Here is a 120,392-nt window from a genome sequence, read left to right as displayed (position 1 = left end):
AGGAGGGGGGGACGCAGCACGGAAGGTCACACGCGTGTGCACGCACACGCGCACGCATGCTCACACACGCACGCACACACGCATGCGCATGCTCGCACACGCATGCTTACACGCACGCACATGCACACACGTGCGCATGCTCTCTCGCACACACACGCATGCTCACACACGCGCACACACGCGCACGCGCACACACGTGCACACGCACACGCATGCTCACACACGCATGCACGCGCACACACACGCCACGCGAGCGTCTGGATGGGGAGCGGCGCGCTGGAGGCGCCGGTCTATAGCACACGTCTGCAAAGCAGCATGGAGTCCCACGGATACAGAACTTTTCCTGGAAACTTCCAGACACTACAAACGGGTGGGAGTCGCCCTGACAGGTTTGGTCAGTGGAGGGACAGGAGGGAATTGATCGGTGGGCCGCCTGCCCAGGGTGGAGGGATGGGCGTGAGCTTCGTGGGACCCGGCCAGCCCAGAGGAGAGCAGGTGTGGCGTTGCCCTTTTCCGGGGAAGAGATCCCGTCCACCCAGCAGGTAACTACTGGGCCAGGAAATCATGTGTTTGTACACAATTTCATAAATTTTGCAGTAGTCTGGGAGTTTGCAAATATAGGTCCAGCCATTCTACCAGTGTTGCACGCTCACCTGTCTAATCCGGAATGACCCTGGTTCAGGGGCTGTGTCACCGCCGTGATGTCCCCTCTCCCCAGGTCGTTCCCTTCTTGGGACATGTGTTGGGGGTCATTGGGTCCGCCGAGGCTTGGAGACATCAGGACATCCCGAGAACCCCAGTTCTTGATCCCAGTTGCAGAGGTGGGGTGGCTGTGCTGGGCCTGGACGTGGGAATGAGTGCCCTAGCCCTCAGCTCCCTTGGAGGAGGACAGACTGAGCCCCACCAAGCCTCACGGTGAGGGAGGTGTGTTCTGAGCTGTCTGCAAACAAAACTACTGTCTGTAGGCTATTGGTTGTTCCCCCTAGTGCACTCCACAACGCTAGGGTGGGGGTGCCATCACCCCTATTGTGCAGACGGGAGAGGGCAGCTTGGAGAACTGGCCCATGGCCACGTACCGGGTGGAAAGGCGAGGTGATGGGAACCTTAGGATTGGTCTCTGGGCTGGAGGGGTGGCCTCTCGTGGTCTGGAACCTGGCCCTGGGGTTGTCCCGGGCAGGGGGATAGTGTCCCGGGCTGCAGGTGCAGGATGAAATGGGAAGACGGGGTCTGGGCAGGGGTTGGTGGCTTTGTGTATCAAAGGAGAGCTCAGGCTGTTTGCTGCCTCGAGGAATGAGCTGACCTGGGTCTGCACGGCCACAAGACATCAAAGCACCATAAAATATAGAAAATGAAAGCAACAGCGTGATGAATACAGAAACCACGAGGAGTGGGCAGTTTGCAGAGCCTCATCGTTCCCCTGGCCCTGGAACCCCCTGGCCAGGCTGCTTCTCAGGCCCCGAGGTAAGGAAACCCTTTCTGCTTCGTCTCCTGGTTGCCTCAGCTTAGATTAAAGCTGGTGTCCTTCCAGTCTGACGGCCACACTGCTTTCTGGGGTCCCCTGTAATAGCCATGCCCTGAGCCCCCAGCCTGGGCCCGGCCTGTCTGCTCGTGTGTTCCTGGAGTCAGAGGGAGCAGGAGGAAACCCAGGGCCCTTTTCATGGTTGACTGGAGAGCATGGCTTGTCCTTCCCGGGCCTGACTTCCGCTCCCTAACCTGCTCACACGGGTGCCCTGGTGGGTGCTCGGGGGCGGGCATAGTGCCCTCCGTCTCCCCGCGCCTGGCTCTTTGAGCTTGTCAGTACACGTAGTCCGTCCTAGGTGTTTAGTGAGCATCTTCTGTGTGCTTGCTGCAGGGGGTCCCCCAGCGGGCCTGACAGGTGTCCCTGGAAGGCAGCTTCCCTACATTCTCGCTCCACACCGGCTCAATTCTTTGTACCCTCCCTCCACCTTGGGGTGGCTCACTCAGCTCTGTGGTCCCTCTGAGCAGAGGCTTCTTGGCCCAGGAGCACCTGGTGGCTCAGTCGTCAGGCATCTGCCTTCGGCTCAGGTCATGATCCCGGGTCCTGGGATCGAGTCCTGCATCGGGCTCCCTGATCAGGGGGGAGTCTGCTTCTCCCTCTGCCTCTGCAGCTCCCCCTGCTTGTGCTCGCTCTCACACGCACTCTCTCTCTCTCAAATGAATAAATGAAATGTTTTTTTGTTTTTTAAAAAAAGGCTTCTTGGCCCTGACAGCACCCACTTCTCCCCATCACCCAAACCAGCCACACGCTTCAGACCTCTTGCCCTCCTGGGTGCTGTCATCCCCACCCCCTGACCCCCACTTCTCCCCATCACCCAAACCAGCCACACACTTCAAACCTCTTGCCCTCCTGGGTGCTGTCATCCCCACCCCCTGACCCTTTGTTTAATGAAACCCCCGGCTTGGATGTGGCGCCCAGGGGGGCCCCGGGGCCTCTGCACACATCTGCCTCTGGGAGCTTCCCCGCGAGCCCTTCTGGTGTACCGGGTGAGAACAGGATTCAGCAGCCACGTGGATCCAGTCTGGATTCCACTTTGTCTCCTGTTGGCTGTGTGATTTGGGGCTGTCACCCCTCAGATTCTCAGGGGGTCCACTATGCAATGCAGATAACAGGATCTGCAGCAGTGTTGCCGCGAGGACTGAATGCAGCCGTGCATGGGGAGAGCAGCATGCCAAGTGGAAGCAGTCCCAGAGAGGGATTTGAGTAACCCCCAAATCCCATTCCCCAAATAAACAACGGGTTTCCAAATAAGCCTTGGGTCCAAGAAGAAATCGAGAGCGGAATTAGAAAGAATTTCAGATTGAACGAAATGAAAACCGAACACATCGAAATTTGTGGGATTCTGCTAAAGTAGCACTCAGAGGCGGACGTCCAGCCCAGAAGGCCTGTGTCACAGAGGAAGGGAACTGTGTCGATGAGCTGTCTCCCCTACAAAACCAGGCAGAAAAAGAACTAATTAAACCCCACTTAAGCAGAGGGGAGGATAGAATAAATGCCAGAGGAGAAATCAATGAAATAGAAAACAGAAAAACAGTAACAGAAAATCAATAAACCCAGTATGCTTCTTGGAGAGGGCCAGTAACGTTGATACACCTCCGGACTGATCAGGAGAACAGACAAAAGAGAAAAATGGCCAATTCCAGAGTCACAGACGCAAGGGGCAGGAGGAAACAGTTTGCTCATTGTGTTGATTGTGGTGATGGGCACTTATCAAACTTACCAAATACCCCCTGGGCCAAAGAAGAAACCAGAAGGGAAACACATCAAATTATACACTTTATTATGTGTGGTTACTACATATCTGTTATATCTCAATAAAGCTGTAAACAAAACCCAAAAGCATTTTTGGGAGAAATTTAGAAAGACCTAAATAAAAGGCAAGGGGCGGGGGGAAGGCAAGCAGAGGTATGGGAAGTCTCACAGAAGGTGGAGGTCAAGGCTTGCCCTGCAGGGTCCTGGGTCCCTGGTGACTCCTCGGACTCGGGGTTTGGCCCCTAAGAGGCAATACCTGCGAACGAGAAAACAGACACCCTCACGAAGCCTGAAACAAAGCTTGGAATCCTATCAATGCCTGATTGTATCAAGGAGTGGGCCCCTACCCTATTTGACTGACAGAATAAAAATGAATTGTCTCTGAATAGCAAAGACATCTCCCACAGCCTCAAGGTTTTCCATCAGGGTGATCATCATTTATCCCAAAACGATCAGGTGTGCCAGGAAACAGGGTCCCACGAACCAAGAATAAACAGTCGACATGAACCCACGGGTCATCGGATAAGAGAATAACTGCAATGAACCTTAAAACGTGATTAATATGTGCAAGAAAACAAATGGAAAAAAGGGAGAATTTCATCAGGGAATTGACGTCTAAAGAGAAAGTACCAGATGGATGTTTGAGAATTGAAATCATCAAATCAACAACCGAATAGATGGTTTTAACAGATTACAGAGAGCAGAAGAGGGGATTTTCGGAGTGGAGACTGGGTGAGCAGAAAATACCCAGGGGGAAGGGCGGAGGGCAAACAAGGAGTAAAGATAGAGAGCAGAGTGCCCGAGGCGTGTAGGACACAGCTAACGGAGCCTGGGTGTAGCTTGGAGTCTGGGTGTTGCTGCCGTCCCAGAAGCAGAGGGCTGACCCAGGACGGCGCAGAAGCAATATTTGAACGATAATGGCCAAGAATTAAAAAAAAAATGAAAGACAAAAACATAGATTCAAGGCACTCTGTGAATTTTAATTAGCATAAAGACAAAGAAAATACATGTAGGAACATCCTAATAAAACTGCTGAAAATCAAAATTTAAAAGCATGCAGGAAAAATTAGTACATTAACCTCAGGGTGCAACAGAAAGAGACAACGCAGAATTTTTCAACAGAAATGATGGGAGCGGGAAGACAATGGAAGGATGTCTTAAAAGTGCTGAATGGTAAGGACCACCAACCTTCAAATCCATATGGGGGGCTGGCTACTGCTGCTGGCCCCCCTCCCCCGGCCCGTGGCCCAGCGGCTCCCTGGCACTCCACCTGACCCCACACTGCGGGGACGCCCCCTGTGCCCTCTCACCGTCCCCCGCCTCAGGGCTGTGCATCCTGGGCCTGCGAGGTCTGCAGCCAGGCCCCAGAGGGTGGGCTCCCCTCCAGATGCCCCCCACTCCTCTCCCTGCTCCTAAGGGCTCCCTGCAGGAGGCCTCTCGGGGTCAGCGGGGCCCCTCTCTCTGGAGGCCCACTGCTCCCACTCCGGGGCTCCCGCCGATGGGGAGTCCCACTCCACGCTGGGGACGGCGTCCTCTCTGCAGGTGCTCAGGACAGGTGCTTCCCGGGCTCCGCGGCTGCCCCCTTGCGCTCGTCCCGATGCTCTGTCCCCTTAGCTTAGTGTCTGTGTGTCCTTGCGCGGGTGAGTATTTCCCTCCTGCGCCCGCCCCAGTGTGTCCCGTCCACACCGGCCCTCCCCTCCCAGGAGCCTGCAGTGCCCGGCGTGGCTGAGTCAGAGTGACTGCAACCTGACGGGAGACCTGAGCCACAGCCGCCCGCTAGGCTCTCCCGGATCCCTGGCCTGAGAAATGGTGCACGTGACAGATGTTTGTCGTTTTAAGCCGTCAAGCTTTGTGGTAATTTGTCAGGCAGCGACTAGTAATTAATATACCGCCTCGAGGGTGTGCATAGTCTACACTCCCAGATGCTCCCCTGGGGTCCTCGTGGGGAACGCCCACGTGCTGGGGGCCCGCAAACCCAAGCCTCACCCTCAACAGCCTCAGTTTCCTAAGCAAGAGAGGTGTACAAAATCCCCTCTGTGGTTTCAACCACTGACGACGCAGCAGTGGGAAAGACCGTCTCAGGTAAGTGAATCTCAGCTACACCGAGGAGAAAGAGGGGACACTTGTGGAAGGCTCTATGTGAGGCGATTTGTGTACATTTTGCAAACATTCAGAACCACTGCTTATGAGGAGTATAAAACCCGCTTGGGAAACTTAGCTACGCTCTTGCACTTGATTCCATCAGGCTCAGTCTTGTTTTGACTACCAGTGCTGAATGCTACTTGGAATTTATTTTTAGAGCAGTTGAGGTTGGGGCTCAATTTACCCTCTTCCTACTCTACCTGGAAGAGAATGCAATAGCACTGAAGGGCCTGTCTTTTCCTTAGTGGCTTGCGGCCCCTAAATTTTTGTGTGCAGTTGGGTTTGTTTGTGGACTGCTGGTTTTATCCCACTGTGTCCATTTGTTTGTCCCTGTACAAATGTCACGTGGTTTTAATGCCTGTAATTTGATATAATATTTTGATATACAAAAGGGCAATTTTCCTCTCCTTCCTTTTTTTTTTTTTATTTGAAAATTGTCTTGACTATGCTTGTGAATGATCTCTTCCAGATGACTTTGGGAATCAGCTTTTCAAGTTATTTGAAAATCTGGTTGACATTTTGATTGGGATTAAACCAACTTTACAAACAGACTCAGGAGCGGCTTATGCGTTTGCCACTTAGCTTCCAAGCGGGAAAGGGGCGTTTTCTGTTGGAGTTTGAGCTGCGGCCGAGTCCTACAGCAGAACTTCAGAGTGTTTAAAAACTGTGGTCCTGGGGCGCCTGGTTGGCTCGGTTGTTAAGCGTTTTCCTTCAGCTCAGGTCATGATCGCAGGGTCCTGTGATCAAGCCCTGCATCGGGCTCCCTGCTCCTTGGGAAGCCTGCTTCTCCCTCTCCCACTCCCCCTGCTTGTGTTCCCTCTCTCGCTGTGTCTCTCTGTCAAATAAATAAATAAAAATCTTAAAAAAAAAAAAAAACCCACAAAAACTGTGGTCCTGGGGCGCCTGGGTGGCTCAGTCGTTAAGCGTCTGCCTTCAGCTCAGGTCATGGTCTCAGGGTCCTGGGATCGAGCCCCGCATCGGGCTCCCTGCTCCGCGGGAAGCCTGCTTCTCCCTCTCCCACTCCCCCTGCTTGTGTTCCCTCTCTCGCTGTGTCTCTCTGTCAAATAAATAAAATCTTTTTAAAAAATTAAAAAAAAGTAAAAACTGTGGTCCTATTCTCAGGGACGCATGGGTGTTGGTGGGTGTTGCGGTGACTGCGAATGGCCCCTGCAGATATTTGCGGGCGTGCGTGGGTGGGGGGCACGGAAACGTCACTGTCAAAGGTAACATAGTTGCACACGTAACTGTCAGGAAGTGGGGACTTCTGCGGGGACACGACAGGGGCCGGGGGGCGCAGGCGGCCGGGCACCGTCAGGCGGAAGCCGGGGAGCCGGGGCGAACCGCGAGGCGGGCCTGCAAGCTCCGGGGAAGGGGCGGGCGCCCGGGCCGGGGCCTCGGCTCTCCACCAGCGCCGCGGGGCCAGCCCCAGACCTGCCCAGGCCCCGCCCACCGTCCTGGCCCCGCCCACGATTCCGGGTCCCGTCTCAGGCGGCGCTCCCCACCCAAAGCCCCGCCCACCCCGTGGCCCCGCCCGGCGCTCCCCACCGAAGCCCCGCCCACAGCCCGGCCCCGCCCGCTGCCGACGCCTGCGCGCGGCCAGTGAGGCCTACTGGTTAGTGGTTCTGAGGTCCGGTAGTGGCGTCCGTGTGCGGAGGTTGCGGGTTCGAGTCCTCGCGGCCGCGCCGCAGCCCCTGTGGCCGTCCCCGACGCGCGGGCGCCACCGTTAAGGGCGGTGCGGCCGCGGCGTGCGCGGCGAATCTGCCGCTGCGAATCGGCGGGCTCGGCGGCGGCGGCGGCCTCGCGAGAGTCGGGCGGGCGGACGCGCGGGCGGCGGACCGGGGCCGGGCCGGGCCGGGGCCGGCGGGCGGAGGAGCCCGCGCGGGAGCCGCCGGCATGACGGGCCGCGTGTGCCGCGGCTGCGGCGGCACGGACATCGAGCTGGACTCGGCGCGCGGCGACGCCGTGTGCACCGGCTGCGGCTCGGTGCTCGAGGACAACATCATCGTGTCCGAGGTGCAGTTCGTGGAGAACAGCGGCGGCGGCTCGTCGGCCGTGGGCCAGTTCGTGTCGCTGGACGGTGGGTCCGCGCGGGGGCCGGCGGCGGACGCGGGGGACGCGGGAGTGGGGGTCCCGGGGCGCGGCTCGCCTGGGAGGCCGGGTGGTCCCCGCGCCGAGCGCTGGGGCGGGCGGCCGGCCGCTGGACTGGTAGCGGGATTTGCAAGGAGAGGGGAAGCAGGCTGGCCGGCCGTCCTGGCGCTAGACCTCCGGCAGAACGGGCGTCGCTGGGGCACAGCGCGGGGGCCGCCGCGCAGCGAGCACGAAGAGAAGTCCTGTAGCCCCGGGCCCTGGAGCGGGCTCTTTGTGCCGCCCTGTCCCCAGCCGCGCGGCGCGCACGGTGCGCTCTGGGTCCGCACCCCGGGGCACTGGCGTCTCCCCTCTGCCCGCTGCTGGCGACTTGGCCCAGGGTGGCCCTGGCGTCGGTCCTTGGGTCCTGTTGTGGCCGGGTCGTGCCCCTCCCGAGGATGGAGGGTGAGATGCGGGAGGCGCCCTGGACGGGGTCGCCCTGTGGCGGCAGGGACGGCGCGCTGCTGCAGGCATGGCCGGCTCGGGCGGTCCCCGACTTCACCTCTCCGGCCGTGCGCCTGGGCTGCACACTGCGCGCCGGCCAGGGCCGCTCTGGAAACCGCGTCTGCAGCTGTCCGTGGCTGCTGTGACCGCGCGGCTGGTTTCTGTCGCCCGCTTCCTGCCGGGTCGCTCAACTTATTATTAGCTGTGGGAGGTTTTGAAATAGGTTTCTGGGGATTTTCTATTTAGACAGTCATGTTGTTTATAAATAAGGTCTGTTTTATTTCTTCCTTTTGTTTCTTTTCTTGCCTCGCAGCAGACGTGCTTGCCTTGTTCCCAGTCTTCCGGAAGCATTGTCTTCCCGCTGAGTGTCCTCGTTAGTTACAGGCTCTTGGTCCATAAAGTTGAGGAAGTTCCCTTTCTGCTCCTAGTTTGTTGAGTTTTTATCATGAGTGGCTGTTGAATTTTGTAAAAGGCTTTTTCTCTATCAACTGACACAATCATGGTGTTCTTCTTTCGTCTGTGTGGCTGATTTTTAAATGTTGAGCCTGCCTTTCCTTCTGGGGTAGACCCACTGGACGGTGGAGTATTACTCTTGTGTGTGGCTGGGTTAAATGTGCTAACACTTGCTGGAGGACGCTTCTGTGGAGGGTGGGCGTGCCTTTGGTGTGATACGGAGGTGCTGCATCTCATGGAAGGAGTCGGAAATGCTCCCTTCCCTTATTTATTCATTTATTTTTTGGAAGAGACTGTGTAGGATTGGTGTTATTTCTTCCTTGAATCTTTGGTGGAATTCACCAGTGTAGCCATCTGGGCCTAGAGGTTTTTTTTCCCAGAAGGTTTTTAACTAGATTCAGTATCTTTAATAGTTGTAGGTTATTGTGATATTTTAGGTTACCCTTTTCCCCGTGGGTGAAGTTGTGGTTTTGAGGATTTGGTCCATTTGATCTAAGCTGCTGGGCTTATGCGTGCAGAGCTGTTGGTACCCTTCCTTTACCCTTTTGATGTCTGCAAGGTCTCTAGTGATGCCCTGTTTTCCCGTCACACTCTTCCTTTCACATCTTCGCTCTTCTTCCCTCTGTCTCTCTTGCTGGAAGTTTATCACTTTAGTTGATCTTAGCAAAGATCCGGCCTTGGGTCTGGTTGGCCTCTCTCTCCCCATCATCTCTGGTGCAGGGCACACGTCTTCGTGCTCTTCTGGGGCAACTTCTTGGGCTGCCGGGGTGGAGGCTCCACAGTGCTGTGTTGTGGGTTTGTCAACGTGGCCAAACTGTCCCTTGAGTCACTGGAAAGAGAGTAAGGACAGGAAGAACAGATGGTTGTAGGAGCCAAGGCTTAGGGTTTCCCGTGGAAAGGCGCTGTGCTGAGTGCACCCCTCACCTGATGACCGCCTGCCCCCACTGCAGTTGGGGAAGCAGGTTGCAGAGGAGAGGGACACCCCGAGAATCCTGGACGTGAGCGATGTGCTCCCACCTGTGTGCAGTGAAGTCGATCACAGGGCCAGGTGCGGTGGGAAGGCGTGATTTCACGGGTGTGAAGACCCTTCCCCAGCCCAGCCTGGCTCTGTCCTATGGGCTTGTTCCCTGGAGGGCCTGCGGGGAAGTGCTGCAGACGTGCGGTGGGTTCTTAGCCTCCAGCCTGGGGGGCCTCCGTCGGCCGCCTGCTCCCTGCTCCCTCCCCGGCATCAGGGCAGTGCTCACACGGGCTGTTGACTTGGGTTACTCCAGCGCCCCTGGCAGAGGCGCATGCCAGCTGGCTCTTCTCGGGTCCTCCTTCACTCCAGCCTCGCCCTGAAAGCTGAGCTTGCTCCCTCAGCTGCCCTCATCTGGGGCCCATGGTCACCATCTTTCCAAAGCATTCTTTCTTGTTCCTTGAGAACTGCGTATGGACAGTTAGCTTAGGGGTGTACTTGCGACTCTGTAAATGAGATGCCGGGGCCGTGTGGCCAGAGGCCCTGCCTCTGTGGGCTCCTGACCGTCCAGGGGTCTTCCCTGGTGAGCACCCATTGTGCGCCAGGCCTGGCCTTTAGGGCCAAGGAGCTCTGGTCCCCGATTCCCTGGAAGATGTTCTCGGACCAGCAAAGTGTGAGGCTGGCATCCAGTGGTGGTGGCGTGAGTGGTCCTGGGGACATCCTGGCCGTGGAAGGCCATGGAAGGCAGCCAGCCGAGAGGAGGGATGGGTGTGTGATTTCGGCACGCAGCTTGGTGTGGCCAGAATGGCAAGTCAGTGGGCAAAGCTGGACTGGCTGGGGCCCTAGTGGGCCCTGAGGAAGGATCCTGCCACTCCCCTAGGGAGGGGCTCACCCAAGTGTGGTGGGGGCTGGAGAGCAGGGTTTCCCAGCAGGGTACGCGTGAGTGTCTTGTGCCATGTGTCCACCCTGAGGGCCTCAGAGCCAGCAGCTCTTCCCCTGGGCGTCCCCTCTGCCGTCGATGGTGCCGACCCCCCTGTGGGCCTCCCCCTGGAGTTGTCGGCACAGCTCCCATGACACGCAGCCTGGAGGCAGAGGGAGCTCCGGCACCAGGCAGCCTGTGGTTCCTGCTCCCCTGGGGTCCTCCCCCCTCTCTGCCGGGGAGCACTTGCCATGGTTTCCATAATCACAGCTTGTCATGGCTGCAGATTGGCCTTTTAAGTGAAGACGTCTGTGAGCGCTGGTGTCGTCACAGGGAGTGGTGAAGTACTTGCCACACGTTTGTGTGGGATGAGCTCTCCCCAGCCATAAAACAGTGAGAAAGGTTTGCGGCCCCCAGCCCCGGACGGGCGGGGAGGGCCCCCAGGAGGGGGAGCCGCTCTTGCTTGCTCAAGAATGGTGGGACCTGCACCACCTGCCTAGCCTGTGCCGTGCCCTTGGGGGCTCTCCCAGGCACAGCCCCTGTGTCCTAGGCCTCTGAGCACAGGATGGTGTCCTGGCCGAGCTCTGGTCCCAGCGGTGGAAGATTCTGCAGCTCTGCTGCTGTCCTGGGGCCCCTCAAAGCCCCAGTGAGTTCCTGGCCAGAGGGCCTGTTCTCAGGAAATGTGGGCTGGACTCTGTGCCAGGGGCACAGGGTGAGACAGGGCTGCTCTCTCTAAGATGTCATTTGCAGCTTTTTTCATCTACCACGCCCCATGCTGCATGGTTTCCAAAATCAGAATTGTAATCCCCACGAAAGAGGCTCTTTGGGAGCTGCGCCGGGTGGAAAGGGGTCTCCGGTGCTGCCCCGCTTAGCTCCCTGTGTCACGGCAGATCCGTGTTCCACAGCACTCGCCGTGGCCTGGGCCGGGGTCTCTCGGGAGCCCCAGAGGGGCTTGTGTCCATGTGGGGGCTCCGGCTGCAGGACCTCTCTGGAGGAGGGCCTGCACGGCAGCGACAGAGACCCTCCCTTTAAGTCAGATTCGTAGGACTCCTTGAAGGTCGTGCTTGCCCATGTTGGGGGAGCTTGTGGGTGAAACGGGGGACAGATGTGTGCAGGGCCTTCCTGGGGTGCCGAGGCCCCTCAGCCCGGCCTCCCTCTCCCTGGTGCTGAGGTGTTGGTGTTGCTGGCTTTGGTCCCCGTGCTCACAGTGGCCAGGCTTGCGGCGGCCCCTCGGGGTCCAGGGTCTGCTGTCCCGGGTCTGCTGCCGGCGGCTGGCGGCGCTGGGCCAGGCATCGGGCCCTCCGCCGCCGGCCACGAGGGGGCGCTCTTGGCCTGGTCGTAGTCCACCCTTAGTCCAGCTTGTTGTGGTTTTTTTGTTGCAGGAGCTCGTCACGGGAAGTTTCTAATGTTTTTAGAAGTTGAGGGGATAGTGTGAAGGGGGTCTGAAGGCCAAGAACATCCTCCGTTGGCAGTGGTCATTCAGCTTTCCTTCATGCTTCAGGAGACGTTGGCCTCCTGGTCTTACGGGGCCCTTTTTAGGCTCTCCACATGTGCATTCCAGATTTTCTCTCTTGTAACCAAACCCCGGTGGGTGGTGTTTGCTGAGTAACAGAATCTGCCTCAGTTTGGCAAAAGCCGGCTTGGACCCCAGCCCCCTGCTGCAGAGAACTGAGTCTATGAGGGGACAGGGTCCCAGTGTCTCCTGGGGGCCCCTGATGCCCTGAGGCTATGCACAGGGAGCTCAGAGAGCACGGGGCAGGTGTGCGCACGCGTGTGTGTGTGCGTGTGAACGGGGGTCAGGAGATCGTCCCCAGGGTCGGAGCCGCCCCAGGAAGGGTGGCTGGGTCCACCTTAGGGAGAGGCAGGGAAGGACAGCACAGGAACAGGAAGTAGAAGTCTTGGAAGTTCAGCGAGGGGGGTGGGGGTCCTGGGGGGGTGACCTCTGGCAGCTTTGCGAGATCTCGAGGAATAAGGAGATTGCATTTAATACTCAACCAGAACGAAGTTCCATTCTTCTTCATTTTCTTCTTTAGATATTTTATTTGAGGGCAAGAGAGCACAAGCAGGGGGAGGGACAGAGGCAGAGGGAGAAGCAGGCTCCCCGCCGAGCAGGGAGCCCGATGCGGGGCTCGATCCCAGGATCCCGGGATCATGACCTGAGCCGAAGGCAGACACTTAACTGACTGAGCCACCCAGGCGCCCCCATTATCCTTTTTCTAATGCAGTAGTCCAATTATTTATTAAAAGTACGGATCCATTTTAATTAAGACAACATGGCAGTTTTTCTCTTTTCCTAAATTAAAAGTTGGGGGCTGCTGGCTAAGCCTAAATATGCTAAGATGTGGCTGTCATGGTCAGGTGCTATGAGTGAGTGGGCCTTCCTCAGTGGTTCTTGTGTGAAAAGATTGCAAATGTAAAGATCCTCAAGTTGTAAAAAGCTACCGCCACCAAAACTGGAGGGTCGGAGACGCAGAGCCCTGATCTCAGCCCAGCGCGCCTGTGCCGGGCTCTACGGAGCTGCCAGGTGGCACGCTGGTGATTTTGGAAGCCCCTTGGTGCCCGTCCAGGTGGATGAATCTCCTCTGGGCCCTGCAGCTCTCCAGCCCCCAGCATGCCCTGCCTGACCCTCTCCAGCCCCTTGAGGACACGCTGCTGGCGCCTCTCCCTCCCCATGCTCTGTGACCAGCTCTCGAGGACATGAAGTCTGCGGCGGTGGCTGGTTGGGGCAGCAGTAGAAACCAGCCGTCCCGGTGACAGCAAATCCGTCCCCGGCTGGTGAGTGACACCTGTCCTGGGCACCGCGCTCTACCGGAGGAGGCCACCGGGCTGGTCCTGAGGCCACGGTAACCACGGTAACCATGGAGGAGGCAGCAGAGGATGCTGCCCAGCTGGGGCCTCGGCCCTCCCAGGCCCCTCTGCTCTGCCGCCGTGGTGCGAGGTCTGGGTGCTGGGCCCCCCGGGCAGCCGGCTCCCGGCTCTGCGCCCGGCCCTGCTCCCAGCCAGCCCACCGCAGCCCGTGGCCCAGCGGCTGCCCAGCGGCTGTCCACCAGTTGCTCTTTTCCACGTTCTCTTGGCTTATCTTACTTCCTTTAGTTGCCGGCTGAACTTGGGAACCATTTTGCTGAGATGTTTAAGGAATATCGTGAGTGTTGGTTTGGGATTTGCTGGAGGTTGTGCTTGTTCTGCGCTGTCTGTGCTGCCGGCCGCCCGTGGGTGACACTGAGGTGCCCGCTGGCCCCGGACGTGGGCCATGTGCTTTCCCTGGGGGCCTGTTCCCAGACGTGGTCTGGGTTCCTATTTCATTGTCGCACGGGTCCCGGTCCGTCCTGCAGGCCTGACGTCCTGTGGCTGAGGCTGTGGGGGTGCCCCCTGACTGCACAAGCCTCTAATCCTTTGGTGCCCTTGCTCACAAACACACTGGCCCGTGGGATGGGCGGCACTTCCCAGCTCCGCTGCCTTTTCTGGGCCACCTGAGCATTCTTTGGCTTCAGTGGTGGGGCTTGTGAGCCCGGCAAGCAATCCAGACGTCCACCTGGCTGTTTTCGAAGGGTAACAGGGCAGAAGTCTCAGTCCCAGTGCCTTGCAGAGCAGAGTGCATGGCACTTCCTGGGGCATCTCAGCACTGGTGGGAGATCCAAGGCAGAGCGCCTGCAGGTCTGGCTGTGACCTCCCTTGGGGACAGGGCTCCCTAGGCTGCTGTTCTGTGGGTGGGCAGCACACAGGTGGCTGGAGGTGTGAGTGCGTCCTGTAGGCCAGCTGGCTCACAGGCTCTGGGCCACAGAGCCCACGGTCCTGTGGGCGGCGGGACAGGTGCCATTGACCAGCGGGCACCGTGCAGGTGTAACTCCTGTGCCTGGGCTGGGCCCGGGCATGCAGAGGGCCCCTGGGGATGCTGTAGTTTGCAGGTGAGCTGTGCTCTCTCTGGCTGCCACGCGGCAGTGTGAACTCTGGTACGCGGTTAGAGAGGCGTCACGTGCACTGGCATGCCAGAGGGAGGGGAGGTTTGCCGGTTGCTAAGAATGGCAGGGGGAGGCCCCAATTCTCCAGCCATGAACGCCGATTCCACTGTATCCATGCTTCAGATGCACCCCAGGCGGTGAAGGTCTGCTGGTATGGCTCTTTCCTGCCAAGTTTTGACTAATCAGTCTAATTTGTTTTTCTAGGTGCCGGCAAAACCCCAACCCTGGGCGGCGGCTTCCATGTGAACCTGGGAAAGGAGTCAAGAGCACAGACCCTGCAGAACGGTATTCCCCATGGTGGGGGCTCTGGATGAGGGCAACTTTTGGGGGTGAAGGGCAAGAACGGGCGGCCTGCAGTGACCCCTGGCTAGCATTTTCCGAACCGTGTTGAACAGGAGTGTCTTACTCCTGACTTCTGCGGAGAGCGTCCGGTCTCGCACCATTAAGGAGGACGTTGGCTGTGGTCAGCTCAGGCAGGAACATGTTCTGCCAGCCCCTCTCAGACGTTTGCATGAGGCCACTCTCAGGAATGTCAGGCCCTGGAAGAGTCCTCCCGATGCGCTGCATCCCCTAGCTCTGTGGTCTTTATGGTGGACCTCGGAGATGCTGCGGGTTCCGTCCAGACCACTGCAGTAAAGCGAGTCTTGCGGTAAAGTGAGTCACATGGACTGTTTGGTTTCCCAGAGCATTCCAAAATTATGTTTACACCACATTGTCTCTTACATGTGCAATAGCATCGTGTCTAAAAAGTCAGTGTTCATAGCTTAATGAAAAATGCCGCATTGCTAACCGCGCTCACGGTCATCCGAGCTCCCGGCCAGGCACGGCCTGGCTGCAGGAGGAGGGTCTGGCCCCCACGGTGCCGGCCGCTGACTGGGCAGGGGGGTGGGGGCTGGAGGCTGGGGTGCCCGCGGCAATTTCTTAAAATAAGACAAGGATGTTTGCCGCACCGATGGGCTCTTCCTTCCACGAACGGTTTCTCTGTGGCAGGCGATGCTGTGCGACAGCATTTTACCCACAGGAGAACTTCTTCCAAAATGGGAGTCGGTCCTCTCAAACCTGCTGCTGCGAGATGGAGGCAGTTTTTGGGAGAGTCTGGTCCTTCGCTGTCATGGCAGCAATGTCCACGGCGTCTCCAGCAGGAGCAGTTTCCATCTCGAGAATGCACGTTCTCTGCTCACCCAGAAGAGGTCTCTCCTCCTCCTCTCGGGTTTTATCGTGAGATTGCAGCAGTTCAGTCCCATCTTCTGGCCCCACTTCTGATCCCGGGTCTGTCGCTGTTCCCAGCACATGGGCGGTGACGTCCCCCACTCAAGACTTGAACCCCTCAGCGTCATCCACGGGGGCTGGAATCCACTTCCTCCAAACCCCCGCGGATGGTCTGAGCTCTTCCCATGAGTGCAAATGTTCTTAATGGCGTCTAGAAGGGTGAATCCCTTTCAGGACGTTTCCGTTTACTTTGCCCAGAACCATCGGAGGAGTCACTCTGGGTGGTAGTTACAGCCTTACAATATGCATTTCTTGATGGTAAGACTTAAAAATCAAACTGACCCTCGACCCCTGGGCTGTCGGATGGCTGGTGAGGTTGCAGGCGTGAGCACTGCGCTAATCTCATCGTCCGTGTCCGTGAGAGCTCTTGGGCGCCAGGTGCAGTAAGGTTCGGAAGGAAATCTTTTTTTCTGAGCAGCAGGTCTCAACATTGGGCTGAAAATATTCGGGAGACCATGTTGTCATCAGATGTGCTGTCATTGAGGCTTTGTCGTTCCGTTTATGGAGCACGGGCAGAGCAGATTTAGCAGGATTTTGAGGGCCCCGCATTTTCGGGCCGGTAAATGAGCATCGGCTTCCCCTTAGTCGCCAGCTGCTCGCCGCTAACGGGAGGCTCGGCCTGGCCTCCGGAGCTTTGCAGACGCACTGAGCTCGCCTGTCGAGCTGTGGGCGCCCTAGACGGCATTCTTCGGGTGGAAGGCCGGTGCGTCCGCGCCGCAGGTCGGCTGCTGAGCGCGGCCACCTTCCCCGGCGAGCCTCGCGCGATCTTGGAGAACGCGCTCAGCTTCTCCACCGCTCAGCTTCTCCAGCGGCGCGGCTGCTTCACCTCGCACGCGCCGTCTGGAGCCGGCTTCTTTCCTCCAGGCTCCTGAGCCCACCTCCGCCGGCTCCGGGCTTGCCTTGCGCAGGCTCCTGCCCTCTCGGCCTCCCCGGGACTGAAGAGCTGGGGCCTGGCTCTGGACCAGGCTTGGGCTGTAGGGAACGCAGTGGTGGCTGGTCTGACCTTCCGTCCCGACCACGCCGACTTTCTCCGGGTCCGCGCGAAGGCTGTCCCGCTGTCCTACCGTTCGTGTGCCACTGGAGTGGCACTTCTCATTTCCTTCCAGAACTGGGCCTTTGCATCCACAACCCGGCTCCCTGGCTGGTGCAGGAGGCCAGGCTTTCGGCCTCTCCCGCCTTCCACGCGCCTTCCTCTCTCCGCTGGCTCGTTTCCAGCTTTGATTTAAGGTGAGAGCCAGGCGGCTCTTCCTTTCACTCAGCACTTAGAGACCACCGTCGGGTTATTAACTGGCCTAATTCCAATATTGTTGTGTCTCAGGGACCAGGGAGGCTCGAGGAGAGGGGGGGAGAGGAGGGAACGCCTGGGGGGGTGGAGGGCAGTCAGGACACACAGGACATTGATTAAGTTCACGGTCTTCTGTGGGCGTGGTTCGCGGCGGCCGGAAGCAGTTACGACAGGACCATCAGAGATCACTGGTCGCAGATCACCGTGAGGGATAAAACAATAAGAAACATTTGAAATATTGAGAATTACCAAAATGTGACACAGAGACACGAAGTGAGCAAGTGCGGTTGGAAAGTGGCGCCCCCAGACGTGCTGGAGGCGGCGGTGCTGGGAGGCTTCCGTCTGTGAGAAGCAGTGTCTGCACAGAGCAAACAAGGTGCGCTTGTTTCCACCTGCCGGGAAGGCGGCCGGGCGGACTGTCGCCCTCGGGGACCCTCCGTCCACGGCCCTGGGCTTGTGGTTAGCACATCGGACTGTGCGTTTCCGTTGTGCTTCTTCCTTTGACCCGTGGGTTACGAATAGCGTGGTTCGTTCTCGTTACAGATCATCCTGCGTGCAGCAGGACCTCCGTCCTTTGAAACGGTGGAGGCTTGCCTTCTGGTCCAGCACATGGTCACGTCTGGGCCACCGGGCCCTCGAAAGGAGCATTTTTCTGCACACGGTCCGTACATGTCACTCAGGTCAGGTTTCCTCGTGATGCTCGCTGAGCTTGGTCCTGCTTGTTCTGTCTCTGGAGGGCATGTGGAAACCCCCAGGGGGACTATGCGTCCTCCCCGTAGTTTGGTCAGGCTTTTGTTTGACCAGTTTGAAGACCGTGTTCTTGGTGCGTGCACACGCGGACTTGTTCCTGGCAGGCAGCCGACCCTCTGTTGGAGGAGCGCTCTGCCCTTGACCCCCTCGGTGCTGGCCCAGCCCCACCAACTTCCTTCCAACTGCTGTGGCCACACTGTGCGCTTTCTCTGTGGCTGACCCGAAGATCTTCTGCAAGTGAAGAACCGTTTCCCGGTAGAGAACTTGATTTCTAAAAACCGGCATGCCGTGTTTACTAGGGTAGCACGTGCATCAGGCCCGGATGAGTTGTAAAGAGCAGCGTTCACGCCGCACACGTGTGGCCGTAAAACTGCAGGCTGATGATGAGGACAGAAGCAGTCCGTCCTATTAGAAATAGTGACCTCTTGGTTCAGTGAAAGGGAACTCGCCACATCCCCACAGTGGGGTGTCAGCAACGGCTGAGGCCGACGTATTTGGGGAAGCGCTAGGCGGCCCTAGGAGCCTGCAGTCCTGAGAGGACCCTCACCTGTTGTCCTCTGCAGACCGTTCTGCGGGGCTCCTGCCCGGGGACGGCGGCCTGGGGCCTGCAGGAGGGCCGGCTGCCCCTCCGCCCGGCTGGGCAGGCGTCCCCTCCTGCCCCTGTCAGCATCTGGTCTTTGCCCAGGTCGGGGCTGTGGGGCAGAAGGAGGCCGGCGGGTCCAGTCCCTGGCTCTCTTTCCTTTGACCAGAGCCATCCGCATGGCGCTTGGGGCCCAGCGCAGTCCTCGCTTGGCAGTGAGCCTGCACTGTGTTGACCTCCTGTCCTCAGAGATCTTTCTATCCTCTGTGCTGGCAAGTTTATGCCGATGTTACCTTCTTCCTGCCATTTTCTGTAGCTCTTGGGACAGATTCCAGCAGGTCTTGCGCACGTTGTCTGAGGCGTAATCGGCGCATCTCTGATGTGTGGTGCGCTGACCGCCCTGGAGATGCGCGTCTGTGGGCATCTCCACCTGGCAGAGTCCCGCCCGCTGCCCCGCCTGCCAGGTTTGGGTGCAGTCCGGGAACAGAGCTTCCCTCGTTGCGGGTGTGTTACGGGCTGCTTGCCGTTCTCAGGAAACGGGAAGGCCGGGAAGTGAGCAGACTGATGGCTTCTATGGCCGTGGTTGAGACTCACGCTCACGCGGGGTTTGCCGTCTCCCGGCCTCCCTCCTGAATGGCGCTGGTGCCCACACCTTTCCTGGGTCCGTCTCTGGTTCCGTTGGGAGTGCACTCCGGGTGTGGTTCACGGGCAGGTCGGCGAGGCAGACCCCGCAGGTCCCTTGTCCGTGCTCTGGGTGCGTGTGGAGGGGCCCCACGGGCACCCCACAGAAGACAGGAGCTGGCGATCCAGGGCCACCAGCAGGGAAGGTGACTGCTGGGCTGAGTGTTGATCTCTCTCATCATCTTTCCTAACTGGGTCCTTTTGGGGTTTTCCCTCTGTCTTTGGAGTTGGGACGCGCCACTGGGCTGAAGCTTTCTGCATTGACTTGATGAGCCCTTTTATTGGGGAGACATTTCTGTACTATTCTTTCTGTGTGTGTGTTTCTCTTGGTAAAATATACATAGAGGAAGGTGCATAAAATGCACTGACCTTAAGTGAACTGCTCGGTAAACGTACACGAATGACATGTGCCTCGCAGATCAGGGAGCACGCTTCTTGAGCCCAGGAAGCAGCTCGGCACTGGGATCCGTGCCGTGTGGGGACTTGGTTGTGTCCATGCACCACTTGATCTGTCCGGGGACGTCTAGGGCTTCCCTTCCGGCCACGCCCGTGCACCACGTCCTTTGGTGGTGGCTGCCGGTGGGCATGTGCCCGAGAGCGGCGCCCGGGGCGGTGGGGGTGCGCTCATCTGAGTGTGGTTGTGCCGCTCACCCGCCCTCCAGTGGCTGCCGGGGTGCAGGGGCCGCGGCGGTCCTTGGCGTCCGTCGGTCTCGCACCCACGGCGGTTTCGCTTGCTCTGCAGCTGAGTGACGGCGCAGGCCACCAGTGTGTCCTTGGCCGTCGGGAGAGCCATCCTTGGGAGGCGACTGCCCGTTGTGTCTGCACAGGCGTTTGCGAAGCTGAGCTGCCATCTTGTTACCGCTTGGGGTGATGTTTTCACACATCCTGGGTTCGAGTCCTTGCTTGAATACACACACTGTGAGTCCTTTTCCCAGTTGATGGCTTGGCTTTTCACTTTCTTGTCTCTTGATGAATAGAAGTTTCTTAATTTTAATGAAGTCCCAGTAGGTTGTTTTTTATGGTTAGGGAGTTTTGTGACTTAAGAATTCCTTGTCTATCCCAAGATCTGAAGACACTCTCCTGTGTTTTCACCCAGAAGCTTTGCTGTTTCTCGTGCGCATTTAGGTTTGGGATCTACCTCAAACCAATTTTGTGCAGATGGTGTGAGGTAGCAGTTGAGGTTTACATTTCTCAGTGTGGACGTTCTGGTGCCCCATCCATCAGCAAGACCGTCCTTTCCTCGGGACGCTGAACTGGTCCGTTTGTCCCAAGTGACCGTACGTGGGAGAGTCAAGTCCAGCTCTGCTGTGACACCAAGAGTCCGTGGTGTCTCTGGAACCACGCCCCGTGGGTCTGTGTGCTGAGGCCGGTGCGTGCTCGCAGAGACCCCACGTGAAGCTCTCAGCTCTGTCCCCCTTCACCGTGGTCTCGGCTGCTCTGGCTCCCTTGTGTGGCAGAGTGTTAGAATCCGCTCGTTGGTCTCCACAGGAGAACTTGCCCGGAGTTTGGTTGGGATTGATTCCGTGGACTCTGTGGATCGGTAGGTGGAGAGCGGCTGCACTGACTCAGAAGCGTGGTCATTGTAGCGGCTGCCTCGGCAGCCCGGTGATCTCTGATCCATCACTCCTCCTCCCTCCCCCATCTTTGCGCCTCGCTCATTTCCAGGGCTCTGCACGGGCTCCTGCCGTGGGGCTGCTCTCCCCAGGCCGACGGGGGGCAGGGGTGACCGTGCGTGTCCTCAGCTGGCTCCTGACCTTGATGTGACAGTGGCCACCGGCGAGTTGTCAGCAAGCACGGTGTATCTGTTGAGTGATTATGTGCGTTTTCTCTTTATCTTGTAACTGCGGTGAATTGCCCTGATTTTATGAATGTTATGCTCCCCTCGCACTTCCGGGAGAAGCCCCGCAGGGCCACGGGCGCTGTGTGCTGTCTGCACGGACTCCAGTGTCCTCCTGGACCTGTGGGAGGACGCGAAGCCGTCTGGGCCTTTGCCTGGGCCTTCAGTTTTCTTTCTCACACTTAAAGATGGAAGATGCAGTTTCTTCGATGGGTTGCTTTTTCATAGGGCTTTAGTGAACCAGTTAGATTTTCTCTTCCTTCTTGTCAGTTTTGATGAGATGTCCTTTTTGGATTGATAGGAGTAATTCCGACTCAGACTGTCATCGGGGTCGTTCATAACCCTCTTTCTGTGCTCCTGGGTCTCCTGATTGGGGGAGACGGCCTTTCTTCATTCCTGACCTTGGTAAGCTGTGCTTTCTCCCCGTTTCCTTACTTGACCTTGCTAGGGATTTATCAGTGTAGCAACTGCATTAATCTTTGCAGAGCGTCGGCTCGTGGGTCTTCTGTCCTGTTTGTCTCCTTCTTGATTGGAGTCTTCTCTCCGTTACTCCCTCCCTCCGACATCTTCAGTTCCCTGTTCTTTTTCAGCTTCTTAACGTGGAAGATTTGGTCACTTTTTCAAGGCTTCTCTTTTTGATGTTTGCAGTTACCTTGTTACAAGCTTTGCTCCGGCTGGAACCCATGAGGTTAGAGATAGCTATTTCTCCTTTTTGTTCTACGGGTTTTTCAAGTTTTATTTTGAACTACCTCTGGTCTCCCAGCAGAGTTGCAGAGACAGCTCCCTGAGCGTGCCCTCCACCAGCTTCCCTAGGGCAGACATCGCCCATAGCCTGGTCACAGGGTTGCTGCGAGCCGCCTCGCCGTCCTTGGCCTCCTCCCGTCTGCGACCATCTCTCCCAGCCTGGACACACTCGAACAGTCCTGGCACTTGGGAGTCTGCCGTGGATTTGGGGTGATCCCTTGTCTTTGCCCCATGGAGGGTGTACCCGGGCTCCCGTGGCTTGGCACTGGTGACCCAGGCCTGGCGTGCTGCCACGTTCCTCCCTTTCCCATGCTGTGCTCCTTAGAGACCAGTCCCTGAGGCCGGCCCACGCACGGACGGGAGAGCTGTGGCTGCACCAGGGGGCGAAGCCATGGGCAGATGGGCTGCGCTTCTCCTCCAAGTGTGGCACGGCCCCCACGCTGCCCTGCTGCCCGCCTTCCTTCCGCAGCGCAGTGCTCATGCCTGTGGCCTGCCCCCAGTTCTGTGTGGGTGTAGAGTCCTTGCTCCGCAGGACTGCTGTTTCCCCCTGTGGCGTCCGCTGTCCTTATGCCGTGTCCTTGTTCTTTCTGATAACCTCCTGCAGGAGTCTGCGCCCGTCTGGAGGGAGAGGTCTCTCGAGCCAGCTGCGAGCCTCCCCCGTGGACCCCGCCGGCAGCCGCTCTTCCTCCACCCCCGAGCCCACTGTCAAGGTCTTTATCTGTGTCTGCTCGGACGTTTGGTTCATTTTGAGTTTTGTTTTGTTTTATTTTGTTTTTAAGTAGGCTCCACGCCCAGCCTGGGGCTTGAACTCACGACCCTGAGATCAAGACCCGAGCTGAGATCAAGCGTTGGACACTCAACTGACTGAGCCACCAGGAGCCCCTAATTTTGAGTTTTAAAAAAAGTTCAGTGATCATATTTTTAATTGTCAAGGGCTGTATCTTTTTAATTATAGCCTCTTGATACATTTCTTTTTTTTTAAGATTTTATTTATTTATTTGGCAGAGAGGATGGGAGAGAGCACACCAGTAGGGTGAAGGGCAGAGGGACAAGCAGACTCCCCGCCGAGCAAGGAGCCTGATGCGGGACTCCATCCCAGGACCCTGGGATCATGACCTGAGCCGAAGGAAGATGCTTAACCTACTGAGCCACCCAGGCGCCCCAGATTTTATTTATTTATTTGAGAGAGAGGAGAGAGCGTGAGCAGTGGGAGGAGCAGAGGGAGAAGCAGGCTCCCCGCGGAGCAGGGAGCCCGATGTGGGGCTCGATCCCAGGACCCGGGATCATGACCTGAGCCGAAGGCAGACGCTTAACCTACTGAGCCACCCAGGCGCCCCAGATTTTATTTATTTGAGAGAGAGGAGAGAACGCAAGCAGGGGGAGGGGCAGAGGGAGAGGGAGAAGCAGGCTCCCCCCTGAGCAAGGAGCCCGATGCGGGGCTGGATCCCAGGACCTGGGATCATGACCTGAGCCGAAGGCAGACGCTTAACCTACTGAGCCACCCAGGCGCCCCAGATTTTATTTATTTGAGAGAGAGGAGAGAACGCAAGCAGGGGGAGGGGCAGAGGGAGAGGGAGAAGCAGGCTCCCCACTGAGCAAGGAGCCCGATGCGGGGCTGGATCCCAGGACCTGGGATCATGACCTGAGCCGAAGGCAGACGCTTGACCTACTGAGCCACCCAGGTGCCCCAGATTTTATTTATTTGAGAGAGAGGAGAGAGCGCAAGCAGGGGGGAGGGGCAGAGGGAGAGGGAGAAGCAGGCTCCCCCCTGAGCAAGGAGCCCGATGCGGGGCTGGATCCCAGGACCTGGGATCATGACCTGAGCCGAAGGCAGACGCTTGACCTACTGAGCCACCCAGGTGCCCCAGATTTTATTTATTTGAGAGAGAGGAGAGAGCGCAAGCAGGGGGAGGGGCAGAGGGAGAGGGAGAAGCAGGCTCCCCCCTGAGCAAGGAGCCCGATGCAGGGCTCGATCCCAGGACCCGGGATCATGACCTGAGCCGAAGGAAGATGCTTAACGACTGAGCCACCCAGGTGCCCCTGTCTTGATACATTTCTGTGGATTGATATCTTTTCTGAGATTCTGGAGGGTGTCATGGGACTTGAAAGCTTTTTTCCGTCACCAGTCTGCTCGTGAAGCCTGGTGTTTCTCTTCCCTTTCGTTGCCCTTTCCCACGGAGGTCGCTGGTTCTCGGTGTCTGTTCTCACTTCTGCAAAGGGGCTTCTGTCGCGGGTGCCCCTGGAGCTGGTCACAGGAGTCGCTGTGACGCGTGGCCCTGCTGGGGCACCCCAGTGTCCGCTGCACTGGCCTGACCTTGGGACCGGCTGGCGTCACCAAGGTTCTCCTGGTCTGGGGGGCCGTGGGGGGTGTCCTGTGGACGGAAGGCCTGAGACTCGAGCAGTTCTGACTGAGACCCTTCTTTCTGCATGTTCCTGGGGCACTTGCCCGGCCCCGGCCCTGCGCTGGGTTCATTTTTTTGCTCTCCCGGCTGTTGGCACTGGCTTGAACAGAAAGACGGGCCTAATTTTCACAAAATGCCAAAATGTGTAAGGCAACTACGTGCTAGTGTGTTTACTTCTAGCATTCATTTTTTGGGAGGAAGCCTAAGGAGAATAAGCTATGGGTAGTTGATTGGGAATTGGTTTTACGAGAGTTTATACTAACGTCGTTGTACAAGTGTCCGTGCATGTCTACATCATGGGATTTACCAGTTTGCCTACTGCGCTAACCTCGCATGGAGTAAAGTTACTTGGGGGTGGCTGGGGGTGACTGCTAATGGGTGTAGAGTTTCTTTTGGGGTCATGAAACATTCTGAATTGTGATGAATATGCTAAAACTATTTTTTTTTAAGATTTTATTTATTTGAGAGATAGTGCAGACACGTGTGCACACGAGCAGGGGGAGCGGCAGAGGGAGAGGGAGAAGCAGGCTCCCCGCTGAGCACAGAGCGTAATGCGGGGCTCGATCCCAGGACCCCAAGATCATGACTTGAGCCGAAGTCAGATGCTGAACTGACTGAGCCACCCAGGCGCCCCTTGCTACTGATTTCTAATATTTCTTTTTCTTTTTTCAAAAGATTTTATTTATTTATTAGAGAGCGAGAGAGAGAGAAACAGCATGAGAGGGGAGTGGGAGAGGGAGAAGCAGGCTCCCCACTGAGCCAGGAGCCTGATGTGGGGCTCGATCCCAGGACCCTGGGATCATGACCTGAGCCGAAGGCAGATGCTTAATGACTGAGCCACTCAGGTGCCCCTAAAACGATTAAATTGTATACCTTAAGTGGGTAGATTTTACAGTATGTGAATTATATACAATATATTATAAGATAACTTACTGCAGGGGCGCCTGGGTGGCTCAGTCATTAAGCATCTGCCTTCAGCTCAGGTCATGATCCCCGGGTCCTGGGATCGAGCCCCGCATCGGGCTCCCTGCTCCGCGGGGCGCCTGCTTCTCCCTCTCCCACTCTCCCTGCTTATGTTTCCTCTCTCACTGTGTCTCTGTCAAATAAATAAATAAAATCTTTAAAAAAAAAAAAAAAGATAACTTACTGCAATCATTCCGAGCCCCCAAGCCACCAGGGAGCCCCCCACTTTGTTCCAAGAACTCCCAGACGGGCCTCAGCCGGCAGGTAGGGGGTTCACAGGTCCTCCATCGCAGGCGTGCTGGGCTGAGTGTGCGTGCCATGGGGAGCCAGGGAGAGGCCCCTTTCTGTGCAGTCAGGGCCGTGGCTATGTGTCGGTTCAGCCCGGCTGGAGGGCTCCAGGCAGGGTAGGGGTGCTCCACTGGGAGGGGTGCTGACCATCTGGCCCCCCAGCTGCCAGAGCACATGCCAGCTGCTGGTCCCTCGGGGCGCTGGCTCCCGGGGTCCCCGCCTGTGGCTGGTGGTCATTGTTCACCACGTGTGTGGGGCAGGCAGGCCAGGCCACGGGACCTGAGGAAGTCACACAGCCCTCGCCTCCCCCAGCCTGCTGTCCTTGTCAGAGAGCAGGGGAGTCTTCACGTAGCTCTTGGTGGGCGACTTGCACGAGTCCCTGGCTTCTTTCCCTGGCCCAGCTTAGGGTGGCCTTCACCAGGAGAGGGTGGATCTGGGGAGCCAGGGCTGCTGGGTGCAGTGGGGAGTCTGTGTGCTGGGGTCCAAGGTGGTCGCCGGGAGTGGGGTGTGGGCGGGTGCTACGATCTAGCCCTTGCTGTGTCCCGACCTGGGCTTTGGGCTCCCTGGTTCTGTGCTGTGTGGCCCCCTCCTGTCCACACACACAGCACATGAGTCTTCTCTCCTGCTGCCGCCCACAGCTTGTGGGAGGGCCTTACCCAGGGGCAGGTGTGCACATTATGTCGCAGAGTCCGCGGACGTCCCAGCAGCCCCTTCGTCCCCGAATCTGCCAGGTGCTGCGCCTGCCCTTGCCGAGGCGGCCCACGGCAGGCTGGAGGCTGGCCTGGGGGCGGCTGGCCAGGACACACAGGCCCCTGCTGGGAAGGCTGGGCGGGCATGGCCAGGCTCCCGGCTGTGAGAGCAGGCCCGGGGCACGCAGCTGTGTCGTCCGCCCTGTCGGGGGTCTTGTCTGTGTGGAGCGCGTGCTGATGTTCAGCGGTGAGGAGGAGCCCCAGCCTGGCCGACACAGCCCTCTGCAGGCACCGATGCTGTCTGGGTGCAGAGAGGAGTGCGGATCCTGGGCCCCCGTGTGCACACCGAGGGCTGGGGGACACGAGAAGTGACCCTGACGGCGTGGAAGGGGGAGGGCCGGCCTGTGTCCTTCCCGCTGGGAACCAGTGGTAACGTCTGGTGTTGTGTCCTAGGGAGACGTCAGATCCATCACCTGGGGAGCCAGCTGCAGCTGAACCAGCACTGCCTGGACACAGCCTTCAACTTCTTCAAGATGGCCGTGAGCAAGCACCTGACCCGCGGCCGCAAGATGGCGCACGTGGTCGCGGCCTGCCTCTACTTGGTGTGCCGCACGGAGGGCACACCGCGTATCCTTTGCTGCGGGGCCTCCCGGACGAGCCCCGTGTCGGCTCCGTGTGGGCTCCGTGTGGGCCGTCCTCCCTCCGACCTGCGCTCAGGCATTCCAGAAACCCACTGTTCGTGAGGCTTCCCTGACTCGAGGGGCCTCTCACCAGCTGGGAACCGGGAAGCTGGGCGCCCTTGGCGAGGACAGAGCGCTCTCCGCCTGTGGCTGGCCGCTCTCCAGCTGTCCTTCTGCCCCCCCATCCGCTGGGCCTTCTTGGAGGGGACGGGGGCCTGTTCCACTCTTGTGCTTGGACCGCCTGCACTCCTGCACGGCCCCCGCAGAATTCTGTCTGCTGCGTCCCCCTGGGAGAGCCTTCCGGGCTCTCTCGCCCTCCACCCCGGCTGTCCGCCCCCTGTGCCTGCTTGTGTCTCTTTTCCGCCGTCCCTCTGGGCTCCGTTCGCCTCTGGTCCCGTGTCCTTGTTTCGTGTAGCCTCCGGTGGTTTCCTGCAGGTGGTCTCCTTCCGCCAGCGCTCTTGGGGACGGCCTGGCGGACTCCAGGTTGCACGTCCATCTCCAGGATTTGGACAGCGGTGCCCACAGTCTTCTGCTCCCCGTCTCCTGTCGAGCAGCTGGGCGTCCCGACCCTGGGCTCTGCCTGCGGTGGGCATGCTGTTCCCCGGAGGCTTTTGTTCTCTCTGAGCTGTGGACCCAGAGTCCCTGCCGCGGCCTCTCGAGCCGCTCACGGTTCCTCCCTTGGCCTCACTGTCGCTCACGGCACAGCCCGCCATCTGCCTGCTCGCGTGTTCTCCTGGCTCCCGCTTCCCCTTCACTTCGGGGGACTCTGTCTCCCGCCACGTCTTCATTGCTGCTCCCGTGCTTCCAGCTGGAGGAGCTCTTTGTGTCCTCTGAGCGCTTCCTGTCGGTGATGTCCCGTTCTGGGGGGCGTGGTGCCCGCGTCTCTCTTGGGGCAGCAGCCCCATCTGGGCACCTCTCGCGGCGCCTGTGTCCCCGACACAGGCTGCCGTCACTGGCTTACGGCCCCGGCGTGGTTCCTGTTACGTGGGCTGCTGGAAGGCTCCTGGTGGCAGCGTGCATGGCTGGGCATCTCGGCTGCCCTTCCGGTTGGGCAGCCCTCAACAGGAGAATCTGTCATTAAAACGTCATAAGATTTTGGAAACATATGATTCCAGCATAAAGTGCCCGAAGCAGGTGAATGCTCGAAGTGGGGATGGGCCTCGGGGTCCCATCACAGCACCCCGCCAGACCCCGCCGCTGCTCGGACGTGCCTGCCTGGCCTTTGTTCTGCTTTGCTCCCCAAAACCCGTGCGTGGCGCTGACGTCGCTGAGCAGGTGCACGGAGCTCGAGGGCGGGTGGGCTCTGCCCCCGAGTTCACGGCAGCACCAGGGAGCAGGACCTGGTGTGCAGGCCAGGCTCTGGGATCTGTCCAAAGCGTGGGGGCTCAGAGCAGAAGCTCCCGTGGGAGAAGCGGGTGGCGACCACCGGGCGGCACGCTGGCCGCGGGAAGAGCAGTGGGGTGCCGCCGGCGCTGTGGCGGGAGGGAGAGGGCAGGGCCCCTGTGGGGGAGCCTTTCTTACTATGGCAGAGTCCCCACTCGGCCCAGCGGCGCTGTCACTGTCGCCCGAGGCAGGGGGGCCGGACGGCGGCCAAGCCTGCCGTCCCTGGGCAGAAGCGTTAGGGCGGCAGCCAGGCGGGTCTGTGCGCACCAGCGGGAGGGGTCTCGCCGCCACAGCTGGTGTTGAAGCCTTTGGTATTTACGGGGTGCCACCGAGCTGCTGGCAGGCCTGAGCCTGGAAGCCGTGTGTGCGGGGCGGCCTCTCAGCTGCGGCTGCCAGCACCCACGGGGGCCTGGTGGCGGGGGACAGGTACGCACGGAGCAGCCCCGGGCCCACTGGCTGCGCCCCGCACACCGCCACCTGCAGACCCTTGTCCCCCCGGGCCGCAGACTCCCGGGGCTGTGGGAGGAGTTTGCCTCGCGGGCCGGGGCTGAGCTTCCAGAGTCTGACTCCTTGACTCCAGCCGCCGCATGTCCCCTCCTCCCGTTCATCTGACGACCCTGTTTCTTGCTTGTTCAGAGGGCAGTATGGGCCGGGACTGTCCCTCCTGCCACCAGCCCCCAGCCCACCTTTACCTGCTTCCCTCTGCCCCTCCCTGTGTGTCTCCAAGGACAACCAAGGACTTTAAAGAAAATGTTTTTTTTTTGTTTTTTTTTGTTTTTGTTTTTAAAGATTTTATTTATTTATTTGAGAGAGAGAATGAGATAGAGAGATCATGAGGGTCAGAGGGAGAAGCAGACTCCCCGCTGAGCAGGGAGCCCGATGCGGGACTCGATCCCCAGACTCCAGGATCATGACCTGAGCCGAAGGCAGTCGCTTAACCAACTGAGCCACCCAGGCGCCCCTAAAGAAAATGTTTTTAAATAACGATTTTCTAGAGGAGTTTTCGGTTCACAGTGAGATTGTGGGAGAGGTACAGCGATTGCCCGTGAGCCCCACCCCCACGCACGTCCTCCCCTGGCGCAGACACCCCCTCCCCCAGATGGTGCGTCGGTTACACCGATGAACCTGTGTGGGCACGTCGGCCCCGGAGTCCGTGCTCACCGGGAGCTCACTCCTGTGACGGGCCCCACTGGGTGTCTGTGTAGCTGACGGGGCCCGTGGTTGAAAGAAGGCCGCGGGACGGCTGGTTGGCACATGTGAGAGGCGGCCGGCGTCACCGGGCACAGGAAGTTGCAGATTCAAAGCCGCTAGACGCTGACGTGGCGCGGGCTGCCTGCACGGGGGCGTCTGGAGTCCTGGGGCTGCGGGCCAGGAGGCCAGTCCTGCCCTGAACAGTGTGCACAGCTGTGTCCTGGGTCCAGGCGCGGGCCAGGTGTCTGCGTGGCAAGTAGCCTCCCCTCCCGGCTGCGTCCCTTCTGGTGGGACCTTCCCATGGGCAGAACTCTAAGTGAGGGCCACCTCCACGTCTTGTCCTTCACGGCTGACGTGTGCACCAGTTTGCCTGCCCCAGGTCGTGGAAGTACTCTCGTGGGGTCCCTTCCAGAAGCCTTCGGTTTTACGGGTCCCCTTGGAGTTTAGGATTTCTTTCTTTTTTTTTTTTTTTAAACAGACCATTTAGAATTTTTTTAGAAAAGATTTTATCTATTTGACAGAGAGAGACATAGTGAGAGCAGGAACACAAGCAGGGGGAGTGGGAGAGGGAGAAGCAGGCTTCCCGCTGAGCAGGGAGCCCGATGCGGGGCTCGATCCCAGGACCCCGGGATCATGACCTGAGCCGAAGGCAGCTGCTAACGACTGAGCCACCCAGGCAGCCCGGAGTTTGGGATTTCTGAGGGGTCAGGTTTGCTTCTCTGCGAGGGCCGTCCAGCACGCGGTGCGCGAGGGTCTGCCGCCGGCGTCTCGGAGCCCTCCTGGGGTCCGCTCGCCTGCCCATGGGCCAGTAGCAGACTGCTAGAACCGCAGCTCGGGCATGCATCTTAGGACCTGCTGCCCCGGGCGTCTGCACTGTCCTTGGCCCTCTGTCCTTCTGTGCGAGGTTTTGAATCAGATTGTCTATTCCTGTGAGAAATCTTGTGTGATTTTTTGATTGGGGTTTATGGACCCACTTGTGGGGGATTGAAAAAGACATTGATGTGAACGATATTGATTCTTCCGATCATTGACTATCTGTTGTTTCTTCCGGGATTCCCTACTTGCGGCGACCTTGTGTTACTTTGGACGAGGGGCCTTTCCCGTGCTTTGTTCGCTTTATTCCTGAGCGAGTGTTTGCACGAACGTCGATGGCCTCTTGCTGGTGATGCACACAGGGACAGTCCAGTTTCATACATTGACGTTATGTCCAATACTACAAAATTCAGTTATTAATCTTACTGTTTGAATGTCGGGATCTCTTGTTTCCTTAGCGTACCTGTGTGCGGCCAACTCTAGCTCATCCCTTCCGATCTGTGTGCCTGTCACCCATGTGGTGTGCGTGCCCCTGAGGGAGGTGTCCTTGGCTGTGCCCGGGCCGCGGATGGCGCTGTCCACGCCCACCGTGGAAGTCTGCGGGCCCCGGCAGACGCCCTTTATCGGGTGGAGGACGTGTCCTCTCTCCTGCTGCCGAGGGCTCTTGTCAGGAAGGGCGTGAGTCTCCCACGTGTTTGTCGGTGTGACCGTCACGTGGGGTCTGTCCCTTAAAGGTGCCGAGCTGAATCACACTGACTGATCTTTAGAAGTTAAAGCAGCCTTGGCCATGGCGTGTTACCCTCCGTAGGCATTGCCGGGCGTCTCTGCCCGTGTCACGTGGGCAGCTGTGCGGTTGGCCCGTGTTGCTGTTCTTCTTGGCGCATCCTTGTCGGGGATGCGGCACCCGGTGGCTTGGAGGCCGTCAGCCCTGTTTCTTCTTTAGGCGTCTGGGGGAATCCACCGCGAAGCCCTCTGGGCCTTTAGCGTTTCCGTGGCAGTGTCGCAATTACGGATTCCGTTTCGGCAACACGCACGGCAGCGTTCAGACTCGGTGCCTGTCGGTTTTGCTCCGTTTCCTCTTGCGAGGCACCGTTCACGTGATTTCAGACCCCGCCTGTGTTGGCATAAAGTCGTTACCACCCTGCCACCATGGTGGACGCCCCCTTCCGCGTCTCCCGCGGGTGGTTCTGCCTCCTTTTCCTTTGCTCCGCCTTGCTGGGGTGCTGCCGGCTTTAGGAGTCCTTTTTTTCTGGGTGGTGGCTTTGTGGAGACGTAACCCACATACCGCGCGGTTCACCCAGTAGAGCCCACGACTCAGCGGGGCCCTCGCCCTGTCACCTGGGAAGCAGCCCCACCCCAAAGCCCCCATCTCTCGGGCCGCGGTCTGCGGTCTGGGCGGTTCAGGGGGTGCAGGCGCGTGCGCAGGATGTCGTGGGCGCTCCGTGTTGAACCATGTGCGGCACCACCAGGCGGTTGTGCCCGTCCCCGCCCACGGTGGGGGCGCCCCGGTGTCCTCCTGAGGAGCCAGACTTCTGCTTGGTCATTGACCTGTGGTGCGTGCTTATTTTCTGTGTCATTGATTTCTTTCTGTTTTTCCTCTCCTTCTGTTTTCTTTGGGTTTGACTTACTAGTTTTCTTGCTTCCTAAGACGGATGCTCAGGTTCTTGATTGTAGTCTTTCTGTTTTTCTAATAACAGCACTTGAGACTCCGAATTTCCCTCTAGACAGAGCTTAGTGACATCACGCAGCTTTGATGTGTCACCTTCTTATCATCACTCTGCTCCAGAATATTTTCTAATTGACATTGTTACTTTGTCTCAGGTCCCTGAGTCCCGTAGAAGTCTACCGCGTATTTTGAGAACAGTTGGGGGTTTTGTAGTTATCTTTGTATGATCAGTTTCCAGCGCAGCTGTGTGTGGGCCCGGGCATCCACCAAACACGGTCCCGCATTTCCTGTGCCTTGATTCACAGCTCAGTGCACGGTCCACTTGGTAGTGGTATGTTTCGGGAGAATGCATGTCCGTGGTTGCTGGGCAGAGTGCTCTTGGAATACCGATCAGGTCACGGTCACCTCATCCCTGCTGACATTTGCCTGCCAGACCAGAAGGAGAGCGCTGAGCCTCTCACGTCTTTCCCCCAACCCCGCCGGGTCCCGTTGTGCTGGGGCGGCCTTGTTGGGAGGATGCAGACCGGACACGGTCTCTCCCCTGGGGGAGATGACTCTGAGCCTCACGGAATGTCCCCTGATGACCGAGCACCTCTCCCCGCGATTCTCCCGCATCCGACGCGGCCCAAGGACGCCTGCTCTCTCGCTTCGTGTGTGCGCGGTCCGTCTCTTCCATCTTGAGATCCAGTCCCTCCTCACATAGTTCAGACTGTCTGTTGTGAGCAACGTATAATTGTGTGTGTGTCTCTGATTTTTTAATCCAGTCTTAAAATATTAAACGTCTTATTGCTATATTTGTGTTTAATTCCACCAGTTTTTTTGTTCGTTCCATTTGTCTTTTGTTCTCTCCTTCTCACCATCTGTCAGAGAAGTCAGGTGTTTTGTCCTGTTTTCCTTTAAACAGCTTGTCTGTTCTGCACGTACTTGTCACCGTTTTGCCCACCACCCTAGTGGTTCCATCCTGTGCCGTGACTTTGCAGATTCTGCCTCAGCTGCAGCGCCCATGCCCCCGGGCCACGCGAACCACGTGGACCCCACGACGCTGCCTCAGCGTGGCCGCCGCTGCCTGATCCCGGAGGCTCGCTCACACTTCCCCGTCGTCACCCTTCCCATCCTGATTTTGTGCGTTGGTCCGGACCATTCTCCTCCGTGTTTGGTCTGCCTGCTGGAAAGATTCTCTCCGCTCTGATTTGTGTGGAACATCTTCACTCGGCAGATGTTCGGAGTGGCCGGCAGTCGTTTCTGCGGCGCCCGCCGGCCACCCTGCTCCCCGGCTCCCTGTCCTGTCCAGGGTCCAGGGGACTCTGCATCTTCTCATCACTGTTGTCAAGGAACTCAGCTCCCCTCACTGCCTGCTGGGAGGGGGTATCTTTGTCCTGTTGTTTGTAGAGCTTCTAGAATTGGTGGCTTCACGTATTTTGTCTGTTCTGGGCGAGTCGGGGGCAGCGTGGTGTCTGGTCCGGTGTGTGCCCCCCCCTTCCCTTCTGGGCTCCAGGCCCACGCACAGCATCCCATCCCACCTTGGGTTTGGTGGTTCCCGTTCTGTTTGTTTTCCTTCTCTCTCCGTTTCAGTCTGAGTGTTCTCCAGTGACCTGAGTTCCCTCGGCCTTTCCTTGGCTGTGTGTAACCGCGTCTCAAACCTATCTATTAAGTAACTTCCTAACTTCAATTATCACTGTTTATCAGATTCTAAGTCTTTGGTAAATTTCCCCATCTCTTAAGTTACACAAAAGTCTTTAATAGCCCACGCGAGGGTCATTGGTGGTTCTGTTTTTACTGGTTGGGGGTATTTATTTGGTCTTGCCTGTTGTCATGCTGGGTAAGTTTTTATTGAATTGATGGATATTGTGTTTGAAAAACTGTGGGGCCTGTGTGTAATTGTTCCCCCGAGGGGGTTTCACATCCTGTGGCTGGCAGGCGGAGAGCGGGGAGCTAGGCTGGCCCCCTCACCGTTAGACCTGGCTGTGCGCTCGCCTCAGGCCCTTTCTTCCCCCTGTTCCCGCTCTTCCCGCCCTTCCACGCTCACTGCTGCTGGGCACGGTGCGCAGGGAGCTTGTACGCACGCCCTTCAGCCCACTTCTGCCTGCTCTTGGCGGTCGGCCCCTTGAGCCTGGCTGGCTGGGAAACGCCCGCACCTTAAGCGTCACCTTCCTCCCAGCAGGACTGTGTGCGCCCCAGGCCTCTGTGCTTGGCCCTCCTTCTTTTGAGGGTCTTCCCCACAGGCGTGACTCCCAGTTGCTCTCCTGCGTCGTATCTGGCTTTTTGGCTTGTCCTCCTGTGCGTCCTGCTGGAGGGCGACGTTGCACACTCTCGTGGTGGTGAGCCGCAGCCCCTCCTAGCCTGGCATTCACCCCTGACGGCTCTTTCTGCTTCTGCGGCCGGGCCCTGGGTGGTTTGCCTCCAGCCGCGGGTGAGCCTTTCCTGACTGAAGTCAGGCCTTGCTCCCTCCTTGCCTGGACTCCCCGTGGCTCTCCCCGTGGCCACCAGGCTGCAGCTTCCGGCTCCGGCCTCCCTCCCCCTCCTTCCCTCTTCTCAGCCACAGCAGCTCCTGGCATCAGGAGTGCTGACCTTCCCGGAGCCCCCCAGTCAGAGATGCTGGCCTGCCGCCAGCCAATGGGGAGCGGACACCCGCAGCACAGTGGTCGGCGGGATGCCCGAGTGAGGGCTGCGCCGGGGCTCATGCTGCTCAGCGCCTCGCTGAGCCTGAGCCCCATGCGCAGGTGTGCTCAGCCGGCAGCCGGCAGCCCAGGATGGACCGTCTCTGCGTGCCGGGGCTGCAGGCCCGAGCTCTGCCCTCCCCCAGCAGTCAGGGAGGCAGGGCCACTGGTGGGCCGGTGCACGCGGCTGACCTGGGATCCGGCCCGAGGCCCTTCTCACGCCGCTTCCTGGCCCAGGCCCTGGCATGGAGCCGGGAGGGTGGGCTGCAGGCACCTCCGGACTGTGGGAATGGCATGCAGAGTGATGACGGTGGCCTGTGTCGATCATCTGGAGAGTGACTGTACAAGGGAGACCCCACCACAGGACACCCCCGCCGGGCCCTGTCTCTGGGGGCAGGTGCACTGTGCTGGGGATGTGGACTGTTCCGGGAGCAGGATAAGCGCGCACGGGGAGCAGGCGCCGGTGTGTGTTTGTGTGTGTGTGTGTGCGAGTGTGCATGAGGGGAGCGGGCGCCAGCATGTGTGTATGCTGAGTGTGCACGGGGAGCGTGAGCCGGTGTGTGTGTGTGTGCTGAGTGTGCGCGGGGAGCGGGCGCCGGCGCCCTGCAGAGTACTCACTCTTCTGCCAGGCGCAGCTCGCGCAGTGGGCAGGGCGTGGAGGGTTCCTGGTGGCCTCTGTCCTCGTGGGGGCTTGGCTGTGAGCGCCTCTCTCAACAGAGACGTGCTGGGTCCGTAAATAAGTGCCACGTGGTGTGGCTGCCTGGGCAAAGATGAGTCCCAGCGGGAGCTGCCTGCGGAAGGGGTGTGGGCTGGACGGTGCACAGTGGACGCTGCTGGGCAGCTCCCCCTGTCGCGTGAGGTGCAGGCTCCCCTCTTGGTGCCGACCATGCCGCCCTTCCGGCCTCCCTGTCTCTCCGTCGGGCTTGGGAGTGGCCGTGCCGGCTCGTAGCGTGGCCACCCCGCCGTCCCCACTCTCGTCTGCTGGAAGCACACGCACCACCTGCCAGACCTTCTGTTGGACTGGACATCAGAGCTGTTCGTCTGGCTCTCCCTTCGGGCACCCTGACGCAGGACGCAGCGTGAGGCTGTCCAGAAATCTCGTGTGCTTTTGCCCTTAAATCCGTCTACCTTTCTACTTACTGAAAACGGGCCTGAGTTTAAGTCAAGTCTGATGGTTCTTCGGAAGCAGCACGCAGACCAGCCAGATGGTGTCCTGAGGGCCCTGGCGTGGCGGCTGGGAGCGCCGGCCCGGGCACGCTTCCTCAAAGCCTGCTGGTGGTCTGCAGGAGCCCCCTGCGCTGTGGTCCGTTTGGACTCTCAGGAGTGTCTAGAATCCCCTGACGGTGTTTTGTCTGCCACCGTTCTCTGCCTTTACGTGTCTCTTCCAGGGCCGGCACTCCGAGTTGGTGCTCACTGAGCGGAAGTCCCACCGGGCAGGGCACGTCAGGGACCAGGAGGGAGGCCGTCAGAGCAGATGTGCTCGCGCCTGGCGCTGTGCTCAGCACCGGCAGACAGGCCTCATCCGTGCTGACTTTTTAGGATTCCAGCAAATTTGGAGGTCTGGTTGGTGTCCCTGTGCCAGGAAGGTTAGAAGCAGCTGCTTAGCAAAAAGGTAGAGACACAGGCCCACTGGCCAGGCCAGACAGAAGACTTTCCAAAGCCACCAGAACACCCCTAAAGGCCCATGAGTCGGGGGAGCTGCCGTGGGCTGGGCCCTGAGGGCATGAGCAGGCTTGGGCCCCAGGCAGGTCACGAGGGGAATGTGGACGCCCATGTAGGGACGTACGCGGTTGAGCCTGCCACTGCGTCCAGGCAGCCGGTGCACACCGGCCACGTGCCCTACCGCCTCTAGCGTCTCAAGGACGCCAGGCCTGTCCACGCGGGTACGACGTGAACTCCAGTCTCCTCTGTAAGATACGCGCACTTTCCCCATCATTTTACCACGGGGACTCTCAGACCCCTGGCAGGGTCGAAGGACCACACGGTGGACACCCCAGCCTCGCACTTTCCGGCACAGGCCTCTGCCGTTCCCCATAGGCCCTTCAGCTGGCAGGTCATTAACGGACTAGATTCCGGTATTTGCTACATTGCTCGTTTCCCTTTTGTGGGAAAATTGGCATAAAACAAAATACACAAGTATTAATGGTACCATTTGGGGAGTTTTGCCATATGTGTGCATCTCTGCAACCAGACCTCCCAGCAGGATCTGGGCGACACCAGCCTGCGGCCCTTCTGGTCAGGCCGCCCCCTGCCCCCGAGGCACCCACTGTGCGAGGATTCCCATCGGTTAGTCTGGCTTGTTCTGAGCGTCCGGTAAAGGGAAGCCCTGGTCTGTAAGATTTGTGTCACTAGGCAGGCTTTTGGACCCATCCATGTGGTGTGTGCCACGAAATGGTTGCTTCATTGTAGGGACGTGTGACCGGCCACGGGTTCTGCCGTCGGTGGACATCTGGGCTCTTCGTGCCTTTGGCTGTTGGTGTGAGGCTCGTGCGTGGACGCGGGCTTTCGTGTCCGTGGGTACATACCTTGGTGCGGAGTAGCTGGTCACAGGCAGGTGTGAGGTCAGGGTTACAGGAAGCTGTGGCCTTTCTCCAAAGCGGTTGTTCCGTGGTACCCCGCCGGCAGGTGCGTGGGTTGGGGTGGCCCCCGTCCTTGCCAGCATTTGGTGCTGTTGGGGGGCACTTTGTCAGCATTTCTCGGATAACTAACGAGGGCGGGTTCTTGTCATGTGCTCGTGAACGCTATGCTTCTCCTCTTGAAGTGTCTGTTCAAAACTTCTACCCGTTACTTGGCTTTTAATTTAATTTTTGAACAGACTTCATCTCTCAGAGCAGTTGTAGGTTAAAGGCAGAACGGTGCGGACTTGCCCATCGCCCCCCACCGCACACACAGGGTTTCCCGGTCCACGCCTGCACTGCTGTGCTGGGTGTCCCCGTCGGTGGGGGCCCCGTGTTGCCATGATGGCAGCTCACCGGGCACCTGCCCGTCCTGTGCCCTCGGTGCCTGTGGCTGTGACATCATACGGAGGCTAACTGCACTGAAAGTCCCCTGTGCTCCCCTGTTCATCCCTGGGCCCCGCCCCCACCCCCGGCAGCCACTGACCCGTTTACGTCTCTGGAGCTTTGCCTCCGGGCCTGGTCTCGTGCGTCTGTCTCGACACCACGGGTCTCCGCTCGCTCCCGTAGGACGGCCCTGCTCCCTGCTCTCCTTTCCGCACCTGGTCCCGCCAGCTGGTCCGTCGGCACCTGCACCTTCTGCCGTCTCGTGGCGACCCTCCCGCCCGAGCGCGTGCCTTCAGGGACCGAGGAACAGGGGGCCTTTTGTTCAAGGACCTTGGAGGTCGTGGTGGGGTGTCTGGGACCTCGCGGACCTGTGGCATCGGGGACTTCTTTCTTCTGTGTTTGGGCCCAGGGTCTCGCCCCCCACACCTGGTCTGGTCTGACTCCGTTACCGTCTCAAAGCCACAGCAGACCCGTGAGCGACATGACGTCTCGCTGCGCCCGACCAGGCGCCTCACTCAGCGTGTGGGTGTGCGTGTCCCGCTGGGTGCCAAATCACGGAGGACTTAATCTGGTTACTCCTTCATCATCTGCCGAAGGGTGAGGACAGGTCCCAGAGTCCCCGCGGCTGTCCCCTCCAGCACCGGCACCGTGGAGGTGCCCCCCGGCCACCAAAGGTGGCCCGCTGTCCATGTCTGTCCCCCAGGAGCCACGCGCCATGGGGCAGACGCCACACGCCGTGCCTGGCGGGCTCTCAGTAGCTGCTCGAGGGATGGCGTGAGTGTCCCATGCTTCTGGGCTGTGCCCCACGGGTGGGGGGCTGCTCTGTGAAGGCCGCGTGTACTCTGAGGGCTACGCCACTGGCCCTGGGAGTGGTTCACAGGTTCCGGTCAGCCTGATGCCTCACTCCTCCTGGGAGATCCGGTGCCGAGCTCGGATTCACACCAGGTCCTGTGCCATGTGTTCCGTCTGCGCCTCGGGGAAGGGGTTGGGCAGCCGGAGCCCCTGGGCTTGGGTGCAGACATTCCTTGACTCCTGCCACAGACATGCTCCTCGACCTCAGTGACCTGCTCCAGGTAGACTGGTTTCCTTCCTGAGCCCCGTTCCCAAGGGAGGCTGGGACTGGGGCTTGTGCCACCCAGGCTGGAGGCTGGTCCACAGAACAGAGGACACACCGGGGTGGGGTCTGTTTCAGAACCGGGGGGGGGGGGGCAGTAAACACAGGGTCACAGTGCTGCCCTGGGGGCTGCGTGGCCCCAGCCTCAGAGCCAGTGGAAAGACCCAGGTGAAATTGGTCTGAGGGGAGATGCTTTGAGAGAAAAACAAAGGGACTCACATGCATGGATCTTCAACAGTATAGAAAGCCACATTATAGTCTATTTGGGGACCCTGTCTGGGTACCAGGAAGGCATTTTCTGTTGCATCTCGTTTCCAAACTACTGAAGGTGATGGAAAAAGACCCAGCAGGAAGGACACCTGTGTGGACGGGACACTTACAGGGTGGGGCCATCGAGGTTCTGCATGTGTCCCGTCCCTGGGGACGGGACTGGGGCAGGCGGAGGGATCGCTCCACGGGGGACTCGGAAAGAGCAGGGGGTCACGGAGAACAGAAGTGACCACAGTATGAAGGGTGCGTGCGGGACTCACAAAGATCCCACGCCTTTGAGGAAAGCTTGCGCAGGGCCCCCCGCGCTGACAGAGCTCGACTTCCGCGTAAGCCACATGCTGCCTGTGTGTCTGCCCTCCCAGCTGTCTTTATAAATGGCATCTCTCAGGAGCCCTGCTGAAATAGTCTGTGGCCACGCTAATAATAACCTGCTGGAATCACGGAAGCCCAGTGCTCCACGTGCGGTGTGCGGTCAGGGCGTGGCCTCACGGCCTGTCCCCTCCTGGGCCTTCCCAGCAAGGACACAGGGAGCTGGTGCAGGGCCGCCAAGGGCTGACACAGGCTCAGGGCTCAGCTCCCGCTGAGCACCCCTGGCAGGAACCGGGTGGGGGGTCCTGGCACCCCACGAAGCCGTGGCTGGCACAGGGCCACTCAGGGCCGTCTTCGTGCAGAGCCCGTCTGCCCGTTGGGACAGGAGTGGGAAGGCTGGCCGGCCACCTCCACGGGGACGAGCCACAAACACAGGGAGGGGTCCTCAGAGCCCCTGTCACTGTTTCTCATGCCTGCCGACGAACGTCAGCATCTCCGGCAGTAACCACACGCGTTGTACAAGCACGGCCCTAGACATTCGACTTTTCCAGAGAACCCTTCTCTGCAGCATCCAGGTCTCCACGTGCCTGGGACAGGGTCAGGGAGGTGGGAGGTGCTGCAGTGCGGGGGAGGGGGCAGCACACTGCGGGGCCGGGGAGTTCCACTCTGGTCCGAACGGGCGTGAAGTCGGGAGGGTGAAGACGCAGGAGCGTGGGGTGTTCCTAGAAGATGCACGCTTCCACACGCACACACAGTAACACGCTCACACACTGTGAGTGCATTCTGGTGGGCAGGCCAGGGGCAGAATCCCTTCAGAAACCAAGCCCTGTGAGCCACCAGCCCTATGAGGGGGGCTTCCTGGAGGAGGAGGCCTGGGTGTGGAGTGCAGGCCCCCCGCACCGCACCCTCCATCTCCTCCAAGCGGACTTTGTACCGTTCTTTAGCGCTCCCTGAGGGCCGCAGACGGCCGCTCTTGACGCTTCTTCGCAGTCTTTTCTGGTGGCTTCTTTGGGCGTGAGGCTAAGGGGCCCTCATCCGGGACCTCAGGCCAGGCTGATAAGGCAAAGGGCCTCTACAGGGAGACCAGAGGCAGGGGGCCAGGGCCAGGACACTGAGGCCTGCGAGTCCCAGGGGCAGGGCAGGCCTGTCCAGCTCAGGCGGAAGGGGCTAAGCCTGGGCTTCTCCCAAATCTGCACCTTATCCAAGCAGAACAGCTTCTGCCACGCCTGTCATGCAACACGGCTCAGAAGCCCCTCCCCACAGCCCTCCTACCCCCCCAGGCCTTGGTCAGCACAGGACCGGCTCTTAGGACAACCCCAGGCTCAGCCGCACTGGAGGTCTGCACCCTAGAGTCCTTGACACCGTGTTCAGTTGCAAGCAGCCTGGTCAGGCGGTGGACTCCACAGCCGATTTGGACTTGATGGGGGTGGGGGGAGGGTCACCGAGGCCTGCAGAGACCCACGGCCATGACGGAGCTGGTCCACGGGGACACAGACAGGGATCCCAGCAAGGGAGCACGCAGGGGTGCGGAGCACTCTGAACGACACACAGCGAGCCCTGGGCTCTATGTCAGCAGTCTCTCTCGTAGCAGATCCAGTCGTTGCTGAGACAGTGCAGGGTCTGAAAAAGCTGCCTGGGATTGGGAAGCAGGGTGGGCCCAGGGCCGGGGGGGGGGGCTGTCAGAGACTGAACAGTGAAATGCATGTCGTAAGGAACAAAAGCAAACGTTTCCTAAATCCCAGTGCTGTCCTCAGCTGTGGCTTCTTCCTCACAGGTGAACGTGTACGTGCTGGGGAAGACGTTCCTTCTTCTGGCAAGAGAGCTGTGCATCAACGCGCCAGCGATCGGTACGTCGGGTGGGAGGGAGTCCTGTGCAGGGACAGGGGCTCCACCGGGTCGTAAGAAACGTCCGAGAAGCAGCTGGGAGCCCGACAGTTTGGGGATCACTTCTGGTTTAGAACCAGAGCGCCCATGGTCAGTCCCCGGCAGGTGTGGAGGAGGGTACAGAGGGAAACGGGACCCATCTGTCCACCTCTTGAGGAATACACCTGGTGGCTGGTGCCCCGGGGAAGGCAGGACCTCTGCAGACGGAGAGGTGCTTTCCTAGCCCATTCTGCCTTCCCTGGAGCTTCACCGAGAGGATTGTTCTCACAGTCTGCTTGTGGGGGCTGCTCCCCGTTTTGCCCATCATTCTCTACAAGTGTATTTTGTTTCAAGGAGACAGGGTGCAGGGCCAGGGAGGGCGGGCTGGGGGTGCAGTCCCGGATAACCCACAGGATGGTACCCTGGGGCTGGGAAAGCAGGGTCTGGCAGGGTGGGTCAGGAGAGGGGCACAGCTGCCGGGCTACACTAGGCTTGGGGGTTCCACTCCCAGCTAAGACCCTCCCCCAAGAGGCCACGTCCCTGTGCCGAGTGACATGGTCCCTCCCTCCGGGGTCAAGCTGAGGTTTTTCAGAAACAAAGCAACCAGCCACAAAGTGTGCAGCCTGGGAGAACAGAGGTAAGGGACTCAGAGAGCCTGCTTTACCCCGAAGCATGCCTGCACAGGGGCCATCTGGGGCCTGCAGAGAGCCCCACCTCACCCCACCACCCTCAAATTGGAGTCCTCCAGTAGGGCTTCGTCTGAGAGGCTGGGATGCCTCAGGAAGCACGACACAAGCAGACACCTGGCCTTTTCCAGAGTGTTCTGGCCACAGACCCACGGTGGAGGCAGACAGACGGGGACAGACAGGCCTCCCCAGGAGGCAGTTTGTTTCTAACCAGGAAACATGGCTTAGCACTGGAGGCTTTTTCGTGTGCTAGAAGGGACATGCCGTTCACAAACACGTGGGAAAGCGCGTGCCTCGGCTTCATACTCCTTCACTCGTTTCTCTCTCGGTAGCTTGTTTCATTGAAACCTTGTTATGAAAATGCAGCTAGACGTGAACTGTTTTAGGTGCCTTTTCCCAATTTTGAATTTGAAGGGAAGGTTTTAGGTTAAGCGTAGTAATGCTGAGAATTCATGGGGGTGGGAGGGGCAGCAAGGCCCACAGAGCAGGTGGTGTGGGCACCGCAGGGTGGGGGCCTGCAGGAAGCCCGCCTTGTGCCCCCAGATCTGCCCAGCAGCTGGGACGCAGAAGCCCTGGCTCTCGCTGTGTAGGAAGAGCGTCAAGTTCCCAGCTCTGGGCTGCCGCTATGAACGAGAGAGAGAGAGAAAGGAAGCGAAGCCTTTAATGGTGTTGGTAAGGCAGCCGGCAGGGCGGGAAAGGGGTCGCACAGTCTGCTGCGTGTCCCTTCCCGGCGGGGCCGGCTGCAGAGGAAGGCCTCCTCCTGGTGCGCGTCCTAGCGCATCCAGGCCACCCCTCGGCAGTTCAGGCATAGAAGATGAGCTCGGGGATCTGCCCACCCTGGACCCCGGTCCCGTTGGTGCTGTCCGAGGAGCACTGGAACTGGAAGGTCACCTTCCCGCACTGCACTTCGGTCATGCCCTCCTGCCCAAAGTAGCTGAGCTCGCTGCCGTCCAGGACGGCACTGGCCGTGTAGAAGCTGTCCTGCTCTACCTGCACGGGGTGTTCAAACCACACCGAGAAGGTGTTGCTGGAGCCGTCCGACACGAACTTGGTCAGGTTCTGAGCCAGAACCACCCCCAGCCGCTTCAGTTCGATCTTGACGCTGTACTCGGCCTTCCCGGAGCTGGACCCATACAGGCCCAGCCCCGCGACGAACACCCTCCTGTCCACGGCAAACTGGATGCTGTCACAGCGCCCGCGGTACCGCCACTGGTTGCTGCGGTAGGCGGAAGACTGGAAGCGGTGGCACCGCTGCGGGGCCAGGCCCTTCCTCTTGGTCAGCGGGAAGCTGAGGAGCGGCTTGTTGGCCGCCGTGTACCACAGGAAGATGTCGTGGGTCTCCTCCAGGGTCAGGATGTCCGACTGGGCAGCGCCATTGGCAAACTCCTCCAGGGTCATGGTGGGAATTCGGACCAGGTAGAGGGCAGGCCCCAAGACGTGCCTCTTGTTGCGCGGGGTGACCGGCAAGCCCTGTCTCTTGCACTCTGCCTCGGCCCAGTGCAGGACGGCCTCGAAGACCACGGCCTCCTTGGCGTTGAGCGCCTCCCGTGTCACGATGATTTCCAGCGTCTGCCAGTCGATTTCACAGAAGCCTTCAGACCGCAGGGCCATCTCGGCTTGTGCATCGATGACCTCCCAGCAGCGCTGGGTCAGCTCGGGCTCCTCAAACAGCCGGCTCTGGGACAGCAGGACGCAGGCGTTCTTGGCTTCCAGACTCGTCTCCAGGAAATTGACACAGGCCTTTGCTAGAGCGGGCACGATGTACTTCTTGGCAGCGTAGAGCGTGGCCAGCACCGTGTCGGCTTCCAGGTCGATCTCGTCACTGTACATGTACCTGGGCGGGGGGGGCTGCGTCACCGGCGGCTCCCACCCCCTCCCTGCGCGCTCACGCAACGCACTTACTTTAACAAGATCAGAAAAGCCGCGGGCTCCACGTCGGGGATGTGGATTTCTGACTTGAGTTCTGCCAAGTCGCCGTAAAACATGGCATAGAAGACGGAGCTCCCGACAGCCAAGACATACTGCGGAGAGACAAGCTGCCCTGAGCCCTCCCTGCCCCCAGCGGATGCCAGCATGGGATGCCGCACGCCACCCCCGAGGGGAGAGCAGTCGCCGCTCGCGAGCTGGGCCGCGCGTCCGCTCACCTTGTGGGCAGGCACCCTGCGGGCCGCCCCCGGGGGCCCCACGATGAAGTGCACGTCGGCCATGAGCTCGTTGTTGAACATCAGCGCGTTCCTGCAAAGGGCAGAGGCACACGGCTCGGGGCTCGGGGCTCGGGCTCGGGCCGGGGTGGGGGCGCGGGGCGCGGGCGCGCCGGGCTCACCTCTCGCGCAGGGTCGGGTGGAAGGACTGCCAGTTGGGGCTCTCCAAGTTGTTGTTGTCCGGCGCGGGCGGCGCGGGCGCGGGCGGCGGCGGGGCGGGCGGCGGCGCGCTGGGTGGGCCCTTCCTGCCGGCGGCGGCGGCGGCGGCGTTGCTGTTGGCGATGTCCGTGGCGGTGGCGGCCGCGGCGCCGGCGGCCGGGTACAGCTCCGCGGCCATCTTCGCGGGCAGGGCGGCCTCCGCGCGCGCCGGCGGTGCGCCGTGCGCCCTCGCGCCGCGCCGGGGCCGGGGGGGCGGCTCTGCGAGCACCAGGAGCGCCGTGAGGCACTGCGCCACCCGGCCGTGCAGACAGGCCAGGGGCAGCAGCATGGGGGCCGCGGCGGGCGCTGCTGCCTCGGGCCGCCCCGCCCCGCCCGCCGGCGCGCAGCGCGCAGCCCGCAGCCCGCAGCCCGCAGCGCGGCCGCAGGGGGCGCCGTCCGGCCCGCCCTCGCCCCTGCCGCCACGACGCCCGCGCGTCACGCCGCGTCACGGCGGGCCCCGCCCCTTCCCCCCGTGCGGACGACGTGCGCGCCCGCGGCCTGGGCGGCCCCGCCCCTTCCCCCGCGCGGACGACGTGCGCGCCCGCGGCCTGGGCGGCCCCGCCCCGCGGGCTGGCGCAGGCGCAGGCGGCAGCGCTGGGGATGCCCGCGCGCGGTGCCCGGCTGTGTGTCCGCGGACGCGCGCGTGTGTGTGTCGTTCACGAGCCCTGTCCGGAGGCGGGGTGCGCACGCGCTCCCCTGTGTGCCGTCTGTGCGCGCTGTTGTCGCCTCGGGGAACCCCGACCCCACTCCCCGCTCCGCTCCGGGCCCCGCGCCGGCCGCCGGCGCTCCTGTACGGAAGGCCTTTCGGCGCCGCTGCCGCTTCTCTGCTCCTTCCGTTTGTTCCTTTCTGCGCACTTTGCGCGCCTTTCCCGCACTGTCGCTGCGTTCCGGCCTACCGTCTGTTTTCGGGGATCTTACGTGAGGGCGAGCACGAGCCCGGCAGGGGGAGAGTGTTCGCGGCCCCCATGCGCCACGCGGAGCCCGCCTGGGGGGTGGCGGCCTGAGCCCCAGTCAGACCCTGACCGAGGCAGCCCCCCAGGCGCGCCGGCCGCTGTTGGAGGGGAGGGGCCGCACTTTGCCTCTGGCCCCGAGGCAGAGCCCCGGGAGGGTCCCTCTGCGGGTTCTCGGGTCCTCCTCCCTGCGGCAGAGGCTTTGGAGAAGCACGGCCCCTCTGCAGGGCAGCGGGTGAACGGGGCCGGTGGTGACGCTAACCCTTCCTCGTCTTGTCCTTTGCCCTTCCGCGTGTGTTGAGTGGGCCGGAGCTGGGCTAAGTCTCGCGCTGCTGTGGTTTTCAGACGGCTGTTCCAGCGCCCCTGCTGCGCTCGGTTCCCACTGTGTTGGGCGCGTCCACAGGCGTGTGGCTTCGGGGCCTCCTGTGGGTGGCGTGAAGCCCCTTCCCAGCCCCTCTCAGGGCCCCCTGCCCCGCGTCCCTGCAGCCGTCACCACCCTCTCTCCTGGGTGGCGAGTCCCGGTCCATCTCACGCTTTAGCGTCTCTTGTAAACAGCGTGTCCTGGGTTTTGCCTTTTTCTTCCCGCTGGTGAGAGGGTCTCGCCTAGACTGTGTGATGTGTTGGGGTTTATTGCCTTCCCTGTAGACGTCTGCCTTCCTCATCTGCTTGGAGTGTCCTCTCCCTCCCGCCACAGGCGGTCAGCTCTGAGCCTGGGCAGTCTGGGGCGACGGCACCCCTCCGCCACGGGCTTTGTTCTGTTTGGTTGGGGTTTTGTTTGTGATGTGGTTGCCAAGAGACGTGTTATGGGGAGAAAACAAATGTTTCAGAAGCAATACCGTTAGGGTTTCCAACTGTTTTCAATGAAACGTAAACACCGGAGTTAGAGGTGAAAGTTTTGACACTGCTGAATTCTTGAAATACAAACCTGCACGTCTAGAAGCTGCTTGGGACAGTTTGGAGACGGACGTGCCAGGAGACCGTGCCGGGCTGGCGAGCCGCGCCTCTCGGCCGTGCTGCCCCACCAGAGCTCCACCTGATGTCCACCCTGCCCAGCACAGGACCCACCTTTCCAGAGACCGCAGCACCCAGGGCCTTGGGGAAAGGTGGATGAGTGGCAGCTGCTCGCCAGCTCAGCCCCCGCAGTCGGTGTGGGGGATGTCCCTCGGGTCCTCGCCGTCCTTGGGGACCCAGGCTGCTTCGGCGGTTGTCGCTGCCCGTCTCCCGTGGTCCTTTACGTGAGCCAAGACGGGCAGAGGAAGGGGTGCTCGTAGCCCCACATGGGGCTTCCAGGGGCCAGAGCTCAGTCATGTAGATGCCGGGAGGCTGGGAGAAGTGATCGGGCCGGGGCCCCGAAGGAGGGTGCTTGGTGTTGGTAGACAGCAGGGTCCTGCCTGTCACCATCTGCCAGCACTCGCCTGCTTTCTGGCTGGCCTGTGGCCCCCTCGGGGCACCCCCCTTCAAGCCTTAGCAAGGCTTTCCCGATGAGCCTGTCCAAGGCAAGTCTCGCCCCTGATGCTCTGTCGGGGGCCCTGCATGGTTCCTTCCGTGCACCTGCGGCAGCACAGCCGGCCGCTGAATTCAGGAGGTTACCTGGCAGCTGGACTCTCCCTAACGCCCAGGCCAGGGGTCGTCCAGGGAGCAGGGCACGAGGGAGGGAGAGTGTGTGCGTGCGTGCACGGGTCCTTCCTGAGCCTTCCCCTGCGAAGGAACGTACGATTATTTAAAGAGCTGCTTGCACGCCTGTAGACGGAAGGGCAGGAGATACAGCTCATGTTTCATGAGAGTAAACTCGGTCAGTAAGTAGGTAAGAAACAGGCTCTGTCTCCGTCGTGATCCGCAGAACGCCCCACAAAGCAGCAGGGCATCGTGTGTGCGTGTGCACGAGCACGTGGGGTGACCCCACGCGGCAGCTGTGCGAGGGATGTGGGCGAGCAGCCCCCAGCCGAGGGTCAGGGAAGCTGTGCAGTGGACGGACTGGGAGGGTCACCCTGAGGGCGGGCATCGCGCTGTGTGGTCTCCGTGTGCCTCCCGGATCTGGAACACGCACGTTCCGCGAGGCCTGCTGAGCGGGGAGTGGACGCGTCCTGCGCGGCCTGAGTGCGTGTGTCTGCGGCAGACCCGTGCCTGTACATCCCGCGCTTTGCGCACCTGCTGGAGTTTGGGGAGAAGAACCACGAGGTGTCCATGACGGCCCTGAGGCTCTTGCAGAGGATGAAGAGGGACTGGATGCACACCGGCCGGCGCCCCTCGGGCCTCTGCGGAGCAGGTGGGACGGCCCCGGAGTCAGGCTGGCCAGGCTCCGCCGGCCGTGGATGGGGTGGGCTGTCTGCAGAGGTAACCTGGCCTTGGAGGGCTCCCGTGCGGCCAGCCCTGCCCCGCCCCGGTGCCGAGTTGTTAGTACAGAGGGTACTTCTCGGTCCCCCGAAGGGTGGCTGTCCGGTCTCCCTCTGCATCCTCCAGCTCTGTCCCCAATGCCTTGGGGTCTGACGTAGCCCTTGGGCCTGGAGTCCTACCCAGCAGGCCCTCCCTCCTTTCTGGTGGCCCTTACCCCACGACAACCGCCCCCCCGGGCTCCAGTGCTTCCTGGAACGCCAAGGGCCTGTGTTCCCACGCTCAGCCACCAGCAAGAGTCCTCTCCCAGTGCGCTGCCGACTCTGGGCCGCTCCTGGTCAGCCCGGCTGCGGCCACCACCCGGGGCCCATCCCTGTTCCCCCCGACCTGGCCGTGTCCCCAGCCTCCTTACCTGCGTTGCCAACTGGTTGCCTGTTTGAGTCGCCTCGGAGTTTGCTCCCTGACTTTGAGGGGTCACACGAGGTTCTAGACGCATCTTCCTTGTCTTTGCGTTGGACGCAGAACGTTCTGTGATCCTCAGCCATGGCGGACTTTTGGGTGTTGGGACCTCGCGTACACTGCATAACCGTGACCCACTGTGAGGCCGGGGCCTCGCCCCCCACAGGCCCCCGGGCAGGGCTCTCACCGCCCCGTCCCGAGGCTTGACTCCCCGTCGCGCTCCTCTCCAGCACTTCTGGTTGCAGCCAGGATGCATGATTTCCGGAGAACCGTCAAAGAGGTCATCAGCGTGGTCAAGGTGTGCGAGTCCACGCTGCGCAAGAGGTGGGTGGCTCTCGTTGGTGGCTTCCTCTGTCTGCCGGTCAGACCCACGTCCACGGTGCTGCCACCTGCTGGTCTGGCCAGGACCCAGGACGGCCCGGGTGCTAGAGGGGCCGCCCGCCTCCCTCCAGGGTCTTGGTCAGTCCTCCTGGCGCCCTGCGTTGGGGTAGGTTGGGGTGGACTGAGAGCCTCGGTGACTGGCCCCACCCCCGGGGAAGCCAGGCTCAAGCAGAGGGCCGGCTGCCCGCGAGCCCCTGCTTGGGGTGCGGTGTTGGGGGGGTGGCGGAGCTCAGCTCCAGAGTCAGCTGCGGCGGGATAGTCGCGAGCCCGATCAGCGGCGCACCTGCCATTGCGGTGTTTTCACCTCGAATCTGCCACATCTGGTGGCGGTTTCTCAGCTGAGATCGTATCCTGGGGCACTTTCCAAATCCAGAAAGAAAAGCATTTTGCATATTTGACCTTTAATTCTCTTTAAAAATTTCCTATTGAAAAAAAAATTTTTTTTAATTTAAACTTTTTGTAGGTCGTGTAAGACAGAGGTAGTTAATCTCTAGGTGGTGACCACCTAGGGCTGCCGGCGTGGCCTCCTTCCGTCTGGGCCTTGTCTGAGTCCCCGGTGGGAGCGACAAGTGTGCGTAGCCTTTCCTCCCCGGGGCCCCACTGTTGGCCACGGCGAGTAGGGCTCGTGGCCGAGTGTGGCCGGGCTGCCGGCGGCTCTCTCCAGGGGCCCTCTCGTTGCAGGCTGACGGAGTTTGAAGACACGCCCACGAGCCAGCTGACCGTGGACGAGTTCATGAAGATCGACCTGGAGGGGGAGTGTGACCCCCCTTCGTACACGGCAGGGCAGCGGAAGCTGCGCATGAAGCAGGTGGGCCCCACGGCGGCCTGGCCACGCCTGCCTGGGCAGCACGTGGCGTCTCGCGGCGTCTTCCAGATGTCGTGTGTCACGCTCTTATTTTGAAAAGACTGGCTTAGTTACAGAGGCCAGACTGGGTCTGCGTCCACACGGCGCGCAGGGAGAGGGGGACGGATGGGTGGGGTCGGGCTGAGCCCTGGGAGTGCGGGAGGGCACCCCTGCCGCTGGGGGGGGTGGCACGCGGGGCGCCAGGTCCCTCGATGGCCCCATGCCTTCCCTGCAGCCGTCCTGGGTGCTCCAAGTACGGTTCCCGTGGGGCACCGGTGGGGTGCGTGTGTCTGGAGGGCTGGGGACCGTGGGCACCGTGAAGCACGCCACTTCCCCACGTGGCTGCCTCGTCTCTTTGTCGACTGTTCTCGTTGCTTTGTTTCAGCTTGAACAAGTTCTGTCCAAGAAACTGGAGGACGTTGAAGGTAACCAGCTGCCCTCGCGGTGACGGGCGCCCCGGGTCCCAGAGCAGTGGGTCTGTGCTCACTGTGTGCTGTCCCTCACCTCAGGTGAGATATCCAGCTATCAGGATGCCATCGAGATCGAGTTAGAGAACAGCCGGCCGAAGGCGAAGGGGGCCCTCGCCAACCTGACTAGGGACGGTGAGTCCAGCCGCGTCCCCCACGGCCTCGAGGGGCCGGCCCACTCGTGTCACCCGCGCCGGGCACTGCCCCGCAGGCTGACCTCCACCCCTGCCTGCTGCCACCCGTCCAGGGCCGTGGGCTTGTCCTTTACAGGGTCCCAGCCGCCTCCTGGCCCTGACGTGCTGCGTGCTGAGTATCCAGCCGCCCCCCCGCCCCCCGCCCCCCCAGGTTCTAGCCCTCGTGGGGGGAGCCGCTCCTCAACACCCAGATCTTCCTTCTGGACTGTTCTGCCGCCGCCCGCTCTGTGCCTTCCTCGGCTGCCGCGGGGCTACCTCCTCCCCGTCGTGGCTGCCACGCATCTGTTTCCAGCCTGGGGCATCGCAGAGCTGCTGCGCGCGTTCTGCGTGGATCTTTTTCTGCACCTGTGCTCCTCCTCTCTCTCCTGGACGCTCCCACGGCGCCTTCCTTCCCAGTCCTCGCGGCCCCGTCTGTAGGTCTGCAGCTGGGCCACGCTGCGCCGTCTCTCCGGTTCGCCCGGCCCGGTGCTGCCCACGCCTCCGACAGTCTGCCCGCTGCTCCCCCAGGGTCTGCGGCCTTTCTTACTCGTTTCCTCTCTTGCTCCTGAGACTCTTCTTGCTCGGCGGCCCAGCGCCCCGTCGACCCTCTCCCAAGAGCGGGCATCCCGCCCCGTGGGTGTTCCCCAGCCGCCCTCTGGACTGAGCCCCCTGCGCTGCCGCCGTGAGCGGCGTCCTTCCCCTGGTGTTCGGCTGCTCGGTGCCGCTTCTGCGTGCCTGTGGGTCGGGACTTCTGTTTCCGCTCTTCCAAGGGCGCACGCTCGGTCACGGGTTTTCCATGTGAGCAGTCGTGTCTTCTACAAAAATGCTGCTTCGTGCTCGCTGACTCTCGGGCCCCTGATGTCCCCCAACGCCCAGGCCGTGGCCGGGCCCCCCAGCGCCTGCTGAGCCGCAGTGGTGGCAGTGGGCACGTGGCCCGGGTGCTGCCCAGGACACGGAGCAGGCTTTGGGCTGAGGTGCCACGTTGCCCTGAGATGGATGCGCCCACCCACGGTTTTCACTGGGTGTTGCCTCAGCCGTCGGTGAGTTTCTGCAGGGCCTATGGAGAGAATGTAGGGTTTTCTGGGCACAGTGAGTGCGACCCGCCCCCCGGGGGCGCCTGGCGTCCGGTCCGCGCACGGTCTGCACGGACTTGGGCAAAGCCGCGTCTCAGGATGTGTTTGATTTTGTTAGTCGTGTGAGTGTGTGCTTTCTCCCCGTTTCTTTGCCTGGCTTTGTGTTCTGGTTTGTACTGATTTCTCGCGAGTGCTGCGTTTGCGTTGATTCGTTCATCGTGCGGCCTCCTGTCTGCTGAGTCGGCACCTGCCCCTCCTCCCTCTGCCCCTTCGGGGTCGCTGCTTGACGGGTTTGCTCTGGCGTTTGGGGCGTATGCGTGCAGGAGACCCGTGAGCCGCGCTGGAGCTCTGTGCTGCTCAGAGTCTCGGCTCGTTTCTCTCTGATGCTCAGGTTCTCGGGGGCACTTACCGTCCGGGGGGGCGGTGCCTTTTGTCTTCCAGTCATGGTGTGAGTGTCCACGCTTACCGCCGTGCGCGGGCGTGTGGTTGGCTGTGTGTTTGTGGCCGGCGATGCCCGTGGGCCCGCGAGGACGGAGGCGGCCAGTGTCGGCTTGCCCCACCGCGACGCGTGCAGCTGCCGTTCTGGGATGGGCGGGCGCGGGTGTGGAGTCCGGCTCCGGGGGACGTGGGGTCCCTCCACGAGGGTGCGCGTTCTGCTCTGCTCCCTGGCCCAGCCCCTCCACTGGGCCCTCCTCTGCGGCCGGCACGGAGTTGGGTGCTGCTTCATGCCCCAGCTGGAAGCTCTGCTCCTCTAGCGGTCGGAGCCCGTCTCCATCCGCCCGTGACTCGGTGGTGGTGGTCTCTGCACCCCGCGGGGGCCTGGCTTTGCACCCGGGATTTCCTTCATGCCATTTCCTGGGCAGCATCTGCGTGCGCTGCCCTGGCTGCTAAGAGGCCGGCCAGCTGTCCGCCACCAGCAGGCCACCCTGCCTCCTGCCCTGGGCCCAACTTCTCACACCTGTTCTCCTGACAAGAACGTCAGGGACGCGTCCCTCTTCCTAGCTCCCCACGGTCTGGTTATCCAGACTCTTCCTGTGTCATCGGGATGGTGGACGTTTCATCCTCTCTGTCTGGACTGAGCCCGAAACTAGGTGGGGTTGTCCAGCTGCCTTGGGTCACAGGAGGCCTGACTGACGAGGCCACGGCTCCCGTGACGTGCCGTGGGGGTGCAGGCAGTGGGCCACCCTCCTGCCAGCCTTCCTGCAGGGCCATCAGCTGACACGCAGTACTGAAGGGACCGGCAAGGGCATGCGATGATTCGGGAGAGGCCTGGGGGAGGGAGGGAGCCCTGCAGCTGCATGGGGGGAGGCTGGTGCTCACGTGGGGTGCAGCGGGGGCCATGAGAGGTCCCGAACAGGGGCCAAGGGGACAACACGGTCTGACTCAGGCTGAAGGGGAGAGTCGGCCGTGAGAGTGGCAGGGGTTTGGGAGCGATGCGGCCTGGGGGAGGCTGGACTCTGCAGGTGCTCCTGGGGCCCAGCTGACAGGACGGGAGTGCGGACGTCCGGGGCACGCGGCTGCTGAGGCCTGGGCCTGGCCCTCAGGCAGGGGCGCCCAGACACGAGGGCGGAGGTGCGGCAGATTTATCCAGAAGGATCATCACCCTATGCGATTTTCTCGCTCACAGGGAATCGGACGGTTTTCTGCCCCCAGAGAAACATTCACAAAGACGTAACGTTCTCGTGTGACGCTCGGTACTTACCATGAACTTTTAGCATTACACGTTAAAAACTAGAGTAAGGTGTTCTGATGTGTACTTAAACGTTCTGTTGGGTGATTTTTTAACAAATTTCGTGGAGGCGTAATTCACGTATGACAAACTGCGAATCTAAAACGCAGCCCTTGGTAAATCTCGACAAACGTGCACGTCACGAAACCATCGCGGTGGCGGAGATTGTGGCCGAGATCATGAACGTGCACCCCCAGGACCCTCGGGCCTTCACTGCCCCCGGAGTCCGTCGTGCTTTCTGGGGTTTCGTGTCTGTGGGATGGCACGGCATGTCCGGATTCCCCTCTGGCTGCTGTGCTCTGGGTGACGGCTCCGGTCGGCGAGCATGGCTCCCCGTTGGTGGTGCCCTAAACGCACGCAGGTGGCCGGGCCAGCCGGGGCTGCAGCACATCTGGGGTGTTTCTAGGTTTGCGTTGTTGCGCACACGGCGCTGTGAACGTTTGTGCACGAGTGTCCATGTGGATGTTTACTCGGTCTTGTTCTGGGCGCACCCCAGCCTTCGAGAAGCCGCCCAGCCTTCTCTGACGCAGCCAGGCTGTGCGCGCCCCACCGGGGTGGGGGCTGCTTCCTGGCGCCGCTCCTGGCCTGGCGGGAGAGAGGTGGCGCCCTAGGCCTCCTGCCGGGGCTTGGTCGGGCCGTGTGGTTTCGTCTCACGGAGCCCTGAGCGTTCTTCGCACGCTCCAGACACACGGCGCTCACGGGAGGGCAGGGGTCTCATTTGACACCATCCTGCTTGGTGGTTTAGGGGTTGCCGTCAGCGTCCCATCGGGAAGTTTTGTCCAATCCGAAGCCCCAGATGTTTTGTCATCGTTCTCTGAATGGGAAATTTCTTTCTTAGCTGTCCTGTTCATTTTGAGTGAATTTCTGTGCAGCCTGAGGTGTGTAGGCCGAGGGCTCTTCGTGGGCACGTGGATGTGGGGCAGCCTCGGTGACAAGGTGCGTCTCACGGTCGCTGAAGTTAGGGAAGTAAATGCGTTTTGCGGCCGGACGGCCGTGTTTGTCTGCACAGAGGTGGGGCTCTGGCTCCCTGCCTGGTTCACAGGCTTGTGACGTTGTGTCCCTAGGCTCCGTCGAGGACTCCACGTCCAGCTTATTTGGTGAGGAGGACCCCGAGGACGAGGAGCTGGAGGCTGTCGCCAGCCACCTGAACAAGGATTTCTACCAAGAGCTGCTTGGCGGCAGCATTTCCAGCAGCTCCGAGGTGGCAGGAGGCCCTGAGGGGGCCAGGGGGCCCCCAGCCCTGGAGTCCCTGCTCGGCCCCCTGCCCACGGCGGCCAGCCTGGGCATCTCGGACTCCATCCGAGAGTGCATCTCCTCCCAGAGCCAGGACCCCAGTGAGTGCCTGGGAGCCCCGGGGACGGGTGGTGGATGGGGAGAGGGAGGGGGCTCCTCTGGCAGGTGCAGTGGGGCTGTGGCCAGCGGATTCCAGGTCCAGGTCACCCCCCCATCTGTGGGAGGTGGAGGTGCTGCTTTGGGGTGCAGCCTCATGGAAGGGTGGGCAGGGGAGGGGTGCCGTGCAGGGCGGTGTGAGCCATCGCTAACCCCAGAGTGTGTGGACACCCCGAATCCCAGCAGGGCTTGTTGCCGTCTCCAGAACCCTCGTCCCCTGGCCCACCGGCTCAGGGCCTGGCCGGAGCCCTCTGTTTGCTTGGGCTGTGGCCGCAGGCTCCTTCCTGCCCGTGTGAAGCGTCCTGCACAGGGATGGGGACTGGCTTACCCGCCCGTCCTGCATCTGTCTGAGCCAAGGGCGAGCGCTGCATGAGGGCACAGTCCCCACGCGTGGCCCGACATCACCCACCGGGCTCCAGCACGGGCAGTGGGGGGGTGCCTGAGCAAGAGGATGGCCTGGGGCGCTGGCAGCTCTGGGAGGAAGGCCCGTTTGGTTCTGCCACATTTTACTGCCGAGAGCGGGTTCTGGCTGTCTGCCAGGACTGACCCCCCAGGTGCCCCCAGGCTGCAGACAGGCCCTGCCTCATCCCTGGGCGCCTAGGGCTTGGCCTCCGTGTGCCGGGGGCCCCCGTGAGGGTGCGCCACACAGATGTTTGTCACATGCCTCTGAGCCAGGTGACGGGCAGGTGCGCAACCTGCCCTGACCGCAGTGGCGTCTCGGGTGGGAGGGGCCTCGACACGGTGCAGCCCAAGCCCATCAGTTAAGCACAGGAGGGCGGGGCAGAGGGCCTGTGCAAAGGCCCCGAGGCAGGGGCAGACCGTTGTTGCAGGAGCCGAGGGAGCGGGCGGTGAGGCAGAGCCCACGTGGAGGGTGCGAGCAGAGTGTGAGCGCCAGGGGAGCCTGCCCAGGGCCTGACCGCGGAGCTTCCCACGGGGCCCGCTGGGTGTGGGCGGTCTACCTGGTGATCGGGGGCACCCCGATTTCCGGGCCGTGCAGGTTGTGCTGTTGACCCAGGCGGTAAGAAGGGGGTGGCCAGCAGGCTTTGGCGATGTCCAGAGCACATCCCGAGCACATCACTGAGGACTCGCTGAGGACGCACTGAGGGTCCATCTCCTGGGCCGGTGGGTGGAGAGCCGGACAGCCTGCTCTCCCGCTCTGAAGGCGCCTCTGTCGTAGGGAGTCCCGAGGTCTGGTGGCTCTGCTTTAGCATCCTTCTTGCACGCAGTCCTGGGGTGGAAGCCACACACTGTGCACATGGAGCAGGGCCGAGCCTGCCAGTGATGAGGGGGCTTCCGTCAGCCATTGGCCAGAGCCAAGGTCCCAGACGAGGGGCCTCCTACCCTGGAAGGGATCCTGAGACCGCCCAGGGGACGTCTACGCTTGCTCACCAGAACCTGACCCCAAATGACCCTGGCGCTGTGCTTCCCCGTAGCGGACGGGTGTGGGGACGGCGAGCTGGACCTCAGTGGCATCGACGACTTGGAGATTGACAGGGTGAGCGTCCGCATGCACTCTGTGTGCCGTTAGGGGCCCCAGGCAGCCATGCCTGCCCTGCCCACACCGTCCCACAGGCCCTCCCACGGCGGGGCATCCCCGTTGTGCCGCCACACGGCCCCTGGGACCCATGTCCGCGTGCCTGTTTGTGGACTCAGCCCCTGCTATTGGCCTTGGAAAGGGTGGGGGGACAGGTGTCCCTGAGCGGCTCCCAGGAACGAGCCTGCAGCCCCGCGGGTCAGAGGCTTGTGCGCGTGGTGAGTGTGTCGGTGGCCGAGACCCGAGTGTGATGCTGTGCTCTGCCCAGTACATCCTGAACGAGGCGGAAGCCCGCGTCAAGGCCGAGCTGTGGATGCGGGAGAACGCCGAGTACCTGCGGGAGCAGAGGGGTAAGCACCCGCCCACCTGCCAAGGGTCCTGGGCTCCGGGGCCCCTGCTGATCCTGCCATTTGGGGACTTTTCAGAGAAAGAAGCAAGAATCGCGAAGGAGAAGGAGCTTGGCATCTACAAGGAGCACAAGGTAGGGCTCGTTCGATGTGTGTGGAGACCAGCCCTGCCCCTCCCCAAGTCATGCGAGGGCCCCCAGGGCCGGCGGTTCCTCCACTGAGGGCCTGCCGCACCTCTGGGACCCCGTCTGGGACCTGGGAGAGCCTGCTTGTCACGTCCCTCCTATGGGTGCTCACAGAGACGTGGCTAGCTGCTTCTGTGTGGCTAGACGGAGACTCTGGCCGCAAGGCCGAGCTGGGGAGTGGTTGAGCCTCTGAGCAAGAAAGGCAGGAGCCAGGCATGCGCAGCCCGGGTCGCTGGTCTGCTCAAGAGCCTTTCCGGGGGAGGGCCTGCAGCTTGGGGTCAGGGCTTGGGGCCCCTAGCAGCGTGGTGGGCAGGCTGGCGGGCAGGAGACACAGCTGGGCTCCTGTAGGTGGTGCAGCAGCCAGGATCAGGTCCCTCCATGCTGGGTGACCCGTCCTGAGCACGGCACCCTACTCTGCCCTGTTCGGGTGGCCACAGCGTCCAGTACAGCCAGGTGTCCACATGGGTTCGTGGGCAGCTCAGCGCTTGCTGCTGGGTGACCCCTCCTGAGGGGCTCGCTGAGCTGGCCGCACGCCCTGAGACCTGCCCCCAGTTCCCCCGCTGATGGACGGGGGCTGGCTTCCCCCTTCTGAGAGGAGGCGGTCGCAGCCGTCCTCTGGGGGCCCGGGCCCTGCACACCTCGGCTCCTGGGGCCGGGGGTCCCCAGCAGACTCTGATTGCCCGGCCCCTCCCCCCACGGTGTCCAGCTGGCGGTGCCCCCCCATCCCACGGAGCACCTAGCAGGTCTGCGGGCATTGAGATCCCCAGGGGGCGGTAACTCTCCTGTTTCCGTTGAGCCCAAGAAGTCTTGTAAGCGACGGGAGCCGATTCAGGCCAGCACGGCCGGGGAGGCCATTGAAAAGATGTTGGAGCAGAAGAAAATCTCCAGCAAGATCAACTACAGCGTGCTCCGGGACCTCAACAGCAAGGGTGGGGGCAGCCTGCAGGGGGAGGACGCGCAGCCCGAGGAGCGGGCCAGTGCCCGGAAGCTGTCTCGGAGGAAGACGCCTGCCGGCAGGAACGGAACTGACCCCGGGAGCAGCGTGGGGAAAAGGTACTGCGCCAGGCGGGCCGGGCGTTGCGTCTGGGCAGGGGCGGGAGGCCTGGGGGTGCAGTGCCCACCTGGATGCTGGGTCTCACGTGGCACCCGCTGCCCTGGCCGGCTCCTGTTTGCGTGCAGGGCTGGGGGCTGAGGAGGGGGCCCCTACCCTGCAGGGTGTGTTCTGTCTCAGGGAGCAGGCGAGCCAGCCTGTTTTCCTGGGAGGGGCCCTCTGTGCACCCCTCCCCTGGCTGCACAGCTCTCTGCCGAGAAGGAAGGGTAGAGAGCAGACTGCCGAAGGGGGTGAGCAGGACAGGGGAGAAGCCGTGGGCCGCGGCCAGGTGCCTCTCCTGGAGGGGCAGTGCCCTGCACAGACAGGTCCAGGCAGTTCTGCACGGCTCCCTGCGCTGTGGCCTGCCGTCGGGCGGCTGCAGGCTGGCACCATGTTCCCCAGGGTCCCGGCCGTGCCTGAGCTGGTCCTCGAGGTCATGCACCCAGCGCAGAGCTGCCCCTGGATGGGCTGGGAGCTTAGGGGCTGCCTGGAGGGGCGGCCTGGCTGCGTCCCGCCCACCTCTTCCTCAGACCTCCGTCGTTAGTAGCTTCTAACCGTGATTGATCCGAGCAGGGAAAGTGTTCTGGTTTGCCTTTTTTTCTCGCAACTCAGATTAAATGTTTTTCGTGGTTTTGTGACATTTTTTTTTTTTAACGTAAGTCATCTCTACACCCGACCTTGACATGGGGCTTGAACTCACAACCCTTGAGATGAAGTGTCCCAAGCTCTTGTAACTGAGCCAGCCGGGTGCCTCTTGTGACGCTTTTTCTAGAAGTGGAGTCTTCCATTACCTCGTTCCCCGAGCCCCCAAGTCCCCGAGCGCCCAGCACAGCCTGTCGCTGTCTGGCATCCCCGTGTTCCCTTCTGACTGTGGTCCGGGGCCTGGGGAGATGCACCCCAGCCTGGCTTCCGCCCGCCTGCTTAGTGGACCCTCAGACCGTGAGAAGCAGCCAGGGGACCTTGAGCCTTCGGGAGCCCTCAGACCACAGGGTCTCCCTTCTCTTAGACTGCCCCTTGGAGGGGGCACATCATCCCTGTCCGTGGTGCAGGGGGCTGCTTTCCCGGGGCCCCGGCTCTGCCTCTGGTTGCCAGGGGACAGTGTGTGGGCAAGCCTGTCTCATGGGTCAGCTGCGCCCCGTCCATCCTAGTGTGTCTGCCATCAGGCCAAGAGGGTGAGCGGGCGGGGCTGTGGGCCCAGGAGGGGAGCGTGCTTTCCAGGTGCCCACAGGCCCTCCTACGGGCACAGACAGCTGCCGGGGCTGCTTGGAAGGGGCGGGGGGTAGGCGTGGGACCCAGACCCAGACGCCCCCCCCCCCCAGCCGCTGGCTGCCTCACTGACTACCGTGACCCCTCTGCAGCAGGGTGGGTGGACGGGGCCAGCTTCCCGCCTCCTGGGCTCAGGTGGCTCTGGACTCTGCGGGGCCTTGAGGGGTCGCTGCTGTGGCATGAGCCCATGGAAGCCTCCCACGAGAGCTTGGAGCCCCTGCCACGGAGGGCCTGTCCACCTGCTGGAAGCTGTTGGAGCATCCATTCCCAGTGTCCCCGGGGCTTCTTGGCATGTCACAGTGGTGGATACCACTCAGTCATCTGAGTCCCCCCTGGATGCCTCCGCCCCCACAGGCCCTGGGGCAGGGTCCCTGAGCCTGGACAGCGTCCATGGCCAGGGCGTGGGAGGACAACCTGCCTCCTCTCGGGCAGGGGGCGGGGGGGTCCCACCCTGGACAGGTCAGCATCCCAGGAATGTGGGTATGATGCTCTCCTTTCTTGGTTCCTTGCAAGGGACGGTGTGGAAGGTTCCCTGGCTTCTGTGTTTGGAGGGTCTGGAGAGGGAGAGGAGAACCTCCCCGTGGGCCTCTCCTCTTCTCCGGCCGTAGGGATGACCAGGGCCGAGGGTGGCCCAGGGGGAGGCGCCTCCCACTGCGGCCACTCCCTGCCGTCCCCACACATTCTTCCTGAAGCAGATCACCCAGAACCTTGACCGAGAACAGCTGGGCAGACAGCCTGGAGAGCCCCAGGGCAGTATAATTTTAGATTACTTTTTAAAAATTTTATTTTGGAGGGGGGGGGCGAGAGAGCACGCAGAAGCGTGAGCAGGGGGAGGAGCAGAGGGGAAGGAGACGGACGGGAAAGAATCTCTAGCCGACTTCACAACTCTGAGATCATGACCTGAGCCGAAACCAGGAGTCAGATACTCAACCCACTGAGCCACCCAGGAGGCCCTGATTTTAGGTTTTTATTCATCAAATGACAAACGTGCATCAGATCTGCCCAGGGCTATCTCCCATTGACCCACATAGCGTTTGAGCTAAAATTTGGGTTTGCTGCCAACATTAAAAAGGAAGTTTTCATAGAAAAATCCTGATTTCCACTTTCTGGCAGCCACCCCCCTCCCACCCCGATTCCCAGCACTGCGCCGAGGCCTGGGGGGGGGGCGATGCTCATGCACATCACTGCTTGGCCTGTGGGGGTGGTGAGTAGGGCCGCTGCGCCGTCAGGAGGGGACGGGTGTGGTCACTCGCGCATCCTTGTGTGGTGGGCACGCGGACGTGCGTCAGACACAGGCTAGGGGCTGTGTGCTCGTAGGATCCACCCTAGCAGAGTGGGCACGGGGTGGGGTGAGCCACAGCACAGGGCGGAACTGCTGGGGGAGCCAGGACAGGTAAGGGGCCTGAGGCCTGCGGGGTCCGCCGGGAAGAGCGACATCAGAGTGAGCCCTGGAAGTGGAGTCGGAGAGGGAGTGCCCCCCGTCCTCACCCCAGGGCTGGGCACTCAGCGCACTCTGCAGGTGGAGTGGTGGCCGCGGCCTGGGCTGAGGCCGCCACCCTGGGCTTTCTTGTAGGCTGAGGCCCATGGTGTCTGCACAGCCAGCCAAGAAGGCAGCCGTAGGAGAGGTACGTTGTGTGGCCACAGCCGGGGGCAGGGGCCCTGGCAGGGAGGGACCATGGGCTCTCCTGGCCCGCGCACGGGGCTCCTGAGGCCTGCGGGCGGCAGGGGAGCGGCCCTGGGGGCGGGCGGCAGGGAGCAGGCCTGCCACATCTGCCTCATGCTGTGCTGCGAGGCCCGCGGCAGAAACAGAGGCTTCCTGGGCGCTCCTGGGTGTGCACGGGCTGGACGGAGGGGCTGCTTGGGAGCTCAGGGGGCTCTGGAGGGTGGGAAGCGTCCAGGAGACGGCAGGGCCAGCGGGGGCCCAGGCTGGTGCTGTGCCTCCCGTCCCCCAGGGCAGGCAGCTTCCCAGAGCCTGTCCCTTTGGCTGCAGACCTCGCTCCCGAGCTCGCCCACCCTGGGAGCCGAGCCTGTCAGGCCCGCAGCGGTGGTGGAGAGCGGGCCGGTGTCCTACCACCCCGAGGAGGACCCCGACGAGGAGGACCCCGACGAGGAGGACGGGGAGCCCTGTGTCAGCGCCCTGCAGATGATGGGCAGCAACGGTGAGGGGACACTGCACGCTGGTTGGGGGGCGGCAGGCACGGGGTGGGGTGGGGTGGGGCGCTTCCGAGGAAAGGGCACAAATCCTTTGCAGCCACCCCCCTCACACCCCCATTCCCAGCACTGCGCCGAGGCCTTGAGGGGGGCGTTTAGACCATCCCTAAACTCCGACCTCTCGGCTTCAAATGAAATCCTCTTTCACTCCAGAAGGAGGTGGGGACAGACGCTTGCAGGTCGGCTGTGTCCGTTCCGCAGGGGGGCCGCCCCCCACTCACAGGGGTGCTCTGCCGGGAGGTGAAGGTCCTTGCAGAGGTGAAGACACCGCCATGGCGGGCCACAGTGATGGTGGGGGGCCTGAGCACCTCCAGGAGGGGCCGCCCAAGTGGGCAGCGCCGCAGGGTGTCCACGGCTGTCCTCTGTGCCCCACAGATTACGGCTGTGACGGTGAGGAGGAGGAGGGTTACTGAGCCCGCCCTGCAGCCAGCGGCGTCTGGCGGGGCTCAGACGGGGCCTCCGTGGGCCCGCCTGCCCTGCGGCCCTCGCCACAGCCACTCGGCGCCTCCGTGGCCCTTGCCGCCGGGACCACATCTGGAGCACCGTAAGGAGCGTTTGCCGGCGAGGGGACTGGACCCGTGTCTGCGCGTCCCGTGAGATGTGGGTCTTACAGCCTGGGGACCCTCACAGGTGGCGCCGTCCTTTCCTGCGGGAGGACACTGAGGCACGAGGAGGCTCACTCGTGGAAGTGAGTGCCGGACCGGGGGGGCTGCAGCTCCCCACCAGCTGCCCCAGTGAGGCCTCGGCCCCACCCAGCCCCTCCCGCGCTGCGTCTTCAGCCGGACCCGGACTGTCCCGTGCCTGGCCACAGCCCGGCCGCTGGTGACCTGAGTCAGCCGCACTCTCAGCAGACGTGGGACGGTCGGCTCCACGCCCCCAGGTGCACAGCTGCTCTGGGGGTGCCCTGGCAGCCCGTGTGGCTGGCCTGGGTGTTGGGCTGGCCCTGCGCTGAGCCGGAGTCAGGCAGAGCGGGGTCTTGTTTGAGCTGGGGTCTGCCTCAGGGCCTGCAGAGGGATGGCAGGCAGAGAGGGTCCTCGAGCCCGGCCGCGCTGCTCTGGAGGGTTCCTGCTACCCTCAACCGCCCCTGGGGGCCCAGGGACCACTTCCAGGGTCTCAGCGTGGGCATCACTGCTCTGGACACGGCCAGGGAGGCAGGGCAGATGCTTGTGCCCCTCGAGGCCCCAGCCTTGGCCGCCCTACTCCTACGGTGGCAGAGCCAGGCCACGTCCAGGGCGGCAGAGTCCGCAGGTAGGGAATTCTGAGGTCCTTGGCTGCGCCTGTCCGGACCCTGCAGCTCGCCGGGCCCCTAGAAGGCTGGACAGGACCATGAGTTCAGTGAAACAAAAGCCACTACTTGAACAGATACCCACTGAGGCTCTGGCCTGTGCTTTCCCGTCTGGCTCCGTGGCCTGCCCTGGAGGGGTGAGGCCACGGCAGGGCGCCCGGCCACTGGGGGTGGGAGAGGCGCACAGAGGCACCCGGCCCTGTTGTCACACGCACGATGGGGACGTGGCTTGGGCTTCATCAGCGCCCCCCTTGTGCTCAGCGCCATAGGAAGTCCCCGAGTCTGTCCGTGGCGTGGGCTTCCCGGCCGGGGCCCCCTGTGGGAAGGAGGGCTTGGCCGCAGCAGCTCCACACCGGCTCTCTGGCTCTGGGGTGTTCACTGTGCCGTTCAGGGGGCAGGGTGCGGACCGCCTGGCCGGGATGGTGAGCTCCCGGGACCTCCAGGTGCAGGGCTAGTGGTGGCTCTGGAGGGGACTGAGTCGCCCTCTGGGACACAGGGCTGCCCGTGGGGTGCGGCGCGCATGGCAGGCTTCAAGACAGGGCTCGGCGGGATGCCTCCCAGGGGAGCCGGGGTGAGAGCTGAGCTCGCAAAGCAGGGGAGGGAGGGGGTCCCTTGGGGGTTTGCGGAGGGGGAGGGGATTTGAGGGAAGATGCAAGCACTCAGGGTGGCCTGCAGGGCCAAGGCCCGGAGGTGAGGGGACATAATGGGGAGGAAGCCCAGGGAGGCTGGACGGGCAGGGAGGTCTGGGGGTGGATGGCCGGGAGCAGGTGTCTGGCTGAAGCAGGAAGGGTCCGGCCCCCAGATGGCTGGAGACGGGCCCGGGAGCAAGGGCTGGTGGGAAGGACTGTCCCCTGAGAGGGTGTGGTGAGGAGGGTCACGTGGGTGGGAAGGGGTGCTGGGGATTCGTGATTTGGCGGTGACCAAGGTGCTGGTGAGGGATGAGGCCCCAGGCCAGCGGCTGGCAGGGTCCTTCTGGCCTCGTGCCCTGTGTGCCGGCTTGAGGGGGACATGCAGGCCAGTCTGCACCTCTGTCCCACATCTGCATGGGGCTCTTCCAGCTGTGGGCATGGCGTGGGGGGCTGTCCCTGGTGGGTACAGGCTCCGGCTAGAGCTCCCCGGCATTCTGCAAAGCTCAGCCCCTTCAGGGTCTTCGTGGCACAGAGCAGACCCTGCAGCTGCTGGGACGGGCCCCCCCGGCACCCGCTTCACCATCCCCTGAGCTGTGTCCCTGCAGGGTCGGCGGCAGGAATGGGCACCCTAGAAGCTTGGAGAGGCCTGGGTGCCCGGCCAGGGAGAGAGGCAGGGCCCTCAGGAGCCCCCAGTGCAGTGTGCGAGGGCCCGGGGCCTGACTCGGGCTGGGGTCCAGCCCCGAGGAGAGGCATCGGTAGTGGGGGCAGGGATGCCTCACCCCCACTGCACGCTGTTCCCTGCTGGCGAGGCCCCTCGGCAGTGGGCTGCTTCTACCCCGGGCCCCGTAGCCTTCCCTGCAGGCTGGACACGTGTGGACCGCTTGCCCTGCTTGAACCACAGCATGGGTACCGAAGGGCACAGAAGCCGGCACGGAGGTGGCCTCCCTGGCCCGCGTCCTGACAGCCACCCCTTTCCGGGGGCCGGGGCTCGGCCAGCAAGCGCAGGCTCGTCCTGAGAAGAGCACAGGGCTTTCCACTACCTCACCGCAGTGCTGGGAGGGGCAGGGAGGAGGCAGCCTGCCCCCCGTGTGCGAGCCCCTCCCCAGAGCCCTGGAAACCTGTCCGTGCTGACCGTCTGAGGAGCCCGTGTCCACCCGTAAGCACACACACGTGCCCATCCCTGGGCCTCCAGAGCTGGAGCCCCAGGCCTGCCGGGCCACTGCCCCTCCCAACACCAGGGAGGCCGGGGTCCCTGTCTGGGGTCCCCAGGCAGCAAGCAGACATGGCCCCGTTCACGCTGCCCCCCCCCACCGTGGTCCAGCTCTGCTTGGCCAGCAGGTTCCCTTCCCAGAGTCGTGTAGGGAGGGCTTGAGTGATGGACGAGCCAGCGCCAGCCCGGGCAGAGGGCAGTGCACGAGGACACTCCTGTCCCCACGCGGGCATGCATGTTCACACGTGCGCCCCCGCTCGTGCCTGTGCATGCCCTCTCTGCACGCACACGTATGCGTTCACGTGGGTGCGTTCCCACAGCTCCGTCCACAGGCACCGGACCGCCCTTCGGGTGCCAGGCCCGGGGAGGCAGGCGGGCCCCAGAGGCAGCTGTGGTCACGTGCCGTGACGGCGCGTCTCCTGGCAGGGCACCCGTGGCAGGGCCTGCCCTGGGCCCGTTCCCCGGACAGGAGGGGGACGCCCAAGACCAGGGGTCGTGTCTGTGTGTGTGGCACGTGCCAGTCACCCGCCCCGCACGTGCTGTGGGACCTCCCAGCCGTAGGGTTGGGACTACGGGTTACCATCTGAGAGGGCTTTGGTGGGGGGGGGAGGGCCACGGCCCCCACCCAGCCAGGGCCCCGGCTAGAGCCTCCAGGGCCATCCCCGGCGTCCCCAGCAGGCCGCAGGTGCGCGGAGGGCGGGGACAGGTGGGCAGGAGGGAGGTTGGAAGAGCTGTCCCCAGTGGATGGCACCCAGTCGCTCCACAAGGCCTCCGTCCCACACCTGCCCGGCCAGCCCCCATCCGTGGCGGCCGTGGTCACAGCAGCCCGCTCGTCCCCCGGCCTTCTGTGCACTGGGCCCGCACAACGTGCCCCGTGGCCGCCGCTCCCCACCAGGTGCCCTCCTCCAGCCCCACAGAGGCTTCTGGCCTGGCCGGGCCCCGGAGCGCTCGTCTGCCCACTGCTCCCAGAACCTCCTGAGGGCAGCGTGGGCCTTTGGGAAGAGGGGCAGGTGTTGGCAGCCCCCGGGGACGGAGATCCACTGAGGCAGGGTCTGTGCTCTGCCACGGAGCCCAATGGGAGCCCTGCGGTGCCCACTGCGGGGGTAGCACCTCGCCCCTGCGCCCTCCCAGGACCAGGCCTGGGTGGCAGCAACATGTCTGTGCACCTGCTCCCTCCGGCATCCCGGTGTCCCCTGCTCCTCCGTTCACGTGTGGCGGCTGCAGCACGGACTGAGCTGCTCCGTGGCGCCTTCGTGGCTGAGCCCCGCGCAGCTCCAGGGGCTGCGTGGGGTGCGGGGCTCCTGCCGCGGGTGCAGGTCGGGGCCAGCTGCCCGCTCCCATGTCGGTGCAGCTGGGCCCCGGGAAGAGTGTAGGGCGCCCGGCGCCACCCCCGAGGCTGCAGACGGCCCAGCGGGGCTCTCAGGGACTCGAACTGCAGGCCATACGTGTAACCGCCAGGCGGACGGGGTGCCTAGCCGTCTGTCCTCGCCCCTCCCTGCCCCCTGGCGGCCACTTGGGCACCCTCGGGCGCCCAGGCCAGGGCCCACCTGGCTTCCCGCAAGGCCTCCCACCCCCTGGGAATCCTGCATTCCCCAAATAATAAAGACTAGGAGCCTCAAAGTGGCAGGGTGTCGGCCTGGATGTGCAGTCTTTGTCCACGGTGCGTCAAGGCCACGGCCACGGCGTTGGAGGGTCCACCTGGCTGGGCCCCCACCACACACGGGCATCATAGGCTCACCATCCCCCATACGCTGACCCTGTCCCTTCCTGGGCCTGAGGACCCCCTTGCCCAGCAAGGCAGCAAAGATTGGCGCGGAGGGAAGGTGGCCCGAGCCCCCGGCCCTGGAGGCGCAGCAGGGGCCTGGGAATCTGCTGGGCCTCTTGGACCCTCCTCGCCGCCCCGGGCCTCCTGACCGCCCCTCCACGCGCGACCATGCCCAGCGGACCATCTGAGCTCTCAGCCTGCAACCCGCTGGACACGACACCCCAGCTGCTGCAACCCTGAAGAGCCCCCGGTTGTGGCCCCCTTCCCCCCACAGGGCTGGTCTCCGTTACTCAGCCCCCATCCTGCAGCCGCCCTCCTGGGCAGCCTGGCTCGGGGGGGGACTTGCCCTGCTGGGGGCAGGACACTCGGCTTGTGCCTGTCCTGTCCTTCTTGTGCCCCGCAGCTCCAGCTCCAGCTGCCTGCCGGCACCCAGGCCCCGCACTGCCCCTCGGCAGGACACTCAGCCGCCCTGCACGTGTCCCCGGGTCCCTGGGGGATGCCAGAGGGCCCGGTTGGCTCCTGTGGGGAGGGTTCCTGTTTCAGGCTTCCAGGCTTTGCGTGTGGCGGGCAGGTTCCCTGCCTACGTGCCGAGAGGGTTGGCTGCTCCCTGGGGAGGCCTGGGCCCCAGCCGGGCTGGCAAAGGTTAGGGGCCAAGGGACTGGCTCCAAAGCTGCAGGCCCTTCAAAGGCGACGTGGGCGGTGGCAGCATGGAGACTCTTTATGGCCTTCCTGTCGGCAGAGGAACCTGGCTCAGGAAGCCATTGTCCCCCATACAATGGGCCCGGGTGGGCCCTGGGAGGGCAGGGGCCCCAGATTGGTGGAGCCTGACCTTGACCCCGATCCACTGCTGATAGTCCCCAGCACCCTGGCATGGCCACTGCGGCTGGCCCTGGCCAGGAAAGTGGACGGCTGCTCCTGTCTGAGGACTAGGGCACCAGCTCGTGGGTGGGCAGCGAGGGACCTTCCATCATAGAGAACAAACTGCTGAGGCCATGGAGACTCAGCCAGTGCCCAGCCGTGCCTGCTCTGTCGGACAGCGGGGGGGGCTGCCCTTCCCGTGGTGGGGAGGGGCCTTCGCACCAGCCAGCCTGAGTCATCGCCCCCGCCTTCAGAGGTCATTGTCTGCCAGGTACCAACTCGGTGGGGCCTGGGAAAATGACTGGCCGGCCCACCGCGGGGGTGAGCGGAGCAGGCAGCTACGGGCTAGGCCTCGGGCCGGAGGCCACGGGGCATGGGGCCTGACTGCAGGTGGTCACAGGGCCTGGCAGAGGGCGGTGGGCCCATAGCTGGAGCCAGGATCCACCTGGGCCCACGTGGGCACCACACTCAGGTGCACACTCTACTCACGCGCACGGAGACACGTGCATGTCATGTCCGTGATGGGAAATGGAGATGACCCTTTATGTCTCTGAACCACCCCTCTGCGGCCTGCGCTCACCCGCCCCCAGGTCTCCCCGAGGCCTCGCCACCCCTGGGCTCCCTGCAGAAGCCCCTTACCTGGAGGAGGAGGTTTCCTCCGACCACACACACGGCTCTGGAGAATACAGATTTCCCACCCGTTGGCTCACAGATGCGTGCGTCCAGCCAGGGTCGGCCAAAGCCTCACAGCAAAGCGTTTACCGTGAGGTGGGCCGTGGGGACATGGCAGGGGGGGAATCGGGAAATCCAGCAGACTGGGGGGGCGGGGGCAGCAGGTTTGGGGGCCTGTAGAGTGTGCGGGGCAGCTGGCAGAAGAGTCTAGGATGACAGGCCGAAGAAAAGGGGTAGCCACCTGGAGCTCATCGGCCCACGGGGGCGTCCAAGGCGCCCTCAGGGCAACGCCGGCCTGGCCCTGGGCGGGGCTGCTCTTCATCCGACCCAGCCTGGGGATGAGAGTGTCGGGGGGAGGGGGCGTGGTCACAGGGCGGGAAGGATCAGGCATGCACGCAAGGTTCAGGGCCGCGCGGAGCACCCCGGCCCTGCCCCGCGGGTCCTGCACGGGTAGGGGCTGCCGGCCCAGCCAGCAGGTGGCGCTGCAGGACAGTGAGGACGCGAGCCCTCGCGTGCATGCGCTCGTGGGCTCAGGGCCCTGAGGAGCCCACTCCCGGGAGGAAGGAGCCCGCCCCGGTGCCTAGCTCCTTCGCCATTTACATCTGCACCAGGTGGCCCCTGATGCGGGCAGAGGGGCTCCTCGTGATCAGACCAAGAAGACCTCCCAGGCCCTCTGCGCTCTCTCCTCCGCTTTGCTTCCTGTGTTACCTGCAGCGTCCCCAGGCTGGGTGAGGGGTGGGCTCTGCAGTGGTCCAGTATTCGCGGAAGCCTCCAAGTTGCATGGAGTGGTGATATCCCTTGGGAAGTCCTGGGGTGAGGGGGCTGTAGGGGTTAGCCAGGAAGACTTCCTGCTGGAGGAGGGGTCCACACTGGGACCCAAAGGAAGAGAAGCTGGTCGAGTCACAGAAGAGCCAGGTGGGCTGCTGACCTGGGGTCAGTGACAGAGGGCAAGGGTGAGGAGGGAGAGATTTGGTAAAAGCTTCTGAGGGTGGAAGGGGTCAGGGTCCCAGAGGATGGGGAGTCACGTTTCTCGCAGAATGGGGGGGAGGGGACTGCCGAGCCAGCAGGTGGGGAGCAAGGATGTGGCCGAAGAGGTGGGGGGAGGAGGAGGTGTCTGCCAGATCCAGGTGGGCCCTACAGGCCTGGCTGCTCACCCTACTGGCTTTGGGCAACTTGGGATTGCAGGGAGGGCAGACAACCCTGGTGGCTGGGGTTGGGGGAGGGAGGGACCAAGCATTTCCTGAGGGCAGAGCTGGCCCCTAAAACATGGGGAAGATGGTGGGTGAAGAGTGGCGGAAGGGCAGTCCTAGGGCACCTGGGAATGGGGTTCAGAGTGGCCTTGCCAGGCAGGTGCAGGCTTGGGTGGGAGCAGGGGGGCACAGGTGGGGGAGGGGTGTGTGTATGGGGGGGCAGGGTGTCCCCAGGCCAGGCTCCCAGTGAGTCACTGCTGACCCGTCGTCCCGGCGCCGTGGGGGCCCAGGCTGGGCTGGCCGCAGGAAGCTGATAAAGGGCCAGAGTCAAAAGCCTCCAGGCCTCCCACTTCCTGCAGCCCCAGTGGCAGGGCGCGGTGCTGGGGAGGGGGGCGGGGGCTGGCAGGCATCTGCTGCTGCAGGCCCAGGTGTGCATGGCCTGGCCTGCATGGCCCACAAAACCACACAAACCATGACCCGTGGCAGCCCGGCTGTGCCTGCTCAGGATGTAGTCAGGGTCGCTGTGGTGGGCGCAGGGAGCCCCGGGCAGCCCCGGGCAGGAGGGACAGCCGCAGTCCTGAGGAGTCAGATCAGGGGCAGAGTGGAAAGGGTGGCCAGGGCCAGGACTGGGGGTGTGGAAGAGCATGGCAGGCAGGCCACGGTGGGTGCGTGTTTACCTGACAGTCGGGCCACGTCCACCCCAAGGTCAGGTGTGTGACCGCCTGCCCAGGCTCAGAGGGGTCAGGGTGAACTCAGGTCACCCAGGAGTTGGGGTGCTGGCGGGAGGTAGGCGGGGCAGGAGGGCACCCCAGGGCACCACTCCCAGTTACTGCAGCCCTTATGCACCCCAGCACGTGTGCCATGCGCCGCGGGGACAGCCCCCCGCAGGGACATCACCGTGAAGGACAGCGACCTCCCCCCACGCCACTCCTGCTGGTCCTGCTTCACCGGGGCCACATGCCAGCACCGCCATCCCCACAGTCGCCCCACCGACCCAACCCCCGGGACCCTGGCAGAGTCACCACGCGCGCCCTCCCTGCCAGGGATGGCAACCGAGGCCACCTTCTCCAAAGCCACTGCCACTATCACGGAGACGCGTCCCACCCAAACCAGGCGACGGACGCGCAGCGAGGCGCCGACGTGCCCGAGCAGCAGGACTTCGGCTGCGTTTGGGGGGAAAGAGCAAACGTCACGCCCTCTGCACAGCGTGGCTTCCCTCGTCCGCGCAAGGGCCCGGCTGGCCGCACGCCGTCCCGCACTTCCGGGGCGCGGGGGCGGGGCCACCTGGGGGGCGGGGCCGCTCCGCCGCGGGCTCCCGGATTGGCCCCCGCGCTGCCGGCAGGGGCGGGCCGGCCGCCCATTGGCCCGCAGCCGGAGGGGCGGGGCCGCCGCCAGCCCCGCGCTGCCGCCGCCGCGGGCCGGGGAGCCGGGCGAGCCCGCGGACGCCGGGGCGATGCGGAGGGCCGGGCCGGGCCGAGCCGAGCCGGGCGTCCGTCCCCGCGCCGGGCGCCGCGGAGCAGGGCCTTATCAGCGCGGGCAGCTGGCGGCCCGTCCGTGCGCGAGCGCCCCGGCCCAATTCAATGGCCATTGTCCGCCGGCCCCTTTGTTCAGGAGGCGGCCACTTCCTGCGAGGCCGGGCTGGGACGGGCGGGCAGGAAACGCTCCGAGCCGAGCCGAGGCCCAGACGCCGAGGCCGCCCCAGCCCGGGGTCAGAGGCGACGGCCACCTGCCCGGGGGCGCCCTGGGCTTGGGGCCGGGGGCCCGGCAGGGCTCAGCCCAGCGCTCAGCTCGGAGTCGCGGGGGGCCCCCGTCGGCAGGGTGGGCGCACCGGGCGCGGGCTGGCGCGTCCCCTCCTGGGGAGGCGGGGGTGGGGGCTGGGCCTATGAGATCAGATCCTGGAGAGCGGGGGGAGGGGTAGAGGAAGCCGGAGGGATATCCTCAGGCACAGGGCGCCCCTCCCAGGTCTGCTCTCTTCCCCAATCCGTGGCGGGGGATGACAGGATTCCAGAGGCTCAGAAGAGCATCAGGCAGGACTCTAAGTCCAGGGGATGGAAATCCGCTCCCCACTGCCTCTCTACGGGAGGAGAAGGAGTCCACTCCAGACTCCAGGATGACAATCAGGACTGTGGCCTGGGGCGGGGGGCGGGGAGGGGGAGGTTGTGAGGGAAACAGGGCCCCAGGTGCTCCCCCAGGCAGGGCCAGGCCTCCTGTTCTGCTTTCCCTTGGTCTATGCTGCACAGTCCTGCCCACCATGGACAGGCTGTCTTAGGGTCCCTCACCAGGCCTCCTTGTCCTTCCCTCTGTTGCAAGGCTGCCCACTCACCAGGGCCCTTGGGTCAGCCCTGTGCAGCACTCCCGGTTGGCAGACCTCGATCAACATGGTGACCCACAGCTGGGAGTGGGGTCTGTGGGGTGGGTGGGAGACGGGAGCTGGCCCAGCCCCAGAGCTCACGGTTCCTGTCCCAGAACCAAGCCGGTCAAGGCACAGATGGTCATAGCCTGTCCCACCCACCTGGCAGGGACCTTCCTTGGCCAGCCCCCATCCTGGCCCCCTCCCCAGTGCCCTGGAATCCCTTGCACTTCCTTTCTCTGAAGCCCCCATGTGGCCTGCCCTGCAAAGCACCCCCCCACACTCAATCCAACTCCATCAGAAGAAAACTGCCACGGGCACTCCAGTGGCGGAACTCAATGAGGAGTTGGGAGCAGAGGGCTTGGAAGGGCTGCAAGAGCAGCACCACGAGGACAGTCGGGCAGCCCGGAAATTAAATGCTACAGGAGGTTGCTGCCCGGCCCGAGGAGCCAGGGGAGGGTTGAGTCCCCGGAGGGCCAGACTGCGGGAGGTGCCCTCTGTGACCTTGGGCAAGCTTTGTTCCCCTCTGAACGCGTAGCTGTGATATGGGGATTTGTGCAGATGAAGCGAGGTGTCAGCACCCAGCACGGCGCTGGAACGTAGTAGGCGTTTTACAAAGGGCAGCGGGCATTTACCAAGGGCACCCACCAGGGAGAGAGGGGAGCCCTGCCACCCTGGTGCCTTGGCCTTAGCAGCCGGAGGTCACAAGTTCTGGGAGCGGCTTGAACTTGAACTCATCCGAAAGGCCAATGCCAAGTAAGTCTAGGGAGACAGGGCTGTGAGCGACAAAGGGGATTGGGCCAGAGGGGTGGGGAGAGCCCCAGACCCCACACAGGGTGCCTGCCCCCAGAGCGCCCCCTCCGTGCGCTCCATGGCTCCGCACTGGCTGGGAGTAGCCAATGCCATGTGGTCCAGAGGGCATCCGCCAGGCTGCGCAGCAGGATTTCCAAGAGGAGCCTGGCCCATGTGGCCACGTGAGCCAGTTCCACACAGGTGTCAGGGATGCTCAAGGAAAAGGATTGTGTGTCACCCAAAGCAAGGTGGTCAGTCCCACCATCTCTGTACTGTGGGGGCCCCAAAGGGGAAGGGCAGGGGATGGAAGAAAGTTGTGCCCGGGGAGGACCCCAGAACTCCAGGGGAGGAGTGGTCTGGCCACGGTGGGTCTTGGTGTGGGCATGGCAAAAGCCTCAGGAGAAGGCAAGAGGGTGGTTCTCAAGGGCCTTGCCCAGGAAGACCAAGAGGTGAGCGTCCAGAGGGAGGGGCGGTGGGCTGGGGGTAGTGGCTGGGCTCCTCGAGGTCACATGGGGCCTTCGACCCTGGGGACTACAGAAAGGTTAAAATATAATCAGGGGCACCTGGGTGGTGCAGTCGGTTGAGCGTCCGACTCTGGATTTTGGCTCAGGTCATCATCTCAGGGTCGTGAGATCGAGCCCTGGGTCAGGCTCTGTGCTCAGCAGGGACTCTGCTTGAGATTCTCTCTCTCCCTCTGCCTCTGCCCTCCCCACCCCCTGTGCACTCTCTCTCTCTCAAAATAAATATATCTTTAAAAATATACATATGGGGGCGCCTGAGTGGCTCAGTCGGTGAAGCGTCTGCCTTCGACTCAGGTCATGTCCTGGGGTCCTGGGATCGAGCCCCGCATCGGGCTCCCCGCTCAACGGGGAGTCTGCTTCTCCCTCTGCCCCTCCCCCTGCTTGTGCGCTCTCTCCCTGTCTCAAATAAATAAATAAAATTTAAAAAATAAATTAAATAAAAATAAAAACATACATATGGTCAGGAGATGGCCTGACAGGCTGAGTGCCCTGCAGAACACATCAGCGCTGGAAGGTCACAGCGAAGGACTCTGAAGAGCCTGCGGCCTCTGTCAGGGGTAGAGGTGGATGGAGAAGGTCAGCATCCTTATCGCGTTTCCGAAGGAGAACAATTCAGTGTGAGCCTGGCCCAGTGTCTGTCCTGGCCGCCCTGCACTTGGCCGCCCGGTCGTACCCCTCCCCCTGCGGGGGTACAGGGGTCAAATCTCCTGCCCCAAGGTCCTGCCCTCACACCGCTTCTCCATAAAGGAAAGACCCCAGGGGGTGCCCTCGGGATCCTCCTGCTACCACGAGGGACTCTCCCCGGCCTCCGAGCAGGTCCGACATCCCCTAGGGTCCGGGTCTGACTGCCTGGGCCCTTCAGGACGGCATGCTGCCCAGGACCAGTGGCACCTTCAGCTTCGGCCCCTGCATGGTGGGCCTCGCGGGCCAGCACTGCTCAGCTTCCCCATGTCCAGGGCTGCCCCCCAGGCCACCCCACCCCCTCACCCAGAATGCGGAAGGAGGCCCAGGCCGTGCCATCCCCGTGCCCCCCTCGACCCTGCCCCCCTCTGCCCCGTCCTCACCATGGCCCACAGGCACCCCGTCCCTCACTGCTCGGGAGCAGGGACCCGCTGTCCCCCAAGAAGCTCTCCTCACGCCCCCGGTGCCTGGCTCCCGCACAGCTGTTAGCCCTCCGCCCGGGTCTCCCTCCTCTGGGAAGCCCCCCGCGGCATCTCCCAGCCCTGTGGCTGCCTGTCTAGCTCCAACCCTCGTGCACGTGCCGGCAGCTGGGGGCGGGCTGAAGCCCGGAGGATGGCTGGCTGGCGGGCCTTGCCCGCCTGGGGGGGCCGAGGGGTGGGGCTCCACAGCACCCAGGCCGAGCAGACTTGGCTAGAGGCTCCTCTTTGTGGGAGGTCTCTGTGTGAATCACCCCTCGGGCCCAGGCACAAATGCAGGAAATCGCCATTCTATTAGACTCTATTTTCTCCCACAGAGGGGAAAGTCTGTCACACGAAGGGCATTGTTCCCCGGATCGCGTTTTCCGTGCTTTCCGGGTGGGCTCGGGCCGAGATGCGGCTTGTGCGTTCTAGGGGCTCCTGGCCGGACTGTTTCCCTTCGAGACCCAGGGGCGCCTGAGGCTGGGAATGTGGGGCCACCGTGCAGCCACCAGCCTCGGGGAGATGTGGGCGCGCCCACGGGGCAGTGTGTGTCCCAGGAGCCCGGGTCTGCACTTTGTTGGGGCCCGAGTGAGGTCAGGGCCAGGGCTCCACACGCCACCCATGTGCCCTCTGTCTGCCTGTAGGCCTTGGGGTCCTGCCTGGGCTCCACCCCAACCCTGCCTCCCTCTCGCCAGGAGGGCCACCCCAAACCCACGCTGCGCCCCCGCAGCCTTCGAGACCTGGCCAGGGCCTGCTGTCCTGCCCCCGGGTCAGCTTGGCTCTGGCCTGCATGAGCCCTGCTGTTCTGGGGAGACCCTGCCACAGCTGGGGGACAGGGTCAGGTGGGCCCCCGGGGGCAGTGGAGGGGCAGGCTGCCCTCACATGACCCCACCCCCTGCCAGTCTGCCCCACTGCTGCCCTTGGGCCAACATCAAGTCCCACATGGGGTACATGGGGTAACGTGGGGTAAAGGGGTGGGGGTGTTGCTTACATCTCAGCTCATCTGCCACGAGCCCCTGAGAAGTGCCAGCCAGGGCTGCGTGGCCCACTCCTCACATCCTGCAGGACCCTGTGAGGAGCCTGGGAGCCTGGGGGTGCAGGAGCCCCAGGTTAGAGGCGGGAGCAGTGGGAGATGGGCAGGGGCTTAGGCTGAGTGTGTAGGGAGCCGTGCAGCCAGGAGGGCAGGCCCGGGGTGGGTGTCGGGCCTTAGGGGTGGGGGAGCGGCCTCGTGAGTAGGATGAGGCCCCAGCCTCTGGCCCCAAGCACTCAGTCCCAGCTGAGCAAACTCCGTGGCGGGGGCAGGGTGGCCAGGCCAAGGAGGAGCCCAGCTTGAGAGAAGAAAGGAGCACCGCGGCCCGGAGGTTCTGGGCAGGGCAGACAGACAGACCAGAGGCGGGAGCCCCAGGCTCAGACAGAACCCAGCGGAGGCACGGATCCCCGCGACGCTGAAACATGGGCCTGGGGAGGTGTCTCCGGAGGAGAAGGAACCAGGAGAGGTCACGGCAAGGCTCCTCCTGGAACAGGGAGGGATGCCGAGTGGGCAGCCCTGTCCGGGTAGACATGGGGGGAGGAGGGACAGCACGATCGGGCTTCCCTGAAGGACAAACTGGAGAAGGGGAATCTTCAGGCAAACAAAGTCCAAGGATTTGCCGAAATTACAGACGTAGGACTCAGGTGGAGAGGGCCTTCAGGGGGCACAGGGGGCAGGGGGCATGGTGTTCGGTGACGTGTCCCCGCGCACCCCCATCTCTCTCGCCACCGCGGGTCATGCAGAACCCACTCCTCCATCCTTCCTGCCTCCAGCCCCCACCTTTCCTCCTCACCCCCCCACAGGCCTGCTCCCACCGGCTTGCTCTGAAGCAAACCCTAGGTATCGCTTCATAATTCAGTCTGTGCCGCTAAGAGACTGTTTCCCAGAAAGTGACTAAGGCCATCGGCACACGGGTGCCCAGTCAGGGTTCCAGGCTCTGGGACGCCTGGTCTGATGAGGGCCCGCACACGGCCCACGCGCGGTAACTGCCTGATGTGCGTCTCGAGCCTCCGTATCCTCACGTTCTCCCTCCCGCTGGAAGAAACCCGATTGTCTTGCACTTGCCCCTGCCCACGTCTGCCCTGGACCAGCTGTTGAGTGCGGGCTGGGTCAGCGCGGCAGCGTCGCTCAGCAGTGCGTTCTCCTGTTGGGAGGTGCGTGGTCTCTGGTTCTTGTCTTACTGTATTTTTTTATGTAGTAAAATAGACCTAACACACAGTTGACCATTATAACCATTTTAAAGTAATAGCATCACGAAGGACAAAGAGGAATGCTAGTACTTGTGAGATGACTAGCAGATCAGAAAAACATAACATATATGCAACCAAAAACATAGCTTCAGAAGACAGAAAGCCACAGATGGCCAGTGACCCGCTCCAGCTCCTCTCTGCCCGTGGACAGCTCCAGCATCTGCCTGCAAAGATGTGGATTTGGAGAATGCAATAGATAGAGGGAGGCACATTGTTTTCTAGTACAAATGGGGCGTTCTCCAAATCAAAATGTTTTGGGTCCCCAAAGAGGCCTCAGGACGCCTTCAGACGTGGAAGCGGCCACGCAGGAGGCAGGCAGGGAACGAAGCCATGCCCCACCCCCCCCCCCGTGCCACCGAAAGTGTCTCTGCCCTAGCATTCCATACCCAGCCCAGCCATCACTGAGCGCGAAGGGACAGACATCTTCGGACGCGCCAGGAGCCACGCTGTATCTGCCAGGCGCTCTCTCGAGCTCCGGGAGGACCTGCTCTGTTACAACGAGAGCGTAAACCGAGCCAGAGAGCCGGCCGCAGCCCCACGCAGGAGCTGGAGCAAGGGAGCCCCTGGGGGAGTGGGGGGAGAGGTCTGCAGGACAGCTGTGTCCGGTGAGGCTTGGCCGTTCAGATCGGACAGCTGAGGACGAGGCTTCCCCAGGAGCGCCTGCCCTGACACGCGCCTGACCCGCGCTGGAGGGCAGGAGGACCCCAGCGGGGTTAGAAGCAGAAGCGCAGGGCCTGCCTAACGCCCTGGCTGTGGGGGCCTGGTGCCCCTAGATCATCCGTGTCCCCGCCCCCTGATGGCCCCAGCGGCTCCTGAACCCTCAGGGAGGCTGAGGCCAGACCCGGCCCCTGAGGCTCTGCAGCCTCTCTCCTCCTGGGGCCTTCAGCTGAGCCCTTGGTCAAAACAAAAGAGGATGCAGCCTGGGGACATACGCCAAAGGCTAAAGGGGAGGGGACAGTCCACAGGGTCTGCAGGAGGTGACTTGGGGAGGGGCAGTCCCCCCAGCAGCAGCCAGGCTACCAAAAATGTGCTATTTCATACCTGGCTCCTGCATGTCTATTCCACTGTTTTTCTTCAAACCGATCTTTTCTGCTCTTCTGCACGCACAACACATGTCACTCGGAACCATCTGAAAACCAGCGGTGCGCCTTCCCACGGCGCTAATGCAGCAGGACACGGAGTAGGGTAGCGTCCACACAGCAGGGGGACAGCGCGGGGCGTGGGGGCGGCCGCCCGCAGAGAGGCACGCGGCTCTTCTGGAGACAGCCCCGAGGCCGGCAGATCTGAACGCAGGCGGAGGCCGGCTCTGGGCGCGCGGCGAGCCTCCGAGGCCCGAGCTTCTCCCAGGTGATCGGCAGACCCAGCGCCCGTTCCGATTCAACTTCCTGCTGTTGTCTTACCACATGGTTCTAACACGTGTATGGAAGAGTGAAGCTTAATGATAAAGAGGTTGCTTTTGAAGAGGGAAAAAGAAAAAGCAAAGCAAAGCAAAGGGGCGGAATGTACAATCGGATATGAGGACGTGGCTCCAAGTGCAGCAGGGACACGGGGCGGTGTGGGCACGGGAGCTGGCAGAGGCCAGAGGCGAAGCCGGAGTGGCCGGCCCTCTGCGGCTCTGGGGTTCTCTGGGGAACCCGAGCTGAGAACCGCAGGCCGGCTCCGCGGCGTTCCGTCTGCGAGGCTCAGGCCAGAGGCCGGAGGTCTCCCCTCTGGAGAAAAGACCTGGATCCTAAAACCCGGGCCCCCCGGGGGCGGGCCGGACACCCGCCCTGTGGTTCCCCATGAAGAACACACCTGCCCAGATGCACACGAGCCCCCCGCGGCCCTGCGTTAAAGGGAACCGGACGGGGCATGTGGACCGCCTCGGAGACAGCAGAAGGAGAAGGGGATGCCAGGCGCAGGGACACACGGACACACCTGCGGACTGACAGGGTCACTGACTGGGACATGACGGAATTTCAGGACCCGGACACGGCCTGAGGGACACAGAGGGTCAGGGATTGGCCCAGCCGTTACGACGACACCAGAAGCCACGGGCAGCCCTGTGGCCAAGCCAGGATGGGCCACCTGGTCAGACCCCCATCAGGAGAGGGTCCCAACCAGTCGGCTTTCAGGAGACACTTCTCAGACGGGGAAGGCCAGCAAAATGAGGACAAGGACCAGGGAAGAGGAAGGTAGGGGTCAGTGACACTGGGACGGAAGACAGGGCCCCCTGGGTCCTGGAGAAGGGGCACCAGCGTGGGGCGGCTGCCACGGAACACCCATTGCAGGACGACCAGGCGTGCTGACCTGCGTTCTCCAGAGAAGTGGACAGACACACACGTGTGTGCACATAAAAGTCGCTCTAAGGGACCGGTCACCCGGTGCAGGCCGCGAGGTCCCCAACCGGTGGGCGGCGAGCTGCAGACCCAGGAGAGCCAGCCGTGGGCTCCACTCTGAGCCCCCAGGCCGAGCAGGCCCGTGTCCCAGCTGGACCAGCGGATTCTCTCTCCGCCTTGATGTTCTGTTCGCACCCCCGACTGATCGGACGAGGCCCACCCACACCGGGCCGGCATCTGCTTTACTCGGTTCACGGAGTCAGATGCCCATCTCATCCGGAAACGGCGGAGTCATGTTCCACCAAATGCCTGGGCGCCCACGGCCCAGCCACACGGACGGGTAAAGCGAGCCATCATGAAAGAAGGAACAAGACGCGATGATGAAACCAGAGGATCAGGTGTGGAAGGAAATGTAAGCAGGGTGCACTTCTTAACGGCTACCAAGTGCCCACTCTCACGCAGCACTGAGACAGCACGGCCCTGAGCTGGACACCCTGGGAGAGGAAGAGGGGGCCGTGCGTGCGCACTTCCACGCGGGAAGCCAACGACGGCTGAGTTCTCCCTCCAGGCTGTGGGGCTGAGGGAGTGCATCCACTCCAGGCCACCTCACCTCCTCCTCACCCTCCGCGGTATGTGTCGGGGACGGCAGTGCGCGCCCTGGCCCAGACCTTCCAGGAGAATGGTCACTGGACCTCCCAATGGGGCCTTCCGGGCAAGCGTTTCCTCCCAGTTGCAAAACCGCTCCCCTTTCCTGATGCCACTGGGTCTGTAGGCAATGCCGGGGCCACGGTAGCCACCCTGTGACCGTGCGGGCGAGCGGGGCTGACGTGCTGTGCATGGTGGAGCACTCAGGGGACGGCTCTGGGGCCTCCTCCTTCCAGGCTGCTCCCGTGACACGGTCAGCCCCGTGCGGCGTGAGCTCCTTCGGGGGCCTCCTGGCTGCCTGCGGCTGAGCCTGTCCTGACCAAGGCATCACACGGATCGCACGGCCAGGGGAAGACGCCTTCAACCCATAATCAAGAGGCAGGACATGAGCACAGACACACGGAGAGAATGAGCAGAGACATCAGCTCCAGACATGAGTTCTGCGCCTGCTTTCCACGCCCAGCCCTGACTTCACCGTTCCCGCTGCCCTGCCGCCCCTCTGGCCCTTCCCGCGGGCACTGCCCTCCATCCCCGGAGTCTCTCATATCACGACCCCTGACCAGTATCCTCACCTCTCTGGACCCACGGCTGCCCACCGCCCCCACTGGGAGAAGGCTGAACCTTGGGGGGAGCCAGGGCCCAGCCTGGTCCACGAGGAAGCCCTGCTGGCCAGGCCATCAGGACTCCCAGCCTGCCCTGTGGGGACTGCCGTGCAGCCACCCTCCCTCCCATCCTGGCCTCAGGAGGTGGCCCCAGCTCCTACCCAGAGAAGGGAGGTAGCGGCCAGCAGAAGCCTCCCAGGGGTCCCACCAGCGCCTGCCCACGGCAGAGGAGCGGGTCCCTCTCGCGTTCCAGCGGCACTGAGCGGTCCCAGGCCCCCCCCGACACAGGGTCCTTCCCGGCTGTGGTGCCCCTGGGCCCCCATCCTGACCCCCAGACCTGCTGCTGTGGAACCTCACGGGGCACAGACGTGAGATGGGGAGATAAGCCTGGGTTATTGGGATGTGCCCGAGGTCATCACAAGCGTCCTTATGAGGAGGAGGAGGAGATGTGATGATGGGAGCAGCGTCAGGGAGAGAGCCCAGGTGTGTGGGCACCTCTAGGAGCTGGAAAAGGCCAGGACGGGTTCTGTCCTGGAGCCTCCGGAAGGAACGCAGCATGCGGCCTGGTCCTAGCCCAGGGAGGCCTGTGTCGGACTCCTGCCCCCAGAGCTGCAGGATGATACATCTAAGCGGTCTTCAGCCATCACGTTTGCGGTTGTAGGTCTCTGCGGTGCGGGGTGTGGACGCAGGGTCTCCATGCCAGCTCAGTCCGCTGGCCCTGGCCCTTCCTCGTCCTCTAGGTCTCTGGGACGTCGGCTCCTTGGCTAGACCATCCCGCAGCCTGGCCCCCTCCTGCATGGGCGCGGGGTACTTGTCCCAGTCCCTCTTCCAGGCCCCCGGGTGTGCGGTAGGCACTCCAGAGAAATGCCCGTACTCACACCTCACCCGAGAGACCTGCCCACGCCCCGGGATCCTGACTCCAAGCCCACAGTGAGGCTGCGCTGGCCACGTCCTGGACGGAGGGGAACGTGGGGAGATGGGCTGGGTGGCCATGGTCAGCATGGAACGTTCTTGTGTCTGAATTATCTGAATTTTGTTACTTTTTGTGGCTGAATGATATGGCTCGACCGCACAGCTGACCCGCCGGCTGAGTCCACTCTCCAGTCCTGGGTGCAGCCCTGGGAAGGTACCTAGTGGATCACACGGCAACTCGACGGCTACCTTTTGGAGGAATGGCCAGACCCTTTCCCCTAGGGGCAGCACCTTGCGGATAGCTTGAAGGGACACCACCAGCCACCTCTGCTTGCATTACGAAAATGTTACTTTCCCTCCGCTGCAAGGAAAACAATGCGGGGTGCAGAGGCTGCCGCTTCTTCCCAGGTGCTCCTGGCTCCCCGCAGCTCCTCCTCTGCCCGGGCCGGGGCTCTGCGAGTGGAGGAGACGCCCGCCCGGCTGCTGGGGCGCTGGGCCCTGGTGTGTGTCTCTCCGGTGCGTAGGACACGGGGCGGCCGGCGAAGGCTGGGAAGCATAAACCCCTAGGTTTATTGGACGGTGTGATGGCGACTCTTGGACAGCAACCCCCAGGAACCGTGCTTTCCCCGGGCTCCAGAACCCCGTGAAGCCTCCTCCCTCGCGCAGCCCCAAGACCTGCCTTCTGACACAGGATGCAGCGAAGGAGCGCTGCCTGACATGTGAGGTGCGTCGCGGGACGTCTGGCCTGGTGACCCTGTGCTGGGGGAGCACCCCACTGCTCTAAGACCGCCATGCCGCACAGAAGGGACCCGCGCGGGGGGATGGCCAGCCAGCCCCGCTGCTCCGGCCGCCCAGCTGAGCTGCCAGACACGGGGCAATGAAGCTGTCCTGCACGTGCAAGCCCGCGGAGCCTCCTGAAGATTTCAGCCCCTGCGGCCCCCTGACCACAAGTGCAGAGAAACCCCACGGCAGAGCTGCCCAGCTGAACCAGGGCCTTCCATGCACCCAGACACTTAGCAACAAATGGGTGCTTCGAGCCACGACATTTTGGGGCGCCTCATTACACTACACAGCAATAGATAAGGAGACATGGGAATCAGCTTCAAGGCCAGGTGGCCAGTCCCGCCTGGCTATTAGCTGTGGGGCCATAGTCCAGAGAGCAGGTGCAGGGCTCAGCTCTCCTACCCCACGTTCTTAGCAGCCCCCGGGGAGGCAGCGGCTGCATTTGGAAGGGGTCCTCAGATCCACACCCAAGGAAGGAGTCCAGCTGTTGGGGCCTCTTCACAGCTAGGGAGGGGTGTCGGCAGGGTGGGCCTTCCTCAGGGTGGGAAGAGCAGCAGGCCCCAGAGGTGAAGGGGGCGCAGCTCCAGAGACTGGGAGCGGCAGCTCCTCCCAAGTGGGGCAGGTGGGCAGTTCCTCCCAGGAATCCCGAGCGGAGGGCCTGGCTCTCTGCCCCGGCCCTGGTCCCGCCCCCTTCCCGGGCTCTCCAGCCTCCCCCTCCTTCCAGGGCTGCTGTTTCCGCGGCCATCAGGCTCCCCGGAGGTGTCTGCACTGTCCCCCACCACCGCCCGCGCAGTGGCCCTGCAGCCCCTTCCTTCCTCCTCTTGCAGGCTCCACCGGGCAGCCGCGACCGCCGACCGGAGGCTCCCTTCAGGGCCCAGCTTCTCCTCCCCTGGGGCCTGACCTCGCCCCCGCATCACCTAATCTCAGGGCCGCGGTCAACCGGGGTGGGGTGGGACAGCCGCTCGGCTCCTCCCGCCGGGGCTGGACCGCGAAGTCCCAAGTCCCTCGAGCACGCGCCACCGCTTGTCCGGCGGGTCCCCTCCAGCCACGCCCGCGCCCGCCAGCCCGCACACCCCGCTGGACGCCCCCCGCAGCCGGGGTCCACCGGCTAGCCCCCCACTCCGCTCACACGTGGGGGCGGAGCCGGGAGCGCCCCACCTGCGCGCGGACCCGGCAGGTGCTGCCCGCGCGCCCGGCCCGCCCCGCCCCAGCCCGCCCCCGCGCCCTCCCGCCCCGCCCCGCGCCCTCCCGCCCCGCCCCGCGCCGCCCCGCCCCGCGCGCACTGGGCATGCCCAGAGCCGGGTCACGCGCCCGGCAGCCCGAGGCCGGTGCGGACTCTGCCCGCGTCCGCCCCGGGCCGGGCTGCCCTGCGCGCTGCCATGGAGCGCATCGAGGGGGCGGCCCTGGGCCGCTGCGCAGCCTCGCCCTACCTGCGGCCGTTCACGCTGCACTACCGCCAGGTGAGCCCGCCCCGCCCGCGCGCGCCCTCCGCGGCCGCCCCCCCCCGCAGCCCCGGCCCCGCCGAGCCCCGCCCACAGCCTGGGGCCCGCCCCCGCCCCGCCCCCTCCCTCGTGGAGCGCCCCCAGCTCCGCGTGCGGGTCCGGGTCGGGTCCGCTTCCCAGACCTGGTGAGCGCCCGAGTCGGGGCAGCTCTGGGGACGACCATCCCTCCGAGGAGGCTTTGCCGGGCCCCGGCACTTTTTGCAGGGGGACCTATGGGGCGCCCCGGGGGTCAGGGAAAGCTTCCTGGAGGCGGTGGTCTTCATTCTCGGCAGCGGCAGCGGAGCGTAGGGTTGTGGCGTGAGGAGGCAGGAGAGGGATCTGGCGGAGCCCTGGGGAGCCTCTCCAGGTGGGCTCCCTTCCGAGGGCACCTCCTCAGAGCCCCCACCTCGCAGGGGTGCAGGCAGGCTGCACCCCGGGCAACCCTCCCCTCTGCCCCCCCCCCCCCCCCCCCCCCCCGTCCCCAACGAGAGCAGGACCGCCCTGACGCCCAGAGTACCGTCCATATAGCGAGTTCACGAGAAGTGTTTGTTGGGCGAGTGAGAACCAGTTCTGGGGTTTGGGCGCCCCACCTTCTGCTTGCCCGCTGTTGGAGTGTCTCCGGGCCTTCCAGATGAGGACTGCCCTCCCGCCTCGCCGCCGAGACAGGTGGTCCAGGTGTTCCGTGCTCCTCTTTCCGGCCGCCCTGGGCTGGCAGCTCCCTGTCGGCTTGCCGGCCCTTCCTGTCGCCAGCCCGGGGAAGCCTTCTTAGCCTCCAGCCCTTGCTCGCCCTGTCTGTGGAGCCCTGTTGGCTCCAGGGGGACAGGGGCATCATGTCCCTGGGATGGGCCCTGGTTGGCAGTGCTGGCCCGGGGCAGAAGCAGGGGGTCAGTTGAGGGACAGTGTGGGGGCATGGAGGCCTCTGTTCTTCTCCTTGGCGTTGACTTTGGGTGGGGATGCCTGATGCCACCAAGGAGCTGGGGCTGCGGTGGGGTGGGCAGTGGGTAGGCACAGGTGGTCCAGGCACACACTTGCTGTGTGGCCTACGGCCGCCGTTCTGTCTCCCCGAGGTGAAGCCTGTCAGTGCGGCTCCGCTGATGGCTGTGGTGACCGGAGCGGAGCCAGGGCTGGTGGGAGGCGGTGGTGGGCACGGGCTGGGGAGCCAAGGCAGCGTTCCTTCAGGGGCTGTGGGACGTGGGGCTGGGCCGTGCATGCCACCGGCGGGGAGGGGGCATCTGCAGCCATCCTTGGCCCGGAGAGACGTGGTGGCCGGACAGACCAAAGGCAGGTCACCCGGCCCCCCCGGAAGATTAACCGGGCCTACACCCACCTAGCTGGTCCGGGGGTCCTGTGGCAGGGCTGGCTAGGCCTCACTGGGACTCTCTGGCCCGTCCCTTGCATCCTGTCTTGGCTGGACCGAAGGGTCTGACAGACATTGTGATCTTGAGCTGGGAGGGTCCCCGAGACTTGCACCAGGTGCCACTTACCCCGAGGGCGGCAGAGGCACAGCAGGTGTTGGCAGGCCTGGGGTGGGGGGGCAGGCCTGCTCTGGAGTGCGTCCTGGGTGGGTGGCCGGCCCTGGGGTGATGGCAGGCAGGCCCGGGCTTGCCTCCTGGGGGTGCTGCCTCCCGATGGCCTCCCAGGCAGCCTGACCATCCCCTTGAAACAAAGGCCCCTGCCACTCCTCCAGGAGAGCTCAAACCCACTCGCCCAGCTCCCCTTGGACCAGCATGTGGGCCTCTGCCTGTGAAGCCCCTCTGCTTGGAATGCCCTTCCCTCACTTCTGTGGGGCCTGGTACGGCGTCACCTCTTCCAGGAAGTCCTCCCTCTTCTGCAGCCCGGCTGCACGTTCTGTGTTTCTGGTGCTCAGGTCCATGTCCACTTCAAGGCCTGGACAGAGCCCCAAGGGCAGGGCCTGCGGCTCTGCAGTGCCTTAGGGCTGACCCAATGGCTGAGGGCAGATGGGCTAAGGACACCGGCGAGGGGCAGCCACAGGGCAGAGCCCCAGGGCCCTGGGTCCAGCCGCACTGGCAGAGACCCCTTGGGGAGGAGGCAGTGGCCGCTGTCCATGTCCACCCTAGCCCCAAGGATGGGAGCCCGCCTTGCCTAGTGGTAGCCAGCTGGCAGGATTCTGGGCCCCTCATACACCCTGCCTGTTGGAACCCCACGAATGCCTCTTCTGGCTCCCCCAGTGGGCCTGGTCCAGCCGCTGCCTCGCACTGCTTCCTTCATTCACTGATTGCTGCCTGGAGCCCTGCGAGCCCGTCGGGGGGTGGTGCCCAGGCTTGGGAGCAGGATGATGGACACAAGCGGCAGAACAGCAGGGTGACAGGATGCACGAGAGACAGCCCGGGACAGAAGCCGGGCCGCGTCCAGTCACCATCACCACATCACCATGTCCGGCAGGGGGGTCCCCCCGCCTAGCTGGGGCGCTCCCGCCCCAGCTGCTCCCGGTGCTGGTGTCCTCAGGAGGCCGGCCTGCCCCTCCCGCCTTCCTGTCTGCCCTGTCTATTGGCCTGAGGGAGCTTCGACACTGAAAACCTGATCTCTGCTCACCTCCACCCACACCCCATACTGCTCCTCCCCCATGCCCCTCTCGGCCCTGCCTACACTTGGTGACAGTGTACGTCTCTGCAGCTCCCTGAACTCAGCCTGTGCCAGGTGGCAGCTGCCTTTCCACCATGTGCTCTGGTTTTCGGCCCCACCCCTGGAGAGCATCAGGCTGGCTTTGACCTCCCTCCCCAACCCGCTGCAGCTCCCCGCTCTTGATGGGCCCAGGCCTTGAGGGGGCCGCCCGGGCACGGACCGGTGCAGGGGGTCTGTCTGGCCTGCCCAGCTTCCCAGGGCACTTGCACACATGCCGTCCGCCCTCTGGCTCCCCCTGACCCCTGACCGCTGGCCTGCCTCTTTCAGAATGGCACTCAGAAGTCATGGGACTTCATGAAGACACATGACAGGTGAGAGCCCAGCCTGGCCTGGCTGCTGGGGAAGCCCCAGGCTGATGCCTGCTGGGACACTGGGGTCCAGGGGCAGGGAGCCGCCCCCTGTCTCTGCCTTGCTGCACCCCTCATGTTCTCTGGGTGTGCCCTCTTGCTCCCGGCTCGGGCCGCCTGGACCGTAGTGGCCCGCGGGCCCTCTCGGACCTGGAAGAGGCCATCTGGGTGCCCTCGTCCTGCCCTGAGCATCAGGGGTGTGGGCTAGACGGCAGTGAGGCGCGAGGAGTGTGGCTGGTAGGCAGCCGGCCAGCAGGGACCACATGTCCCGTCAGTCAGCCGGCCTCAGCTGCTGCCACCCCCGACTGCCCAGCTGCCCAGCATGTCCTTCCCCACCCCCGTGCCCCCGTTCTGCCAGGCGGAATACAGTAGGCCTGCGTCCTGGCCTGACTGTGGGACCCTGGCACGCTCTGGCCCTGCCTGGGCCTCAGTCTCCCCATCTGAGTAAGGGACCAGTTTTCCCAGACTGCTGGGGAGAGGAGATGGGCTGAGCATGCTGGGAGCCAGGGGGCTGGGAGCCAGGGGCCTGGGGGAGGTGAGGTGAGGAATTGCTTCTGTGCTGAGCTCCATCCACCCCCCTACAGTGTGGCCATTCTCATGTTCAACTCTTCCCAGCAGAGCCTGGTGTTGGTGAAGCAGTTCCGGCCAGGTGAGGCCTGTGGGCATGGGCTGTGGGGCGAGGGGAGAGGCCCCTGGGGCCCTGGGGTCAGAATGTCAGTGTGGGGTGGGGGCTCCAGTGGGAACCAAAGCCCAGTGAGGGGGTCTGGCGTCCACTACGTGGCTGTGACCGTGGTCCGCCCTTCCCCAACCAGCCGTGTACGTGGGCGAGGTGGAACGCCATTTCCCAGGGTCCCTGGCAGCTGTGGACCAGGATGGACCCCAGGAGCTGCAGGTGGCACTGCCTGGCTCGGCAGGGGTGACACACGAGCTGTGTGCGGGCCTTGTGGACCAGCCCGGGCTCTCGCTGGAGGAAGTGGCCTGCACGGAGGCTTGGGAGGAGTGTGGCTACCGCCTGGCTCCCTCCGACCTGCGCCGGGTCGCCACCTACAAGTGAGTGGGGTTGGGCCGCAGGCCTGCAAAGCTGGGGAAGGGCATCTTGTCGGCACCACCTGGGGGATGGGACAGGCTGGGAGGCAGTGAGCGCCCCGTCCCCAGGGGCATGCAAGCAGGGCAGTTCCTCCTTGTTTTTCAACATGGTGTCGGGGGAAGGTTGGGCAGAACCACCTCAGATTGTGCTCCAGGCCGGAACCCAGGGCTCTTGGGGGCAGTTCTGGAGCATGCGAGCCCCCACCCTTCGGCCCCTAGCTGTGTGGGGCTGTGTGGGGCCGGCTCTGGGCCCAGCTGCTGCTGGCAGATGCCTCTACTTCCTGTGGGATTAAGCACCGGTCGCCGGGGGTGGGGGTGAGTCACAGATCTGCTGTCACACGGCGGCTCAGGAATGAGGCTGGGGGGCAGGGGCTCCTGCGTGGCTGGGGAGGGGAAGGGGTGTGGCCTGGAGCCTAGACTTCAGGGCCTGCCCCCACCGAAGCCGGGTGTCCCCCACCACCTTCCCCATGCGGCTGTCCTTCCAGGATGGGACGGGACGGGACACTGGGGTGAAGCCCCTGCATCCCCTGCCCCAGCGATGCTGTCATGGGTCCCTGAGCCTGGTGAAGTGTGGGAGCAGGAGGACACCCCCCACCATGACACTGAGCATGGACCCCGACAGCCTTCTCTAGAGGGGAGGGGGGTGGTGGGGAGCTCTGCTTCGCAGCCCAGTGCAGGGGCCACTCAGCGTTGGGCCCAGGTCCTCTGCCTCAGCAGCCCAAGGGCTTTGTCAGGGTGTCTCCCTGGCCTGGGGGCTGGGGGGCTGGAGCGGACCTCCAGGCCGAGGAAGGAGAGGAGCCTGGGCTTGGAGCCCCCACGTTCAACATAGGTGCCAAGTGGTTGAGCATCTTGGTCTGAGGGGCAGGCCTGCTGTCTGCAGGTGTCCTTGGTGCTGGGGGCCAGGAGCATCTGAGGGTCCTGATCTGGGGCCGGGGTTGAGCCAGCGGGAGGCACCCTGGCAGGGCGGGGGACCCTGGATGAGGTGAGCCTGGGCGGAGTCCTGGCAGAGGGGCTACACCGCCTCCCTTGCTCTGGGGCACGTGGATGAACAACCCCCGCCGTGGCGGTTCCACAAGCTATATCAGGGCTATAGCCTGATCCCGAGGGTGCTGGGGAGCCGGGAGGACTCTGGGCAGCAAGCAGCTTGTGAAGACTTGCATTTTGCAGACGAGATGTGGCTGTGGGGAGGCAGGACTGAAGGGGCTGGAGTAGAGGTCAGGGCAGCTGTGCCTGGGGCTCTGCTGGGGGCTGGACAGACAGAGCGAGAGCCAGGCCACTCACCTGCCGGTCACAGGTGACAAGGCCCAGGCATTCCTCTGCGATCGCCCAGCAGACGATGGGGCTGCGCATAGTCTTCTTGCTCCGGGTCGGAGGCTGTGCCCGTCTCCTTCACGCGCCGGCGGAAACTGGGCCTGGAAGCCCCACAGACTGGCGCTTCCATCAAAGGCGCGGGCCGTGGCCCCCGCCGGAAACAGGCCGTCAGGAGGGACTGTGGCAGATAAGCGGCTGGGGGTGGAGGAAGCAGCTGGGTGAGGCCCGTCTGGATGGGGCTCCCCTCCTGGGGAGTGGGGCACGGAAGCCCCCCTGTGTGCTGGGCCGCTTGCAAGAGCAGCCTCCACCCTGCAGGTCTCTGGCTGGCCTCAGACACCCTCTGGTCCTCCTCTCCCCCTGCACGCTTGTGCTTGACTCTCCCCTCCGGTCCCAGGATGTAGACGGGCCTGCCACTGCCCTGTCCTCACAGACGTCCCATCCCGGCTGCCCACGCCGGCCTTCCGCTGCTGCCACTCTGGGCCACGGCGCTGCCACTGGGTGCCTGTCCCCTTCCTGGTGGCCACCAGCCACCGAGGGAGGGGACTCCCTCTCACCCCTCCACGCCCCGGCTGCCTCAGCACAAGCCCTCCCCAACCTGGAAGTGGCGTCCCGGGGGGCTGGCATTGGGGGCTGTCACAGGCCGGGCCACACGGTTGCCAGGTGGGTCCTCGCTTCCGGCCAGCCTGGAGCCCTGGGTGTAGGCCACGGTCCGTGCTGGGGAGGGAGGCCCTGGCTGAGGGGCTCCCGTGGGCAGAGGGGCCGCGACCTGCACGAGGGTGCTGCGGACCCACACCGCAGAGATCTAACGGCTTTGGTCAACCCCCCTTGACAACCTCACAGTAGCTGTGGGTCCGCAGTCTGCCTCCTGGGAACAGGCCAGTGCTCATGGGCTGGCCATAGTACAGTCAGGGCATCGGCCGGGGCCGTGGGCTCATCTGGGTCTCAGGGTCCCCTTTCCAGCTCACGCGGTTGTGGCAGAATCCAGCTCCCTGTGGCTGTGTGGCTGTTGGCCGGGGACTACCGTCCGTTCCCTGAGGCCACTGGCAGGCCTGGACCACGTGGCCCCCACCCATGGCAGCTTGCTTCGTCTACAAGGCTCGCAGGATGGTGCCTCTCTGATTTCCTCCATCTCTGTCGTCTAAGCCTTCACCGAAGAGCTCACCTAATTAGGTCAGGCCCACCAAGATAATCTCTCAATGAACTGGAAGTCAACTGATTAAAGCCCTCAGTTACACGCGCAGAAGTCTTCCACCTTTGCCACGTGACATAAGAATCACAGAAGTGATAGCCAGCATGTTGCCAGGTTTCTGCCACACTTGAGGGTGGTGGGAATCTGGCGGGGGACGCAGGGCGGTGTATCCCGGAGTCCTGCCTGCCAGACGGGTCTCCCTGGCAGGAGTGGCTAGAAGGAGGGCTGGAAGGGGCAGGGGTGGCCCGTGAGGCCTGCGTGGGTGGCTCAAGAGATGCTGTCTCAACCCGTAGGTCTGGTGTGGGACTCACTGGCTCCAGCCAGACTATGTTCTACGCAGAAGTGACAGATGCCCAGCGGGGCGGCCCGGGCGGAGGCCTGGCAGAGGAGGGCGAGCTCATTGAGGTGGTGCACCTGCCCCTGGATGGTGCCCAGGCCTTCGCGGATGACCCGGATGTCCCCAAGACCCTCGGCGTCATCTTTGGCATCTCATGGTTCTTCAGCTGTGTGGCCCCTGGCCTGGGTCCCCAGTGAGACTCCAGGGGCTCAAGATCAAGGCTGGTTCTGGCCACTCGCCCTACAGATCAAATAAAGGCTCGTGTGGCTCCAGCCTGTGTCCACTGGCTCCGAGCTGTGACCAGGGGTGGGCTGGGGGAGGTGGAGGGACAGTGGATCTTTCCCAGATGGGCCCTGGGGGAGGGTGGGCTCTCCATGAGAGCCTCTCAGCTCCACTGAGAAGCCTCTGGCTGCAGGCAGGGAAGGGACGGCTGTGGGCAGCTGGTGGTGGGCAGAGGGCTAAGGTCAGGCCTTAGGTGGGGGCCTGGGGAGAGACAGGGAGGATGGTGCCAGGCCAGGCCACCTCCCAGGGCAGGGGAGGTGGGGATGGGGGCTCGGCCGGGCAAGCACTCGAGGAGGACTGCGTGGTGGGCCACAGGGTGGCCGTATGGCCGTGGTAGTGGCGGCTGAGCCAGCCCTCAGGAGGCGGGGGTGGGGACGGAAGTGCGGGCTGTGCGTTCCGGAGGGCACACGCTCCCAGCTCCGGGGCTGAGCTAGAGCCCCTCTCTGGGAGCCCGAAGCCAGAGCTGCTCTGGATCTGGGTCTCGTGCCCCCAGTAGCCCCTGCACCCCTGGGCCGCTGGGAGTTTGTGCCAGCCTGCGTGTGGGCCTGCGAGCCCAGAAGGACCCCTGCCCTGCACACTCGCCTGCGTCTGTGGCCCTTAAACACTTGGGGTCACAGGAGGGCCCGGTGCCCACTCAGCTACACACCCAGTAAGGCCTCCACAGGTAATGGGTGGACTGGAGCCCATTGTGGAGAGTATGCCGCAGTCTCGGGCCTTTGCAGGATGGGGGCCTGGCCTGAGGGCTGGGAAGCTCCTGGAGGGAGGGCCAGCCTGACCCTTCCCCTGAGCCCTCCAAGTCCTGCGGCCAGCCCCATGGGCCATGCTGTGGGTGATGGGTTTGGGGCGGTTTGGAGAGGGCAAGGTGTCCAGGGGCTGTTGCCGTCACAGGCAGGTGGGGACTGGAGTGGCCAGGAGCTGTGCTGCAAACCTCACTTAGTGCCCTGAGCCGCCGTGTCCCCTGGGACTGGGCCTCAGGCCGTCGTGGTGGAAGATGCTGAGCAAGACCATGCCTTTGGCTCTCACTGAGACCCCGTTGCCAGGTGGGGGCGCCTCACTTGGGCTGAGGTCCACCTGTCCCCCTGTAATCCCCCTGCCCTGGCCCCAGGCTGACCCCATGCAGGCAGGTGTTTTTTCCTGAGCATGCATGGAGGGTCCGTCCCTCCTGCTGGCCTGGGGAGTGCTTGGGGGGCTCAGCCCAGTTGGGACCGGCACGGTGCAGACAGCCCCTGGCAGCGACGGAGGCTGCCCCGCGGAGGCCGTGCCCGAGGGGCTGGCAGGGCTGGGCGGCAGTGGGGTCCTGGGCAGCCCCGCTCCACCCTGTCTGGAGGAGCCCAGCGGGGCTGCAGTGCATCTGGAGAACAGCTCACTGCCCAGCCTAGAACCACCCCACCCTGGCTCCCTCCCTCGCCGCCTGCCTGGTGCCCACCTCTAGCGCTCCACTGTCCTTCTTGGCGGGCCTGCGGGCATTGCCCACGGCCTCAGATCGGCCTCTGGCAGGAATGGGTGGCGCCGGCGGCTCCCTGTGCTGTGGGGAGCAAGCTGGAGGCTCCGAACTGGCAGGGTGGGGGGCGAGGGACAGAGCCCCTGGATGTGGGTGCAGCCCAGCCCCCCCAGGCTGCTCTGCGGCCTGGCCGGACAGGTCAGCAGGCACTGCTGCTGGGCCTAATGGAGCTGGCATCGATTTCCCGGCACCGGGGGCTTGGGGGGGGGGGGGCTGTAACCGGAAACTCCCCTCCCTGCGGCTATATTTAGCAGCACAGAACGCGGGCGGAAGCGCAGCTCACTCCTGAGCCAAGCCGGCTCTGTCCGAACTCCGGGCAGCCTGCACCCCAGCCTGGTCCTGAAGGCCCGCTGCCAGCGCGGGGGCCTCCACCCCACGTACGCCTTGGGCACAAGTGGCGCACCCACCTCGGAACGCGCCTGAGAACCCCTCTTACTGGGGAGCTCAGGGAGGGAGCCCCCAGGCTAGGGGGCAGGTGGAGCTGGGTGGGAGACACGTGTTGTGACCCAGTGGGTCCCAGAGCAGGGACAAGGTCTTCCTGGAAGAGGCAGGGCGGCCTGGCCCAAAGCAGGAGCCCCGACCCCATCAGATCCCCAGCCCTCCAGCCCAAGGGCTGCAGAAATCCCTATGGGGGGACCCCAAAGGGGAGGACTTGCCCATCTACCCGCAGCCCCCAAGGCCTACCCCTTGCCTGAAGTGGCCACCTTCCTGACTTGACCCTCTCCTGGGTATTCAGTCTGGGCTGTGGCTCCTAGGGAACAGGAGGGAAAGGGGACAGTGAGTGGGAGGGGGCTTCCATGCCCTGCTGGGTGGCCCCCTGGGAGCCAGCCCCCAACAGGTGTCCTGGGTCTGCTGGCCCCCTGGTACTGCCCTGATTCTCACCCAGCTGCTCTGGGCCGGGAGGACCCCCGTCCTGCTCCCACGAGGTCTGGGGGGAGGCAGATGAGGCCAGGCCATTGTCTCCCTAGCTTTGCAGGGCAGGTGGGGGCTCTCTGCATCCCCGAGGCAGGGCTGGCCCTCAGGAAGGGCCCCGGGGAGGCTGCATCCTTGGATAGGCTGAGCCTGAATCTCGAGATGGAGTGAGCATCCCTCACGGGTGCCTCCAAGCTGAGACAGCTCTGGGCGGGGAGAGAGCCATTGCTGAAACGCAGCAGCTTCTGGAGCTGGCCGCACAGCAAGTCTCTGGGCTGTCCTTCCCTCCCAAGCTGTGGCCACGGGCAGGAAGCTGCAGAGGTGGCTGAGGGAGGGGCACACCGGGGGGTTGTTCTCTGGATCCCGCCTCTCACTTTGCCAGGAATTCCCCCTGCTCGGGCCCTCTGCTGCCAGGCCCTGGCCCGGTCACTGTCCCCTCTCACTTGCACTGTGGCCCTGCCCTCGCCCTCTGCTGCTCCTGCTCCGCAGCCAGGGATCTCTGTGAGAATGTAAGTCACCACCGGGCAGCGCAACCCGGCTAGCTGCTCTCCGTGCTTCCCTTGGTCTTAGCGTGAAGACCAGTGGAGAGGCCCAGTGCAGCCCGGCACCCACTACCACCAGAAGCCTCACCTAGGCCCCTGACCCGCTCGGCCTCTGCCACTGTGTCCTTCTCACAGGCCTTCATGGGGGTCAGGCTTCCTCACCCCGGGGCCTTTGCATGTGCCGTTCCCAGCTCCTCACCCGGCTGACCCTCGCCTGCCTTTGGGTCTTAGCAGGCCCCCTGCGCAGTTTGCCCTGTCGGCCTCACCCTTACAGTTTGTCGTTCTATCTCTGTTCACCCCTAGACCAGGGCACCCCCCAGGGGTTCACCACTTGGCTGAATGCTGGGCAGAGGCACCCAGGGCTTCCCTGGATAGTGGGGCGGTGGGCATGGACCAGGATGGAGCCCTGATCCCCTGGAGCTGTGCATGTGTGTGTGTGTGTGAGTGTGTGTGTGGGGGGTCTCCTCACTTGTCTTGGGGGCTGCAGTACATGGGTGCGTGCTTCTGGGCCGGGGCAGAGAGAAGGAAGCATCCCCACAGTGACCCCCCCTTCCCGGCCAGCAGTAACTGGAAGGCTCTGAACACAGCTTGCATTCCCTTATTTGGCGGGGGTCGCTGAGTGTGGCAGGCCTGGCTTGTGTCCTGCTCCCTCATCCCAGCAGACAGAGGGGCTCAGGTAGGGAGCGATGGGCCCGCGAAGCAGAGCCAGGCCCACCCCTTCAGGGCCTTCCAGCTGCGCCCAACGCCTGGATCCTGGAGGGGCAGCGCCGATACACCCCATGTTGGGGTGGTATTCTCTGACCTCGGGGCCCCTTGGGCAGCTTGCCGCACACCCTGGTGAGAGAGGGGGCGGCGCTTGCGCTCCCGAGCCCCTTCTGCCAGGCCCGCCGCCCCCGCGCTTGGCCCCCTTCAAAGCCGCTTCTCCCAGGAAGCCTTCCGCGCCCCACCCCGCCCCGCCGGCGCCGGCCGTAGCAGCTCCTAGATCCAGGCAGGGACTGCACTCCCAGCACCCAGCACCCAGCGCCCAGCCAAGGGGCCCACGACAGACTTGCGCGAGGAGCCAGAGGAGAGAAGACAGCCCAGTTATTGCGGGGTGGGGCCGGACGCCTGCGGACCTCGGGGTCCCTAGCTGCCCGGGCGACCGCCAGCCCTGGAAGGGACCCTGCTTGCCGGAGGGGAGCTGATGTTTGCAGACAAGGAACCCTGGGTGTTGACCCCGGGTGGGGGGGCGTCGCGAGGTTACCCCGGCAGAGGGCAGCACGGTGATGACGGAGGAGCGGGACGTGGGGACCTGGTGACCAGGACAGCAGGAGGAGCCTCTTTGGGCAGCTCTCACCTCGTCCTTCTGAACGTGCACCACCGTCTCTTATTCCCTGACCGTGTCCCCGCGTCCCCGCCCAAGCCCAGTCTCCGGCCTGGGTGTTCCGCAAGAGCGTGGCCTGGCGACCCCTGCGCCGGCGCGCACCCGGGCACCCGGCTTACGCCGCGGAGCATCTGTCGCCTGGCGGCCCGACCCGCGACCGGTGCGGCGGAAGGGCAGGGGTGTCGGAGAGGAGCAGCGCCCCCTGCGGCCGGCGTGGAGGCGGTAGGGGCGGCGCGGCGGGGGACATTCCCCAAGGAAGGGTCCCAGGCCGCGCCCGCCCCGCGTGGGGGCAGAGCCCTGATTTGCGCCGGAGGCGGCTTCTCCCCTGGGACGGCGAGGAGCGCGGCGGCGGCGCACTGATGGGAGGGGACCTCGGCGGTGACCTCAGGGGCGCCCCACCCCCGGCTCCTGACACCCGGCGGGGCTCGGGCGAAGGGAGGCCGCTTGGCGGCGCCGGCCCCCGCACGCCGGCTTTGGCGGAGGCGTGACGGAACCCCGGCCGCCCCGGAGCCCGGCGAAGCGCGCGCCGGGTCTGGGCGCGGGCAGGAGCGCCCTCCGCCGCCTTTAAAGCCGGGCGCCCCCGGCCCCCCCAGCCCCACCCCGCGGCGCGGCCCCGCCCCCTTATGCATATGCAGGTACGCGGGTGACGAATGGGCGAGCGAGCTGTCAGTCTCGTCCCGAACTTGTTGGCTGCGGGCGCCGGGAGCGCGGGCGCGCAGAGCCGAGGCCGGGACCCGCCGCCGCCGCCGCCGCTGCCGCCGCCGCCGCCGCCACCGTCACCGCCGCCGCCGCGAGGGAGGGAGCCGGGCCGGAGAGCGGCCGCCTGCGAGCCCGAGCCGCCGCCGCCCCGCGCGCCCGCCGCCCAGGCCCGCGTCCAGGCCGGCGCCCGCATCGCCGCCCCGACCCCGCCCGCCGCCGCCGCCGCCGCCTCTGCCGCTGCCGCTGCCGCTGCCGCCGGCGCTCGGAGGGCGGGCAGGCGGGCGCTGGGGGAGCCGGCGCGGGCCGGGGCGGCGATGCGGGCTTGGGGCGGGGGGCGCCTGCCCCGGAGGCTGCTGCTGCTGCTGGCGCTCTGCGTGCAGGTGAGCGGGGGGCGCGGACGGGGCGCACCCGGCCGCCCCTCGGGGCCGGGCGGCTCCGCTGCGGGCGCCGCCGTTCGCAGCCCTCGAGGCTGCGCGCCGCAGCGGGGGCTCTGGGCGGGTCCCCCGGCCCCGCGCCCCGGCTCCCCGACCCCGGCCCGCGCCTCCACGCGCTCTCTCTGCCTTATTTTTAGGCGGCACGGCCCATGGGCTATTTCGAGCTGCAGCTGAGCGCGCTGCGGAACGTGAACGGGGAGCTGCTGAACGGCGCCTGCTGTGACGGCGACGGCCGGACGACGCGCGCGGGGGGCTGCGGCCACGACGAGTGCGACACGTACGTGCGCGTGTGCCTCAAGGAGTACCAGGCCAAGGTGACGCCCACGGGGCCCTGCAGCTACGGCCACGGCGCCACGCCCGTGCTGGGCGGCAACTCGTTCTACCTGCCACCGGCGGGCGCCGCGGGGGACCGGGCGCGGGCGCGGGCCCGGGCCGGAGGCGACCAGGACCCCGGTCTCGTCGTCATCCCCTTCCAGTTCGCCTGGCCGGTACGTGCCCCCCGCCCCCGCCCTCCCCTCCCTCGGTGCCCGCCGCCCCTCCGGCACCTGCGGCCGGGCCCTGCTTGCCGACTGCGCGCACCCGGACGGGGCGGGGCCGGCAGGGGGCGCCGCGCGGCGGGCCGGCCTGGGGCGCGTGCTCCGTGGGGCTCGGTCCGCGCCTGGCCACGTGGGCGCGCGGGGGTCGCGGCAGGGGCGGGGCGGGGGGTGGTGGCCGCGGCCCGCGTGCGCGGCGGCCTGCGGCGTGTGCCTGCGTCTCCTTGCGCGTGTCTGTCTTGGGTGGGGGGAGGCGAGGCGCGGCGAGGCGCGGCGCCCGGGGCCCGGGCAGGCCGCGGAGGCATGTGCGCCGCGCGTGCTGGGGCTGGTCTGGGGCAGGCCCTGGCGGAGCCGCCCCGGGCCCGTGGCCAGCCTTCGCCCGCCCTGCTGTTTCCTGGATGCCCGAGGGTGGAGGTGGGGGGCAGCTCGGGCTGGCGCCCGGGAACCTGGGCCCCGGAGGACCCGATGTGCGAGTGCTGGCGCAGCCCCTGCCGCCGGCCCGGGACCCTCCCCCCACCCCCCCTCCCTGCCTCACCCCGGCCCGGGGAAGAGACAGTGGGCCTTGGTGTGATCTTGTATGGTATCACCCATTTGTAGGCTTTTGGTTTTGTTTGTTCTTTCTTTTGAGGGGGCTGTGGGGGGGGGGTGCCAGGCAGGCGGGAACCATGGGCTTGGGAATGCTGGGAGGGATGTGGCCCAGCCCTGTGGGCTGTCCTGGGGCAGGCAGGCAGGGGGATGTGCCCAAGTATCTGGATGGGCCAGCCAAGGCGTCCGGATGCCTGAGGAGGTCCACTTTGTGAAGCAGAACCTGCCCCCTTCCCCCACACTCGAGGTTTTTGCGGCAAGCCTGGGTGGGGCAGGAATGAGAGAAGACCCCGGAGAGGTAGCCCAGTGTGCAGGAACTGGCCAGGGACAGCTGGGGTGGGCTTGGGAGAGGATCTGTGAGCAGAGAGGGCCCGGAATAGCGTGCCAGGCTGTGATTGGCAGCCCAACCTTCTAACCGAGGACTGTGGCTGGACCAGCCAGTGGGGAGCACCAGGAACGTGTCCACCTGGTACCCTGGTCCGGGGGAGGCTGGGAGTTGAGGCCAAGCTGGCCAAGGTTGGGTCAAGAGGACCCACCCCATGGGGGGCTGGGCCCTCCTGCCCCAACCCTGGCTCTGAGTCTTGTGCTGACACCTTTTCCTAAGCGTAGACCAGGCGGCTTTGCTCTCTACCCCATCCTTGCTCCTTTCTGAGCTCCGAGCTATAGGGAGGATGGCCAGGGTCCCCTCTGGCCTGGGCGCCGCCCCTGCGTGCCTGGCTGGCCTCTGGGATCTCCCTTGACCTCGGGACCTTGGATGGGAAGTGCATCCCTGATGGAGAAGGCAGGGGCAGGCCTGGAGGGCCCCAGGCAGTTCGGATAAGCTCAGCCCCCTCGCCCCCACAGGGGTGCAGCAGGCAGGTCTGAGCAGAGCCCGCAGCCTGTCATCTGCACTTGGGCCTGAGCCAGCGTGGCTCCAAATCGCTACCTGAGGATGTGTTTTCTGCTTGAGTTGGCAGTGCTGGGGGTGGGGGCAGGGAGGCCTGGGAGGAATGTGGCGGGGCCAGCGCGTGCCCCTCACGGCTCTTGGCCCCACGGGCTGGCCGGGGGGGGGGGGGGGGGGGGGGGGCCGGGAGTCTGGGCAGCAGCTTCTGGGACCTCAGCCCTCCTCCTCCTGCTGCTTCCCCCGGGAGGGGGCTCAGTCTCGGCCCTGGACCGCGGGGCGGCTGTGTTTGGGGGGCAGCTTCGGCCTCTCTGCTCCCCACCAGCGGCGCAGCCTGGCTGCTGGGTGCCTAGCTGGTTTGTGATGCCAGCGCCCTGGTATTTCCGCGCCCCGCGGCCACGCTGCCTCGGTTTGCTGCAAGTCCAGCTCCGTCCCGTGAGCTGGGGCGCGTTTGAAACCGCATTTGGGCCTCATGGGGGAGGGTGGGGGTGGGGGGGCTCCGGCCCAGGACCAGCTTGCACTCTGGGAGTAGGAGGTGGGGGGAGGGCCTCGAAAGTGGCCGGAGCGGGAAGGGGGGCACCTGTGGAAGGGCGTAGGAAGCGGCCCCTCCTGCCCCCTGCCCACACCCCTGGAGGCAGGACGACGGGAGCTGGTCTGGGCTCTGCACCCCCAGCCCCCTGCAGTCCTGAAGCCTTCTGCGCCCTGCCCTGGTCGCACGGCCTGTGCTGTCTGGGGTGCGTGGTTCCAGTTGGGGTCAGGCTCCGTGTTTGCAGAGGAGCGGGCCCAGGCTTTTGGAGGTGGGGAGGTCAGGGTAGAGCTGCCGGGGGCAGCCCGGGGGTGGGGTGATGGCTGCTCCTCTCCTGACCCACCTCAGATGCCCCACGCCTCCCCCTCGCCCCCCAGGAATTCAGTGACCCCTCGTAGGTCCAGGTGCCTAGGCAGCAGTTGACAGGGTAGAGACCATGCCTGATCACGCGTGGATGTGTGCACGTGTGTGTGTGTGTGTGTGCTTCCTCTGGGTGTGGGAGGTAGCCAGTGGAGGGTTTGGGGGGCCTTGTGAGTGGTGAACTCGGAGGGGCTGGCTGATGGGGGGTAGCGTGGCAGCCAGGGCCCCGTCCTGAGGGAGGGGCCGGCAGGAGCTGCACCCCTTCCTACTTGGGCCAGGCTCGGGCTACCAGGACGCCGGGACCCCACCCATATGTGTCCCCTGTGGTGTGCACCGTGTGTTCAAGGAGAGGCCTGTGTATGTGGACAGACCCTGACAGTGCAGCCACCCGAGACCTTGGGCCATAGCAGGTTCTAGGGCCCGGCTTTCCCACCTGTGAAATGGGGCCACGGTGGGATCTCACGAAGGGGGCAGGGCTGCGGGGTGCAGGCTTGGCCTTGGGGAAGCCCCCAGGCTGACTCCCTGGCCCGCCTCGCCTCCTCTTCCATCGGTGCCCCGCAGAAGGCCAGAGTCCCTAAGGGGCCGTGGTGTGCTCGGTGTGTGTGTGGGGGGTCTTTGGCCAGTTAGGGAGGATCTGGTGGGTTGTGAACACGGGGCCTGGCTCTACTGTGGCCAGTGGCCCCGGGAGCTTGTCAGCTGCGAGTTTCCAGCCCAAGATGGGCCAGGCTGCAGTCTAGGGCCAGGGGCACCTGAGCTGCCCTTGCTGGTGGGACTCCATCCTGCCTGTGCTCCCCGCCGCTCCTAAGGAGCTCGGGGCAGGATGGGCCCTGGTCCCCACCCTACTACCCCACCCTACCCCTGGGGCACACTGGGGCCCCTGCACGCATCCTTCCCATGCCATCCCAGAGGGGGCGGGAGTCCTGCTTGGCTGAGGCTCAGCAGGCCACACTCCACTCTGCGCCTCATCACCTGCTTGGTGTCCAGAGTCTTGTTTGAGGCTTTGGTGTGGGGGCAGCAGGGCAGAGCTGGAAGGGCTGCACCAGCCAGTGGAGGGCTTGGAAACAGACTGGAGGCTTTGTCCTTAAGCTTGGAGGGGGTGGGTTGGGGAGGAAGGCTGCGGTACGACAGGGATGCTGGAGGGTTGGTGGCAGAGGCTTTATGGGAGGGACTGTGGTTTTTAGGGCTTCATTCGGCTGTTCTGTGGTAATCTAGATGGGGTGGGCAGGGGGGCAGGCTGGGTGACAAGCATCTCTAATCTCCAGGCCTGAGCTAGGGTCCCCATCCCCAGACCCCGGGTGAGCTGGGGTCCCCATCCCCAGACCCCTGGGTGAGCTGGGGTCCCCGTCCCTAGGACCCTGGGTGAGCTGGGGTCCCCATCCCTAGGACCCTGGGTGAGCTGGGGTCCCCATCCTCAGACCCCGGGTGAGCTGGGGTCCCCATCCCTAGGACCCTGGGTGAGCTGGGGTCCCTATTCCCAGACCCCAGGTGAGCTGGGGTCCCCGTCCCCAGACCTCCCCATCTGTAGGACCCTGGGTGAGCTGGGGTCCCTATTCCCAGGCTCCGGGTAAGCTGGAGTCCCCATCCCCAGGACCCCGGGTGAGCTGGGGTCCCCGTCCCCAGACTCCGGGTGAGCTAGGGTCCCCATCCCCAAACCACAGATCCCAGGTAACCTGGGGTCCTGATTCCCAGGACCCTGGGTGAACTGGGGTCCCTGTCCCTAGACCGTGGGTGAGCTGGGGTCCCTGTCCCCAAACCCCAGGGGCTCCCCATCCCTAGGACCCTGGGTGAGCTGGGGTCCCTATTCCTAGACCCCAGGTGAGCCTGGGGTCCCCAACCCCAGGACCCCAGGTGAGCTGGGGTCCCCATCGCCAGACTCCGGGTGAGCTAGGGTCCTCATCCCCAGAACGCAGACCCCAGGTGAGCTGGGGTCCCCGTCCCCAGACCCCGGGTGAGCTGGGGTCCCCGTCCCCAGACTCTGGGTGAGCTGGAGTCCCCATCCCTAAACTGCAGACCCCAGGTGAGCTGGGGTCCCCATCCCCAGACCCCAGGTGAGCTGGGGTCCCCGTCCCCAGACCCCGGGTGAGCTGGGGTCCCCGTCCCCAGACCCCGGGTGAGCTGGGGTCCCCGTCCCCAGGACCCCGGGTGAGGAAGGTATGCCTGGTATCAGCAGATCGTGGGCTTTGCTATAGGGATCTTATAGGGTCCATGTGACAAGGCATGGGGAGATCCTGGGCTGAGGGTGGGCACACCCGGCAAGGCCCTGGCTGCTCTGTAGTGTGGAGTGTGGGTGTCTGGGTTCCTGTATGGGGTGGATGTGTGATCCATTCCTCCTGCCGAGCCCTGGAGGGAGGTGGCCCCCTCTCCCTCTCCCCGGGGACAATGGCGGCAGAGGCCCGGGCTTCTCCAAGGCTCAGGTTTCAGGAAATGTATCTGTGCTTAGAGCTCCTGGCGCCGGCACCATGCTCTGCCCCGCGGGGGGCTGGGTGCTGATGCGGGATGCTGCGGGAGGAAGCCAGGTTGGAGCCCATGGACTCAGGCAGTGGGCAGCAGGGGCTGTGCTGGGCCTTCTTGGCCATGGAGCGCCCCAGGCCCTGGGGTGGGGTGCACAGGTCCCAGGTCCGCCCTGTACCATCTGCGTGTCTTTGGGCTGCTGTGTTGTCTTCCCTGAAGCGTAGGACCTGGCCTCGGGGGTCTGGGCTGGGGGTCAGGCTGGGGGTCCGCCTATGTGGTGCAGGTGGGTCAGGGCAGTCTTTCTGGAAGAGGTGTGGCTGGGCCTTCAGGGACTCAGGCCAGCTTGCCGGGCGGGCCTCTCGGCCAGGCAGGCAGGTGGCCCAGCTGAGGCTGGCCTGGGAGGAGGGGCCGGGGCTCCTCCGAGTGCTAGCTAGGGATGCCCTCAGCCGTCCCCGCTCAGCTCTCATTGCCGCAGCCCCATCCCTGGAGCCCTAGGACACCGAAGAGGCCTCCAGCCCAGGCCTGTTGCCTCTCCTGCCCTCTGGGGATTTGGGTTGACAAAACCCTGTCCTGGCCCAAGGCACGCACATCAGAAAGCGCAGGGATGAGAGGTTGTCGTTTGCATCGGGGAAACTGAGTCTTGGAGGCCGGCTCTGTGGGAGGAGAGGAGGCTGGGGGCCCAGTGCTGGGGGAGGTGCGCCTGCTGGCTCAGGTTCTCCCTGGATGACTTCCTGCTGTCTGTGTGTGGGGAGCCCAGCTGGCGGGCGCTGGGGCCCTTTAGGGTGGGCGGGCGGGTGCGCATCCTGTGGGAGCAGGTAACTGGAGCCTGGAGCTCGGACGAAGGTGGTGGTAATCCTACCTGAGTGGCTGGCATGGGGTTTCCTGGGAGCCAGGAGGAGCTCCCCACTCACCTGAAGCCCAGGTGCTTGTCCCGCTGGTGTCCTCTCGTGTCCAGCCCGCGGTCCCCGCACCTGCCCGTGCCCAGCCTCACGGACCCACCAGCAGCCACTCACTCTGCTTGGCCTTGGTGACCATGCGCCGTCTGACCCTGCTCCCTCTGTCCTCACGCCCCTGCTCCTCCAGCCCCATGGGCCTGCCACGCCGTTGTCACAAGTGCTTTCTCAGTCTCAAGGTCTCCCTCTCCAAGGCCTGCCCTGACCCCTGTTCAGAGCAGCACCTCACCCCTGGGTCCCCGCTGACTCATCCGCTAGCAGAGCCGCGCCTGGTGCTCGCTCCTCGAGTGAAAGAATGCAGTGGGGCCTGGGAAGGAGCTGGACCCTTGAGCTGTCACCAGGAATGGCGGGAGTGGCGGGGAAGGCTGGCCTGAGGGAGGCATTCTTGGCACAGGGAGGGAGCTGTGTGTGCAAAGGCCCAGGGGTAGGGTGGGCAGGCCGAGGGGGAGGCAGAGCAGGGGCTGCGGGGCTGGGAGGAGGGTGAGCCCTGGGGGTCTTCGGGGCCCCCGTGGACGAGGGTGTGGAGGCCCCACTGGCTGCAGGGAGCTGGCCTGGCCGTGGCCATGGGGAGTGTGTTTACAGGAGACTCAAGAAGTGGGACTGAGAGCCTGGACACAGCTCGACATGGCAGGGAGTGTTCTAGAAGGCTGCGGATGGCCCCTGGGTTCCCGCCCGTGCTCCCAGGTGGCTGTGAGGTCCTGTGGGTTTTCCTGGGGCATCTGGGAGGCTGTGCTCAGGGCAGGGTCGGCAGTGTAGATAAGGCCCCGTGTAGCTGAGGGTGGGCCAGTGTGTCCTGGGGCCGTCTTGCTGCAGGGACAGTTGCAGGCCTGGGGTGGGGACAAAGAGAGGGTGCCTAAGGGAGGGCCCTCCGGATACCCAGAGGCTGTGGGCGTGGTTGGTGTGGGGCTGGGGTACAGGGAGGCCGGGGCCTGTCTGCGCTGCAGTGTACCGAGGGCAGGACCCGAAGGCCTGGGTTTGGGCATCAGCAGGGGGCTGTGGGGCTGGGGGAGTGGCCCCGGCGGCAGCCCTCGACCCTCGGCTGTGAAGCGTGGTTTCCCCGGCACGGCCATACTGCAAGGGCCAGAAGATGGGGGGCGCCGAGGGCGGGGATGAGGCTGGCCTCACCAGGGCGGTCCCCCCTTGGGTGGGAAGCCAGCCAGCCTCTGGCCACACAGGTGGCCCTGTGCTGTGGGCCCCCAACCCGGGGCAGCCGGGGCCGGATGGAGGGGTGGCCGGCGTGTTCACGGCTGGTCTGAAAGGGCTGAGCGGCTCGCATAGGGGAGCCTGGGCCTCCTGCCAGAGCTTGTGCCCGTGAGTGACCAGGGCGGGGCTGCTTGCGGGCTCTGGCTACTCTCGTGGGGAGGGTGTCCTGAGGGTGCTTGGTGACGTTCCCCCCGCACATTGTCCTGGGAGGGGGCAGCGGGGAGTCCCTGGGCCTCAGTCTCCCCATCTGCACAGCACAGCCAGGCCCCTCCCCGCCCCTTCTGTTCTCAGGAGGAGGCAGGCTTGGGGGTTGGGTGCCGTTGAGCTGGGCACCTGCCGTGGCCTGGCTGCAGCATGGGAGCGTGGGCCGGTCAGGGGCCTCGTGGTGGCTGTGCCTTCTGCCCTCCGTCCCTGGGTGCCCGGGGGGGGCAGCTGGGGTGGTGACAGGGCCTCGATCCTCTGGGCTCTCTGCTAGCAGCAGGACCTCGTGTTTTCCAGGCCCCAGGGAGGTGCCCAGGGGTCTCCCACTGGCCATCCTGCAGGCCCAGGCCGCCCAGGGACCCTGGTCTGTGGCCGTCACTTGGGCTGTGCCGGCCCTCAGTGCCCTGCTCTGCCTGCTCATTCTCCCTTCTCTGCGTGCTGATCAAGCCGGTCCAGCCGGCTAGGTGGGGGCACTGGGGCCGCAGGAGCTCAAGGGCCCAGAGCCTCCGTCACATGGAGGCACAGCCGCCTCCCCTGGGTCATTTTGGGGTCTGTTGGGGTGTGGCATGAGGCTGCTCCTGAGGACGGAGGGGTGAGGTGGGGGTGGGCCTAGAGGAGGAGGAGCCCTCACGACCCAGGGGCAGCGAGGGGGCACGGGGGGGCGGTGGCCAAGCTGGGATGTGGTAGGTGGGGCAGGCAGGGGCTGCTGGTACCTAACTGCCCGCTCCCCGTGTCTGCAGCGCTCCTTCACCCTCATCGTGGAGGCCTGGGACTGGGACAATGACACCACCCCAGATGGTGAGTTTGCTGGGAGCTGGGGGGCTGGGGTGGGCTCTGCCTGCAGGCCCCCCCTCAGGGCACGGGGAGGCTGATCCCTACAGCCACAGAGATGCACGTGGCCGGACTCCTGGTCCTTTGCCTGCTGGGGACAAGGGCCCAGGTCCCAGGAAGGCTGCGCCCACCCCCAAGGATCTAGTGTGCGGTTTCCCTCCTTGCCCTGGCTGCTCGGAAGCTCTGCCGTGTGTGTCATCTGCAGAGCTGTGCCCGTACGCGCCACCCCAGTCTTGGCTTCATCTGTGCCATTCTCCTGTCGAGCGTGTTCTCCTGGGGCCACATCAGGCGCACGGCGGACTGGGCGCCCCTGAGGTGCTTTCTGCCTCTGTGGCCCCTTCTCTGCCGGCCTGTCCTGGAACGTGGGGCTCGATGGCCCTTCCCTGAGGCTCACATGCTGGCTGGCCAGCCCGTGCAGGGGGGTCTTTGGGCCCTGTGGTGACAGGGCGGAGGGTGTCTCCGTGGACAAACAAGGAGGAGCAGTGCGGGCAGCGGGAGTGAGCAGATGTGTCTGTGAGCAGCGTGGGCTTGCGTGGTGGGGGAGTGACGAGGTTAGTGAGGCCAAGGTCGGGGCGAGGCTGCGCGGGCCACCATAAGGCTTTTGCGGGAGGCCGGACTGCTTGGGCTGCCGCACGCAGGGCGGACTGGAGGGCTGGGATGCAGGCTGGCATCCAGGAGGCATGGGGTGCTGGGCCAGGCCTGCGGGGTGAGTGGGTCTCTGGCCACTCTGGAGGCAGAAGCGTGGGGCTTGCTGCTGGGCTAGACGTCTTGAGAGAGAGAGGGGGTCAGGGACGGCCCGAGGAGCTGGCAGGACAGAGGGGCCACCGTGGGGACGGATGTGTTCGTGGGCAGTGTCACGTGGGTCCCGAGGCAGGCTGAGCCCCACGCCCCGCCAGTGATGACGCTGGGGCCTGGAGGGGCCGGGCTGGCGGCAGTGGTCAGAGGCGGCCAGGTGGATACAGGGACGGCCGGCCGGGCAGCTCGGCCAGACGGGTTGCGGGGGGCAGGTGCAGGGTGCGAGGCTGTGCCAGCGGGGGGCCGGAGCGGGTGGTCTCCCCGGCTGCTGCTTAGTGCTGAAGCGCCCCGCATTCCTCGGCCTTTTATCGGCAACAGCCCAGCTGGGTACGGAAGTGTTGGGAATGGTTTCACGAGCGTGTGTGCCCAGGGTGGTCAGCCTGTGCCCTCAGCCCCTAGCGGGTTCCTCCGAAGTGAGGCGGGGCTGTCGGAGCACCGGCCCGCGCGGCTGAGAGGCTTGTCTGAGCACGGGCCGGAGCGTCCGTGGGCGGGGAGTCGCAGCCGGGGGGTGGGGGGGGCAGCCCCGCGAGCGCGCCCCCGCGGCCCGTCCACGGCCCTGCACCCCCCGCGGTGGCCCGGCCAGTGCCCCTGCTGCCCCCGCTCCGCGGCGTGCCCGCCCTGGCCACAGCGGCCCTTCTGTGCCTGCCGCTGCCGTGGCCCCAGCGGGAAGGGCGGCCTTGGCCCGGCTGACTCTGCTGCCCCCCCAAGAGGAGCTGCTGATCGAGCGGGTGTCCCACGCGGGCATGATCAACCCCGAGGACCGCTGGAAGAGCCTGCACTTCAGCGGCCACGTGGCGCACCTGGAGCTGCAGATCCGCGTGCGCTGCGACGAGAACTACTACAGCGCCGCGTGCAACAAGTTCTGCCGGCCGCGCAGCGACTTCTTCGGCCACTACACCTGCGACCAGTACGGCAACAAGGCCTGCATGGACGGCTGGATGGGCAAGGAGTGCAGGGAGGGTGAGCGGCACGGGCGCGCCGGGCGGGGGTGGGGCGGGGGGCGCGTGGGGCAGGGGAAGGGGGGCCGGGTGGGGGTGGGGCGGGGGAAGGGGGCAGGGGGCACGTGGGAGGGGGCGCGCCGGGCGGGGGTGGGGCGGGGGGCGCGTGGGGCAGGGGAAGGGGGGCCGGGCGGGGGTGGGGCTCCGGGCCCGCCCCGCCGCCACGCCGAAGCCTCACGCGGCCCCCTCTGTCCACAGCCGTGTGCAAGCAAGGATGTAACCTGCTCCACGGGGGCTGCGCCGTGCCCGGGGAGTGCAGGTGAGTGCGCCGCCGGCCCCTCTCCTGCCCTCGCGGGCCCCCTCAGCAGAAGCGGGTCTTGTGGCTGAGCGGGATGTCCCTGCTGGGGGGTCCCTGCTCCGGGCCGCTGAGAATCAGCGCAGGGCAGGCGCCTGTCCTGATGCAGGTAGTTCTTCGGGAGAGTGTGGCAAGGGGCCGGGGAGGGTGGCCCGGGCCATCCCACCTAACTTTGGGGCCAGGAGCCGCCCAGAGATGGGTGCCCAGAGCACAAGAGGCACGGAGGGCACAGGGGCTCATGCCATGGGCGGGGACAGAGAGAGGCCGAGTGTGGGAGTGGGATCCAGGAAAGAAGAGGGGCGCTAGAGGGGGTGGGGTGGAGGGGGATGGAAGGACAGTGCAGCTGCTATGTGGGAAGAACCAAGTGGGGAGGCTGCTGCAGGGCTGGGAGGTGGTGGGCGATGACCAGCAGGAGATGGGGAGGTGGGCGGGACCCACAGGCATCCTGCAGTGGGTTTGAAGGAGGGCTGGGAAGAAGAGCTGGGGGGCAGGGAGGAACCCAAGTCTTCCTGCCAGGGCCGCTTAACAGCAGAGGTGCCACGACTGAGGCCAGATGGCCTCAGGCAGAGTAGGCATGGCAGAGCAAGGGAGGTGATATTGGGGGTCATGTGTCCTTGATCCTGGGAGACATCACCAAAACAGAGGATCAGTGTGACTCGAGACACACGGTGGGGAGCTGGTGGCATACAGGCAGGGTTTAGAGCCCCAGGCCAGGGGCAGATGGAGAGGAGAGGTCAAGGAGCCCACACACGGGATGAGCTGAGGGTCCAGGGCACCAGGAGATGACACGGGATGGGCTGGGGGTCGTAGGGTCATTGGGAGATGACACGGGTTGGGCTGGGGGTCATAGGGTCACCGGGAGATGACACGGGATGGGCTGGGGGTCATAGGGTCACCGGGAGATGACATTGACGGGCTGTAGGGACACCAGGAGATGACACGGGATGGGCTGTGGGTCATAGGGTCACCGGGAGAGGACACGGGTTGGGCTGGGGGTCGTAGGGTCACCAGGAGATGACATGGATGGGCTGTAGGGACACCGGGAGATGACACGGGACGGGGGTTGTAGGGTCACTGGGAGATGACACGGGACAGGCCGGGGGTCGTAGGGACACCGGGAGATGACACGGGACAGGCTAGGAGTCATAGGGACACCAGGAGATGACACGGGATGGGCTGGGGGTCATAGGGTCACCGGGAGATGACACGGATGGGCTGTAGGGACACCGGGAGATGACACGGGACGGGGGTCGTAGGGTCACCGGGAGATGGCACGGGACGGGACAGGGGTCGTAGGGACACCGGGAGATGACACGGGATGGGCCAGGTGTCGTAGGGACACCGGGGGATGACAAAGGACGGGCTGGGGGTCTTAGGGACACCAGGAGATGACAAAGGATAGGCTGGAGGTTGTAGGGATACCAGGAGGTGACAAAGGACGGGCTGGGGCTCATAGGGACACCAGGAGATGACAAAGGACAGGCTGGAGATCGTAGGGACACCAGGAGATGACAAAGGACAGGCTGGAGATCGTAGGGACACCAGGAGATGACAAAGGACAGGCTGGAGATCGTAGGGACACCAGGAGATGACAAAGGACAGGCTGGAGATCATAGGGACACCAGGAGATAACAAAGGACGGGCCGGGCCCAGGAGATGACACGGGACAGGCTGGAAGTTGTAGGGACACCAGGAGATGACATGGGATGGGCTGGGGGTCATAGGGACACCGGGAGATGACAAAGGACAGTCTGGGGGTCATAGGGACACCGGCAGATGACAAAGGACAGGCTGAGCGTTGTAGGGACACCAGGAGATGACATGGGATGGGCTGGGGGTCGTAGGGTCGCCAGGATATGAGAAAGACGGACCGGGTGTTGGTTGGGGGCATCAGGAGAGTGAGAGGTCTGAGTGTCTCCTGCAGGTAGGGGAAACCGTTGGAGACCTTGAGCAGGGCCTGGGTGGGGTGGGGGGCTGGGAGCTGTGGGTGAGCTTGTTGCCTGTTGGGGGGAGTAGGGGAGCCGGGCAGCAGGAGGCGCCGGACTTGGAGCAGGTGAGGGGTACAGTGTGGAAGCCGGGGTGGGCTCCAGGGATGCACAAGGATGGCCCGGGGGCTGGGGGACAGGTGGATGCTCAGTGAATCCTTAAGAGGGGCTGCAACCTGTCGGCCAAGCAGGGAGGGGCGAGGGAGTCCTGCCCCAGCCATGGGGCTCATCGACCCCAGGACCTCACTCGGGGGGGTGGGTTTGCTGTCATGGACATCTTGCAGCAAGGACATTGAGCCCAAAGAAGTGAAGTAATTTTCCCGGGGTCAGCCAGTGTTGGTTTGGGAGCTGGCTGGCTCGGAAGACAGGAAGGGAGGGGCGGGGACCCCTATGCGTGTCCTGTGGTGGCTTTGGCCTAGGAGGTGGCACGAAGAGCAGCCTGGCCAGCCCCACGGCAGGGAGGAGGAAGCAGACTTCTCCGGCAAGGGCAGAGGTTGGAGGTGGGGAGGGGGTCCCCGACCCAGCCACGCTACTGCCACCTCTCAGACAAGTTGGGCCTCTGGGCAGTGCAGGGAGCACGGCAGGGGTAAGGGGGCACCTAGTGGGAGCCTGGCCCAGGGTGGCTTCATGTCTTGGGGGGCAGAGGTGGGTACCAGGCAGGCTGGATGCCTGCAGCACGACCATCCCCTGCGGCCCTGCCTTCTGATTTGTGCGATGGCTACGAGTCTGGAGACTCTGGGCAGACGGCCCACGGGCAGTGAGCGCGGCGGGGCTGGGTCTGGCCTGCCCCCTAGTGCCACGCACCACCTTGATGCCGGGCCCGCAGCCGAGAGGGCCAGTGACTGGGCAGCCAGGCTGGGAGGAAGGTGGGAGAGAGGTGGATCTCCCTCCTCCCCCTCCCCTGCTGGCGTGGACAGTGGGGAGCCGTAGGTGCGCCCCCGCCCACCGCGGAGGGTGAGGCCCAGCTGCCGCTGGTGGCTCAGGGCTCAGGTTTCAGTACAGGACACCCCCCACCGGATGCTGCGGAGATGGCCCTGCCTTCCTGCCGCCTCCTCCCTGGGCTTCTGGAGCCACAGGCCAGGGAGGCTGGGGAGGTGGGGCCTGGTGAGGGCTGCCCCACCCAGGGCTGAGAGCACATCCTCAGGACCACAGGCGTCTGGGCGCTGAGCTTGGCCTCGTGGCTTCCTGGTGGGTGACCCAAGGCCTGTCACGGTTCCGCCCCCAGCCTTGGTCTCCTCACATCACCTGGAGGGAGGGTTCCCGGTGGGGATGCGCAGCCCTTGCGTGCGTGGCCCCTCCTCGAATGTCTGGGGCGGGATGGTGGAGCCGTTTTTCAGCCTGGGCTTCCCTGTGGCCTGCCCGCTGAGCCTGTCAGCAGCCCTTGGCCGTGGGGCTCGGGGCAGCCCAGGAAGGGCCATGGCTCCTTCCTTTACAGAAATAAACTCACACAGCAGGTGCCCGCATGGAAGGGACGTGGCCTAGATGACAGTCCTGTTCCTCAGCACCTTCCAATTCTAGGAAGGGGCCCTCGGGGGGCCTGTCCAGGGCCTGGAGGGCAGCCTGCTGTCCCCAGGGAGTCCACTGCAGGACGATGGGCTCCTTCCCCTGACAGCAGTCGGGCTGAGCTCTGGGCCCTTGGAAGGCTGGCCCCACCTGGAGTGGGACCTGCATTAGTGGCCCGGGTGCCCTTTTTGCCCCAGCCGACTGCCTCCTCCTGAAGGACTTCCCAGAGAGAGTTCTGGCCCATAGGTGGAGGCAGGGCCAGGCCTTGGGGTTGTGGCCTTGGAGCCAAGAGGCCTCTCTAGGCTGTTTGCCAGGGAGCGGTGACTCTTCCTGGGTCAGGAACGGCCCTGCATGGGCCTCTTGCACGGCCGGCTTGGTGCAGAGCCTGTGGGCCTCTGTGTCCCCATCTGTGAGGTGGGCTCCTAATAGGGCTCCGTGGGGAGAGAGAAGTTACTGTCCTTGAGTTCCAGGTGGGGTCACACGCAGCGCCCGAGGTCTCAGAGCTGGGGCTGAGCCCAGAGCCCTCTCCTGATGTCCCGCTGGCCTGCCCGGCCCCGGGTGCCGCCCAGCCCTGGCGGCACCTGGCAAGCTGGGGCTGGCACGCTTGTTCCCGGGGTCCCGGCAGGGCCTTCCTTTCTCGGCGCTTGCTCTTGGGGCCCTGCTCAGGGGTGAGTCCCAAAATAGCTCAGGGAGGAGTGGCTGGGCAGCTGCGGCCGGCCATCCGAGGCCAGCGGCTGGGAAGTGCCCGTGAGGGTGCAGGCTGGCTGGTGGGGCTCTCACCCCCGCCTGGCCCGGGGCCTGCTCCGCTTCAAAGGCTGAGGCCGCCAGCCCTGGGGTGGCCCACGTGACTCCGCGCCTGCATCCCGAGCCACCCTCACGGCAGCCCCGGCTCCTGGAGTCGCCCTCCCCCCCGCAGGCCTCACGCTCCCGGGCCTCCTGCAGGTGCAGCTATGGTTGGCAGGGCCGGTTCTGTGATGAGTGTGTCCCGTACCCTGGCTGTGTGCACGGCAGCTGCGTGGACCCCTGGCAGTGCAACTGTGAGACCAACTGGGGTGGTCTACTCTGCAACAAAGGTAGCTGGCGGCGGGTGGCCGGCCCGAAGGAGGATGCCCTCTGGGGAAGGTGGGGAGCGAGGGCTGGGCCGGCATCTGAGGACCCTCCCCTTGCCCCCAGACCTGAACTACTGCGGCAGCCACCACCCCTGCACCAACGGGGGCACGTGCATCAATGCCGAGCCCGACCAGTACCACTGCGCCTGCCCCGACGGCTACTCGGGCAAGAACTGTGAGCGGGGTACGTCGGGGGCCAGCTATGGCTTTGGGCTGGTGCCCAGGGAGCCTGGCAGGGCCCCACGTCTCTGGCCTCTTGGTGCAGTGGGCACTCCCTGACCCCCGCCCTGGGGCCTCGGGGGCTTGGGGAGGAGCACTCATGGAAAGGGGGGGAGCCGGTGCTGCCGCACCCCCAACCCCGCCCCTGCCTCTGGTTCCCAATGCAGCTGAGCACGCCTGTGCCTCCAACCCATGTGCCAATGGGGGCTCTTGTCACGAGGTGCCCTCCGGGTTCGAATGCCACTGCCCGTCAGGCTGGAGCGGGCCCACCTGTGCGCTTGGTGAGTCTCCCTCCCACGAGTGTGGGGGGCTCCAGCCTGGCATCAGAGGGGGTCTGGGAGTGGGGAGGGGGCAGGGTGGTCGACTCCACAAATGTAGCCGTGGGGGTGGTAGTCAGGGCAGGAGTGACAGGTGCACGGCACTGCCTCCCCCACGGACCGGCTCCCCATATGGCCCACGCCCCCACGCCTCCTGCTGTGTCCCTCCCCAGACATCGACGAGTGCGCCTCCAGCCCGTGTGCGGCAGGGGGCACCTGCGTGGACCAGGTGGACGGCTTCGAGTGCATCTGCCCCGAGCAGTGGGTGGGGGCCACCTGCCAGCTGGGTAAGGGCCGCGTGGGGCACGCGTGTGTTTGGACTGTGCTCTGTGCATGTGGCGGCTGCTGCTCGCGGTGCTGGGGCTGTGGGCGCTAGGCGTGGGTGCACGTGGGGCTGAGCCCCTTCGCTCCCATTGTCTCCTTCACAGACGCCAATGAATGTGAAGGGAAGCCGTGCCTTAATGCTTTTTCTTGCAAAAACCTGATTGGTGGCTATTACTGTGATTGCATTCCGGGCTGGAAGGGCGTCAACTGCCATATCAGTCAGTATGGGCGGGAGGGCGGGCTGCAGGTGGGCGGGGCTGGGGAGCGCAAGGACCCCGTCCGTGACCCTGCCCCTTGTCCCCAGACGTCAACGACTGCCGTGGGCAGTGTCAGCATGGTGGCACCTGCAAGGTAAGATGCAGCTGCCCTGCCCCTGCACACACGTGGGAGCTGCCCCCGGGGGCGGGGGGGCTCTGAGGCTCACACCCCGGCCTTTCCTTACCCTCCGCCAGGACCTGACGCCCGGCTACCAGTGTGTGTGCCCGCGGGGCTTCGGTGGCCGGCACTGTGAGCTGCAGCTGAACTCGTGTACCAGCAGCCCCTGCCATGGTGGCCTCTGCGAGGACCTGGTGGACGGCTTCCGCTGCCACTGCCCCAAGGGCACCTCCGGGCCACTGTGCGAGGTGAGGCCCGGACCACTGCCCCAGGAGCCGCAGGGGCGCACCATCGTCCCCAGGCCACCCTAGCGAGCGGGACTGGCTGCAGTCGGGGTGGGCCATACAGAGTATCCTGGGCTCGGTTCTGGGTGGAGACCTGGGGTCAGAGCCCTGGGTGGGCGGGGGCGGGGGGTCACAGGGTCACTTGTCATGACGCGTGCCTCCTGATGGGGTGGGCCAGGAGCCAGGGCAGGTCAGCTGGCTGCCCAGGAGGCCGGAAGGATCTTAATGCCGTAGAGCATGTGAGCAGCGTCAAAGAGGGGCCCTGGGGTGGGATGGGGTGCCCGAGGGTGTGTGGGGCCGCACTGTGACGTGTGTCCCAGTAGGGGTAGGTGATGCTCCCGGGTGCCTCACGACCCCACCTTCCTCTGACCTGCCCTGGCCTTTGGGGATGCGGGGGCGCCAGGGGCAGGACTCCTGACCGGCAGGCCTCCTGGGACCCTTGGTAGAAGTTCCTCCCGTGCCTGTGGATCCCGGCGGGGACGCTTCTGGGAAAGCCCCACAGACTGGGCTCAGGGTGGCTGTGCTGGCTGGGGAGGGGGTCACGAGCTGGCTTTCCTGCCAGCAGGAGGGGCGAAGGCCGGATGCTGCCTCGTGGGACAGAGGAAGTGGGCCGCCGCGGAGCCGAGGGTGGCGGGAGGGGCCTGGTGGCCTGCAGGTGTTTCCGTCCAGCTGATGGGCCTGGACGGTCTCGGGTGGGCGGTCCTACAGGCCCTGGCAGCGGAGGCCTGGGTGTGCGGGCTGGGCGGGGCCTGGGCCTCCAGGATTCCTCGGACGGACACCCGGCGTGGCTGCCTCCCGGTCCCTCTGGCCTCACAGATGCTCCCGCCCCGCAGGTAGACATAGACTTCTGCGAGCCCAGCCCCTGCCAGAACGGGGCCCGCTGCTACAACCTGGAGGGCGATTATTACTGCGCATGCCCCGACGACATGGGCGGCAAGAACTGCTCTGTGCCCAGGGAGCCGTGTCCGGGCGGGGCTTGCAGAGGTGGGGCGGGGCCTGCGGCGGCGGGGCGGGGCCCGCGGCGGTGGGGCGGGGCCGCAGCCCTCGGGGCGCGCTGACCCCGCCCCATGTGCCGCAGTGATCGACGGCTGCGGGTTTGAGGCGGGGCCCCGAGCGGCCGGCGTGGCCCCTTCGGGCGTGTGTGGCCCGCACGGACACTGCGTCAGCCTGCCCGGGGGCAACTTCTCCTGCGTGTGTGACAGCGGCTTCACGGGCGCCTACTGCCATGAGAGTGAGCGGCCGAGGGCTGCGCGGCTGGGGGCGCGGGGGCGCGGGGGCGCGGGGCGGCCGGCCGGGACCCCCCAGCCCCGCTCACCGCCGCCTCCCGCAGACATCGACGACTGTCTGGGGCAGCCGTGCCGCAACGGGGGCACGTGCATCGACGAGGTGGACGCCTTCCGCTGCTTCTGCCCCAGCGGCTGGGAGGGCGAGCTCTGCGACACCAGTGAGTGGGCCTGCGCTGCCCCTTCGGTCCCCGCGCCCAGTGGGTCCCCAGCTCCAGGTGGTTGGTGCCCAGAAGGGACCTGGGCTGGGGGGTGTGCCCCGCAGGCGTCTCCGCCCCTGTCTCTCCCCCGCCGCCCCCCCCCGAGCGCCGGCGACCCCGCTGACCGGCGTCCTCGCCCCCAGATCCCAACGACTGCCTCCCCGATCCCTGCCACAGCCGCGGCCGCTGCTACGACCTGGTCAATGATTTCTACTGCGCATGTGACGATGGCTGGAAGGGCAAGACCTGCCACTCGCGTGAGTGTCCCGGGCCCTGGCGCGCCGGGCCGCCCGCCGCCCGGGCATGCGCACTGAGCGGCCGTGTGCCCACAGGCGAGTTCCAGTGCGACGCGTACACCTGCAGCAATGGCGGCACGTGCTACGACAGCGGGGACACCTTCCGCTGCGCCTGCCCCCCGGGCTGGAAGGGCAGCACCTGCACCATCGGTGCGTGAGCGGGCCCGGAGGGGGTGGGCACCGCGCTCCGGGACCGCCGGCCGCCTGCCCCCGCCCGTGGGCCCTGGCGCCTCGGGGTCTGGAGCGGAGGCCCCGCACCTGCCCGCGGGCCGGCAACCAGCCTCTCTTCTCCCCCTCCCCTCTCACAGCCAAGAATAGTAGCTGCCTGCCCAACCCCTGCGTGAATGGGGGCACGTGCGTGGGCAGCGGGGACTCGTTCTCCTGCATCTGCCGGGACGGCTGGGAGGGCCGCACCTGCACGCACAGTGAGCTTGTGGGTGGGGGGCTGCAGAGGGAGGCCCTGGGGAATGCGCGCAGGCCTGTGGGGTAGGAGCCGGGGCCTCATTACCTGGCTCCTTGGTCCTGCTCCTTGCACCTGTCCGCTAAAGCCCGGCTGTACCCCAGGATCTCCGTCCCCAGCCCTGTAGCCTCACCCCTACTCCTGGGGAGTCCTGGCCGGTATCGCCATGCCGGGCACTGGCTGCGAAGCCACGCTCCTGCCCCTCACCTCCCTCACGGCCCCCCAGCCCCCGATGGACTGCGTCCTCCAGGATAGGCACCCCCGTGACCCGTCCTCCTGGAGCTAGCTGCCCCGGCCTCCCCACCCGGTGTCAGTGGGCTGGCGCGGACGGTGCCCCCCAGGCCTGGCACAGGGGTTGCTGGGCGGGTGGATGCGGTGCCGACCTTCCTCTCTCTTCTCACATGCAGATACGAACGACTGCAACCCCCTGCCTTGGTGAGTGGCGGCCCTGGAGGCCGGCTGACCCCGGGGAGCTCGGCCTGCGGGGGGGCCTCCCTGAGACCTGCTCTCTGCCCTGCAGCTACAACGGCGGCGTCTGCGTCGATGGCGTCAACTGGTTTCGCTGCGAGTGCGCTCCCGGCTTCGCGGGTCCCGACTGCCGCATCAGTGAGGGGCCCGGGGCGCCTGGGCGGGGAGGGGGGTGCCGCGGGGCCCGGCCCTGGGGGCTCCTCCCAGCCTGTCCGCTCGTCTGGGCCTCAGCAGCAGTTCCCTCTGCTCAGCTGGGGGCTGCCCTGTGAGGGCAGGGGTCCCCGGAGGCTCCTGCCCACCCTGTGCCAGAGGTGCGTGGAGGAGGACAGGGGCAGGTGCTCATCAGCGCCCTCGACCGCGGACAGAGCCGGTGCCGGCCGGCCCAGAGGCCCCGAGGGGCACAGCGGGGGGCACACCGGGGCCCTGGCTGTCGGGGGCTCCACCGGTTTGCAGGGGTCTCCTCTCCTGGCCCGAGCGTCTTCTGAGCCCTGCGTGTGGGCGCTTGCCCCCTCGCTGCCTTCTGAGCCCGGCGCTTTCTCTGCAGACATCGACGAGTGCCAGTCCTCGCCTTGTGCCTACGGGGCCACGTGTGTGGACGAGATCAACGGCTATCACTGCAGCTGCCCGCCAGGCCGGACCGGCCCACGGTGCCAGGATGGTAGGTGGGGGGCACCGTGCCCCGGGGGGGGCGTGCCGGTGGGGGCGTGGGGAGGACCTGGCCTCCAGGGCCGGCCTGCAGATGCCCCCTGCCCTTTCTCCCCGCAGTGATTGGCTTTGGGAGGCCCTGCTGGTCACAGGGAGTGCCCTTCGCGCACGGGAGCTCCTGGCTGGAAGACTGTAACAGCTGCCGCTGCGTGGACGGCCGCCGGGACTGCAGCAAGGTGTGCGGCCGCCCCGAGCCTCCCCGCCCCGCCTGCGACACCAGGGGGCTGCGCTGGGGGCTGCGGAGAGCCGCCAGCGCCTCCGCTGGGCCTCCTGGGAGGAGGGCCCTGGGGCACAAGCAGGCCCTTCTCGTTGTGTGGCTGGGGAACAGCCTGCTGAGGCTCTCGGAGCTGCCGGCAGTGGCCCTGCCTTGCCTCGTCCTTCCTCGGGCCACCCCTGCCCTGGTGGGGGTCCGTTGTGGTTCTGAGTCCGTCCTGGGAGGCCATGCTGGGGCGGGGCGCCCTGGGCCTTGCTGACCCCACGTGCGTCTTTCTCTCCTGCATGGTGCCCGTGTGTGTCTGTGGGTCCTCGTCTGCGTGTGCCCGCGTCTGTCCCCTGTGCGTGACCCAGGTGTGGTGTGGGCACAAGCCTTGCCTGCTGGCCGGCCGGCCCGACACCCTCGGTGCCCAGTGCCCGCCAGGGCAGCGGTGCCAAGAGAAGGCCCCGGGCCAGTGCCTGCAGCCCCCCTGCGCGGCCTGGGGGGAGTGTGGCACGGAGGAGCCCCTGCTCCCCAGCACGCTGTGCCTGCCGCGCTCCAGCCACCTGGACAACAACTGTGCCCGCCTCACGTTGCACTTCAACCGTGACCAGGTGCCCCAGGTGAGTGGTCCCGGACGGTGGGCACACTGAGTGTCTGCAGAACCCTGACGCCTCCATCCGTTCTCAGAGTGGCCACTCAGATGGCCCGAGGAACCGCTCAGGGAGCCTGGCCTCGTGGGGTCGAGAGGAGGGAGGGTTGAGCCCAGTGTGCACTCGGAATCCGGGAAGGAGGGCTCAGCACTAGGTGAGCCCCCCTCCTTCGGGCCTGCAGGAAAGCGAGGACCGGGCGGTGGGGGCACCTCCAGGCCCCACCCACCCCGCCTGGCGGTGGCGGTCTGTGTCTTGGGGGGCGTGCGGGAGCGGACTAGGAAGTCAGCTTCCTCCTGGGCCCCCTGCATTCCTGGCCTGCTCCTCGTGGGCCGTAAGGTGTGACCTGCCACACGCCTGTGGGGCGAGCGGCAGGACGGGCAGCCTCAGGTCCACGGCCCCCAGGATCCCGCTCACGTGCTGCTCGTCCCTGCCCAGGGCACCACTGTGGGCGCCATCTGCTCTGGGATCCGCGCCCTGCCGGCCACGAGGGCGGTGGCCCGGGACCACTTGCTGGTGCTGCTCTGTGACCGGCCGTTCTCAGGGGCCAGCGCGGTCGAGGTGGCTGTGGTGAGTCCTGGGCCGAAGGGTGGCCACTCTTGTCTACTTCCCCTTTTCCAGAGTCCCGTCCTGTCTCAGGTCTTGGGAGGTGCTGGGGACAGAGTCCCAGGCCAGGCTTGTCCCCAGGTGCTTGGGGGCATAGGGTGACCCAGGGAACCAGGACTCAGTTCCAGTATGGTTGTCCATTGGGGGACCGGCACACCCTGTGCCCTCACCGGGGGCTGGTGGGACCAGGCTGGGCACGCGTACAGCTCGGTAGGGCCAGCACGTAGAGCCAGCCTGGCAGGGGGTGGAAGGCAGAGGGGGGAGGGCCTGAGCGGGCATAGGAGCGTCTGAGACGGGACAGGGAGGACCAGGAGTCAGCTCTGGGCTGACGGAGATGGTCATTGGCAGTCAGTGGGGTCAGCTTCTCGAGAAGGAGAGAAGCAAGGGTGTAGGGTCAGGTCACCTGTCCCATCTGAAACGAAGGAAGGGTCTGGGACAACTGGCGGAGGGCAGAGAAAGCTTATCTGCGGGTGAGGGGCGGTGCCCCACGAGGCGTGGAGGGAGACTACGGGTGCAGGTGCCCGTAGGGGGAGGTCCTAGGAGGCCCGGCTCAGCCGCAGGAACAGGTCACGGGAGCTGCCAGGGGCTGGCTCTCCGGCACAGGGATTTCGGAGGCAGTGTCGATGGAGTGGCGGCTGGACATCGGACTTGGTTCCCACCCCTTCTTAGGTCTGGGGTCTGAGGCCATGGAGGCCAGGGCTCTGGGCAGGGGTCTCTGGAGCTGTGGGAAGCCCCCCAGGCAGCAGTTGAGCCTGAGGAAGCTCGGAGAAGGAAGGCCAGTGTCCAGGGTCCAGGGTAGACCGTGGTAGGGTGTAGCAGTGGGGTTTCTCCTGGACAGGGACAAGGGAGGCTGTGGGCCCAGGGTTGGGGCTGTGGGGGTGGGAGCCTTCTTCTGGAACCCTGAGTCCGAGCCAGGGGGCTGAGACAGAGAGGCGGGTTGCATGCCTGGGCCAGTGGGATTCTAGGTGGTAATGCTTCATCCTCACCGGGTCCCCTTGCTCTGCCTGTGTTGTATCCCTCAATGTCTGTGCAGGAAGGGTGCTCCTGGTTCAGGTCACCCTGGGATGTGGGGTCCAGGCCACATCCATGTGGCTGAGCAGGTGTCCTCGGGGCCTTGGTCTGGGCCCTGGGTGGGTATCAGGTGTGAACGGGTAACTGTGAGTGTCACGAGGCTGGGCCCTGGGGAAGTGCGGGGAGAGAGAAGGGGAAAAGGCAGGGCAGATTCTCAGGGCACTGGCTGCTTGCCGCCCTTGGGGTGTCAGGGGCCACTGAGGCGGAGGCAGGCACTGGGGGTGGTGAGGTTGTACAGAGCCCTGGAGCCCTTGGGTGCGGCCCGCTGGGGCCGGGCGCCTGCCTGGAAGGACAGCCACGCTCTTCCCAGATGCAAGGGGGTCAGGGTGGGCCAGGCCACACCCGCCTCCCCTGAACCGTGTGGTTGGGGGCAGGCCTCCTGCAGGCCTCTCCTCCAGCGAGTCTCCCCACGAGAAGCCCCGGGGACCCCCATCCCGCGGTCACCTGCCTCGCTCTCGGCAGCTGGCCGGGAGCCTCAGTGCTCCATGGTCCGGGTGCGGGGCACGCGGCTCGTGCTGGCTCCTGCCACGGTGAGTGGGGGCCTCTCAGCGCAGTCTTCTGCCGTAGTCCTTCAGCCCTGCGAGGGACCTGCCCGACAGCAGCCTGATCCAGAGCACGGCTCACGCTATTGTGGCCGCCATCACTCAGCGGGGCAATAGCTCGCTACTCTTGGCTGTCACCGAGGTCAAAGTGGAGACCGTCGTCGTGGGCGGCTCCTCCGTGGGTGAGCGGGGCGCCTGGGGGCCTAGTGGGAATCGTGGCGGCACACGGCGGGGCCAGGCTGAGCGCAGGTGTGGGGGCTCTCGGGTCCTCCGCCCTGCCCCCGCCGTCCCGGCCCCTCCCCTGGGTCCCTCCCCCCCAGGCAGGAGCCAAAGGACGGGGCATGCAGGCGTGGGCACGTGCCCGGCCCCCGCACCCGGCCAGCCCTCTCCTGCCCCCCAGGTCTGCTGGTGCCCGTGCTGTGCGGCGTGTTCAGCGTGCTGTGTCTGGCGTGTGTGGTCATCTGCGTGTGGTGGACCCGCAAGCGCAGGAAAGAGCGGGAGAGGAGCCGGCTGCCGCGGGAGGAGAGTGCCAACAACCAGTGGGCCCCCCTGAACCCCATCCGCAACCCCATCGAGCGGCTGGGTGGCGGCAGCCTGTGTGGGGGCCACAAAGATGTGCTTTACCCGTGCAAGAACTTCACAGCCCCGCCGCGCAGGGTGGGCGAGGCGCTGCCCGGGCCTGCAGGCCACAGGGAAGGCGGGGAGGAGGAGGAGGAGGAGTCCGGCCACGGCGAGGGAGACTGCCTGGAGGCCGAGAAGTTCCTCTCGCACAAATTTACCAAAGACCCTAGCTGCTCCCCCGGGAGGCCGGCCTGCTGGGCCTCGGGCCCCAAAGTGGACAACCGTGCGGTCAGGAGCGTCAATGACTTACGCCACGCTGGCAAGGAGTAGGGCAGGGGCCAGCAGCTGGGCCGGGACCCAGGACCCTTCACCGGGCGCCACGCCACCCGCCGGACCGTAGGAGGCCGAGGCCATGTGCATAGTTTCTTTATTTTGTGTAAAAAACACCAAAAACCAAAAACAAATGTTTATTTTCTACGTTTCTTTAACCTTGTATAAATTATTCGAGGACTGTCAGGCGGGAAACAATGGAGTATTCTCGGGTAGTTGCTATTTTTGTAACGTTTCTGTGTGTCACACTCGCGTGGCAGGAGAGAGCGGAGGGTGTGTGTGTCCTCGCCAGCTCGTTTGTGGCCAGACGTGGTGCACTGTTTACAGAATCTTCCTCATTATTCCTCATTTGGCATTCTCAGTGGCTCCAGGCCAAAGAGCCAGTGGGACACATGGCTGTTGGCGTGGCCCATGGTGTTGGTGGGACCCATGGCTGTCAGTGTGGCCTGTGGCGTTTGGTGGGACAACCCAAGGCTACTGGCGTGGCCCATGGCATGGGTGGGACCCGTGGCCGACAGAGTGGCCCGTGGCTGTCAGTGGGACCCCCTGTGGCTGACAGCACAGCCCACGGTCGTCGGTGTGGCCTGAGGCCGTCGGTGGGACCTGTGGAGTGTGGCATGGCCCGTGGCTGTCGGTGGCACCTGTGGTGGTCAGTGGGGCTTGAGGTCCTCGCAGGGGCCCGCAGTGTTGGGCACGGCCCGAGGCCCGCGGGCAGACCCTGGGCGGCTCGCCGGCCGGTCCCTTCGGCCCGCTGTCCTTGCCTGCTCCCGCCTGGAGCACCCGCTGTAGAGATCTTTCAACTGTGTTTCCGGAAGTGCCCTTCCCGACTGCTCTGTTCTCCCCGGGACGGGGGCAGTATCGAAGCTCGTGACAAGTGCCTTCACACAGACCCTCCCCTCGCAACTGTCAGCGTTTGCCGTGGGCTCCGGGCCGCTGCCCACCTGCTGGCCCCGGCCCCTCCTCGTGAAAGTGCGTTTTTGTAAATATGTACATATTAAATGAATCACTCTGTATATTTGATTTAATAACTTAAACGTTTTGGCCTTCCTTGTTCTTTTTGGTGCTGTTCCTTGTTATTTGGGGGTGCGCAGGGAGGCTGGGGTGCGGGCTGCGTGTCGGGCCACGTGGCCGTGGTGGCTACAGGGGGGGAGATGGCCGGCGGGCCCCGGGGGCCGCCCCTGGGTGCCCGAGGCCAGGAGCGCGTCGCTATCCTGTGTGGTTGACACGGGCTTGGCGGAAACAGTCCGGGAAGTGGGGGGAGGGAGGTGCTTTGCATCCCCTACTAAAAATGGCTATTAAAAAAAAATGTTTTATAAAACAGCTTAAAGTTGCTTATTAATTAAAAGCTGTCAAAGTTTTAGGAAATTACCAAGTCAAGCCTTGAGAGAATGAAACCACAAGGCTGAAGGCCGCCGTTCGTCCGCCTGGCGGGACGCATCAGGGACGTCTACCGAGTGTCCCGCATGCGCTGTTTGCTCCCCCTCGAGGGGGCAGGCGGTCACTAAGTCAAGGAACAAAGCCGAGACCGATGTTTATAAGAAACAAGGACACGACTGCAGACCGCCCGGGGGTGGGCCGTGAGGGGCTGCCGGTTTACTGCTTCCCGGAGACGTGGCTCGGGGCACCTGTCCCGCAGAGAGTGGCTCGGGACACCTGTCCCGCAGTCTCGTCTCGAGAGTGGCGGTCCCTCCAGGCGGGGGCGGGGCAGCCGCAGCCCTCCTCCCGCCCATCTCCGGGGCTTGTCCCCCCGGCTCAGGTGGGACGCCTGCCTCTGGGAAGGCGCGGTTTTGGCCAGTCCCGAGTGAACACGTAGCTCAGGCCCCTGGGTGCCTGGTAGAAGTAAGCGCGGATGGCTTTGTCTGAGATCTCTAAACGCGTCGGAGTCACTTTTCCAGGTCAGGGACCAGGCCGCACAGTGCAAACCCGCGCACACGGGGGCAGGCCCGGCGGGCCGAGCTGGCAGAGGCAGCCTGCCGCACGGGTGCAGCCGGGGCTCGGACACAGG

The 120,392-nt window shown here is 64.3% G+C and overlaps 4 protein-coding genes and 2 long non-coding RNA genes across 14 annotated transcripts; 4 read left to right on the top strand and 2 right to left on the bottom strand.

Moving 5' to 3' along the window:
- The first annotated feature begins 3,318 nt into the window (after window positions 1–3,318).
- Window positions 3,319–6,481, top strand: LOC118549297 (uncharacterized). Its single transcript, XR_004924025.2, has 3 exons — window positions 3,319–4,003; window positions 4,394–4,444; window positions 5,883–6,481. It is a non-coding gene; the product is annotated as an uncharacterized LOC118549297 (long non-coding RNA).
- Window positions 6,482–7,042: 561 nt separating this feature from the next.
- On the top strand, window positions 7,043–64,967 carry BRF1 (BRF1 general transcription factor IIIB subunit). 5 transcript variants are annotated; one of them, XM_036113508.2, is made up of 18 exons: window positions 7,245–7,490; window positions 14,472–14,552; window positions 26,209–26,382; window positions 38,189–38,220; window positions 40,615–40,687; window positions 46,855–47,004; window positions 47,759–47,852; window positions 48,591–48,717; window positions 49,139–49,178; window positions 49,263–49,355; window positions 53,260–53,529; window positions 55,018–55,079; window positions 55,387–55,468; window positions 55,544–55,599; window positions 56,447–56,703; window positions 59,580–59,631; window positions 59,997–60,165; window positions 60,593–64,967. In XM_036113508.2, exons 1-18 carry the CDS (start codon window positions 7,307–7,309, stop codon window positions 60,628–60,630), a joined length of 2,034 nt encoding a protein of 677 aa, XP_035969401.2. In that variant the 5' UTR covers window positions 7,245–7,306; the 3' UTR covers window positions 60,631–64,967. The 5 variants fall into 5 exon arrangements, 4 of the variants coding, with proteins under 4 accessions (XP_035969401.2, XP_035969412.2, XP_077910433.1 ...); XM_036113519.2 differs by lacking the exon at window positions 7,245–7,490 and adding an exon at window positions 22,018–22,123 and having other exon boundaries at window positions 14,526–14,552; XM_078054307.1 differs by lacking the exons at window positions 7,245–7,490; window positions 14,472–14,552; window positions 26,209–26,382; window positions 38,189–38,220; window positions 40,615–40,687 and adding an exon at window positions 44,376–45,841.
- Window positions 42,033–44,166, bottom strand: BTBD6 (BTB domain containing 6). The gene is made up of 4 exons (XM_036113546.2): window positions 43,713–44,166; window positions 43,534–43,624; window positions 43,292–43,410; window positions 42,033–43,223 (listed from the first exon to the last, which is right to left on the bottom strand). Exons 1-4 carry the CDS (start codon window positions 44,075–44,077, stop codon window positions 42,191–42,193), a joined length of 1,608 nt encoding a protein of 535 aa, XP_035969439.2. The 5' UTR covers window positions 44,078–44,166; the 3' UTR covers window positions 42,033–42,190.
- Window positions 64,968–74,877: 9,910 nt separating the features above from the next.
- Window positions 74,878–80,843, bottom strand: LOC118549301 (uncharacterized). 2 transcript variants are annotated; one of them, XR_004924026.2, is made up of 2 exons: window positions 75,950–80,843; window positions 74,878–75,072 (listed from the first exon to the last, which is right to left on the bottom strand). It is a non-coding gene; the product is annotated as an uncharacterized LOC118549301 (long non-coding RNA). The 2 variants fall into 2 exon arrangements; XR_013440856.1 differs by lacking the exon at window positions 75,950–80,843 and adding an exon at window positions 75,295–75,711.
- A 601-nt stretch (window positions 80,844–81,444) lies between these two features.
- On the top strand, window positions 81,445–88,834 carry NUDT14 (nudix hydrolase 14). Of its 3 annotated transcripts, XR_004924018.2 has the most exons (6): window positions 81,445–81,628; window positions 84,560–84,603; window positions 85,224–85,288; window positions 85,452–85,689; window positions 88,180–88,339; window positions 88,519–88,659. XR_004924018.2 is itself a non-coding variant. In XM_036113554.2 (5 exons), exons 1-5 carry the CDS (start codon window positions 81,548–81,550, stop codon window positions 88,757–88,759), a joined length of 669 nt encoding a protein of 222 aa, XP_035969447.1. In that variant the 5' UTR covers window positions 81,454–81,547; the 3' UTR covers window positions 88,760–88,834. The 3 variants fall into 3 exon arrangements, 2 of the variants coding, with proteins under 2 accessions (XP_035969447.1, XP_077910432.1); XM_036113554.2 differs by lacking the exon at window positions 88,180–88,339 and having other exon boundaries at window positions 81,454–81,628; window positions 88,519–88,834; XM_078054306.1 differs by lacking the exons at window positions 84,560–84,603; window positions 88,180–88,339 and having other exon boundaries at window positions 81,454–81,628; window positions 85,258–85,288; window positions 88,519–88,834.
- Window positions 88,835–94,075: 5,241 nt separating this feature from the next.
- On the top strand, window positions 94,076–119,440 carry JAG2 (jagged canonical Notch ligand 2). Of its 2 annotated transcripts, XM_078054305.1 has the most exons (26): window positions 94,076–94,241; window positions 94,433–94,783; window positions 102,728–102,785; window positions 104,322–104,573; window positions 104,810–104,870; window positions 109,337–109,467; window positions 109,568–109,687; window positions 109,890–110,003; window positions 110,213–110,326; window positions 110,468–110,581; window positions 110,668–110,714; window positions 110,816–110,986; window positions 111,856–112,006; window positions 112,101–112,253; window positions 112,353–112,466; window positions 112,649–112,762; window positions 112,838–112,951; window positions 113,110–113,226; window positions 113,669–113,696; window positions 113,782–113,867; window positions 114,274–114,387; window positions 114,495–114,610; window positions 115,002–115,250; window positions 115,716–115,847; window positions 117,522–117,678; window positions 117,897–119,440. In XM_078054305.1, the coding sequence occupies exons 1-26, from the start codon at window positions 94,176–94,178 to the stop codon at window positions 118,385–118,387; spliced, it is 3,735 nt and encodes a 1,244-aa protein (XP_077910431.1). In that variant the 5' UTR covers window positions 94,076–94,175; the 3' UTR covers window positions 118,388–119,440. The 2 variants fall into 2 exon arrangements, with proteins under 2 accessions (XP_077910431.1, XP_035969387.2); XM_036113494.2 differs by lacking the exon at window positions 110,468–110,581 and having other exon boundaries at window positions 94,099–94,241.
- The last annotated feature ends 952 nt before the right edge of the window (window positions 119,441–120,392 follow it).

The sequence above is a fragment of the Halichoerus grypus genome, chromosome 8, assembly GCF_964656455.1.
Source record: "Halichoerus grypus chromosome 8, mHalGry1.hap1.1, whole genome shotgun sequence".
In the NCBI taxonomy this organism is placed as follows: domain Eukaryota; kingdom Metazoa; phylum Chordata; class Mammalia; order Carnivora; family Phocidae; genus Halichoerus; species Halichoerus grypus.
The sequence above is the reverse complement of the archived record's forward strand: the minus strand, read 5'-3'. Positions and strand labels throughout refer to the sequence as shown.

Coding starts and splice junctions, on each gene's coding strand:
- BRF1 (XM_036113508.2), top strand. CDS start 7,307: ATGACGGGCCGCGTGTGCCGCGGCTGCGGCGGCACGGACATCGAGCTG. Junction 7,491..14,471: donor CCAGTTCGTGTCGCTGGACG/GTGGGTCCGCGC, acceptor TTGTTTTTCTAG/GTGCCGGCAAAACCCCAACC. Junction 47,005..47,758: donor CTCGGGCCTCTGCGGAGCAG/GTGGGACGGCCC, acceptor GCTCCTCTCCAG/CACTTCTGGTTGCAGCCAGG.
- BTBD6 (XM_036113546.2), bottom strand. CDS start 44,077: ATGCTGCTGCCCCTGGCCTGTCTGCACGGCCGGGTGGCGCAGTGCCTC. Junction 43,625..43,712: donor CACCCGACCCTGCGCGAGAG/GTGAGCCCGGCG, acceptor TGCCCTTTGCAG/GAACGCGCTGATGTTCAACA. Junction 43,411..43,533: donor GCAGGGTGCCTGCCCACAAG/GTGAGCGGACGC, acceptor GTCTCTCCGCAG/TATGTCTTGGCTGTCGGGAG.
- NUDT14 (XM_036113554.2), top strand. CDS start 81,548: ATGGAGCGCATCGAGGGGGCGGCCCTGGGCCGCTGCGCAGCCTCGCCC. Junction 84,604..85,223: donor TTCATGAAGACACATGACAG/GTGAGAGCCCAG, acceptor ACCCCCCTACAG/TGTGGCCATTCTCATGTTCA. Junction 85,289..85,451: donor GGTGAAGCAGTTCCGGCCAG/GTGAGGCCTGTG, acceptor TTCCCCAACCAG/CCGTGTACGTGGGCGAGGTG.
- JAG2 (XM_078054305.1), top strand. CDS start 94,176: ATGCGGGCTTGGGGCGGGGGGCGCCTGCCCCGGAGGCTGCTGCTGCTG. Junction 110,327..110,467: donor GGGGGCCACCTGCCAGCTGG/GTAAGGGCCGCG, acceptor TCTCCTTCACAG/ACGCCAATGAATGTGAAGGG. Junction 112,952..113,109: donor GGGCAGCACCTGCACCATCG/GTGCGTGAGCGG, acceptor CCCCTCTCACAG/CCAAGAATAGTAGCTGCCTG.